Source organism: Homo sapiens, chromosome 14 (assembly GCF_000001405.40).
Source record: "Homo sapiens chromosome 14, GRCh38.p14 Primary Assembly".
Taxonomy (NCBI): Eukaryota; Metazoa; Chordata; class Mammalia; order Primates; family Hominidae; genus Homo; species Homo sapiens.
This window is the reverse complement of record NC_000014.9, coordinates 82,600,790-82,744,968: the sequence shown is the minus strand read 5'-3', so window position 1 is coordinate 82,744,968 and position 144,179 is coordinate 82,600,790. Positions and strand designations below refer to the sequence as shown.

Below are 144,179 nucleotides of genomic sequence, written 5' to 3'. Positions count from 1 at the left end.
AAGCCAATGCAACAATAATAAGTAGCAGTTTCCTGACTCTAAGTTTATATCTCTTATTGTATAGAATGACTAATTGCAAAGCTTATGAATAGCATGTGTAGATTTAAATCATGGAGACCTATAGTTTCAGTGATAATCTGACATGAAAAATGTTCCCAAAAGTTTGACATAATTACAAATAAGGTATCCTTTAAATCATTGATATTAAAACTATTTTTATGAACTTTGTTTTCCTAGTTGTTTCAATTTTTCATAAATAAGCAAAATTACTGTGATGATTTTTGCATTTATATGTTACTGATTTATTCTTTACTTCATTACTGAGATCAACCCTTTTCAAACAATGTCATTGATCAAATCAATTATTTCATCTTAATCCACTTTTAGTCCTCTTGACTGTTTTACCTATCTGTCCTATGTTGTTCTATCTGACTGATCTGTGGGATAGTTAAAGTCTGGTTTTGAAGCCAGCTGTTTTTCTCCTGTCACCTGTCATGGGGAATTCATTTACTGTCAGTGCTAGTTTCCTCATTCATAACTTTCCTTATTCATAACTACCTTGCAAGATGGTTTTAGTGTTTAGGAATCAACTAGCAGATACTATCACCAACAATGTTAGCCTCACCACAATCATCATCATTTTCATCACTATTATTGGTTGAAACTAATTTGTTTATTATACTACAAATACAAAAGGTTCTGATTTCATGAAAAATAATGATGTAAAAGAGAGCTATTTATTCATTATATTTCTAAATGTGGATTTCAAATCATTTCAAAAGATTAAGAGCAGTTGTGTATGCCTTATTCTAACCTCCTTATTGCAAGAATCAGGCAAGTCCTGATAAAATTATATAAGTTGGTCAAAACATATTGATACTGTGCTGAAAACATCAAACACCCAATTGGGAAACATATAGCTATCCAACTAAATCTTTTAATTATTTCTGCTTTCAAATTCATATAATGTAAACAAAATATCAGCTGCATGAAAGGTTTTATGTGACTTAAGAACAATTCTTGAGACTGCAGCTGAAGGTGAGATTTGATTATATCATTTTAATTGCAGAGAGAACATGAAAATATTGTGCAGGTTAATTTTATACAGATGCAATTGACTTGAATATTAGAGTTATAAAATACAACCAAGCTAGAATGTTTAACTTAGTATTTTGAAGCTCTTCTGGGGCATATAAGTTTTTCATGTTCATGTACATTCAGTTAATGATTATCTAAGGCCTCAGACTATATTTCCCACTTGGCACCTGCCCTTTAAGTACCTTTTTATGTAAATTACCACTATTGAGAAAATGCTGTTTATATTTTAAAATATTTTCAATAGAGATACATAAGTTTGGCTCTAGGGATAAATACCGATATTTTAAAATTTAAAATAAAAACATTATTTTTATTTTATTTGTGTGTTTGTGTGTTATTTTATTGTGTGATTTGGTATTCCTAAAGTCTAAAATGAGTATCAAGGTGGTACTCTATAACTTGCAAAAATGCTTAAACGATATTGAATCAAAACAAATAAACAGCAAGAAAAATCTTTCTTCACTCCAGAACACACAGATCATTTCTTCCTATTGGCTTTGTTCTGCTGGTCACAGTCCCAGATGACTATAAAATGGTTATTCTTATCTTTTCAAAATCTCTTTATAACCATTTAACTCATATTTCTTCTTCTGCAAATTAGTAGATATTTACTGATTGAAAAAGAAACAACCTTGCCTAATGATTGAATTAAAAGGTCATGTGTTTCTAATATAATAAATTGTATGCAAACCCTTACATCTAGAAGAAAGCATAGCCATGATGCAGACAACTGAAAGAGGGATTGCTGGGAATTCATGATTCACTTTTGGAAAAAGTGGGGAAATATTTTCATTGGAAAATATCTTATTTAAAAGGAAAGTTAGACTTCTAATTACATATATATCTCTATTTACTTAAAACATATCTCCAACTCGGCCGGGCATGATGGCTCAAACCTGTAATCCCAGCAGTTAGGGAGGCTGAGGCAGGTGGATCACCTGAGGTCAGGAGTTTGAGACCAGCTTGACCAACATGGAGAAACTCCGTCTCTACTACTACTACTACTACTACTACTACTACTACTACTACTACTACTAATAATAATAATAATAACAACAACAAGAATAATACAAAAATTAGCTGGGCATGGTAGCACATGCCTTTAATCCCAGCTACTCAGGAGGCTGAGGCAGGAGAATCGCTTGAACCCGGGAGGCAGAGATTGTGGTGAGCCAAGACTGCACTCCAGCCTGGGCAACAAGAGTGAAACTCCATCTCAAAAAAAAAAAAAAAAAAATCTACAACTCTATTCTTAAAATGATGTTTCTGGTTTAAATCTGTTAATTCTATAATGTAATGTAAGTATTGAACCTAATTTAAAATACAACAAAATAAAATTTAGGTGATAGTTGTTATCCCCTTTCTCAGAAAAAAATAGATCATTATCATCTATTTTCAACAATTCCTTTTAAAAATTAAGTATTTTAGGATAATCTCTATTTAAAGGAAATTCTGTGCAATCTCCAATGGGGCTGTAGTAATGCTATTATTAGGAACAGCCATAATAATTCCTGTTATTTGACAATATTATAGCATTTTACTCTCTTAAGTCTATATTTCTAAGGTCTGTGTGATTGTAATTACATTTCTATGAAACATGAGTTTATCATACGGGATAATGGCACTGTGTCTTATGAATACAAAGTGCCACATAGACATGCATAGATTGCAAAGCCAATGAAGATAAACGACCAGAAATGAGGGAAGAAGTTTCTTTTCTCATTCTTAATACTACCGTAAAGGAATAAATCTATGAACAGATTTTAAAAATTCATTCTTCCTTCCAAACTTAGAAATTTGGATAAAAACTTAGAGCTAAAATTTAACATAATTACGTGATTGAGAGATATTTCTTGGCCTTTCTTAGTCAGAAATAGTTGGACAATTAACAAATTTTTATAAATCACTGTATGTTTTCAGCACATATATATTTTTTCCCCTTTGAGAGACCTTCTTCTAAACCATGAAGGCATTACTTGTGGCCTATTATTATTATTATTATTTTGGTGTTTTTTGGGGGACTCTAAAAATCCATTTAATTTTAATTTCATGTTCTATTGTTAAGCCTTCATTTTTATTTTTATCAAACTACTTTTTTAATAACACAAGGAAGGCTCCAAGGAGAAAGAGACACACTGGCTCATTACTGCTGATTGAAAGCATTATGATGCATTGATTTCTCAGGGAAGGGCAGATTATTTTCACAAAAGCTTGAACTTTTCATGTCTGACACTCAACTTCCAGAATAGTGGATAGCGAAAAATGTCCACAATCCCCACACAAACAGCAGAGACAAGTTTTTGAGGAAGTACTCATTATTTCCTCTGCCCCTGCTACTTATTGCAATGAAAAGCATGAAAAGCAGTTCCATTCATTGTAGAAGAGCTTAGACTTGTATATAGAACACAGAACTTGCCGAGAGAAGAACTGATGATTTTTCTTGATTGTTAAAAGTCAGTGCTAGGGCAGGATGCATTACCTCAGAAGTTGAAGACCTACCATTTTGAGGTTAGAAGTTTGGCCTCTGGATTAGTCGATCAGCTGTTCTTTGTTGTTCTGGAACTATAGAATAAACTTCTAATTTTTGCCAAGAAATATTAACAGTGACATCATTTGGGAGCTTAAAAAGCCTTGAAAATATAGTTCAGCTTTTTTATACTTGCATAAAGTACAGGCAGGTTAAGTTACATGCCACATTTCTGAAGTTAATTCATGGCAGGATGAAGTTTAGAATTATTTTCTGTTATTAATCCATAGAAACTCACTTGTTTGCCCAGAGACCCAGGAAGGGTTAAGTATATGTGCTTTAGGGGTGGGAGGAAAGGGGGAGAGAGAGAGAGGAAAAGAGAGAGAGATCATTTCAATTCTTTCTTAATATAAAAATCCAGAAAGAGTGCCTGCCAAGTTAGCAGGATAATGATAACTATCTGTTGTTTTATTTATTCATTCCTTGAGATACGTCTGTGAAGCTCCTATAACCGGTTAACCACTATGATAGGTGTTGAAGACAGAGAAATAAATCACATTTACTAACCTTGAGTTGCTATTATTAGATGGAAGGGGTTTTTGCAATAGGTTTACTTTGGGGAAGAGGAATGTTGAGTTTCCTTTGTATAACCGGTTACTGCTGGCACCCAAGTTGAAAACTCTTACTGGCTTGTCCACATGGGACCTGTTGGGGAAAGCATCAACCCACATATGGACTTATAAATCTCTTTACTTTGGGGGAGAAGACAAAAAGAAAGCACCTTATTTTCTATATTTTTCAGACTCCTCAAAAAATCGAATATTTTTACTCCCATTTTACAGATAAATAGTATAAATAGTTTGCCTAAGGCCACAAATGTATAAGTGGTAAATTTCTGAGTGGAACTCAGATAATCTGTCTACTGACTCTGCTATTCCTGAAACTTACTAGTCAGCTGGTTTGATTAAGTGGTAGAGTTGAGATTTAAACTTGATTAGTTCAAAATCAAAGTTTATGCTCAAAACAATAACAAAAACAAAAACAACTATGCAATTATTACAGTCCTTTCACATATAAACCACTAGTGTTGTCTATAAATGTCATATCAGTATAAAACATTGCAAAACACTACTCTCCACATTATTTTCCACACAAAAGACTAACCAAGTATAGCAAGTAAGTTATTAAATGAAGCAGACAAAGAACAGAATAGAAGATGAAAAATGAAGTCACAACTTCAGTAGTCAAGAGAACTGTGTCCAAGAAGACAGACAACAGGCAGAGAAGACAGGAAAGATATGTCAGATGGCTGGGGATGCTTTTACATATGTCATGGTGAGAGAGTTTAACTACAAACAGTGTTCACTCCAGAGTTTAATATGTCTAGGGAGACATTTAATTTATTTTCACATATTTGACTTATTTCAGTATCTTAGTAGTCAATAATAAAAAATTATTTCCACTAAAACTTGAAAACAAAGAGTGATCCAATGGAATAATGAGATTGTCTTGAGGGCTTCATTCTTCTATGCAGTGATTCAGGGTAACTCAAGTTCAGTTTTGCTGACATGTTCTGGGGATTAGTTGGGTTTGACAAAAAAGTTTATTTTGATTGTCATATGCTATCATGAGAAAAGAGCTTATAGAGCAGAAAATCTCCCAAATCATTTTACTTCTTCAAGTCTCTAGTCTAGTGTCATTCAGAAAACATAGCCTCTGAGTTACCATTGTTGAAATTTGTAACTTAAATATTCTGTATTCTATCTGAAAAGTAATACTAGGTCTCGGAGAAACGTAAGTTTTCTGTTTGCAGTCTTGCTTTTTTTCCAGTAATGGTCCATCTACACTTTATTAGTTGATGGTGCAATAGCACAAGACCTGGTGTAGAAAGAATGGAAGTATTTACAGCATTCACCACCTGCGTAAAGCCAAAGAGAGGCAAGATGCAAGCCATTAGACTCAACGTTTAAATGTCTACAACATATCAACAGGTATTAATGTTTCTCATTAATGCCCCTCAATTTATCTCATTTTCTAGGGTATCTGGCAATGTGGAAACATGATGACAAGGCTATTTCAATGCAGGTATCTGCTCATTGTGAGAATAAGCAACGGAGAAGGTCATGCTTAGTCCCTGCCTCAGCATTAACTTTTATATGTTGCACAGGTAGAGGCCACTTTTGTACCATTGTATTCCCCAATCCAACCCAACCACTATACATACACACACATACACACACACGCGCACACACACACACACACACACACACACATCAATTGTTAACAAGGACAATTTTAGAGTATAACCAATTAGTAAAGATATAATTTTACTAAGTAGAACAGGGACCTAAAATACAATAATAACAGAAATAGAAAGCAAAAAACAAAAGTAAACCTCAACAATTATTACTTATGGACCCAAGCACTCTGCTTACCATTTTACAAACATATCTCACATGTTCTTTACAACATTCTCACAAGGGCAATATTTATATCCTTAATTTACAGAAGAGGAAAGTGAGACTTAGAGAAGAAAAGCAATTTTCCAATGTCAAATTTCTGCTTGTGGCAAAGCCAAATTAAAACTTAAATATTATTAGGCCAGGCGCGGTGGCTCATGCCTGTAATCCCAGAACTTTGGGGGGCCGAGGTGGGTGGATCATGAGGTCAGGAGATCGAGACCATCCTGGCTAACACGGTGAAATGCCGTCTCTACTAAAAATACAAAAAATTAGCTGGGCATGGTGGCGGGTGCCTATAGTCCCAGCTACCTGGGAGGCTGAGGCAGGAGAATGGCGTGAACCCGGGAGGCAGAGCTTGCAGTGAGCTGAGATCACGCCACTGCACTCCAGCCTGGGGGACAGAGCAAGACTCTCTCAAAAAAAAAAAAAAAAAAAAAAAAAAACCTGAAATTCTATTATTTTCAATGCACAAATTTTTTTACCCCACACCATGTGACTGAGTCTACCAATTTGGGTTCTAATGTCACCATCTTAAAAAATGAAGAAAGTCATCAATGGGTCATAGTCACAAAGGGAGCTCACAGGTTCATTACAGACTAAAGAGATGGTGATTTTAAAGATTTGCAGAAAGACCTCAGCTTCAAGCAACTTTGATATATGAAAGAAGCTAGTGGGTCATAGAAGAGGAAGGGGAGAAGTTCTCCTTAATGTTTCTTTCATTTTCTTTGAAAAGATTTCTTGATATCAGGAACAATGCTAAAATAGATCATCAAGAGCAGGGCACGGTGGCTCATGCCTGTAATCCCAGCACTTTGGGTGGCCGAGGCGGGGGGATCATGAGACCAGGAGTTCAAGACCAGCCTGGCCAACATAGTGAAACCCTGTCTGTACTAAAAATACCAAAAAAAAAAAAAAATAGACAGGCATCGTGGTGTGTACCTGTAGTCCCAACTACTCAGGAGGCTAAGGCAGGAGAATTGCTGGAACCCAGGAAGTGGAGGTTGAAGTGAGCCGGGATCACACTACTGCACTCCAGCCTGGGTAACAGAGCAAGACTCTACCTCAAAAACAAAAACAAAAAAAGAGTTACCAAAAAGACACATGCATTCTCATGTTTATAGCAGCACTACTGACAATAGCAAATACATGGAATCAACCTATGTGCCCATCAATGGTGGATTGATAAAGAAAATGTGGTACAGATACACCATGGAATACTATACCAGCCATAAAAAAGAACAAAATAATATTCTTTGCAGCAACATAGATATAGCTGGAGGACATTATCCTAAACTAATTAATGTAGGCTCAGGAAACCAAATACTGCATGTTCTCACTTACAAGTGGGAGCTAAATATGGATACTCATGGACATAAAGATGGCAAAAATAGAAACTGGGGACTAAGAAAGGGAAGAGTGAGAGTAGGGCAAAGGTTGAAAAACTACTGTTGGGTACTGTGCTCAGTACTTTGGTGACAGGATCATCAGTACCCCTAACCTCAGCACCATGCAGTATACTCAGGTGACAAGCTTGCACATGTACCTCCTGAATCTAAAATAAATTTGAAAAAATAAAAGAGTTGAATAACACAGCCCAGTTAATGAGATGGAATGCAGAACATTCAATGAAACAACAAACTCACCACATTAAGTGAAAAAAAAAAATGTTAAAGGATGTGAGGATGTGTGGCTGTCTTCTTACACAAACACATGTCTTACACATAGCATGATGGGGGTCTAAAACACAGAATAGATGTCTCAATGGGGCATATAGATTGGGGATTTGATTGCATTATCGTTACTATTTGACACAATGTGAGAGGATTAGAACTCCAGAGGAGAAGGAAAGTACCAGGCTGATAACAGAACAGTGTGCAATATCTGTCTAAATAAGAAAAGGAAGAGATGCTCAGAAATAAGCAGGAGTCAGAGAAGCATCGTGAGATCTAAGAGGAGTTATAGCAGAGGGGTAATGGTGAGCACTGGTGAATAAAGGCCTAGGAAAAATGATACCTTGAGCCCAAGGGCCTTGAGAATTCAGAGGTTGTGCCGATTTATCTCAATAAGAGTCTCAGTGCAAAGACAAGGGCCAGCTTGCAACATATGGACTGTCGAAATGTAAGGAAAGAGAAATTCTGTGTGCAGGCAACTATTCAGAGAAGTTCAATAAAAATGAATGAGATACATGACAGTAGCTATAGATTATGTGGTATCTGGAGAGAGGAAGGAGGGAGAGAGAGAGAGAAAGAGAGAGAGAGAGAGAGAAAGAGAGAGAAGAAAGAGAAAGAAGAGAGAAGGAGAATAATTAATAGAGGAAGTTTCCACTGCTAAATTGTGGATCATAAAAGCATATCTGAACACTTGATATGAGGAACTGAAATGACAGTTACGTCAGCAAGAATCTGAATTCTTCTCAACTTAGTAGATCTTTTTCTTGTTACCTTTCAAGGTAACTCACATGATATTCAAACTGTGAAATTTTCCTGCTAGTATTTGGCATGCCTTTCAGAGTTATCAGACCTTGTGTCTCTGAGCAAGATAAAGGAAGTCTATAGAAATGTACCAGAAATCCAAGTCTCAGGGTTGCATGAAGGAGTAGAAGGAAATTCAAATTTCATAAAAATGCTAATGACTCCCAAATAAGTATCAGCTGAGCTTCAGACGTTTCTGGTTGAGTAGCTCAAAGATTTAACATCTACAAAGCTTAACTGGTCATATTTATCCTCATACTATTTTCTCTTCCTGTACTCTTACCACTACTGTCATCAATTTAATTCCTCCATTTTGACTTCTTTCTCCATCAGGCCCTTTTGCCAATGAATCATAAAAGCCTATTGATTCCATTCTAAATATTGCAGAAATCCATTTCCACTGACTTGCTCTAGACCATCATCACGTCTTTCCTGGATGCCTGCACAACTTGCTCTTCTTTTACTCTTCTTTACCCTTGGTCCATTTCCTACACTAAGATCACAAAAATTAGCTGGAAAATATACACCTTATCAGGCCATTCTTTTACTTGGAAATTTTCAGAGCTTCTTTATTAAACTCCCCATCAATTCAAAGCTGGTTAATGTGGCATGCAATGTTCTTCATGATCCAGTTCTTTTTTCTTTCTTTCTTTTTTTTTTTGAGATGGAGTCTCACTCTGTTGCCTAGGGTGTAGTGCAGTGGCACAACTTTGGGTCACCACAATCTCCCCTCCTGGGTTTAAGTGATTCTCCTGCAACAGCCTCCTGAGTAACTGGGACTACAAGCGCACGCCACCAAGCCAGGCTAATTTTTTTTTTTTTTTTTTTTTTTTTTTTAGTAGAGACAGGGTTTCACAATGTTGGCCAGGCTGGTCTCAAACTCCTGACCTCGTGATCTGCCTGCCTTGGCCTCCCAAAGTGCTGGGATTACAGGCATGAGCCACCATACCTGGCCTGATGCAATTCTTGCTCACCTCACCAACTTTAGTTTTTTCTACTTGAAACTACTCTCTGTCCCCAACTTGAAAACACTCTAAATTCCATTCCTACCTAAGGACTTGCAGTTCTGTAAACATGTTATGCACTTGGTCACGTCTAAGTTGGGATATCCATTAAGCCGTCAAGGTCACTGTTTCACCATTTTTGTCCTGGGTTAGTAAATGCTATTTACCCTTTGGTAAATGCCATTTCTCCCCCACCTTGAACCCTTCCCCGAGTAGGATTCCTCTACGAAAGTCTTCCATAGCATGTAAGTCTATCATAGGCAGCACTTATACCCTAGAAGCACTCTAATTGTCTTTTTATTTTTCTCTCTTTGAGCTCCTTTGATTTAGGTGGCTTGCCTAAGAAAACAAAGTCAGTAAGCAGCAAAATCAAAATTCAAATCTATTTCTGCCCTCTCTCCATTGGGCCACACTGTCTGAATTTAATCTCATGGTGTTCAGCAATCCAACATGCTTACTTCCTCATTACTTTTATTACAAAATAAGAATGGAGAAATTTTCATGCGCGTTCCTTCCACTTACATCAAACATGTTTTCATTACCATGATTACCAAAATGAGTTCAGTAGTTACTCCATGGTATTCTGTTGGTTTCTCCCCATCTGAACTAATACATATATACTTAAAATGTTTAGATTTTAAAGGGATGTTAGAACACTGGTTTTCAAACTTGACTGCACACTGAAGTTACCTGGGGAGTTTCAAGAAATATTGATGATTGGATTCCACGCCCCAGAAATTCTGATTTACTTGTTACAGGGCATTACCTAAGCACTAGGTTTTTTTTGTTTTTTTTTTTTTTAATTTAATTTAATTTAATTTTTTTTTAAACCTGTAAGATCATGCTACCATGCAGCAATGTTTGAGAACCACTACATCAAAGAAGATCTAGCTCACAGTTTCTTTTCAAAGATGAGGCAAGTGAAGTGCAGAAAGATTAAGTGATTTGCCTGAGGTTAAATGATACAGTTCATGTGAGTAATTAGTCACATGTAATTAATTCCTGAATTGAAGATTGGCTGTCTGTGGAGGTGAAAAAAGGTAGGGCTTCAGGATTCTATCCTCACTGCAATGCTGCTACAGCAAAATAAAAGAGAAAACCCATTCATTTCCTTCGATACTACAGCTCTCTCCTGCTGCTCAACAAAATAGCAATATTCTCCATTTATATCATGCTTATGGTAAATACTTTCAGATCTACTTTAATAAGTATGTTTATTAAGTGCTTTTGTTACATACTTTCAGATCTATTGTATAATTTTTCTACAATTTTGAAATAGCATATTTATTAATGTAACTTTTTAAAAAGTATAACCTGTAGCAAGTAGCGAGTTAGAATTTTAGGCTGATAAATGCTGTTAAGAAAAATATATAGAAAAATTTAGTGTAAACATGTATATAGTGCATGCTATTAAGAGAATGGGCTTTAGGCTGGGCGCGGTGGCTCACGCCTGTAATCCCAGCATTTTGGGAGGCCGCGGCAGGTGGATCACCTGAGGAGTTTGAGACCAGCCTGGCCAACATGGTAAAACCCCGTCTCTACCAAAAATACAAAAATTAGCCAGGTGTGGTGGCAGGTGCCTGTAATTCTAGCTACTCTGGAGGCTGAGGCAGAAGAATCCCTTGAACGTGGGAGGCGGAGGTTGCAGTGAGTCAAGGTCGTGCCATTGCACTCCAGCCTGGGCAACAAGAGCAAAACTCTGTCTCAAAAAAACAAACAAAAACAAAAGCCAAAAAAAAAAAGGAGAGAAGGGGCTTTGAATCAGCCAATGTTAAATTTAAGTATTTACCCATTCGAACATGAGCTGTGTGACATTGAGTGTCACTTCAGTTTTCTGAATGTCGGTTTCCATAGAGAGAATAATAGTCATGCTATCTATCCTGATAAATATTAGCCCTTACAAATGTATGATCCATATGCAAATACTGGTGATACAAAGGTAGGAGTGGCCATTACTATGTACTTAGAAAATATTTTTTGGAGGAGGAAAAAAATGTGGGTTGAGTTTTAAGACAGGAACTGATATGCATGGGGTTTATATTTCCACACTTTCTAAGTGAAGATGAGGTACAGAAAAACTAAGTCTTATGAATAAAATCAACGTATTCACAGTTTCACAGTAGAGCTCTAATTAGACTTAGTCTTCTGTCTGCAATGCCCTTGCTTATTTAGACTTAACACTCAGAATGTGGTGAAGATTTCACATCCAATCTCCCACTAACTTTAAAATCATTAGCTAGGCTGGGCACCATGCCTCATGCCTGAAATCTCAACACTTTGGGAGGCTGAGGCAAGAAGATTGTTTATGACCAGAAGTTCAAGACCAGCCTGAGCATTGTAGGTAGACTCCCATCACTACAAAAAAAAAATTATCTGGGCACAGTGGTGCATACCCATAGTCCCAGCTACTCAGGTGGTTGAGGTTAGAAGATTGCTTGTGCCCAGAATCTTGTGAGTCCTGTGAGCTAGGACACAACGCTGCACTCCAGCCTGGGTGACAGAGTGAGACCCTGTCTCTAATATATAATATATATAACATATATATATTATATATTATATATACACACACATATGTATGTGTATATATACATGCATATACATGTATACATACATATATATACATGCATATACATGTATACATACATATATATACACACATATATATGTACATATATATATATTAGCTACAAAATAGTCTTTTTGCATCTGGGTGGAAAATTTTCATGAACCAAACCAACCACCTCTACCTCCAAATGGTGTCAAGTCTCCTGGTCAAAACTTCCAGCCCAGAAATGGGGCTCCTAGGAATTGGCATCATCTTCTGGAAACAGAGCAGAGATAAGATTGCAATACCAATTAATAAAAGATACACTTCATAATTCCTTCTAGGAAAGGAACCAAGTGCAGTTTACCCTAGGCACTTGCTTTTAAACTCTAAGAAGAAGTCGACCATTGTCCTCTCCAAAGTCTAAGAGAGAGTGTCCACTGTCTGCATGGTAAAGGGAATGTTGCTAGGTATGTGTGCTCTCCAGTAGATAACCATGGACAATTCTCATAAATCTTCCAGCGATCATTTTTTTAATTGGCAAAATGGATGAATATCATTAATTTTGTAGGGCCTACATGAGGAATGAATACAACAAAGCATGGAAAAGTATTTTGCAAACTACATAGTTCTGGGTTAATAGCCTTAATCCTGATCTCAGCCAAAGCACAATGACTGATCGTTCCAGGAAAGACTAAGGGCCATAATGTTTCTTCAGGGTGAACATTTCTGCTGCTGTGAAACCCAATGGTGTTGCATTCTTTTCCATTTTTCACGCTACTGTGGTATTGGAAGTAATGATAAATCCTTAGTTGCATGAGGTGATGGATAATTACCTAATTAGAAATTCATTCTCTTTTTTTTCTTCTAAGCTATCTGAAAAAAAATTATCTGCCTGGTTTTATGAGTAAATTAATTGTTTCAGGTTAAATGGGAAGCTAGAAAAAAAAAAAAAGAAAAACACAGCAGATGGAAAGCAGTGAGGGGGCCAACCAAAAGCATTTTGGAAATCTTTAAAAAGATCTAGGAAGTAGAAGAGATTTCTAATGGGATCTCAAGCTCCAATTTTCTGTTCTCAATTAGTTAATGCATTTCATTCTTTCATCAATTACAATCCATAAAATGTCTGCTTTTGTTTCCCATCAGGCCTGCTTTTCCTCTCATGATATAAGATCCCAGAGGGGAGAATAAAACAAAGAAAAAAAAATACTTCTCGGAATCGTAGGATAGATGTGCTGTGAGAGAAACTACTGGCAGCAAACCTTCCTTTTCTTGAGAGGAAAAAGGATTTTTCCTACATCTTTGGAAGTTGAGAACAACTTGTAAATCACAAGACAGCCGAAGGCCTCATGGCAGGCCAAATATCTTCATCATTCGTTGCCATCTTTTTGGTAGTGTCCATCTCACCACACAGCTCATGATTCCTATTCTTATTTTGATTTTTGGAAACAGTTAAGTTTACAAATAAGAAATCAAAATATGTAACTCCATGTGAAATAAGAGTAAAGCACCAGGGAATGCTTTTTTGAGAAATGGCCTTTCCTGTCTTTTTTTTTTTTAAGTCAATACTTCTTAGTTTATTTACCTATCTATTTTTTAAAAAAGTCCATACTTTATTTGAATTTCCTTAGGATTTTCTTTTAAGCTTTTATTTTTAGTTCAGGGTTACAAATGCAGGTTTTTTACATGGTAAACTTGTGTTATGGGGGTTTGTGGTACAGATTATTTCCTCACCCAGGTATTAAGCCTAGTACCCATTAGTTATTTTTCCCGATCCTCTCCCTCCTCCATAAAGAAGACACCAAAAGCAATTGTAGCAAAAGCAAAAATTGACAAATGGGACCTAATTAAACTAAGGAGCTTCTGCACAGCAAAAGTAACTATTAACAGAGTAAACAGACAACCTACAGAATGGGAGAAAATATTTGCAAGCTATGCATCCAACAAAGGTCTAATATCCGGCATCTGTAAGAAACATAAACAAATTTACAAGATAAAAACAAACAGCTCCATAAAAAAGTGGCAAAAGGACAGGAATAGACACGTTTCAAAAGAAGCCATACATATGGCAAACAATCGTATAAAAAAAAGCCCAACATCAATGACCAATAGAGGATTTCAAATCAAAACCAGAATGAGATACCATCTAACACCAGTCAGAATGGCTATTATTAAAAAGTCAGAAAATAAGAGATGCTGGTGAAACTGTACAAAAAAAAAGGCTTTTTCTATCTTACTATCCAGGTCTTAGGCCAAATACCAGTAGGCAACTAAATATGGACCACTTGAGTCCTTTTATGTTAAGGGCTCACCAGGGAGCTGGGTGTTTTGAGGAATCTAAATGTGTAAATTGTCATAATTTTCCTTGCCTTCATCAATGAAATACACCTCAGAAATTCCTTGCACCTAAATGGAACCAATTCCCTGTGCTGAACAGAAATTCCCTGTGCCTAATAGAACCTAAGAATGCAAAGGATGTTATATCTTTTTTATTAATAGATGAGAAACCTCAGTTCAAATTAAGTGATCTATCTTGTCTTAAATGACCAGTTAGAGATACTCATTTTGTATTATATTGACTTTCTTCTGACTTTTCGTCATTTGCATGTCAAATAACTAAAAGATGCTACACTACTTTTTTTTTAATGCTTTAAACCTGATCCGCAAAAATCGTTTGGAACAAAAGAAAAAGAAAATGGTTCCCATTATTGACACAATTCAGTATTTCTTAATTAAGATCCAGATTCTAAAAATGCACGGAAGGGAACAACTGGGATATAAAGGAAATAAAGGACTCCAAAATGTAATTATAGATGGATTGTTGGAAGGTTTTTGCTTTTCCATTTCCACCATTTTTGATTCTAGACTAAACATATTTATGATCAGGTCACACATGCCCATTGGTAACAATACTTTCTAAACCCAGATGACAGGTATTCTTTTCTATTTCCAGCCCACCTGGAGCCTAACTACTGGCCTAAAAATATTAAAGTTCATTCTCTTGATACATATTTCAAGATAATTAACCTTCGGTCTACCATTTTAAATGGTAAGTGGCTTAATTATATTAAATGAATGGGATGAGAGGGAGAGGAACAACTGGGCATTTTTTTCGAGTCAGGCAATGACTCAAGATGAGGGATTCCTTCAAGATATGCTACTTACAACCTTACAACAGATTGTTGTAGATTAGTCAAAAGATCTATTAACAGATTAGTCAAAAGTTCTACTGAAACATCTCACCTGACTGTGATTAGTTATTTGTCTTTTACATCCAAGGATGGGGACCCAGATCTGTGTACAGAATGTACATAGAAATTTCTAAAAACATTCTTTACAGTACACGTCATCTGCATAGTTTTCAAATCTACAATGCCTGAGCATTATTTCTCCCCCACTGTCTTCTCTGCCCACCCTCCATACCCCAGTAGGTTCTTCTCACCTTTTAAGCTCTCAATCTCATCACATGGTGCCTTTTTCAGGAGCCACATAGGGCCTCAAGTTCCAATCCTTTAAGTCTCCACCTGGCCTATTTTCTCCCAGCAGAGACAGGAAGGATGAAAGATTTATGGTTTTTTAGAATTTCACTTTATACCATTGCAAATGTTAAATTTCCCAATTTGTTAATATTTTATGTTTCTAACCACATTTCTTCCTCTCTTCTTCTGGGCACTTGTAGTAGGTTCCATTTCTTCTCACCTCAGATTATAATTCGTGGGGTCCATATTTCTATATAATCTCTTTATGTATTGCTCTGTCTTCTAATAATATAACATTATATTTTTCAAATTTAATCTTCTAGGCTCTATCAATATAAGTACTTGGTTTTCTATGTTGTCTGGTTCTGCTATAATTTTGCTAGGAAATTTTAGATAAGTCATTTAACATGTATGTTTTCATATTGTTTCTTTCATATACAGGTGTTAATGCATATAACAGTGCTTTATACATATCAGTTTAGCTTTATAAATGCTAACTCTGAATCTTCTTACACTCTTCTCTTCTCTTTCTAAGGCAATCTTTCTAACCTCTGGCCCTTTTTGCAGGATGGATGTAAACTGCCATACTTTTATAAATGGCACATCCTCTCTGGCCAGAGGTAAGTGGACTGAAGATAGGACATCTAGGGCTTGGCCAATGACCTATGAGATGGTCTGGAGAATAAAGCTCTATCAAAACAATGAAGATCCGATTCAAAGAGATTCTTCAACTTAGAAAGCAGAATTGGGAAATTGTAAAAAATCAGGCAGTTGTTTACAGGAAATGAAGCAAAATAATCAATCACAAAGTGAACATAACTCATGAATCATGAGTGAGCCAAATAATTAGTAAACCAAAAGTATGAATACATAGACATTATAAAGAAGTACATGGTAAGAAAGTCAATTAAAATTGAGAACATTTAAAAGACAAATAAAAATGGACCAAGACAGTAGCTCATTTAAATTCACGGTATTGTGCTGGTAGTTTCTATTTGTCCTTTCAAATACATTTTTCAAACTTAGCTGGTGTGCTTTATCCCAAGGTAAACATCCATGGCTTGCATCATACAGGCTGCCTTGACTTTTGGCTACTAATTGAGTTTATGATGGCAGGTGCTGGTAGGAAATGAGAAGAAATGAGGAGAGATATTGCAGCAATTGCTGCAAGGGCCATAACACTAGAAGGGTAGCACACTACTCTAGCCCCAGAGCTTGTAGGACTTCAGCAGTCACACCCTCCCCTTACCCCTTTAGGCCTAAGCCTGGCCATGGCTTCCTCTCTTCTAACCCTGGGATGTGTTCACTATCCTATGCCAGTTTTCTTAACGTTGTGTAAATGGCACCTTCAAAAAAATTTCTTAACTTTTCCTTTTAAGGATATCATCATTTCCTCCCTGAAGCTTGATTGAACCAAAAATGACAGAATAGATTTTCATACTCTTGCTACTAAGGCACTTTGGATCTAGAATGACTATTCAGTTTCAGACTTTGAATATAAATCAAGTCTGATTTACCTCCTTTTACAACCACTCATAATTACAGGACAGTGTGGCTTCTGCCTGCACCTCTCCAATGACTATTGTCTTGTCTAGGTCTCCATGAAAATCTGTTGCCAAGTTCAATGAACAGTTTGCTGTCCTCATATTATTTAACATCTCAGCAGGCTCACATACCACCACTTTTTTTTAATTATCTTTCCCACTCACAGATAGTTCTGTGTTATTATTGTCATCACAACAATAGTGACACACACCAAATGATTTTATAAGGTCTACATATATAGTAGTCTCCTAAAACTATCTTTCCTCACCCTTACTTCTCATTTTTCTAAAAACAACAGCTTGCACCTCTTTCAAATTGCTCTCCCTGCTGCCATACCCTGGTATTTGCCTCTTAATTTCTAAATAATATGTCTTACACTTTTGCATGACTATTCCAGTTTTAGGGAAATCTACTGATTTCCTATTAAAGGAGCTGAGACTACCATGTCTCTTACATTGTCCCCACATAACTTCACACATAGATTATCTTTTTCCTTCCTGTTGTTAAAATTGTATCATCATTTTTAGTAGAACGCTATGATGTGTTTCTATTATTGTGATTAGGTAAACACTCATAAGTAATTCATGCACTGTATAGGTTTTTTGTTATTTTTCTAAACTTTCTTTTTATTTACTTATTTTTCTGTCTGGAACCATCCCTAGTGCACTATCATAAGTAAAATTTTCTCTCACTAATTTTAAGCATTTTTTCCTGGTAATATCCTTTTTGAAGATCCGTTGTTTCCTTCAATATGGCTGTTGAAATGACATTATCTTGGGATATTTCTGTTCCCTTCACCATGGAAATTCTTTTTCTTTCTTTCACATGTGAGATTTTCATTTTCCTAGACCCCATAATTTTTACTTTCGTGGCTTACTTCTCTATGTTAGTGGAGTATATTCTCCTGGAAAAGGGCATAAGGAAAATTTTCCTAGAACTTTCATATCTGAAAACATATTTAGTTATAAAATTCTGGGTTAGAAAGTATTTATTCTCAGAGTTTTGATAGCCTTGCCCCATTGTCTTCCAGCTTCCAGTGCTGCTATTGAGCAGTTTGATACCTTTTCTGATTCCTTTGTATACAAGCCTTTTCAGTCATCTCTGAAATTATATAAGCTCTCATCTTGTCCCGTAGGTCCCATGATGGTATATCATTGGGATGAGTCTTTTATCCGCCATACTGGCATTTGGTTAGTAGGGTAACCAACTCTTCCCAGCATTCCTGGGCCCCTTGTAATTTTAAAACTGAAAGTCCTTCATCCCAAGAATACCTAACCCCAGTCCCAGGCAAACCAGGGCAGATAGTCACTCTACTGAAGAGTCGTCTAAGTTTGAAAAATCATGAACTTTAGTTGTGGGAAGTTTCCTTGAATTTTTTTTTCTTTTTATTTATTTTAATTCCTTCTGATACAGTTATTTTTCAGATACTGAGTTGCTGAACAGAGAAGATTAATCATATTTTTAAATTACCATAATTTTATTTTTCTTTTATAGCTTTTATAAATTGTATTGCCACTACCATTTTTCTATTAAATTTTCATATCTGCTATCTGATTTTTATTTTGCAAGGACTTTTTAAAATCTCCGAATGTTTGCATTTTGTAGAGCAATCCATTGCTGTTTAATGAATATGTCATTTTTCTCTCGTGTCCATATGATTTTCTAATGCCTTTTGCATGATTTCTCCGGTATTTTAAATACTTACTGTTTGAGATCTTCTGCAAATATTTGGTAACCACTTGATGTTTGTCACATTTAAAAGTGATGCACTGAAAATCCATCAGGAAAGTGCAGGTTCTGGATCAAAGAAAATGATTTGGCTGGACTCTCTTGGAGTTCTCTAATTATTCGTGGCTAAAGGTCTTTTCTTATCAAGTAATTGGTAGTCCCAGAAGAATTTTCCAATATATTTCCCAGGCAGTGTAAGCCTGGCATTCATGTTCTTGAAGATGAGTAGAAAAATCTTAAGATTCTCACTATTTTGTGTGTAGACATTTACCTTAATCCCCTTCTTATGAGTGTAATTTCATCCCCTTTATTTGTGCCCTTGAGTTAGAATCTCTCAGGTTAACAAACTTTGGTAGAGAATAAATCTTTAATGTTCTGTGATAGTGAAGGGAGTCCAATTATTTATCTGAGATTAGTGAGAAAGGAGACTTAGTAGTCTAAGTATTCTTATACAAACTTTCAAACATGCTCCTGTCTACACGACTCGCTGTACTTTCATTTAAAGTACAAGTATCTTCAAATTTTGAGGATTCATGGCATCTTTCAATCTAGTTACCTCAACAGCCTTCCACATAGTCTCCTTGGTCCAGCTCAATTCAGCATCATTTCTCAAAAATATGGCCAAAGTTATTTTTTGAATCAAATCACATCATATCTCATCTCAGAATCCTTCAGTGGCTTCCCAGAATAGTTGGAAGAAAATCCAAATTTATTGCATGACATAATAAATCCTGCATGACCTAGCCCTGGCTTATGGCAAAACCTTACATAACCTCATTGTGTACAACTATTTTTATTACTCAGCCTGACCACATTATCATTTTGCCAAGCCTTTTCCTTTGCATGTGGTATTCATATTCCTTGAAAAACTCTTCCCCCCACCACACACACCACACACATATACACACACCACACATACACACACCACACACACACCCTCCACACATACAAACATCACACATACACACCACACACACACATATACACACCACACATACACACACACCACATATACACACATGCTACACACACACCCCACACATACACATACACACACCACACATACACACACACGCCACAGATACACACACCCCCACACATACACACACACATCACACATACACACCACACTTATACACACACAATACACACACACCACACATACACCACACACTACACACACACACCCCACACATACACATACACACCACACATATACACACACACCACACATACACATACATACACCACACATACACACGCCACACACACACCCCACACATACACACACACCACACACACACACCCCCCACACACATACACACCACACATACACATACCCCACACATACACACACACACACACTTGCACTTTGCAGGCTGGGTCCTGCTCATCTTTCATGTTTTAGCTTTAGTGTCATCTCTTCAGCAAGACCTTCCCTGACCACTTGCTCTGTGTATTCCCCCATCCCTAATTCCTGCTTTATCCTTTTGTTTATTTCCTCTTTAGCACTAACCACCATTTGTAATTATTTTCTTTATTTCTCTCAGGAACACAGTAGAGGGACATTTGCATGACTAATTTAAATGTGCAATGTAATTTTGCATATCTATGCAAACCACATTTATCTTCCTGACCAATATGTACACTAGATTATTTTCAGGAAATTGTGTTGACTCATATTACTCAGATGCCGTTGTTTTCACAGGATATATTGCAGTGCATTTACTGGTTACTGGGAGGCATTTTTATAAATAAAAACTAAACCATACTTGTCAAAATAAAAGAACAAAGTGTGATGAGAGTTGACTGTTTAGATTAGATATTCTCTTCACTCGAGCAGTCAGAATCAGAATACTAACCTCAGGGGGTTAAAACTGGCACAGGAAGATAACTGATAGACATGAAACAATGAGAAGCAGGGTGAACAAAGTGCATTTACTGAATTCAAGTAATTTCAGATATATTTTCCATATACAAAATGAGAGAATGAAATTGATCTAAAATAAAAGGCAACATCAATGAACTAGAATAAAATAACATCACGGTTTTTCTTGCAAAAGAAAGTCTGTGCACTACAATTTAGTAATTGTAGTAATACACTGTGTTAGATGCTGTGATATCAACATGCCCAGGATGCTAGAGAACTATCCAGGAGGAATACTCAAGCTAGACTGCAGGTAGAGATGGCTGAGTCAGCAGGACATGATATCATAGTGTTTTGTAAACTAGATTTACAAAGAATCTTAGAAATGATCATATCTTTTTTCTTTCTTTTTAAATGAAGCACATGAAGTGCAAAAAGGTGAAATGAGTTGCTCAATTTTTCGGAAGTTAACCGAATTATAGGTGGAAGGAGGACTTGATAGCCTCAGGTATCTAATTTAGGACTCTATGCACCATGGATTAACCCTTCTATTGCAATCTGTTGCAGGTTGAATTGTGTGACCCCAAAACACATATTCAGGAGCTAATCCCTGGTGTCTGTGAATGCAACCTTATTTGGAATGGGGTCTTTGCAGATATAGTCAAGTTAAAAAGAGGTCATACCAGATAAGGGTGGACCCTAAATCCAGTGACTGGTAGCTTCATAAGAGAAAAGCGAGGAAAATTTGCATACAGACACAGAGAAGAAGGCTATATGAAGAGGAAGGCAGAGATTGGAGTGAAGTTTCTATAAAACAAGGACCACCTAGGATTGCTGGCAAATACCATTAGCTAGGAAGTGGTAAAGAATAACTGTCTTCCCCTGGAGCCTTCAGAGAGAATATGACCTTGTGACATTGTGATTTTAGACTTCTAGGCTTTAGAACTGTGTGAGAATAAATTTCTGGGTTTTTTTAAGCCACTGAGTTTGTTTAAATGTGTTACAGCAGCCCTAGGGGATGAATACACTGTCCATCAATAACAGACATATCTTCCCACCCTATCATGATGGCCTCTCTTACCACTTCCCAACAAGAAAGAGTCAGGTGACCCACTGATGCACACACCCCCAGCAATCACTGAACTGTGATTTTCTGTTTATTTTTCTGACTATCTAGCCAGTTCATCGGCTCTACAAGAGCAAGAAGTCTGGGAAGTTTTAGTTTGTTTGTTTGTACTGTATTTTTCCTAGATTCTGTTATGTTCATTATAGGCAATCAATAAACATTTATTCAGTCAAAATAAAAATAAATGAGGCCAAAATATATGGATAGATTATTCAACAAGGAAGATATATATGTGGTCAATAAGCCCAAAAAGAAGTGCTAAATATTGCTAGTTATTAGGAAAATTCCAATTAAAACCATACCACTAATTATCTACCAGAACATGAACATTTAAAGAACCTGACAACACCAAATATTGGCCAGAATATAGAGCATTTAGAACGTCCTCTTCTTGGGGGGAGTGTAGAATGGTAAAACCACTTTGTGTGAAAAAGGTCTGGCAGTTTCTTATGAAACTAAATATTGACAATTGTGCTATACAATAATTTTATTTCAAAATATTTACTCCCTCCTCCACACAAAAGAAAACTATGTCTACTAAATACTTGTACAAGAATCTTCACTGAAACTTCACTAAGAAAAAAAGCCAAAGTCTAGAAATAGACTAGGTGTTCATCAGTAAGAAAATGACAAGCAAACCACAATATACTCATTTATAAAATAATATTCAGCAATGAAAATGAATGAATTTTTAATATACACAATAACATATATAAATCTCAAAAATATTATATCCAATAAAAGCAATTTAAAACTAAAGTGATACCATTTACATAAAGTTACAGCATAGACCAAACTATTCTGTGTTGACATAAACCAAAAATATAGTTACTTCTGGGGACGTCGGGCAAGAATTGCTAGAAATGTATATGAGAGAAATTTCTGGGTTTCAAGAGAGAATTGGTTTGTACAAGTGTATATATTTGTTTAAATTCAATAGTGCATTTATGACTTGTGCTTTTCATTGTATATAAATTTTATACGAAGAATAAAGAAACTGTAAGTTTTAAATATTGTTGAAGTATTTAGGTGTATAAAGTACTGAGGTCTTTCTATTTATTTAATTATTTCTGAGATGAAGTCTCACTCACTCTGTTGCCCAGGATGGAGTCCAGTGGCACAATCTCAGCTCACTGCCACCTCCGTTTCCTGGGTTCAAGTGATTCTCCTGCTTCAGCCTCCTGAGTAGCTGGGACTACAGGCATGCATCACCATGCCTGGTTTATTTTTCCTTTTCCTTTTTCTTTTTTTTTTTTTTTTTTTTTTTATAGTAGAGACAAGGTTTCACTATGTAGGCCAGGCTGGTCTTGAACCCCTGACCTCAAGTAATCTTTCTGCCTCGGCCTTCCAAAGTGCTGGGACTACAGGTGTGAGCCACCGCACTCAGCCGAAATGTCTGAAACTTAATTTAAAAGATCCCTCCCACCAAAAAAAGAGATTAATTGATTAATGAATAAGAATATAGGCAGATAGATAAATATAAATAATTTAAAATACAAATGTAGCAAATATAAATTGTTGAATTTAGAGAATATATATATGGGTGTTCTTAGTTCTTCCAACTTTTCTGTAAATTTAAATATTTTTCATAAAATGTTAGAGAGGAATCCACATAACATGAAGGAGTTAAAAATGAGTCAATCAATGAATTAAATCTCATTTTGGAAATTGGCAAAATAAAACTAAATATAAGATTTATGAAGTTCACTATGTAAGAGTCTTAGAATCAGCCTTCGTAACTGGAAAGCCCCAGGCTGAACAAAAACCCAAGACAAACAACAGTTAGCCTGGAGCTGCAGTGGTGGGGCTTGGGAGGAAAGATCCACGTAGGCTGACTTAAAAATCTTTGCTGGAACTTGAGCTATCTATCCATATTCCTCAGACAACATTCAAAACCAGGAGACAATAATAGATGGCTTTGCCTTAGCTGTGTTAGGTGAGAACAAATCCAGCCAGCAAACAAGATACATCTCTGCCCTGTTAGGCTTCCCTCAAACTCCTGCCGGGAAGAATTTGGCAGTGGTACAGGGAGAACAGTCCTGTGGTTTAAAAGTGCCTGACTGAATGGAAAGATCCCTCTGCCCTTGAAATGAATGCTTACTGCTGCCACCTGCAACGTTAGAGTGAAAGAGGGGTAAAGGACTACTTTGTAAGGAGACAGAGTCTGTGTGAAAATCTGATCACCGGAGGAAAATTCGTGTTTTCTGAAACGCTGCTCATGTTGTTTTATGTTGGGCCTGCAGAGACAGGTTATAGGATTCATGAGGGAGGCCTTATCGAGTCTAAGGTTTTAGCTGTTGAAGTTGGGAACAACAACCTGTTAGGTCACCAAATCATATTTCCTCTCCTACAAAGGGAAGTAAGAAAAACAGCCTAATCCCCTATCCTCCAGAAGACACACACACACACACACCACTGCAGACCCACACCCGCTCACTCACACACCACTGCAGACTCACACCCGCTCATACTCACACACACCACTGCAGACTCACACCCACTCACACACACACCACTGCAGACTCACACCCACTCACGTACACACCACTGCAGACTCACACTCACTCAAGCACACACACACTACTGCAGACTCACACCCACTCACATATACACCACTGCAGACTCACACTCAAGCACACACACACTACTGCAGACTCACACCCACTCACACACACACAACTGCAGATTCACACCCACTTAAAAAAACAAGCAACAACAACTACAACAAAAGAACAAATAAAGATAAAACAGCCTTATCTAGTTGCTGTATTCAGCTCTTCCTGGTGGTCAGAAAAGTAGATAATTGTTTGCAAAATTGCTTAGCTACACAATAGAGAAATAACTAATGAGCATTTGCAGGAAAAGTATTTTTAAAACAAACAAAAACTTCTCTCTGACAGTGATAATAAATTTTCACTTTATTTTTTTTTTAAACTGCAAGTATGCTGAGACAAGCAATCAGCTATGAGAGAGGGGTAATACAGCTTTCGGTTTAGACTCCAAAGTCATAAATAGAATTACTGACTGTAATGTTTACTATTTTTGTTATCTTAGGCAGGTTGTTTCTACTGATGTCAGATTTTTTTAATTTGAAAAAGCCTCATTTTAAAAATTTTATGTCTGTGTCATTTTGGATATTAAATTTGCAAATAATAAAACAACCAATACAAACTGACTTAAAAACAAAAGCAATTACTTTGCTATTAGTATTAAAAAGTCCACAGGGAGGGCTTCACCCGGCAACTCACGTCATAGAAGACATTATTTTACTCTCTCTTTCTCTCTTATGTCCTCTTTTCCCCTTGGGTTTGGCTTCTTTCTCAGTAAAGTTTTACTATCTTCGTCTTTACTCTCTTGGTTTCTTGACAACATGGTTGTCAAGAAAATAATAGAATAAACGAAAGAAAAAATGGCAATAATAACAACCATGTTACTATGGTAATGACACAATCAGAAAATCTAGAAGAAAACATGCAGAAAGTGCAATACCAAACATACCTTTCTCCTGGAACTCCCTCTCTCTCTCTCTCTTTTTTTGTCTGAGACAGGGTCTTGCTCTGTCATCGAGGTTGGAGTGCAGTGGCATGATCATGGCTCACTGTAGCCTCAACCTCCTGGGCTCAAACCATCCTCCCACCTCAGCCTCCCGAGTAGGTAGGACTACAGACATAGGCCATGATGCCCTGCTAATTTTTATTTTCTGTAGAGACCACGTTTCACTATGTTGCCCAGGCTAAACTTTAATTTTTCTTTAAACACCTCCAACATGGAAAAGCATCTCTTCAGGTAGTTCGGGAGAAAAGGAATGAAACTACTTTCCTATAACTCTCAGAAAACTTCTACACAGGTGTCATTGTCCCCCAGTGAGCCACATGCAGTGGAGCCCACCAGAATGGGACATTTTAACCACTCTGGGGCATACGGTAGGATTAGCTTCCCCAAAATCAGAGCAACTGAATGTGAGGAGAAGCAATTCAGTACAAGAATTGAAGTGTCACTATTAACAGCAAAGGATACCAGTGGCCCCAAAGATTCAACATTGAGGACAAAGCCAAATAGTGGTGAAGGTCATGAGGTAGTGGGTTTGAACATATTTCATGAAATGAGAGCCATATATAAAGTAATGTGTCCCCAATCTTAAACAATACAAGTACTAGATACCAGAGATTAAAGAATCTGTGAACAGAGCCCTTCTCCAGTAGTACAAAACTTTGGAATGCTTAAAAACATCACAACAGTGAAGTAAAAAGAAACAACTTAAATTAATGAATCTACGAACAAGTCTTGCTATAATACAAAAGCAGTGTTCTTGGGTCCCCATTCTTTTTCTAATTAATGATGAAAATATTTAAGGCAATTAGAGCACTTGAGAGTGGATTAATTATATTTGATCTACTTCAAGAGTGTTTTGCAGTTATGTAACGTTTAAAAAGTGTTCTGAGGTTTAGGTCGTAAATGATTTTCTAATATACATAAATTATAACACTTGCATAGAAAAAGTATTATTCAGACATATATTATTAAGAAGTATACCTTCAAAAATATTACACAGGATGGTAAAATTACCGTAACACAGGAATACAGGAAAAATGTCTGTGGATAACAGTGCTTTAATTGTGTAAGATTGTGTGAAATTTTCAAAGTTGTTTCTCTAGTTGGAAAAAATGAGTATTAATCTGAAAAACATGTTTAATGTTTATGGCTAGGTGTAGGGCCTTTAGTCGGTTTTTACTTATGTTTTTCTGTATTTTATAAATTTTCTACAATGAGCTTATTTTAGTGTTACAATGAGACAACATACTATCTTATTTAAGAGAATTCAAATAATAAAATGAGCTCATGTAGGGTTAGCGCTAATCATCATCTTCAAAGCACACCTCTTACCTTTTTGGAGCATTAAAACAGCTCCATATCCACAGCATACTTTGACAGTAAGGAAGGAGGCAGTATTGTAACTCAGAAATACAACTGTCAGCAAGGATGGCCCTTTTCCATGTCCCCACCATTTGATAGCTCTCACTTTGCCAAGCCCAAAGGTCTTAGATCACATGTGCCTTTCAAAGTCTGGAACAAATGTAATTTCCAAATGCTATCCCTCTTTTGTCACCTACATCTATAATGAACTTGAGATTTTTTTTCATGTAAAATTAAAAGGAAGTAAAACTAGTGAGTAGACAAAAGCTTTAGATTCTTCTGTATGTTAAATAAATCTAATTATGGTCTATGAGGGATTCTACATTGTCCTAAATTCCACATTTAAAAATTTTCCAAACCCAGATTTCAAATGAGTAATATGCTTCTTAAAGTGTGGAATCACATCGTTTTTATTCCTGTCTAAGCAATGTTAGGGCACACATTCCAAGAGTGAAAGCAGTCAATGGATGCTTTTTGAATTGATGAACAAATGTGTGAACTAATGAATAACATATCTCAATGAAAGTAGCTAAGTCCTGTTTAGAGAAAATAAGTGTATTTACTTATTTACTTACTTTGGCTATGTAGTATGCATCATAAAATATTTTCTTATTTATGAAAGTTTAAACATAATTAAGTTAAAATTATCTATTCAAATTTCTAACATAAAAATATATTTTAGGAAGCTGTGCTTTGTATACACTGAGACACTGGGGGGCAGTTCTCCCTCTCCACTCAAAGATATTTCCATACCAAAAACGAATAAATAAGTGAATAAACAAATCTTCAAAGGATTACAAAGAAACGTAAGACATTAAGACATAAATATTAAGCATGTCTAGTAAAATGCCCAAAATAAAGTTAAAGACAATCCCATATCTATTCTTACCTTTCTTAAAATGTTTAGAAACACTTCCTTTGATCCAGTAAATAATACATCATCACCCAATTGAACTTAACAGACGAACTGGATGTTCGATGAATTGTCTCTTGTATATATTAAATAGTAGGAACTCAATAAATATTTGCTACATTAAGTTAAAGCAGCACTTTTATGAGTTATGCTAATTGCAATAATTACTCCAGTTTCTGTGACTAAGCTTAAATTACATTTGTAAAAGATCAGTCTATAGTACCTTAAGCTTTACTTTTTAACTTCTTTCAAAGATAGAATTGTATATGTAACAGAAGTATGAGGTTTTTAAAATGTCATTGAAGGAGAGATACACAAGGAAAATAGTCTTCCCTGAAACAGCGTAGGCAGGGCTTGTCAGAATCATTATGGGAATAATGTAATCATTTGTTTTCGATTGGCTGGCTGTCCACAAGACAGACAGTGGGAATGCACTCTATGCTAAAGCCTGGAAGAGAAGCCTGCCCTGACTTCAGAGCTGTCCATGCACTTACGACCCTGAGTGACATAGTTCTGATAAATTCTCCCAAAGCACAACGTCACATCTTCCATAGGAACCCTTGGCAAATCTGTAAAGCAGGCATTGTCTTCTTCAGTCCCTTGCCACCCAACTTAAATATTCTGTTCACTGTATAAAATCCAGGGTCCTTCCTTCTTTTCCCTTTTTCTTTACCTAAGAACAGCAAACTTTCTTTTTTTGAAAAGGCAAACAGTGTTCTTCTAATCCAATACAGAATTTTAAAAAGACAAGAAAAAGCTGGTTTATCTCTCTGGACCATATAATTTTGCATGGGCTATTACAAAGAATTTTGCTATGAACATTCTTGCACATGTATCATGCACAAGATCCTCAAATGGATATACCAAGAAGTGAACTTGTTGGATCCTAGACTATGATATTGTCCATGAACTAGATAATGGTAAGCAGTTTTCTGAAGCAGTTTCAACACTTCACACATTATTCACACTCTATGAGAATTCCCATTCTCCATATTCCACCAACACTTGGTTCAGGCCTTTTGCTCGACATCCTATATAACCTCGTAGTGTTAGGCTTTATAGTTTTGCCAGGCTGGTAGGTGTGAAACTGTAACACTCTGTAATTTTATGATTAGGTATTCCCTTGGTTGCAATGAGATCGAGCACCCTTTACATGTTTATTGCGCATCTTTATTTCCTCTATTGTAAAATGCTTGGGTAAGCTGTTTGCCCTTTTTACCACTGAGTTCCTCGAGTAAAAAAATATTTAATATATGTTTATTATGTATATATTTTATAGGGTTTATAAATACCATGTGTGAATATATATATGCACACATACATACATACATACTGGAGGTAAACTCTTATATACGCACACACATTTACTGATAGTGGTGCAAAAATATTCACATTTGGGTCCACATGATGAATATCAATTTTCTCTTACCTCCATAATTCCTTTGCGTTATAATGAAAGTTGACATTTTAAACCAGGTGGATAAGCTTCTGTTCAATTCTCCCAACATGAGTATTTTATAAATCTTTTCTCAAGTCAGTCCCCAAGATGTTGTGATTAACTTGTCTCATACTCTGCCCATTTTCTCAAGTCAATCCAAGATGCTGTGATTGAGTTTTCTAGTATCCTTCCCATTCCTGTCTTTCTTCACTCAATAATCTTCTTGACAACACTCACTACTTACAAACCACACTGGACGAAGAACAACTTTATTAGAGGTCATATAAATTACAGAATGTCAGAATTATTATAGAAGGAAACCTTGACTTGCCTCCTTCTTTGATAGAAAAAAACCCAGAAGCCCTGTGCCTCTCTCTCTCTCTCTCTCCCTCTCTCTCTCTCTCTCTCTCTCTCTCTCTCTCTGTGTGTGTGTGTGTGTGTGTGTGTGTGTGTGTGTGTGTGTGTGTGTGTGGTAGTGGAGTGCTCACAGAACCGCCTAGGGTGGCAAAGTGAGTTATTTATGGTCACAGACAGGATAGGTCAGTCTTTTTTGTTTTTTAACCTCATGCTTCTCAGTCACTTGAAAATATTATGCTCCAAAAGGTTTATGGCAGTGGAAAATGAAAGACAGACAGAGAGACAGAGAGACAGAGAGAGAGAGAGAGAAAGGATGAACTGGATAGTTCAGAAACATGGGAGAACATACATTCATATCTACCATGTGCCAGCCTCCCAAAGGGCACCAAATCCCATCACTATTTTCCAGAAAAGAGGAAAGGACTCAACTAAATGTTCATTAATTTTTTTTTCTGGTTTTCCCATTTGCTAGGCAAATCTAAATAATCCCTCTCTGGCTTTTTCTAGTTATAGGCTGAAATCACCTTGGTTTTCTTGTATCTTGGCCCTTGCCATTCAGGTCTCCACCAGAGACGGGAGAGCACTGGGGACAGGAAAGGGAGGGGATGGCAGGGCGTTCCACTTCCACTTCCCAATTCACAGTGCAGCCTTGCTGTATCATTGTTTTGTTTTTTTTTAATTTTACTGTATGTTCTGGGATACATGTGCAGAAGGCGCAGGTTTCTTACATAGGTATACATGTGCCATGGTAGCTTGCTGCACCTATCAACCCATCATCTAGGTTTTAAGCCCAAAATGCATTAGGTATTTCTCCAAATGCTATCTTTCCCCTTGCCCCCGACCCCCTGACACGCCCCAGTGTGTGATGTTCCCCTCCCTGTGTCCATGTGTTCTCATTGTTCAACTCCCACTTATGAGTGAGAACATGTGGTGTTTGGTTTTCTGTTCCTGTGTTAGTTTGCTGAGAATGAAGGTTTTCAGCTTCATCCATGTCCCTGCAAAGGACATGAACTCATTCTTTTTTATGAATGCACAATATTCTACGATGTATATATGTCTCATGCTGTATCATTGTTAATGTCACTCAGAACTACTGCTTTATTAAAGAAAATGTGTTGGCGTATTTGTAGAGTAGAACACTCTTTGAACACAAGTGTAATTTTAGAATGTCCAAAAATATTCACCCCCTCCACAAAGATCCACTCTTCTGTACCCTGTGGAGTCACATGTTTCAGTCCCTGGAACAATCTTCTTGACTTTCATTGCCTAATGTAAAATTAAAGTAAGTCCTGAGTAGCTGAGGAAATTCTCTAGCCTCTTACCATAGAGCAAACTTCTCTGCTCCAGAATAGTTCACATGTTTTTGCAAAAATAGATAATGTAACTCAAAAAAATGGAAATAAATGAGCTGTTTGGTCATTAACTGTGATGACTTACAGCAGAGTCTGAAAGCTTTTCTGAAGAAGTAATCTAAATCAGCTCTTGTTCATCTTAAATTTTGTTAAATTAACTTATTTTAAAATCTATAATTATTTGTTAATATTAATAATAGTTATGTGCCAGGCACTGTTTTAAATTGTGCATATATATTATATTTAATTTATTATATAAATGTATATATGTAATTTAATCTTTTATGTATATACATAATTTAATTTAAATGTATATACGTAATTTAATCTTTACACTAACCGTATGGTTAGTGTAAAATATGTACCTCATAAAAATATGAGGTACATATTTTTATGATCACAACTTTACAGCTCAAGAAGTAAGGCACAGAGAGGTTAATGTATTGCCTAAGGTCACAGAGCAGGTAAATAGAAGCTGACCACAGGTTATTTACTACGAGTTTCTTCTTTATAATGCCTATCTAATTAGAAATGAAAGGGAAGTATAAAGTCTTTCCCTATGAGGAAATAAGCCCGCACTAGACACTGAATCTGCCAGCACCTTGACCTTGGACAGTCCAGCCTCTAGTACTCTGAGAAATAATTTCTGTTCTTTATAAGCCACATAGTTTATGGCATTTTGTTATAGCCATCCAAATAGGTGGACTAAAATGGGATAATCTGAGAAAATGGTGTTGGACTTGCATTTTATTCCAAACAAATGGTCAAACTTTTCTTTTGGAACCAAAGGCCTTTAAGAAGATGAGTACCCTAGGTCTTTTTTAAAACATTCATTACAAAGTTTTCATGCTATTCATTCCTAGTAATGCAGTACATATGGCATCTAGGAACTAACAGACTTCATTTGAATTTAGGAGACTAAGATTTAAACCCTGACACAAACTGTGTAATCTGGATCATGTTAGTGGTTTGAAGTATTCAATATTGTAGTCCATAAAAATAAAAGTACTTCCCAGTCCTTGAATTTGGGAATGCCTTCTGTGCATAAGGTACTTGCTGTGTGTCAAGCAGAGTGTTAGACACCAGCAGAAAATTTGCAGAAAGTAGAATAAGAAACTCCTTGGTTAATATATTGTAACCTCTTTAAAGTTGAATATTTCCTCTCAGAGCTAATTTCACCTTGCTTGTACTGTCCTTGAAGCCACTCAAGACTACTAGATTATTTGGGAAATGTGTTGATGCTCATACATTCATAATGGGAGAAGTGCATACTTGGATGGAACCCTGATTCTGCTTTTCAAAGTCCAGCACTAATTAAAACCCCTGCAGTGGTCTGTGATTCCTCTCCTACTTACTTGCTGGCTCTATCACTTCACCATCCTCATGTATGCCTTCATTTTGTGCATAAAAGTCAATGAGGCTTGAAAGGGTGACCGGTGGATGTTTCTCTTAACGAACTCTGCTTGTTTCCAGCATGGCAGCTTGGATATTTGGAATAAGCCTGCAGGGCATTTTGTTTGCAAATATTGTCACTTTAGTCTCTTTTTACTTCCCAAAAGTGCTTGAAAATTTCAGCGGAAACTGTGTGCACAGCTGTCATCTCTGGGGCCCCTGCCATGCCCCCATCAAATGTTCCATTTGGCTTTGCAGTCTTTGTCATAGCAGCCACTTGGCTGTCTGCCACAGCATCTGGATATCTGCCCTGGTGTAGTACCTGGGCATCATAGGACTTACTACCACTAAGTATCATGGGGCAAGTTGAACAAGAATCACTAAAGTGGATTCACGGATTAATAATGGATAGTCCATGTCCCCAAAAGGCTCTAACCATCCATTAGGAAAGATGGGCATAAGCATAAATAACAACAGGAAATTAGTAAGATAGAATGCCTAATGATAGGGCAAGCAAACCAACTTCAGTATTTCAAATCGGCTCACTGGAGCTATATAGTGCGACATCCATTGTAAAATCTTAGCATCTTTGGGTTTAGTTTCCTCATCTGTAAAATAAAGATTGGACTTTATGTATCTAAATTCCCGTTCACTCCTCAAGTCTCATGTCATTGCAAATCAATACACCTTCCAGAGGTTGGATTTCTCCATTTTTAAAATAAAGACTTTAAAAATCACTAGCACAAGATTGGCACATAATAGGTAACCAGTAAATGATGTCTATCTTTGTAGTATTTGCTATTGTTATTTGAGTATAGATGGTCTGGGTGGTAAGATTTGTGGAGCTAACTGTTGGGTTTTTTGAACCCAATAAGTTCCATTGTTCTTAATGTGTTTTGTTTGTTTGTTTGTTTGTTTCAGAACACCAAGGCTTTTGTTTTTAAGAACTTTTCACTGAAATGCTGGCAAAATGAAGGTGTATATTATTGTTTGATGGGAATAGGGATACCTTAAACCTGTAAGCTAGTACCTCTAGTATCAGATATCATTAGGTAGAAAAAAACAAAGTAAAGAGGGAGGGGGAAGTCTTTGAGCAGCAATACAACTCCATCAAGAAACTGAAGAAAATAGGAGCAAAATTTCTTGCAAATGATAGAAGCCAAAACCAGACTTTCTTATCGGTGTCCATCCAAGGATCACTTATAATGCATACAGTGGACAGGAATGGCCACTTAAGAGTGAGAAGTCTACAGCAAGAAGATTCCAGGTGAAACAAGGAGAATGACCCCAAATGGAACAGCATCCCTCAGCTTCGGCAATTGTTTGCTATGTGAGAATGAGTTCCCAGGGCTGTCTGGCATCTGTTCATTTGATTGCTTTTTTATCAAAAGCCAGAAATCAAGATTCTTATGATAAGCTTCTTAAGCTTTAAATACTAGCAAATTATTAAATGATAAAAAAAATCAATGAATATAATCTTAATGAAATGTATATTTGAGGTAATGTTCCCAGAGTGCGGTCAGATAGACATGTCTGAATTTGGCTTTCAGGCAAGTTATGTGGAAGCAACACTTAAGAGAGAGAAAAAAAACAAAGTGGTGGGTAGACAGAGTAGACTTCTCTTCAATCTAATCTAACCTCATCTCTTTATCATTGAAAAATTAATAGCACTTCACTGTCCCTTAGATGCACTTCCTATGTCACCTATTCAAAGGATATTAAACATGCAATTCTATGCGTTTTCAGAGTGTAATGCGAGGGAGGCTGATGGTGACTCCCCAAATCGGAGATAAACGATCATAGGATATTAGAGCTGGAGTTGCCTTCATAATTGTCTCATGCAGTTCACATTTTAACATTGAAACTGAGTTTCAGAGAAGTTAAGAGATTCATCTAAAATCACACAACTTGTTAATAGCAAAGCTGGTACAATAATCCGTGTATTTTCATCTTGCTTGTAGAGAGTCCATATCTTCTGAATTTAGATCTTCTTTTACAAATTGTCCACTTATCCCAACCAGATATCAAAAAGTCAACCCTCTTTTTGTTATTAAAAATATAAAATCACTTGGGCCTGTCTTCAAAAGTTTCTCCACATGGGCAGAGGTTAGGAGTGTGAGGAAAATGGCCTCTGGAGCAACAATGATTTAAAGCTTGAGCCGTAGCCTTTGATCACTAGCACACTTTGCCCTGCTGTGAATTCCACAGATGGAGTTTTCTCGGGGAGCTATATAACTTTCTTGCTTATGTAGTTGAAATAAATCTAAACCCACTTACTTTGCTCTCCTGCCCAGTTTTTATTAACTACAGGTTGCAAGGCAAGTTTGGAGGCATTCGCTCCAGCCAAGTTTTGTGCATGGTACGCCACTGCCCTCTACTGGTGGTACTATTCAAACCCCTCCTTCTGTCTCCCAGGGATGTGATGTGTTTAGTCCCAGGTTAAGAGGGAAATTTTGTGATGCAGACAGTTCTTTTGGATCCAAGACATGCAAATAAAGGGCAGTAACAAATGATGTATTACATTAAGGAATTTATTTCAGGTAAATGAGTTTCACCATTTTCTGTGTTAATGTTTCTGTATCCCTGGTGAAATCAAGGATAAATTGTGTGTGTGTGTGTGTGTGTGTGTGTGTGTGTGTGTGTGTCTACATATTGGAGACATCAGGCCTGTGGGTTCATAACTGTGGAAGGAGAAATTAAACCAAAGCAAAACACCTGTTAACTTATGCCAGTTGGTCTTCTGCGGTGAAGGTGGAGGGAAGTTCTTTGAAATATTTACTGGTTTATATCAAGCATAGTTTCAAGTATAGTTGAGTTTTAGTCCTAGACCTTACTTAATATGTAGGTAATGAGGTTCATCTGGCTCAAAATATTAAACAGAAACTGCATTTTGCAACTAGTATAATCTATCTTCTTTCTCTCTTTTGAAACAGTGGCTCATAGATAGTCAAATGTATTCTCTTCTGTTTTTCATTAATGCTAAATTGAAGAAGAGTTGAATTTCTTTTTTCTATATTAATAGCACATGGATTCACACACTGAAGAGCCAATGAACAGGAATTTTGCAGGAAAAAAAGAGGATTTCTCTGTCAACATACCCAGGGTCTCAACAGTTTCTAGGTTATTAATGTGCCTCAAAAAACTGTAAGAGCTGCATATGTATTAAGGCAGCTAATCATTTTTCCATCAGCTTTGTGTAATCTTCCAATTCTGGATGCAACCAGTTTTCAACACATTGTGAAAGAAAGGCAAATGCTCTTGCAACTGGCCTCATGCCATGTAGCAAAACACAGACTCGGAACAACTAATTTGAAGCTGAAATTAATGCCTTTTTTAATTCTGGGGAAACTGTTCTCTTGAGAAAGGTGTTTTTCCTTTTTTTAACCTATATGTTACATGGGTGTCAGAATTACATATTTTCTCACAAGATTTTACATCAGCCCTGATATTTCTATGCTGATAAAAGTGAATCCATGTGACAATGGAAATATTTCCTACAGAGCATTTAAAATAAACATATTAAATAAAATTAGAATTCAGAGGGATCTCAAAAATAATACTTTAGGATTGATTACATAGGCACTCCTTTTATTTTGGTTGATCTATGTACCTATTTATCTATCTATCTATCTATCTATCTATCCGTCTATCAGTTAAATTGTAAATGCATCCATTTTGAATCCTATGGTATTTAACAGACTTGAACAGTTGGAATGGTCAAGTTATACTTTTTATTTGCACCTGCCTGAAATATACACAGTTATATGACAGTGGCAATGAAAATCAAATTTCTGTTCCACAGATAAGAAAGTAATTACTTATTATTCAACTTTTTAAGTGGTCAAATGTTTATTTCTTAATTGGACAACTACACTAAAAGTACTTGTTTGCTTGAAATAAATCTTGTGCCTAATTTTTTCTGTGTATTGGTGGCTAACTTAGTCAATTCCATCTTACTCTTCTTCAAAAAACGGCTTTATTGAGCTATCATTCACATACTATACATTTCAGCCATTGAAAGTTGCAGAATTCAGAGGTTTTTAGTATATTCACAGAGATGTGCAGCCATCACCAAAATCTAACTTCAGAAAATTTTTGTCACCCCAAAAAGAAACCCCACTCGCATTGGCAACCACTCCCCCATCTTCTCTCCCATCCCCTTCCCACCACCCTTTCCTATCCCTAGGGAACCATCAATCTACTTTTCTTGTCTATAGATGTGCTTTTCTACATATTTAATTTAATAGAATCATACCATATATAGTCTCTTGTGACAGGCTTCTTTTACTTAGCATAAAGACTTTGAGATTCACCCATGTAGTGGCACGTATCAGGTACTTCACTGCTTTAATGTCTGAAAAAAGTATTTCTTTGTATGTATACACCACATTGTATTTATCCATTCATCACATAACAGAATAGACATGAGGCTTTTTTAAATTTTTATTTTATTATTATTATTTTTTAGACAAGGTCTTACTCTGTCATCCAGGCTGGAGTGCAGAGGCACGATCATGGCTCACTGCAGCTTCAACCTCCCCAGGCTCAGGTGATCTTCCCACCTCAGCCCCCTGAGCAGCTGAGACCACAGGTGCAAGCCACCATGCTTGGATAATTTTTGGATTTTTTGTAGAGATGAGGTTTTGCCATGTTGCCTAGGCTGGTCTTAAACTCTGGCCTCAAGCGATCATCCCACCTCAGCTTCCCAAAGTGCTGAGATTATAGGCATGAGCCACCGTGCCTGGCCTGACATTTGGCTATTTCACTTTTTGGCAACTATGAATAATGCTGCTGTGAGCATTCATAGATACGTTTTTCATTTCTCTTGAGTGTATACCTCAGAGTGAAACAGTTTAGTCATATTATAACTCTTTGTTTAAATTTACGAGAAAATGCCAGCTGTTTTCCAAATAAGCTCCAGTATTTTACATTCCTACAGGTATTATGTGAGAGTTCTACTTTTTCCATATAATCTCCAGCATTGTCATTGTCAATCTTTTTCATTATAACCTTCCTACTGGGTAAAATTGGATTATATATCTCTTAGTTATTGAGTTGTAAGAATACTTTATGTATTCTAGATGCTAATCCGTTACCAGACATGTAATTTGCAAATATTTTCTCCCATTCTGTGGGTTTATCTTTTCATTTCTTGATTATACAATTTGCAGCACAAAATGTTTTAGTTTTGATCAAGTTCTATATATATATAACATGTGCTTTTAAATATATATATATATTTAACGTGCATATATATATATATATATATGTATATACACACACATATATATTTTTAACATGTGTTTTTGGTATAGAGAAAACACTGCCTGAACCAAGGTCACAAAGATTTATTCCTCCATTTTCTTCTAAGTGTTTTTTGTTTTAGCACTTACGTTTAGGTCTATAACCCATTTGAGTTAATTTTTGTATTTAGCATAAGGAAGAAGTCCAACTCCATTTTTTGTATGTTGTTATCCAGTTGTCCAGTACCATTTGTTTAAAAGACTATATTACCCCCAAATTAATTCTCATGATGTCTTTGTTAAAACTTCATTCACCAAGAAGACAATGGTTTATTTCTGGACTCTCAAGTCTGCTCCATTGACCAATATGTCTACTTTATGTTAGTGCCATACTGTCTTGATTACTGCAGTTTTGTAGTAAGTGTTGAAATTGGGAACTGTGGGCCTTCCAACTATGTTCTTCTTTTTCAAGTATCAATTATATTTTTCTTAATTGGACAACTTAACTGGAAATATCTCTTTGCTCTAAACTGAATGTTGTAGATGTTTCTTCCTATACATTGGTATCTGCTTTAGTAATTACCATCTTGTTCTTTTTGGTTAAAGCAAATTACTTGGTTTTAATATTATGTCTGGCAAAATTTACTATGCAATTTGAAACAAACATGAGGAATTTTAAAAAGATTGTTGCTTTTTAACTCACGTAATTTTGCTTCTAAACGTTCTTCCAAGAAAGGTACACACTGTGTGGTCTTCTTTGATGCAACTGGGCAAAGAGCCAGGATTGGAACTATTAGCTTTCACTGGGCCCAGGTCAGTTGCAAGTCAGGGGTTCCATAATTGAGAGAAAAGAATGAAAGAAACTGTCTAGGAAGAAAAGAAGAGTACCAGTGTAACAGGAAACAGAAACCAGCAAAATGAAGTAAGTTAACTATATTTTTGCTCATTTTTCTTTCCAAAGAAGCATTAAGTTTGATTGTTAGAACTATATGATGAGAAGAAAAAAAGTTTTGGTGAATGACCTTGTTCTCTTTATGGCAAGGAGGACACTAGAATTCTAATAAAATCTAGAATAATTTCAACATTTTCAAAAAACACTGTTGACTACTCTAAGATTCTAATTTTGAAGATAAGCAAGAACCCTAGATGAGATAAACAAAATTGTCCAGATGGCAGACACCCAAGCCACTACTGAAACTAAGATCTTTTAGCTCCCAGGTCAGATTTAATAAAGGTTTACCTTCAGCAGAAGTTACAACAAATAAGAGTTTTGTTTTAGAGGAAGAGTTGAGAGGAAAATAGAAAGAAACAACAGGAGACAATACAACCTTGTATAAATTTGGCATTCCTAAATTTTATATATATGGCACAGGAAGTCAGGGGTATCAATGAAAACTTGTGTTTATGTCTCCCAGTGAATCATATTGTCTGCCTAATACCCTATTTTAAGACTGTGCTAGAACCCCCATCCCAGACTGATTGCAATGAGCAATGACTGACCTGCATCTCTCTGGGCTGGAGCCCCCAGGAAATAAACAAAAGACCGTTGGCTACAACCACTACTAAGGTCCTTTCTTCTGCTGCCTCAAAATTGAGAAAAAAGCAAACGACTTGGAAAACATATTTTAGGATCTTATCCAGGAACACAGGCTCAGTGTTTTGTGCTTTTCTCTTTTGCACATGCTCCACTCTTATTCCATAGGATGATAAACATAAACCCTAACGTCACCCCAGAGCTGTGGATGGCAGCTCAGGAGTGCCAAGCCGTAATCTACAGCCAGCAGTCAAGTGGGAGAAGAGCCCACACTTGCAGAGCATTGAGAGGGAACATGACTGCAACTGTGAAGAAATATATGAGAGCCACACGACTGAGCAAGAGCCAACTACCTGGCCACTATGCCTAAGTGCTACTTACTGGATCATACCTCTGAGCTTTAAGTCCAAAAATACCTCACTAATATAACCTGTGAAACCAAAGACAAGAAGTCAGCTATAAATAAAAACACTGCACAAAGGCTCAGCTACGTGAAAACATCCAGAAAAGAAGTCTGTTAACTGTACTTAATCTACATCACAGTTAAAGGAACACCTACATGTAGATATGAAAAAGAACTAACTCAAGAACTCTGGCAACTCCAAGGACCAGAGTGGCTTATGTCCTCCAAATCATTGTACCAGTACTCCAACAAGAGTTCTTAGGTTAAGCTGGCTGAAATGACAAGAATAGAATTCAGAATATGGAATGAAAATCATTAGGATTCAAGAGAACATCAAAACCCAATCTAAGGAACCTAAGAATCACAATAAAATAATACAGGAGCTGACAGATGAAGTAGCCAGGATGAAAAAAGAACCTAACTGATCTGATAAAGCTGAAAAACACACTACAGGATTTTCATAATGCAATTGCAAGTTTTAACAGCAGAATAGGCCAAGCTAAGGTAAGACTCTGATCTTAAAGACTGATTCTCTGAAATAAAACAGTCAGGAAAAAAAAAAAAAAAGAAAAGGAAAGGAAAAAGAGAAGGAAAAAACATATCCTCTGAGAAATATGGGATCATGTAAAGAGGGAAAAGGTACAAATCACTGGCATCCCCAAAAGGGATAGGCAAAAATCAAACGACATGGAAAACATATTTTAGGATATCATTTATAAAAACTTCCTGAACCTCACTATAGAGGCCGATAGTCAAATTCAGGAAATGCAAGGAACTCCTGCAAGATTCTACGTAAGATTACCCCAAGACACATGATCATCAGATTTTCCAAGGTTGAAATGAAAAAGAGAATGTTAAAGGCAGCTAGAGAGAAAGGGCAGGTTACCTGAAGAGGAACCCCATCAGGCTAACAAAAAACCTCTCAGCAGAAACCCTCCAAGTCAAGAGAGATTGGGGGCCTATACTCAACATTCTTAGAGAAAAATTTTCAACTAAGAATTTCATATACAACTAAATGAAGCTTTCTACATGAAAAAAAAATAAGACTGTTTTCAGATAAGCAAATTCTTAGGGAACTCATTACAACCAGACCCATTTTACAAAAGATCTTGAAATGAGCACTAAATATGGAAAGAAACGACTAACTAGCCAATAGAAAAAACAGTTAAATACACAGACCAGTGATACTATGAAGCAACTACGCAAACAAGCTTGCATAATAACCAGCTAAAAATGCAATCACAGGATTAAATCCACACATATCAACACTAACCTTGAATGTAAATGAGCTAAATGCTCTATTTAAACAGCAAAGAGCGGCAATCTGAACAAAACGAAAGACCCAATGATATGCAGTCATCAAAAGACCCATCTTACATGCAGTGACACCAATACACTCAAAATAAAGGGATGGAGGAAAATCTACCAAGCAAATGAAGAAAACAGAAAAAAAAAACAGGGGTTGCAACCCTAATTTCAGACAAAACAGACTTTAAACCAACTAAGATCAAAAAAGACACAGAAGGCCATTACATAATGGTAAAAGGTTCAATTCAATGAGAAGACCTAACTACCCTACATATACAGCACTCAACACAGGAGAACCTAGATTTATAAAGCAAGATCTAAAAGGAGACTTAGACTCCCACACAGTGATAGTGGGAGACTTCAATGCTCCACTGACAGTATCAGACAGATCACTGCAGCAGAAAATTAACAAAGATATTCAGGACCTTAACTAAACATTGGACCAAATGGCTCTAACAGACCTCTGCAGAACACTCCACTCCCAAAACAACAAAATAGACATTCTTCTCATTGCCACATAGCACATACTGTAAAATCAAGAACACGGTCAGAAATGAAACAATCCTCAGCAAGTGCAAAAGAACCAAAATTATATCAAACACACTCTCAGACCACAGCACAATAAAAACAGAAGTCAAGACTAGGAAAATCACTCAAAACCATACGACCACATGGATATTAAACAATGTGCTCCTGAATGACTTCTTGGAAAATAATGAAATAAATGCAGAAATCAAGAGGCTATTTGAAACTAACGAGAACAAAGATACAACATACCAATGTATCTGAAACACGGCTAAGGCAGTGCACAGAGGGAAATTTATGGCAATAAATGCCCACATCAAAAAATTAGAAAGATCACAAATTGGCAGCCTAACATCACAACTGAAAGAATTAGAGAAGCAAGAGCAAATCAACCCCAAATCTAGCAGAAGACAACAAATAATAAATATCAGAACTGAACTGAAGGAAATTGAGACACAAAAAAACCATTCAAATGATCAATATTTCACTGGTTTTTTGAAAGAAATTAATGAAATAGTCCACTAGCTAGACTAATAAAAATAGAGAGAGAAGATCCAAACAAACACAGTTTGAAACAGCAAAGAAGATGTTACCACCCACCCCACAGAAACACAAATAACTCTCAGAAACTACTACGTACAACTTTATGCACACAAACTAGAAAGCCTAGAAGAGATGGATAAATTCCTGGACACATATACCCTCCCAAGACTAAACCAGAAAGAAATTGATTCCATGAGCAGATCAATAATAAGCTCCAAAATTGAATCAGTAATAAGTACCCTACCAACCAAAGAAATCCCAGGACCACATGGATTTACAGCTGAATTCTATCAGATGTACAAAGAAAAGCTAGTACCATTGCTATTGAAACTATTACAGAAAATTGAGGAGGAGGGACTCCTCCAAAGCTCATTCTTTGAGGCCAGCATCATCTTCATAGTAAAACCTTGCAGAGACACAAGAAAAGAAAAAAAGAAAACTTCAGGCCAATATCTTTGATGTATTTTGATGCAAAAATCCTCAATAAAATATTTGCAAGCCAAATCTGGCAGCATATCAAAAAGTTAATCCACCATGAAGAAGTAGGCTTTATTTCTGGGATGCAAGGTTGGTTCAACATATGCAAATCAATAAATGTGATTAATCACATAAACAGAACTAAAACCAAAAACCACAGGATTATCTCAATAGATGCAGAAAGGCTTTCAATAAAATTCAATATCACTTCATGTTAAAACTCTCAATGAATTACATATTGAAGGAACTACCTCAAAATAATAAGAGCCATACATGACAAACCCACAGCCAACATCATACTGAACATGTAAAAGATAGAAGTGTTCCCCTTGAAAACTGGCAAAAGGCAAGGATACCCTCTCTCACTACTTTCATTCAATGTAGTATTGGCAGTCCTGGCCAGAATGACCAGGCAAAAAAAAGACATAAAGGGCACCCAAATTGAAAGAGAGAAAGTCAAACTTTCTCTGTTTGCAGAAGACATGATTCTATATCTAGAAAAACCCATGGCTGGGCGTGGTGGCTCACACTGTAATCCTAGCACTTTGGGAGGCTGAGGCAGGAGGATCACCTGAGGTCAGGGGTTCGAGACCAGCCTGGCCAACATGTTGAAACCCCGTCTCTACTAAAAATACAAAAATTAGGCAGGAGAATCGCCTGAATCCAGGAGGCGGAGGGTGCAGTGAGCTGAGATTGTGCCACTGCACTCCAGCCTGGGCGACAGAGTGAGACTCTGTCAAAAAAAAAAAAAAAAAAACCCATAGTCTCAGCCCAAAAGCTCCTTCAGCTGATAAACAACTTCAGCAAAGATTCTGGATACAAAATCAACATTAAAAACTCAATAGCATTCCTATACACCAATAACAGCCAAGCCAAGAACCAAATCAGGAGTGCAATCCCATTCACATTTGCCACAAAAAGAATAAAATACCTAGGAATACAGCTAACTAGGGAGGTGGAAGATCTCTAGAAGGAGAACCACAAAACAGTGCTCAAGGATATCAGAGAAGACACAAACAAGTGGAAAAACATTCTATATTCATGGATAGGAGGAATCAATATCATTAAAATTCCCATACTGTCCAAAGCAATTTACATATTCAATGCTATTCTTATCAAACTAACAATGACATTCTTCATATAATTAGAAAGAAAACTATACATATACATATACATAACATACATATGAAGCCAAAAAAGACCCCAAATACACAAGGCAATCCTAAGCAAAAGGATCAAAGTTGGAGGCATCATGCAACCCAACTTCAAACTATACTACAGGGCTACAGTGACCAAAACAGCATGGTACAGGTACAAAAATAGACTTATAGATAGACAATAGAGCAGAACTGAGATCCCAGAAATAAGGCTGCACACTTACAAGCACCTGATCTTCAACAAAGCTGAGAAAAACCAACAATGGGGAAATACTCCCCTATTCAATAAATAGTGCTGGGATAACTGGCTAGCCATATGCAGAAGATTGAAACTGGACCCCTTCCTTACACCATATAAAAAATCAACTTAAGATAAATTAAAAAGTTAAATGTAAAACCCCAAACTATACAAAAGCTGGAAAACAACCTAGGCAATACCACTCTGGGCTAGAAATGGGCAAAGATTTCAGGATGAAGATGCCAAAAGCAATTGCACCAAAAGCAAAAATTGACAAATGGGATCTAATTAAACTAAGGAGCTTCTGCACAGCAAAAGAAACTATCAACAGAATGAACAGACAACCTACAGAATGGGAGAAAATATTTGCACACTATGCATCTGACAAAAGCCTATTATCTACAAGGAAATTAAACAAATTTACAAGAGAAACCCAAAGACCCCTGTAAAAAAGTGGGCAAAGGACCTGAGCAGACACTTTGTAAAAGAAAACATACATGCAACTAACAGTCATATAAGAAAACCCTCAATATTACTGATCACTAAAGAAATGCAAATCAAAACCACAGTGAGATATCATCTTACACCAGTCAGAATGGCTATTATTAAAAAGTCAAAAATAACAGATGCTGGCAAGCCTGCAGAAAAAAAAGGAATACTTATTTACTGTTGATGGGAGATAAATTAGTTCAACCATTGTGGAAGATAGTGTGGTGATTCCTCAAAGACCTACAGGCAAAAATATCATTGACTCAGCAATCCCATTAGTGGGTATATACCCAAAGGAATATAAATTATTCTACCGCAAAGGCACATGCATGCGTATGTTCATTCTAGCAACATTCACAATAGCAAGAACATGAAATCAACATAAATGTCCAACAGTGGTAGACTGGATAAAGAAAATGTGGTGTACATATGCTGTGGAATACTACACAGACATGAAGAATAATAAGATCATGTCCTTTTCAGGGACATGGATGGAGCTGGAAGCCATCATCCTTAGCAAACTAACGCAGAAACAGAAAACCATAATTTTCTGTTATTTTGTGTGGGTATAAATATTTCTTGCCTCCTGGAGATTAGTAGAAAAGAAAAAAATAAGAACATAAAGAGCTTAATTAAATCTCTTTGACAAACTAGCTCAATAAAAAAGTTTACATTGATTTTCCTATCATTCAGTCTTCATGCACATTGTTGCATTTTTGAAGGAAAAAGAGAGTATGCATCTTTCATTTTTTTTTAATATCTGAATTTACTGGCTTCCACTTTCCAAGCCTGAAATCTCTGAGATGTTTTGAGAAGGAGAAAGTAACAAAGGCCACCATGTTCTTCCTCTCTCAAAATTATCCTCCAAGGAGAGTTTTGCCACTTCACATTTTCTCAAGTATGGCTCATGAAGCAGCCTCTTAGGAAGAGGGAAAAGAAAAGAAATGAAGTTCATTAATAGTATTAAGTTACAACTAGGAAATATGTTTCAGAAAGTCCAATAGCATCAGCCTTAACAGCACTTTTCTCTCAGTGTCTGCCTTTGTACCAAGCTGTCAGATTGCCAAAATGGCACTACAAAGAAAGCATAATTACTTGGTGGCATCTGACAAATTTCTTGTTCTTTTTTGAGATTTTAAGTATTTCTCCACATTATATGTTAGCAATTGATCCTGGCCTGAGGATGTTCCTATGTCTGTCCACTGGGTCTTCTCAATTCTCACCCCTACTGCCAGGCGTTTCCCTCCTCGTATTACTTGAGATGGTCTGTTTTCTTTCTTTGAACCTAGGTCCTTCTACATCCTTCTCCTGTAATGCACATCTTCCATCTTTCCTAGTGCTTACATACAATTTCTTTTTAATGAGTAAATATTGCTTCTTTTAGCCAAGACCTCTTCTATGTGTAACCATTACAGAAGAGGGAAAGTCAATGTTAGGGAGGAAGTACAATGCGTGCTATGCTTGTACAATTAAGAGAGAAACATGAAAATTATAGAAAAAGACCAATGGCTATAAAAGCAAACAGAAACATGATTGGATGTTTATGTAAAGTTGCAGGCACTGGTGGTAGCTTTTCCTATTTCAAGGATCCTTTTCTTCTGATGTAACAAAATATTAATTTTGTTTGGGTTGCCAATGGGCTTTTTACAAGGATTCAACCCCCAAGACTTGCTTGTAACTATATGTAATCATGTGACACAGATCTGCCTGATGGGATTTGAAAAAAAAGTAAATCTGTTTGACATTTTGCCTTTTGTCTTTCTTCTTCTTTCTTTCTTGGAATAAAGATATGATTCCCAAAATGAGAGAAATTGTCTTGCGACCTTAAGGAAGAAACCACAGAATATTGTTGGCTGATAAAAGATACCAAGACTATCAACCACACACCTCTTGACACATTAGAAAAATTAACTACCTTGCTTGTGTGTGTTATTGAGTATTAGGAAGCATCTAAGTAAAATCCCAATATGTTTGTGCATGAGTATATGTGTCTCTGTATGTGTATTATAAATTATAATACCAACTATACTCCTAAGTCTAGAAATAACCTTTTAAAACACATTATAAGTGTTTCATAAATGAACATACCAACATTTATTTAACTAATGCCCCATTACACATGTTTAGACTACAGCTTCTCAAACAAGGCTAATATTATTCTCCTAAGGGGATAGAAATATGCGTCGGTGGAGTGTTCCTGGTTGTTACAAAGGTTGATGTAGGCACATTTCTGGAATTTCATGGATGAATGAAAGGAATGTAAAATCTCCTGATACACAGGCCAGGCACACAAATGAAGAACTGCTCACCTAAAGTGCCAATACAGCCCGATTGATAGCCATCAATTTAGGGGTTTTATATTTTTTTAACATTATAAGCAATATAAAAATGTTTTGATTAAAATTTGTGTACAAGCAGCTAATTATTTTCTTAGTGGAAATGACCTAGAGATAAAAATACTGGGTCCAAATTCAGTTACTTTAAGATTTTAGGATTCTGTACACATGCATGTATGTACATACAATGTTTTCCAAGTTGTTTTTCAGAAAATCTGTGCTAATATAAGTTTTGAAATTATTTACATCTTGCCAATTTAAGGAAATTAGTCTTTTAACAGTAGTAGTTGCTTAAAGCAAGGGTTAACTTAATAGTGGTAGAGATGATGGTAAATAATGATGGTTAACTGATAGTATAGAGTTCATTTCATCCCTACCATCAGGTTCCATGCCATCGCTGCTGTGTAAACCATTGTGGGGCTTTCAAACTAGGTGTGCAGGCTACATCTGAGGTCTCCTGAACCAGGTGCCCATAGGTAGCGTTCCCATGCTGTCCTGGGCAAGCCTCACAGGAGTGTGCACCGTGCTGCGTGCAAGTGACTCCAGGACATGTAAATGAACTGGTCTTGTGTCCTCAGGGGTGGAGCAGGTATCAAGAAAGGCTTCATTTTTCCTTTTTTAAAAATAGCATATTAGTAGTATCCCATAAGTTCAAATAAAAGAATATCATTTCTCCTTTGGGGTTAAAGAGCCAGGGAATGCTTCTTTGAGATGCTCTGAACCATTGCTTGCTGAAAGCTGACTCTCCCTTAGCAAAGGCTGTGATGTGCAACTTTTCATCCGGTGTCCAGTGCCCTGGGTGAGACCACCCCAACTTCCATTCAATCTTTATTTTCCACTATTGGCTTCCGTAACACCCATGCCCTCCTGATCGAGGTAAAATTCAAATGCCATTTTCTCCATGAAGACTTCACATAAAGAAAAATACATATACATTTTCCTAATCTTCTCTTAGAAACAATGAAGTCACTCTCTCAATAATAGTAACAATGAAAACAGAAGAACAAACATTTGCATAGAACTTTGTGGACTACAAGCAGCCCTAGGAGGTACTTTTATTTTTTTAATTTTAAAGATGAGGAAATAAAATATTGACTTGTTTGTGATAGGAAGGAAAAAATGAGGCTTCTTAGAAATTCCTGTTGTAAAAATGAGTTCAAATATGCTGTGAATTTCTTTGTGACATAAAATTATCCTAGTAAATTATTAATAAATTATAATTATTTTGTTTAGTGTGATTCTAAAACTTAAAACGAGGCATGCATATTATATAAAATTTAGGAAATAAAGCCTGAACAAAGAAGTTTAACATCATCATAATGACTGTTAATATTTTGGGGTGTTATGCATGAGTGCAAATATTTGTATTTGTGTATTTGCATATATACATTCTTTTGTACATATCAGATAATAAAGTGTATATTGCAATGTGTGACATATTCATCCTTTTATTTCTAGTGTTCAGCATGTATCATGGCAGTCAGGGGACCCTCAATATCTGTTGAATGCTGTGCCTGGAGGAAAAATGTCAGAATTGTTTTAGACTGTGATTTTTTCCATGTGTACAACGTTAGAGTTTGTTTTCTCAAGTACTAAACATCTGCTCGCATGACAATACAAAATATGAGTTCTCTTTTATGGATGAAAGTACTGAAGTTCAGAAAAAAATGATTCGTCTCACATTGTGCAGTTAATAAACTAGAATGCAACTGGAGTCTAGGTCTTCATATTTTAAGTTCTGTGTCTTCACAGTTTGAGTTCAGGATTTCTAGCACAGTTTCCTCAAGTTCCTTTGATTTCCTGGTTAAGATTACATTAAAAAGTGAAATACAACTTACTTTCATGAATTTAAGAATGCTGCAATAAAAATGAATGTGTGTGTTTTAGTTTTAGAATCACACTAAACATACATACATAAATATATAAATTTATAGAAGGATTAAACTGTTATTTATCACATCAAATTTAACAACCTCTTTATAAATGTACACACTGAAATTGCCTGGTTACCTGAAACTCTGTGGGTTTCTGCCTATAGCCATCCATATCCCTGAGTGGCTAGCTATATCATGTGCAGACAGGAGGAAGTCTGACTTTAAGATGGCATCTTGTACGTGAGAAAATGTTAATGGCAACGCTTATACACAAACTGTCAATGCTATTCATATTTGGGGAAAAAAAGACTAATTGTGCCCTTTGAAGTAATACTATGATATTGTGGTTTACTGGGATACAAATCAGGAGCTCTGATTATATCATGTTCCTGTAATTTGTATGTCTCAATGCCAGAATTATTTTTCTGTTTGCAGTTTTTTTTAATACTTGCTGTTAATGGCACAATTGCTGACGTGAAAGACAGTAATAGAGTATAAATCTTTTTTCCCATACCACTCCTCATTGACCTAAATACTTCTACTCTTACTCCTCACCACCATTATTTCAGCCTTTTAATTTGGATTCCCTGATGCTACAACTGATTTGTATGTCAGTATCTCAATTTTTTAAACATAAATTTAAAGTATGTGCATTTGACTGCTCTTTCTTACCCAAGAATAATAAGATAATATTAAAGAGGGCTAATGAAAAAGAAATGACCCTTATTTACTTTGGGAAAATAAGAAGGAATCAAAATCCAAGACTTCTCAAAGGAAACAATTCAACTTCAAAGGTTGTAGAAAGTAAATGAAGCACCAACTCTGCATTTAACTGGATGATAGAAGAAATGTCCGCCATCCACATTTTACTCACAGGAGCTTTTGAGTTTCATCCAGAAACAACAAATACAATAAAAGATACAAAATAGACTACATGGAAAATATAATTATATTATATAAAATATATAATATATACATCTTTATCTATAAAGATAGAATTGTAAGTGCTTAAATAAGTGATACAGGGGCCAGGTGCAGGGGCTCATGCCTGTAATCCCAGCACTTTGGGAGGCCGAGGCAGGCCGATTGCCTGAACTCAGGAGTTCCAGACCAGCCTGGCCAACATGATGAAACCCTGTCTCTACTAAAATACAAAAAATTACCCAGAAGTGGTGGCGTGGACTGTAATCCCAGCTACTCGGGAGGCCGAGACAGGAGAATCGCCTGAACCCAGGAGGTGGACATTGCAGTAAGCCGAGATCGCACAATGGCACTTTAGCCAGGGTGACAGAGCAAGACTCCATCTCAAAAAAAAAGAAAAACAAAAAAAAAGTGATACAGGTATGATGTATAAGAGTTTGAGGGAGCAATCAATTTAATTTGGAAAGATATACAATTCTGATTAAATCTTAAAGGTGTTTTGTATACCACACATGTGTCTCATACGGACACTCTCCAAGGTCGAAACAATCCCACATCAGAAATTCTACATTCTTTTCTTTTTTTTTTCCTGTGAACAAGAAAAAAAATCAGGCCGTGCTTTATTCTCATGTAATCACCTCTGGTGAACACACTGAGAATTTTCTTCTCTGAATCACGTTGGGTGGCATCACACATGAATAATACATGAGGAATTCGAGCCAGAGCTTCCTTTTACCCATGACGGTAGGTGAGCATCACCTTTAGGGGTGGGGAAGGTCTCCTGCCATTGGCTGGTCACTGGTTTGCTTGTAAAAAACACAAGTCCACTTTCCCAACTGTGTAAACATGAACAGATTTGCTGCCTTCAGCTTTGAGTAATATAATTTTCAGTACCTTAGGCCTTGCCTTTCAGAACTTGTTGATAACCATTGGACTCTTTCTCATCTAGGGTAGCATCTAGGCCATGTGACCCCTGTAAGAAATGTTGAGTGAAAGAAAATTCAATGAATACCCAATAAAATATGAACTCTATTTTCTCGTTCTATGTAGTTCTGGAAATGCATATTTTTATTGGGTTATAAGTTAGGAGGTGTATTTAGAATGGTCCTTGAACTGAAGTAGACTCACATTCAGGTAATTGTAGTATTACTACAGTTACAATCTTGTTATCCTCATGCTTGTGTTGGAGATCCTACACAAGAACAATTTGGTTTGTGTAAACGTGGTATATTTCTTGGCCAATAAAATAAAATTAAAACTTCCTTTAGCCAAATGGAAACAGTTTAGATTGACTACTAGGAACCCAAACCTCCATAGTAAATGTAGCAAAAAAATTAAGGAAATACAAATTACATAGCTTGATGGGGACATGGAAAATATAATTATATAAAATATATAATATGTACATGATTTTTTAATATATATCATATATAAATCATATATATATCAAATATATATATCATATATAAAATATATTATATGTACATATAATATATTTTATATATCATATATTATATATTAAAATATATAGGATGTATATAATACATAAAAATATAAGAATCACTTGGAATTAAAAATTCCTTAGTTGACTTTTTTTTTATTTTCCAACATGTGGCTATACTATTCATGATCTTTAATAAGAGACTTCTCTCTCTCATGGGAAGCAACACACTGTAAGATTCCTCCCATCAGCTGACTGTGGAAAATGAATCTGTATCAGTCCTCCAATGCCAGATCAAAGGACTGGCAAAAAATGTCAGTACTTGACAATGATAACCAACCGTTATTATGTACTTCCTATTTTCTAAGTGTGGTCAGCTGTTATTCTACATATATTCTATAGATGTAGATGTTAATCTACATCTATACTCATTTAATGTGAATAACACCTATTACCATGAAGTCAGAAAATATCTGAGGATAGAAACCAGACTACACGAGAGTTCACTCTACTCGAGAAAGAATACAACATTTTTACTGAAGAAATGAGAGAAATGAGGTTGAAATATTTGTTACAGGAAAATATTTTGTAACAATGATCTATTTTAATATTAAGAAAAAAACAGCCAATTTAACACTGAACTAGGGGATTAGGGTGATTGCTATAATCAAGAAGATTAATGTGACTTTCAAGGTCCTCATGAATGCCCAACCTACAAAGCTATGGCGCCCATAATCACTGTTTATATAAGGAAAAGTGGACAGTTTAGGAATTCACAGTGTTGGAATACTGAATAAGTGCTAGGTTGGATATAGAATAAGTGCTAGGTTGGTAAATTAGAAGACACTCTAGTTTGTAGAAAATATTAATCTGGTTGAAATCCAAATGAGATATATTTTTCTATATTACATAAGAAGTTAGTACAAAATGGAGAGTCCATAAAGTTAAAAATTAAATTCATTAAATGAATTCCAAAGCAACTATATTGACCAAATTAATAAATTTAAAAATATGCTCTGAATCCGCTAGGGGTTAAACCAACCATGCCAACTGCTCTTGGACTGTTATTGCTGTTGTGTCATTGCCATTATTTTACTAAACCTATACTGTTGAAAAGCCAGAACAGGGGCAAAGGCCGCCATTTTAACTGAGCAACCCTAGTGATAGGAGCCGAAGCAGCAGCGCAGGTTGTCCCCGTTTCCTCTCCCCCTTCCCTTCTCCGGTTGCCTTCCCGGGCCCCTTACACTCCACAGTCCCGGTCCCGCCATGTCCCAGAAGCAAGAAGAAGAGAACCCTGCAGAGGAGGCCGGCGAGGAGAAGCAGGACACGCAGGAGAAAGAAGGTATTCTCCCTGAGAGAGCTGAAGAGGCAAAGCTAAAGGCCAAATACCCAAGCCTAGGACAAAAGCCTGGAGGCTCCGACTTCCTCATGAAGAGACTCCAGAAAGGGCAAAAGTACTTTGACTCAGGAGACTACAACATGGCCAAAGCCAAGATGAAGAATAAGCAGCTGCCAAGTGCAGGACCAGACAAGAACCTGGTGACTGGTGATCACATCCCACCCCACAGGATCTGCCCCAGAGAAAGTCCTCGCTCGTCACCAGCAAGCTTGCGGGGTAACCTGAGACCCCCTCTCCTCCCCTTCCTCAACCATTGGACTTTTATATATTATAGGCAGGGATGAAATGGGCACCTAGTCAGATCTTCTCAGCTTGCTAGCCAAAAATGACTGTGATTCTGCTGGGGGCTGCTGAGAAGGTAATGTAGGTTGAAAAGGGGCTCTAAGTTTATTTCTTTCGTTAGATTGACACTTCCACACACTCCCTGTAGTCCAGGTAGGGCCCAGAAATAGGAAAGGCTAGGATTGGACAATGCTGCAAATGCTTTTTTTGTGTGAGAAACTGGAGAGATGTGATTTCTCCTTTTGGGAGAGAATGTCCCAAAATTGATTAGGCTGAGCCTTGGGAATAATTTGGCAGGTTTAACATCCCAAGGCTAACCTAACATAGTTGGGAAAGGTAGATTGAATGAGACATGTTTTCTGTGCTTCTAAGTGTTCTGTCCCTTCGGCTGCTATTGCTTCATGTTTCCATTATGGCGAGTTTAGAGAATCCTTAAAAAGAAAAATTGACTTGCTTGCCTAAAACTACAGTGCCCCCTTAGCCTCCATTACTTAGTATCTCTTACAGTTTGCTCTGCCTTTCAAGTAATGTAAAGATTGATGAACATTATTCACAGAAAATGGGCACCTTCTCTCTCTTTTCCAGCATGTTGCTTTTGAAAGTATCATGGTATAGTGGGAAGAGCACTGGTTTAGGAGTCAAGATGTCTGGGTTCTCACTCTACTCAGTCCCAGCAGAGCTGTTGTATAACCTTGGTTAAGTCATTTAGCCTCTCTGGATTTCTATTTCCTCATCTGTAAAATAGAGTTAAATGTATGTAAGATTGATTCTGATTCTGAAGTCATAACTGCCAGCAGAAAAACTCCGTACTGTTCATTGTAAAACTAAAAGTGAGGAAGGCTCGTGGGTGGTTAACCTCTGCTCTGCAATATTGGGAAAGTACTACAGAGGGGAACCATTTGAGGGATGCATGAGGAGAGAGTAAATTGAGGTTTGGGGATTATAAATTCAGGCAAGAGAATCTTATCGATATCACAGTCTTGAGGGTCAAAAAAAAAAAAAATACTTAGGAAGCTAGCCATGGAAGCTTCTTGCCTCTGACCCAGCCCACTTTCCCAGCCTACCTCTGGGCCTTAGCTGCTAAAAAGCTTCTCTGGCAGCAGAGCTGCAGGCCTAAGGAAACATGCTCAGTCATGCACATATGTTGACCCATGTTTCAGATGCAGTCTGATGCCAGGTATATTGTTAGGGAAAGAGGAAGAAGGGTAAACTGAGCTAGCCCCTGGGGCTGAGTACTCCTGCAGGGCTGGAGGAGCAGGTTCTTAGAAGATGATTCACCTTGGAGGAAGCTGGGGAAAGTGGTTAGGGAGGGAGAGGAAGACTGAGAAATCTCTGCATTCCCAGAACTCAGCAACCCAGTTCTTTTATGATGAGGAGAGGTAGCTATGCTGACTCATGAACAGGTGGAGGAAAGGGGTTGCAGGTGACCAGCATCTTCAATCTAGTTATCACCAGCTTGGCTAGAATCTTATTGAACGCAACTTGCTAGTTATGATAGAGAGGGCCAGGGTGAGAACTAATGTTCAAGAGAGTGAGATTTTGTAATCCTCTTGCCCTCTCACATCACAAATTCTGATATGCCAAACATTTGGCCCACTGAGAATGACTGATAGACTTAATGATGTGCATGTGCGGGGATGAGGTGTGTATATACTTTCCTCCTGACTGGCCATTCAGTGTTCAGGCTGTCATTCAATTTGGATAGGAAAAAGTTGGTGAGGAAGGAATGGAGAGAGCAGGATCCCTGGACTCCTTGGTCCCCAAACTCCTTGACTGTCACTTGTAATTCTATATAATTTTTGTGTTTCTTGCTCCATTTCCTCATGCTGTCATCCTTAAAGTCCATGTGGGAAGGGGAAAATGCTGAACACCATTGTATAGTTTCTTCAACTGTCCCAGCCATGTTGTACATAGATATGTCATGTTATTATATATATAAATATATATATATAATTTTGTACGTTTTCTTCATCTCCGATCTTCTCGACTTCTGTACTTTTTTTCTTTTCTGTCTGAGCTGACTTCTCTGTCATTCAGCTTGAGTCCTCAAGACTACTGGTCACAATGAGTCTGATTTTTAGGAAGGAATAGGAGGAGCAGGGAAATCAGAAAAACTGTTGGTCTCACTCTGTCTCTCTACCTGGTCATCTTCAAGGCTAAGAAAACAAAGAAACAAGCTACATTCTGTATTTGCCGGTTTCCACAGCATGAAGTACATAGCTTCCTTAGCAAGGAGGGATCACTCCAAAATCCAAATGCAAATTGCTTTGATTAAAACTAGATTATTAAATCCAAAAAAAAAAGAAAGAAAAGCCAGAACAAAAAAGACCTCTTTCTTCTCATTTTGCCTTGGATAATGCCCAAATGCAAAAATTTACAATAACAGTAACTAACTTATTTAGTTCTATGAGTCAGCCTCTACTCTACATGCCACGCAAAAATAAACTCATTTCATATTTAAGTCATTAGTTTTCCTTTAGATGATGGGATATGCTAGGGACTTTCAGTAGTATTGCATCAGCCAGTGGGGTTGCCCATTAGCCATTTTCTTTTTGGTGATGCTTTCTTCATTTATGAGAAAACAGAATTGATATACCATTACTAGGCAAACATAGTTCTGTAAGGCTTAATTTATTCCATTGTGAGATAATGTTTATCATTTTCAACCAGAAAAGAAAAGCATGATGCTACTTCAGATAAATATATCTGCTACTTTATAATATTAATTAAAATAATTTGCCCCATTTAGTAAGGGAAAGTTATAATCATATATCCTCACTTTCAATCATCTTGGGAATAAAAGAAAAAGATGGGTTTACTTCCAGGGAGATCATGTCCATAGGTTAGACAATGAATGATCCTCTCTTCCACTCTTTCCAAATGGTAAAGTCATTAAGGGACTTCAGTTTTGCTTTGAAATAGAGCAAAGCTACTTCATTTAATTAATTGTGAAAAATAATTATGGGCAATAACTATTAATTATTATTTCAGTAATGAAATGAAAGTATTTTTGTTGTATATTTATTTGAATAATGCCTTTTGTAGATTTCTGAACAATTCTTCCACTGCCTTATAAAAAGCGTCTATGTAATATAGTAACCGATAAGGAATTGGGAGTTCCTCCAAATCTTTATTATATTCTGCTAGGATATAGCTTTAGGCAGCTGGACTAAATGATAATTCCCAGGATGAAACACAGTGGTTTGTTCCCCCAAAGAGCAAACTAATTTCAAACTAACCACGCTTGTTCTAATGAACAAAAATTCCATACTACTCCCCTAGCACCTCAGGAGATGTAGACTTTCCAGAATATTAATATTAAAAAATAAAAGATGATCATATCAGTTGTTCATAATCATGATAGAAAGTCTTAATATATATTTTATCAATGGAAGACCTTTTACTGATCACAGAATATTTCTTCCACTGCATCCTACAAGTATTCACACAGAGTCATCCCTTTCATCTTTGCTTAGATGGAATATAGTGATGCAATATTCACTAATAAAAGCAAATCCTACATTTTGATAATGTTAACATACTAGCTTAAAGTGAAAAAAGTTGCAAAGATAACCTGATGAGCCTTATCTCAACAGACTTCTGGTGCCTATAGAAAAATGAAGAAATGGGGAAAATATCTAGCAGGAATAATTTTTTTTTTGCAATAGAAGAGGAAGATAATTTCCAAACACAAATATATTGGCAGATTCTTATTTAAAATTCAACTCTCATTAAGGTGAAGGTCCTAGTTAGCAATTGGGTGTTTCAACTAGGAAGCCATCAGGATATTTTAAAAGTGTTTGCTAGAAGATGCTCATGTTTAATGAAGAAAGAGAATTGATTGTGTATTTATGGAGGAAAGAGAACTGATTGCTCAGGCGTCTCTTCTACTGCTCACAGACAAAACATATAATGAAAAAGGGTAAAGGCAGCTTTGTGAGACAGAGAATCAAATGGAAGCAAATATCATTTGTTTATCTGAAATATCCAAATACTTATGAATACGGGAAAGCAGAGCCTAAATCATGGAGATTTTGACTCAGCTTGTCACTCGTTTTCCTTGTATCAGCAAACACTTCAGCTACGTATTTAGTACAAAAATTCCCAAAAAGTCACTGTCATGGTTTGAATTCCTCCAGAAGCTAATCCCAAGGCAAGCATTTGAGTTCAAGTAATTTATTTAAAAAGTGATATTATAAGACATAATTAGGAGAATAAAGAAGTGAGAGAGAGACACAAGGATAAAGGTTGAATTGCCAAGACAGCATTCATTCTGAGCAATTGGATCTCATTCTCATTACAGAGCTTCGAGAAGACATAAGAAATAAGAGCGCTCTCAACTGAGAGCTGAGGAAGCTGGTGCACTAATCCACTCATGCCCTATGTCACTAGTGGGCATGAGTGAGAAAAATAATGCTGTGGGTGGAGACCTATAACTTCAGTATTTTTCCACCTTCTTCATTCTGTCTCACCAGTTCACCTGAATATATATCCCTGTTTAATAACCTTGTCTGTTAGTTCTAAATCTGTTATAGCTTCAGTTTGGTTTTGGGTGATATCTGCCTGCTTCTCTGAATGTCTAGTATTTTTCTTTAGATGCTAGTCATTTTGAATTTTACCTTATTGGGAGCTAGATTTTTTTTCTTTTTAAATTCCTATTAGTATTTTTTAGCTTTCTTCTAGGGCATAATTCAAGGCTCAAAGCTTTCTTCTGGAGTACAAACTTGGAAAGAGTTTGATTTTGGAGGTAGAAAGAGATCTTACTTTTAAGATTTGTTAGGAGGAAACAGGACTGTGCTTCCTTTAGGGCTATTTTTCCCCACTTCTGAGACAAAAGCCTCTGTGTGTTCTACTCAACAAATGCCCCCTAAATAATGAGGTTTTCTAGTCTGGTTGGTTGAATCAGTACAGTTCTAAACTCTATGTCAGTACCACAAACTGTTCCCTCCAATCTTTTTTGAGTGTTTTCCCCCTCACTTTGGCATGGTTCCTCACATGCAAGTGTTGAGTAGTATTGGTTGAATAATCAAGTGAAACACTATAAAATTTTAAATTTCTCTCGTTTAGCTTTGTGTGCTATGGTTGGATACAGGTTTATCAACAGTCAGAGGGTTTTTTTTTGTGTTTTTGTTTTTTAAGTACAGGATGATTCCTATGTAGCAACTTGTTTAGGCATTATTGAATAGTTAGAAAATAACAACAGTATTTTAAATATGCTACAGCATTTATAGCATTGAAATTACCTCAAAACTTTACAGCAATGGTACGTACCTGGTTCTTCCACGAACTGCGTAGCTCACCTGTCCACCATCATCTTCATGTTTCACCTTAAAAAAGAGACACCAATTTTCCCCCTTTAATCATCTTGCTCAAATTTTCATGAAAAACTCAAGTAAAGCCAAGCACTAATTTTAGAAATATCTTTAGTACTGTTATCTTTGCACTGTTATCTGTAACAACAATAGCAAAGTTCCTGGTAGTCCTGTGATCGAACCTCCCTTCTGCAACCAGATCGTTTCTATGTCTAATGAGTACATTTTGATCTGACTACCCAAAATGTGGAGATAGAAACATACAGGTGGTACTCCAGTTCTTATCTACTCTGTAAATGTGGTACCTTTGCACTGTTTACAATAGCCAAGATTTGGAAGCAAACTAAGTTGCCATCAACTGATGAATGGATAAAGAAAATGTTTTATATATATATACACATACATATATACATATACACATATATATGTACATATATGTGTGTGTATATATATACACACATACATATATATATATTTATATATATAAAATGAAGTACTATTTGGTCATAAAAGATAATGAGATCCAGTCATTTGTAACAACACAGATGGAACTGGAGATCATTATGTTAAGTGAAATAAGCCAGCCACCGAAAGACAAACATTGCATGTTCTCACTTGTTTGTGGGATCTAAAAATCAAAACAGTTGAACTCATGGACATAGAGCATAAAGGGATGGTTACCAGAGTCTGGGAGGGGTAGTGGGGAGGAGGTGCGGATGAGGTGGGGATGGTTAAGGTGCAGCAAAATAGAAAGAATGAATGAGAGCTACTATTTGATGATAGTACAAGAGGGTGACTACCGTCAATAATAACTTAAGTGTACATTTAAAAATAATTCAAAGAGTGTAATTAGATTGTTTGTAACTAGGTGGATAAATGCTTGAGGGGGTAGAAACAATGTGGTAGCTTTGGTAAGAAATCTTGCCTTAATTGAGATAAAGAAAATTTTCTCGCAAATGAGCCATTAAAATTCTAGCCATAGATATTTTTAAAAGTTGAACTTAATTTAGAAAGCTGTGTTTGCAAATTATAAATATTGCAGAAGGTCTTAAATGGTTTCCATTGTGAGATGTGAAAGAGTTCCCTGGTAATAATTCCTGGGTTAAATGAGAATGAGTGATTCATCAGTGCTTTTTAAGTTTAGAGAAAAAGGTGAATAAAATGAAATGGGAAAAATGTTAGGGAAAAATAAATACTCACAAATTAAATCTCTTCAGATCTATAAACACTCTGTAACTCTGCGGAACATAATATTTTCTTCTTTTTGGTTCTCTATTCAAGGATAACTGCTATCTCTTTTTACAAATAAAAAGCCACAATGTTCACTGCCTGACTTGAGAATGAAAATTAAGCCCAATGATCTTTTTGCAATAATCCGGGTCTTTCTTGGTGATATTTCCATTTTCAAGAATGTTATTTTTAATATAGCAGCCATCACAAAATAATTCATACCAGTATGTCTCAAAAATATAATATGTCCCATAAATTATTTATTAAAATGTTTCCTGAAAAAACAAAAGATTTCATTGTCAAAAATGTTTTGGATAATCTAAATATTAGATAATTTTCTCAGAGACTTAAAATGCACATTGTCATATATTGAAGAGTTCTGTAGTAAGTCAACCTATATGATTGTTTAACTTTGCAATTCTTGAGCATATTTAATCAAAACTTTATATTTTCTATAATGTATAAATACTATTATTGAACATTCAGAGAATGTTGACACAAGTTATCTTCAACAAAGTCTTTTATTTTTATTGTTTTTCTAACTTTTTTTGTTTTAAGAGCAAGCTTAGACAGGAGAGAGGCATAGCCCTGGAGATGGTGGCTGGGCTTGAAAGACAATATTGATCACCTTCCTTATTAGACCCAAGGATACCACTGCTTGACTCACCCACGATCCCGCTCGTAGATCCTTCTGCCCAGAAAGCCCAGGATTTCAGCCCCTGCAATAACATTGCCTGAACTCAGTAAAATTTATTCATCTCAATAGCTTGAAAAGTCACTGGCCCTGATTTATCTCATATCTGCCCCATCCAATTTCTGAGTTATAAAGTCAAATATCTCTCTGACAATAATATTGTGAATTCCTATATGTTTTGTCAGGGAAATTGGAGGAAATTTCATCTTCTCCTTATATATGTGTATAGCCATAAAAGTTAAATTTTTTTTAATATGATTTTCTGTGGCTTCTAAATGAGAAAGTATAACCTCATATTTCAAAACATGTAGAAGAGGAGGTAATCTATATTCTTAGATTTGTGATTTTTAAGAAAAAAAAGCTCTGGAGGGAAAGAGAAATGGGAAAGAAAAAAAGTACTAAAATGTCATACTGAACTTCAACTTTTGGATTTGAATATCTTTACTAGAACTTGTGCAGATTTTACTCAGGTGATTTAGGGCTCGGTGTCTTCACTTAGATTTTCCAAAGCAACTAAACCTCAACTTGTTCAAAATTAAAATCATATTCGTCCTGCAGATCCTTTGTCCCAAGCTGGATATTCTCCCTTGGGGAATAGAATCACTATTTAACTAATTGTAAGATAGAATCATAAAGCAGATTCTTGCAACTTCTTCTTAATGCCTTAAATCTAATCTATTGCAAATGTTTTTCAGTTTAACCTACTAAATATCTCATGAATACTTTCATGTTTCAGTTTATCAACACATGTCTATAGAGGCCCTACTAAGTGTCTGTCATTGTAATAATAGACACAGAACACACAGCTCTGAAGATAACAGAGTTCTTGCACTCATGAGTGTTTATTCTAGTGGGGCAAGGGTGCAGGGTGTAAACAAATAAGTAAATATCTGATATATCAGATGAAAATAAGTGGTATTACAAACAATAAAGCAGAATAAATCCAATAAATAATTACCATTGGACACATATCATTTTATGTGGCAGCTTTTTTTAAACTGAAAATTAGAGTCACATAATCCATTCAGTGAGTGAAGGCCAGCATTTGTAATAAATTGTATAAAAAAGTAGAATCCAGAAAGAAAATTTCAAGTGAGTATTTCACATAGTAAAAATGACTCTACACCTTGTTTTGTAGTTTTTTGTTGTAATGTATTAGGGTTTATATATGTGTATTTATGTAACTAATTTATAAGTGTCTCCTAAAATACCTTTTAAATATGTCTTACCATGAAGCATCACTAAAAGAAAACTAAAAATTCAAGAAAAAGAAAGAAAAAATATATCATATTGAACCATTGTAAGAGAAAAACACAGCTATGTGGTGGAAGAATGTTCAGAAAATAAAACAACTTGTATATGGACTCCAAGGTAAGAGATGTGTTCAAGGAGCATCAAAGATCCCGGCATAGCTGCAGTTCAGTGAGAGAGGGGAAGTGTGATAGGATATGTGGCTAGACCATTTAGGGCCTGGTAGACTAGGGTTAGATCTTTCTAATTTACTCAAAGTAAGACAGAAAATCACTTGAGGGTTTGAACAAAAATGTCATTTTCTCATTCACTTTTTCAGAGATGTTCCTGTCTGTATGTGGAGAAATGTAGGGAGTCAAAGATAGAAGCTAAGAGAACAGTTCGAGGGTAGAGCATGTAGAGTCTAGAAAGATATGAGAATTGACTTGAGACCAGGAGGTAATTGTGGAGAAACAGAAAAGTCATTTGATTCTGGTCCCATTTTGAAAGTATGGCCTAAATTATTTCCTAGTGAATTGGATGTGGATGGGAGAGACATAGAGGAATGAAGAGCACCAAGAGGTTTTGGTCTGAAATAGAGGAAATAGAGTTTGCATGTACTGAGAAATTCTATGAGAAGGGCACTTTTATAATATGTAGGGAAGATAAGTGATCAATTGAGATTGAATTTTGAACAAGCAGTAGGGCATATCGGTTTAGTATTTGGGGATGTGATTTAAATTGGAAGTTAACAGAAAATAAATGATATGTGAAGTCTTGAGAGTTAATGAAAATAGCAAGGAAGTTTATTTAGACAGAGAAGGAATGCAAAAAAAAAAAAAAACAGAAAGGAAGGAAAGGGAAAGGAAATGAAGGAAAGTTAAAAAAAAAAAAAAGATGTAAGGACTCAGCCTTGGGGCATTCTAATTTTTAAAGGTTTGGATATTGAAGCAGAAAGATCAGCCAATAATATAGAGGAGAAAAGAAGAGGAAGTAGAATCCTAAGTAGAAACTAAGAGAGAAAAGTGTTTCATGAAGGTGGTAGTGATCAAATATTTCAAATACTGATAGGTCCAATAAGATTGAATTTTTTAATGCAGATATTGGTGACTTTCGTAAAAGCGGTTAGATTGGTAGAAATTAAAGCATCACTGGAGTTTTCTACAGAAAACTGGAGCAGTAAAAGTGGTTAGTAAGTAAAGTTAACTTCTAAAACTTTGATAATAAAGGGAGCAGATAAATGGAAAAGCTGATGATTGGTGGGGTATGTGGGAATGAGATCTAATTAACAGATAGTGGAATTAGTCTTAAATAGAAGGATAAAACTTTTCTCCATAGTTTCAAAGAGAGAGGAACAGAACATAGATAGAGACACAGGCAATTTAATAGAGGTGTGTGAACGTTTTCAGCTGATTTCTTTCATCTTCTCAGTAAAATATAAAACAAGACCATCAAGCAATGTTAAGAGGAACAAAAAGGTGATGGGGGCTTAAGGATTATTCATTAGGCCTTTGAATCTTCAATAGCCATCTACTTTTGCTCCTAATTAAACTCTATTTGTCCAAGTATCTAGAGTATTTCTTCAATTCGATCTGAGAATGGTACTATCTAGAACCATTTAAAAACTTAAAACTTCAATAGCTCCCCATTGCTCTTTAAATAACACCTGGAATATTTAAGTGGCTTATAAGCACCTCCAAGAACTGGCTCCTTCTGCATCTTCACCATCATCTCTCACCTCTTATCTCTGCCCAACTTTTAAGCAAAACTGACCATGAAATATGATTTTTTTGTTGTTGTTATCAGAGCCTTTTTGCATGCTATTTTCAATACTCAGAAAGCCATCTAGCCTTATTCTTGCCTATTTAGCCTATTCATCCTTTGCAGCTTAACTCAAATGTTTCTTCCTCATAGAGTCTGTTTCTGACAACTCTCACTACCTTCCCACTCACAAGACTAGACAACATCCATTTGTTATATTCCCTGTTGGCTATTTTGATTTCTACCATTAGGTTCTTATCAGTTTATAATTCTTTAATTTTCTCAATAAATACCTGTGCCCCTCTGTGGTTTCTTTGGGAACACTGGCCGTGATTGTTTTGATCAATTCTGAGGTCTCTAAAGCAGCCCACTATAGAGTATCCTTCTTTCTTGGCAGAGTTCCAAAGTGATTAAGAAACAAGACAAAGGGTAAACCCTATGGGCACCAAAATATCACCCTTATGATTGATAAAGTTTAAATAGTAAGATATACCTTGTATCTGAAGGCATATGAGCTCTCTAAAACTTATCCCCCAAACCAGGCAGACTCACATAATTGTGGCAGATCCTCCCTCCCTCTCCAGAAGCAAAGAGTATTAGTTTTCTGGAGCAACTCACTTCCAAACATAATGCAAGAGAAAGGTGTTAAACTATACATGCCCATTATTTTATTTCAAAATCACTAATCATATTAAACCACTGCTCTACTCTTGGGAAGAATGAATGAGAGGAAAGAGCTCTTTCATTACAGGAGAAAACATCATGAGTAGGAAATAAACATTCCATGCTAACATGGATATAATGCAGCACTGGAGTTTATTCAAATCAGTGTTTTGTTTATAGCATACAAGCAACGCAATTTGTAAGAATGAGTGAATTAATGAGAATTAGTCATTGGCTTCTTGGCTTTCAATTCTTGTGGCACTATTCACAATAGCGAAGACTTGGAACCAACCCAAATGTCCATCAGTGATGGACTGGATTAAGAAAATGTGTCACATATACACCATGGAACACTATGCAGCCATAAAAAACGATGAGTTCATGTCCTTTATAGAAATGTGGATGAAGCTGGAAACCATCATTCTCAGCAAACTATCACAAGGACAAAAAAAACCAAACACCACATGTTCTCACTCATAGGTGGGAATTGAAAAATGAGAACCCTTGGACACAGGAAGGGGAGCATCACACACTGGGGCCTGTCATGGGGTGAGGGGAGGGGGGAGGGATAGCATTAGGAGATATACCTAATGTAAATGACGAGTTAATGGGTGCAGCACACCAACATGGCACATGTATACATATGTAACAAACCTGCACGTTGTGCACATGTACCCTAGAACTTAAAGTATAATAAAAATAAATAAATAAATAAAATTGCATTAATACCCTCAAACCCTAAGTCCATTTGGGTAGTCATATCACTCATTTAGATTCTCTTTTTTACCTTATAACGGGGGTTGGCAAACTATGACCCATGGGCCTAGTCCAAACAACTGCCTGGTTTTGTCAATAAGTCTTTGCTGGAAGAGCATTCATGTGTATATTGTCTATGGCTGCTTTTGTATAGTAGTGGCAGAGCTGGAGTAGTTGCAACAGAGACTGTGTGGCCCACAGAGCCTGAAATATTTAACCTCCTACGCTTTACAAAAATAGTTTGCTGACTCTTGCTTTAGAAAGTCAAGAAAAGGACATGGTATGGGATGAGCAAGAGCATAAGCGACCACATATTCTAGATGTAAACCTGGAGAGGAAAGAGGACATTTAAGAAAATTCAGCAGGATGAGGAAAAGAGAGGTCTTGGTGGACAGTTACACTTTGGCACTGTCTTTTTATTTGATTGATAAATACATGGAAACAGCTGCAAAGAGAACACATTTTAGCAGGAGGCAGTGGTTTGGCTCTGGCTTGGAGAGTGCTTTATGGTTACCCTTATTGACCTCTCCCACCTGGAAGTAAGCTTGAATATCAACTCAGCTTCTCCACTTCCACCTGCTTTATTCACTCTCAGGAAAGGATTTCAAGCAGGCAGTTGCTTTTACCTGAGGCTGAAGCAAAATGCTGTCATACTAATGGCGTCCTGCCTGCCGATTCCATAAAGCTATAGCTATACGTATTTTTAGTCTTCCTTAAGCATCACTGACCATGTAGCTGAGAGATTCAGACAAATAGAGAAGCTGTCTTTTTATAGCTTTGTTCATAATATATTTCTATCCAGCTGTGTTCTTAGCAGCACATCTGCCAGTTTCTGTAAAACTACCTGTTCAAAATAAAATGGAAAATGACAAAACAAGAAAAATGTAGTCTAATGCATCCATTCATCTAATTATCTCATCCTATAACAGGTAGGGGGGGGTACCTATAGTTTCTATTAGAATATACTTATATTTTTAATAGATTGAGTTTTTTTGTTTTTTTGGGTTTTTTTTGTTTGTTTGTTTTGACTGAGTCTCACTCTGTCACCCAGGCTGGAGTGCAGTGGCATGACTTCTGCTCACTGCAAGCTCCACCTCCCAGGTTCATGCCATTCTCCTGCCTCAGCCACCCAAGTAGCTGGGACTACAGGCGCCCGCCACCACGCCCAGCTAATTTTTTGTATTTTTAGTAGAGATGGGGTTTCACCATGTTAGACAGGATGGTCTCGATCTCCTGACCTCGTGATCCACCCTCCTTGGCCTCCCAAAGTGCTGGGAGTACAGGCGTGAGCCACCACACCCCACCGATTGAGGGATTTTTTTAAGCCACAAAACATTAGCTGTGATACTGGGTTTCTGAAGTACCTTGGTGCCTTGAAAATATGTGAGGTGGAGTTGAAAACAAAAAATAATAATAGCTAACATTTATTGAGAGCTTGCTATATACCAGACAATGATCTAAGAATTATTTTACTTAATCCTTATAGAAAACCTTGGGGGTAGATAATACGAGAAGCCCTATTTGACAAAAAAATGGCCATGCCCTTGCAATCATTAAGCAATAAAGGAGAGATTTAAAGATCTTATACAAGAGACTCCCTGATTTTCTTGGTTTATGGCATCCTTACTATTCAACTAATTTTTTACAATGCCCCAGTCCAGAAGAAATACCACACCACACAGTTTCACTCACTAAGTAGTTATGTCCAAGAATGTTAGTTAGCATTTATGTCCTCTGAACTTAGTAGCCATTTAAAAAAAAATAAATTCAATGAAAAAATATTTTTATTTCATGTTTACACAACCACAATCACATACCACAATGAGATGTGTATACCTGTTGGGCACTACACAGCTTCTCAAAGCTTGGAATCAGATTGGATCCTATCAGCATAATTTTTGTTCCACATTGATTTTCACATGGTCCTTAATTTGTATCTTAGCAACCTCCAAAATTTTTGCATAGTTATGGCATCATCAAAAGGAAAGCAGTGTGATCTCATTTTGAAACCATAAGCTACTTAGACCTAATAGTTTCTGAGGTGTCCGACAGTTGTTGTTGTACTTCCCTGGGGTATTTAAACTTTCCCATAGTGACCTTATAAATTTATCAGGGCATAGTGGAATGAATTTGGTACACAGTTCGGGAACTCCAGCCTTTCACTTTTCATAGCCTTCCATGTTGACTGTCTGCAAGGAATAGTAATCTGCGGTATGGGGAATTCAAAGGACCTAACAAGTAGTTCTTACCTTCTGGTAAGTGAGGAAGATAAGAGAGAGAGACATAAACAGGAACAATGGAGAAATGATGGAACTGGTGTGAGGTGAGGGAGTATGACAGTCCTAAATTACCATTGAGACCCTATACTACTGCTAGTCTAAGCACAAATGTGTGCTAATTCCTGCCACATCTTACAGGCACACAAAGAGATTCTTATTTAGGATAAACTTAAATGATAAAAATCCAATAAATATTAGAGGCAGAATTAGGTACCCTCCATTTCTACCTCAGTAATAATTCCTAAATTCATTCTGTATTCTGCCTTTCTGCTATGGTTTCTTAACCCAAACATGTGTTACTGTTGTTTATTTTTCAATGAAATTCTGGAGTCCTAGGATCCTAAACATAGTTTTTGCTACAGTGCTACTCAAATGCAGTCTACAAACTACTGTCAGTTTGTGGAAAGTTTGTTATTGTTCTGCAACAATATAAGGGCAGGAATTGATGTAAGGATGTAGAAACTTTGATAGCAATTTGGCAAAATAATTTAATTTTTGTTGGATCTAACAATAAAAAATTAGATGTTGCATTTTACGAATGCAACCTTTAAGGTTTCATTTCTCTAGTAATTAATTTTTATTATATTTTACAAAAGTTTTGTAAACAGCAGATTGGAAATTAAAGGACAAAATAAAACTGGTTCTTCACCATAGACAATTTGAGAAGCCCTGGTCTAGAAGGGGCAACTGGGTGGGCATGTTTCTTGGCCCTGTAGACTACTGACCCCATGGGGAGGGGCATGGCTTGGAGAAAGACAGGAGCTCTTTCTCCAAGGCATAGGACTCAGGATAAAGCCCAAGGTGCCCTGATCTAAGTGCTGCACCGATTCTGCTCAACACCCCAGCATAATTCTCTAGGATAGAAAGATAACTCATTTCTGTCTTCACAGCATCTAGCCTTATAGTTGGTGTATTAAAGGCACTAAATAAATAATATTTGAATGAGCAGGGGATTCAATACAATAACAATAATGATGATCATAGCGATGATGATTTCTATCATTTATTTTAATTGTGCTGTGGCAGGTGCTATGCAGAAAAGTTTATACAAATCATCTCTAATCTTCACCAGAACCGCCATAACACCAAAATAGGTGTTACGCTCTTTACTGAGAGAGGATGTTGTAATTTTACAATTTCAAAGAGAGAATGTTCTCTTGAGGTTATGCTTGGGGGGACGGAGTGGTGGTTTTATTGAAAAAAATGAGATTTTACTGAGTTTTAAAGGTGGAGCAGAGCTGTTGAAGTAGAGATAAAGAAACACCAGGGTGTATTTGCGCAGAATTATACAAACCAAAACATTCTAGACAAAAGGCACCTTCAGAACCAGAAGAATAAAAAAATATATGAAGTGTCTAGACGTAAGATACTAGGGCCTGTGAAAGATTATCATCTACATTAAGAGGGCATGTTTTAGTTAAAAGTATTCACATTTATTAAAAGCAAAACAACAGAAACAAAATTAAAACATTATGCCACTGAATGAAAAGGCTTTTATGGGCCTGACTTGGTGCTGGGTTCCTGATTTATTACATCAAAACGTGTTTTCCTTGCCTTCTTTCTATCTCTTTTACATATCCTGTTTAAATTTCCTGTGCAAAAATGTATCACTACTTGAAACGCTTATTTATGGTGTTTTAGTCCATTTTTTATTTATATATATCCTTATTCTCTACTTTCTAGGCTTTAAGCTCTATGAAATGAGGGTCCTTGTCTACCTCTTATTAATGAATACCTAGCACTTTGAAATGCTTCTAGCACATGCCTGATGCATCAACTACTTTTCCTGGTAAGAAACTACCAGTACTTACCAACAAATACTTCATGGCTTAAAACAACTTCATATTGTTATTGTCATCACAATTTTGGGGGCAGGAGGGGCAGTTTTGCTTCTGGTTTCACCTGGGTTTACTCCTGTGGCTGTGCTTAGGTGGAGGGTCAGCTCATCTGGCAATTGGTACTGGCCATCCGCAAGCATGCTTCATCTGTCCTCCACATGGCCTCTCCTCCTGCAGTAGGTTAGACTGCCTTCCTTATGGGGCATTCTCAGGGTCATATCTTAAGAGGATAAACACAGAATCTTCAAAGGCCCTAAAGCCCAGCCTTAGAAGTTGTGCAATATCACTTCTACTGTATGTATTGATGAAAGCAGGTTATGTCAGCAGTCCAGATTCAAGGAGTGGGGAAACGATGCTACTTCTTAATAGAAGAAGATGTAAAACATTGTGGCCATGATTTTTAATCAACCCCAATTGAGGTTCAATAAGAAAGTATGATAAGAATGAATAGATAGTGTGATTAAAGGTATGACCAGGAAAGATTTACAATTACTTATAAATCTTTTAATTTATAAGTAATGATTCATGTATTAGAGTTCTCTAGAGGGACCGAACTAATGGAATATATATATATGAATATATATATATGAATATATATATATACATATATATGAATATATATATGTATATATATATAGGAATATATATATAGGAATGTATATGTATAGGAATATATATAGGAATATATATAGGAATATATGTATAGGAATATATATAGGAATATATGTATAGGAATATATATAGGAATATATGTATAGGAATATCTATATATAGGAATATATATAGGAATATATATATAGGAATATATATATGGGAATATATATATATAGGAATATATATAGGAATATATATAGGAAAATATATATAGGAATATATATATAGGAATATATATATATAGGAATATATATATAGGAATATATATATATAGGAATATATATATAGGAATATATATATATAGGAATATATATATAGGAATATATATATAGGAATATATATATATAGGAATATATATATAGGAATATATATATAGGAATATATATATAGGAATATATATATAGGAATATATATATAGGAATATATATATATAGGAATATATATATATAGGAATATATATAGGAATATATATATATAGGAATATATATAGGAATATATATATAGGAATATATATATATAGGAATATATATAGGAATATATATATAGGAATATATATAGGAATATATATATAGGAATATATATAGGAATATATATATAGGAATATATATAGGAATATATATATAGGAATATATATAGGAATATATATATAGGAATATATATATAGGAATATATATATAGGAATATATATATAGGAATATATATATAGGAATATATAGGAATATATATACACATAGGAATATATATATACATAGGAATATATATATATGAATATATACATGAATATATATATACACATAGGAATATATATACACATAGGAATATATATAGGAATATATATATACATAGGAATATATACATAGGAATATATACATAGAAATATATATAGGAATATATACATAGGAATATATACATAGGAATATATACATAGGAATATATATATAGGAATATATACATAGGAATATATACATAGGACTATATACATAGGACTATATACATAGGACTATACATACAGGACTATATATATAGGACTATATATACAGGACTATATATAGGACTATATATAAGAATATATATATAGGACTATATATAGGAATATATAGGAATATATATATAGGAATATATATAGGAATATATATAGGAATATATATAGGAATATATATAGGAATATATAGGAATATATATATGGGAATATATATATGGGAATATATATATGGGAATATATATATGGGAATACATATAGGTATATAGGAATATATATATAGGAATATATATAGGAATATATACAGGAATATATATAGGAATATATATATAAATATATATAGGAATATATATAGGAATATACACATGGAAATATATACAGGAATATACATATGGAAATATATATATAGGAATATACATATGGAAATATATATAGGAATATATATATGGATATATATATATAAGAATATATATATGGGAGTTTATTAAGTATTAACTCACATGATCACAAGGTCCCACAATAGGCCATCTGTAGGCTGAGGAGCAAGGAGAGCCTGCCCAAGTTCCAAGACTGAAGAACTTGGAGTCCAATGTTCGAGGGCAGGAAGCATCCAGCACAGGAGAAGGATGGAGGCTGGGAGGCTAGGCCAGTCTCTCTTTTCACATTTTTCTGCCTGCTTATATTCTAGTTGTCATAGCCACTGATTAGATGGTGCCCACCCAGATTGAGGGTGGGTCTGCCTCTCCCAGTCCACTGACTCAAATGTTAATCTCCTTTGGCAACACCCTCACAGACACACCCAGGATCAGTACTTTGCATCCTTCAATCCAATCAAGTTGACACTCAGTATTAACCATCACAATTAGTCATATGGATTCTTGAATATAAGGTGACATGATCAAAGTGGAGTTTTAGGAAGATTAATTTGCCTGTAGCTACAAGAGGAAATAAAATAGAAAAGAACTAGATGCAGGAAAGTCATTTGAAATCTGACTTGATAAACCAAAAGTAGTAAAATGAGTTACTGAGAAAGCCATCATAAATTATATTCCTATTTCCCATTTACTTATTTGGGATTTTACAGCAATGTATGATGGTGGTATATTGCTAAATGATTGTTTGCCTTGGGAAAGATGTATGGAACCTGCCCGTGTATTGCAGAATAAATAAAAAACATCTGGAAAGGGATTTGGATAATACTCATATCTGAGTGGCTCCAGCCAGTTATCCACATATTTATCAATTCGTTTCAATTTATTGGCAACTCAAGGTAGTTCAAGTAATGCAAGGGTAAACGTGAGATCTGTTCTTTTGAAAAAATAACAGATTTTTTAACTGCCAAAGACATTACATTTAGAGGTAGTACTTTGTGTACTTTAAAGCACTTAAAGTCTCATAGCCATTTACTAAGAACTGGCTGATAGAAAGAACTAGAAATATTAACACATATAGCATTTCAATTTTCCCTAGAGATATCCTAATTTCGTGTCTTCCCATGTTGCTAAAAACAGAGTCTAATAAATCTCTATGTGTTTTCACTCTGGGTACTTATGCTTGTCAGTTCTTCTCTGGTTCAGAGATAGATTTGAAAAACACCCAGTTTTTAGGAATGTTTTCCTCTAGAAAAAACTATTATTTTATTTCTTAGAAAAGCAATAGGAAGACAATTCAAGCTTAACAGGAATCAAGTCATAAATTTATCTGGGGAGTTCTGACATTTGTGCTTCACCATAAGAAAAAGAAATTGATGGATATAGTCCTTATTCTTATGTATAAAGCCAATCTTTCAGAGTTTGGAACATTAAATCATTTTTAAAAAAATTATCTCATTGTGAAATTAGTGAAAATTAAAATTTTAACTCTAATGCATGGGGCCTAGATATTAAAATCCTTTATATAATCATAAATTTTTGATGGCTAAAAACAATAACAATGGAAAATGTCAATATATTTTGGCTAATTGAACTTTTTCAAATTAAAGCCCTTGAATTTGTAGGTATAAGAATGTAAAATTGGTATATCTTTTATGTATTACTCACAATGCAATTCTACTTTAGCTCTTTTTAAAAGCATTTTTGTTGTAAGTACATTTTGACCTTTTATAATAAAAATAATAATTCAGGTTTCAAATCTTCTTTTCATCTTTAGACTTCCAACTGCCAATTATACTACTTTACTTGGCTAGATGGAGATTTTTTTTGCTTTTTAGTTTCTCTGAGAATTGTAAGCCAGTGAGTCTGTAAGTTTAGTCCATCAAAAATCTACATCAAAATAATCAGAGGCCCCATTTCAAAATACAAAATCAGAATCTCTAGAAATGTATTTCATTGAAATTTTTTAAAAATTAATTACTTATGTAATTATTTTGAACAATTACACCTGCTCTGTATTTGACTCCCAAGTAATTTGTCCAACACAATCTAAAGTAGTAAGAAGTAATCTTTCCTTTAAAAACAAAATTGGCGTCACCTATATATTTTACAAATATGTATTAGGTGCTTTCTTTGTACCAGGAAATGCCCAAGGTAGCGGAGATTTAGGCACTAGTCAGATCAATTGGCTGCCCTCAGGAAGCTCTAGATCCAGTGAGATAATTCAATCACAATACAATCAGAAAAATGCCATGAAACATGTCAGTATCCCAACCCTAAGAACTTCAGAAAAGACTGAACATAGAGATGTTCGGAAAGGTTTTCTGGAAGAATAAAAATCACAGCAAGTTTTGAAGGCAGATTGTAAGGAATGAAGAGTTTTGCATAAAGTTTAAAGATATCATGATCTTTTCAATTACTACTATCTGTTCTGTATTACTGGAACAGAAAACATAAGTAGAAAACTAATAAGAGATAAAGAAGTCTCCTGGAGTCATTTGTGAATTTCTTTTCTTATTCTGTTTTCTAAAACATTTTTGAAATTTATTTGGCCAATAGACCCAGTATATGAGGGTATCTGATATCATTCAACTAGTTTGCACAGACTATTACTAGAGAATATGATTAGTATTATTGTCAAATATTTTGCTGAAGTAAAAATCTCATTCTATAGGAACATAGAATATCTTGTTTCTAAGATGAATCTTTTGGTACATAAAAGCAGCTTCCTGCCAAAAAATCTAGTCCTCAACTTGTTCCCATTTTAGAAAACAATCATTCACAACTCTGATCTTCATCTTATAACTCACACCCATTCTATCAACAAATTCGTTGGCTCTGCCATCAGAAAGTATACAGAATTTGACTACATTTCACCATTTGTATTACAACCACCTCGGCCTAAGCACCCATGTTATTCTCTGTATTTGAATAGTAAACCATTCCAGCTTTCATCCTTGTCTGCCTGTAATTTGTTCTCTACACATAATCTAGGATGAAACTAAAGTGAGTTTTCTATGATATAATGGGGTCAAAGAGAAAATTGGCTTTCAGCGGATCCATTTGAGGGCCTTGTGTCATTCCCTTCCCCAGTTTTGTTGGTAAATGTGCAAATGTAGCAGGCATGGCCTGAGGAGAACATCGTGACAAGGGCTCAGATCATTGTCAGTGAAGCTCTGCATCACCCCCCACTAGGTAAGTCCCCCAGATCAATAGAGGGACAGCACAAGCTAAATCTAGAAATGGCACTAAAGGAGGAAATACTGAATATCAGTTGTGGCCTTATGACCAGCTCCATCTTTGGAGTTACAGTTTTTTGCACAAACCTTCCTCTCATATTGTTTTCCCTCAAAAATCATTCAAGAGGCCTGGAGAAACTATTGCTAGAAATTATACAAATAGATCTAGGCAACATGAAGGGTGAGCTGTAGCGGGCAATGTGCTGTGTCATCTAGATCTGCTTGCAGACTGAAAAATTATTCTCCTTGGAAATTGTTGTTGGCTAAAGCCCTCAGCCATCAACATTCTGGGGTTTTATCTTGTCTGAAGACTACCATCTTTCCCAAGGTCATGCTTCCTTTCCATTAATTGTGTGTAACCAATGAATGAAGGATGCAATGATGACAAAACCTGGCTCTCCTGTCCCAATTTCAATGACTCTGGAGTAACACTCTGGCTTCAGAGTGCCCCATAAAACCAGCTGAAGCTATAACTTTTTTGCAGCCCACTTTGTTCTCTTCTCAACTGGTTTCTTTCTCCTTATCACATGTGTTCATTCTAAAAGCACTCACAATAAATACTTTGTATGTGAATCTATCTCATATTCTTATCTCCAATGAATCCCATCTGTAACAATACACTACATAACTGCACAATAAAGATCTATTTAGGCATAAATTGAAATGGCCCCCTCAGCCTGAAATTACATTTCTTGTTTCATCCTCATAGACAACTTCAATAATAGTAATATTTATTATTATCATTACTATAATGGTAATGTTTACTAATGACTGCTGACTTTGTTAAATACTTTATGTACACTTATTATCCCCCTGCCCCCCACCTACCAGTTGAAAATAAGTTTTTTGGTGGCAGGGACATATTCTAAATGGTCACCACTGAATCTTCAGCACCTATTAGAGTAAATAGCACAACATAGTTTCTCAATAAACTTACCCTGAGTGAATTATTTTAAAATAAATTAACTTTTGTAACTAATATGTGAGAATTTTTTTATCAGCAGAATTTCATTATATCAAACATATTTAGCATAAGCTACCCTCAAATGTATGCATTTATACAAGGCAGATTGTTTCTTCTCCTCTTTTAATACATAATTTTCTCAATACATATTTAAAAGCCTTAGTGAGTTTCATAAAACAATATCTGGTCTATTTTTTCTCATAGTTTTAGATTATTTCTAGAATGTTCACCATAAAGTATACTGAATAAGGCAACTGGTTTACATTTTGAATCTCAACTGAATCTCACCAAATACTAATGATCTCAACATTTTTAATTTGCTTACTGCCAATCAGAAGGGAATATGGAATTAAAAGAGTTTTTAATACAAGCTTAGGTTGTTTTCCTTTGAGAACCCTTAGAAAATGCTTTTGGAGTAGCTTGACAGGTGCTTAGGTCTTAGACATATTAAATTTCTTCCTCTCAGATGAGAGAATCTAGTCTCTGAAAAGAGTAAACAGAATTATCCAGCAGGAAGGAGGAGACACTCACACATTTTTCTACTACTGCTCTTGTCCTTGAAAATATAAATGTATCAGGCAAGCCACTGTTCCCTTCTCTCTATTAATGTGATAATCTTTCCTAAGTCACATGCTTTAAATAAAACATATTTTGTCATGACCTGTACTTCCAAGATGTACTTTTGTTTCTGGCCTGACAAAAAATGGCAATATGCCTCATTTCATTTTCTTGTTTTTTAAGACCACTTCCTTCTGGTTTCAAAAATACAGATAGTTAAAACTCAAAACTGAAGAAAGAATGTTTAAGGCAATAGTCAATCTCATTAACCTCATCAAACCTCATCAAAATACTTCCTATGCAAGAAGATTAATGCCCACCTTTTCTAAAAGCTCCAACTTTCCCATGACATTTTGACTCCACACATATGGACAAACATATGGTTTTTTATTTGATTTTTCCTGAATGTTGTAACACTCTCCTAAGCCGAGGTGAATTTGAAATTATGAGCATAAACATTAAAGATTTTTTGATTCAGAAACAATGAAGAACTTCATTCTTCACTGCTTTATTTATTTATTGTTTTGATAATTCTTTGGCCACTATTTAATAGTCATTGGACAAATATTAATAGTAAAAATAATATACTTTGAGACTTAGGGGCACCAAATACAGCTATATTTTGATTTACTGGTTTATATGCTTGCATGTTACCTATCTTTTTATATTCTAAATTTGGAATATAAACTCAGAACATTTAGAAAAATTCAAGACATTCAGGTTTACACAGTAAAAATAAGTCACAATATAAAAGTATAAAAGTCCTCAGCTTGCACATTCAGAAGATCAACAAGCGTTTATGTGATTTTGATTAACTCACTCTTTGGATCTCATTTCTGTCGTGTATGAAAATATGTCACCTAAAAGAAATTCCAATTTAGGGATTTGGATCTTATGATTATTAAAGTTTTTTATACTAACTCAGTAAACATATCTGAAGCATCCCCAGGCAAAATCTGTTCAAAATCTGTTCAAGGGACTTGAAAAGCAAATAAGTTTAGATTAAAGTGAACATTATGGTACATTCTATTATTTCTTTAGAATTTATAAGTCACATATCACAGTAAAAATATATTTACCTATTTATTCTCTGATGGAATATTAATAACTATGTCAGATTGTTGTTTGTGCTGGTCATGCTTGTTGATTTTGTTGGATTGTTAGAGAGAAAAATATGGATTGCTGTCACAGGCTTCCAAAAAAGATGTATTATGGGATAGACAGATAATTATTTATTCTGCAATGTGCCCTTCTTCTATAATAATAGAATTTAAGACACCTAGAATAATGAACAAATTTGTCAGCCTTCTTTGCAGCAAGACTAAGAGCTTGTCAATAGCACATAAATGGGAATTTTTTATGTCATCCTCTCAAATCATCTTTAAGGTCCTCTTGTTGCTTGTTCTTTGCTGCTGCTTCTTTTTATTCTTCTTTTCCTCTATCTTTGTTTAGCAGAGTAAGGCCCAGATTACACAATCTAGGATAAGATCAATACCTAAGGTATTGTGAAGTGGTCAGCTGGAAACTATGTCTCTGAGAACTTCACCGTCAGCTCTTACATGCAATAGGGAATTGCTTACTTTCACTTATGTAGGCAATAAATATACTCCTTTTCTGTTTTGGCCATAACAACTCTGGGTGTCTCTTACACCCCACTGAATGGAATCTTAACTAATACATCTATTTTAGAAGTTTAGCAAAGGAGCAAAGTTAATTTGCACTTAATGTTTTCGATATAATATTTTTATGCAACATTAATGAAAAACAGAATGAAAACAATAAAACCCAAAAGAAATAAATAAATATCCTGTCCTCTCACCCACATCCAATTTCCTTGTGACTAAACTTTACTTTTTTAAAAATATGGAATTCATTGATAGATTGTGCCCTATTTAAAAATTAATTAACTGAGTTCAAATAAGCCCTTTGGCCCAACTCCTATTAAGAATATTTATGATGATTTATACTCTCCATTGAACAGATAAATTCATGTGAGTGTTAAGACAGTATTGGCTGAATTAAATCTAAAATCACTAAGTGAATGACTTTATGTGGGGACTGCAGAAAGACTTAATGTTTTTTTTTCTTTTTTTTTCTTGGTACAATGTTATTTTCTACAACTCAGAAAAAGTCTCAAACAGCAATCTTAATCTTTAATTTCTTCCCCAAATATGTGCAAATATAACTTGGATATTTTGAAAAGAAAAATGGGGAAAGGGTGGTATATATATTTTTCTTAGTCTTGGTAACATTAGTAACTGACTTTCTAAATCAAAAGTAATGTTCCAAATAAGAACAAATAAGAAAGATCTTGCATGAAGCCAAACCTCTGTCTTAACTCTCAGGAGTTCTTGACGAATGTCCAAAGACTGGCTACACCCAAGGTATTTCCTGCTTCTTTGGTCGGGACTTTCAATAAACAAGTATCTTTCTTCTCACATTAATATTATTTATTAGGGAGCTTGTCAGTGAAAGGAGGCAGCCAAATGCCTTCAGGAAATAAAAGACCAGTATCATCGTGTCTAAACATTCAATGTCTTTGAGTCCGGCCTTTCCCACACCTGCAACCCCAATTGTATGTTTTATCAAGGTGAATTTTAACAAAAGTTCATTTACATTCCAAGTTTTCTCAATTCTTAAATTTTTAGTGTGGCTCATCATGCATATGAATGGAGTTTAGGTGAGGTGGGAAATTAATTCTACCTTACTTCCTATTCTTCTCCCCTACAATATTTTTCCTTTGACCGAGTTCCCGTATTTATGACTCAGCTATTTGAGCAATGATGTGGGTTATCTTTCATAAGTATCACCATCCAGAGTTTCACATCTTCCATCTTTCTTGGGCTAATGCTCTGCCCTATTACTCTGTTCAAAGCCCTTTGTGTCTACATGTGTTCACACAAGGGTTTGCGCACTCAAGTCGAATGATCTGTTTATTCTGGAACCAGTCAGAGTACCATATTTGCCAATGTGAGATCATTGGAATAACTTTTGCTGATGTCTTCCACATGTTGGCTAACTATTTGAATTCTAGTTTAACCAATGTGTGCAGTGTCTCATTTCCCACATATGCTGAGCAAGGCTCTTATTCAGAAGGTGGAGGAATTGCCAAGTGTCTGATAAAAGAATTCTGTGAAAATGTTGCCTTATCTAAAAGAAAATGTGTCCTTAAACAATCTGAGATCTCCTATTGTTAAGCTAGTCATACGTGAAAGCAACTTGGAACAGTAATATCTTTTCCAGATTTCTTGGATTAATAATAATGAAAATGGAATAGGCAAAAAATTGAATAAATCCTATGATGTAAATGATTGTATCATCCTTCCTTAGAGAGAAAACTTAATGAGACTCATAAGGCATTGATGGGAATAATTTATACGCAGTATCTTGTTTCAAATTCGATTCTATCTTGTCTCTATTTCTTGAGGAACATGGTTGTTTTGTGCTGGTAAATGACAAAGAGGTGATAATTCTGATTTTTCATGCATTCTTGCTGTTGAATTTACCTAGGTCTTGTATGAAATGTAATTGGTCATGCCATTAAAATGGTCTCTTTTTTGCCCATTGTCATGTTATTTGCTAATCTACTTCAGGTCTTTGTCATAGCTATAAGGTGACGTATTTCAGAGTAAAATGGTAACAGTATGTACATATTTTTAATAATGTTCAGTTGGAATGTTTTGCACTTTTTTGGTTAAGAATAACACTATAGGAATGTAGACATATCGTGACTATTTAACTTTCTCTTCAGATTTTCACTGAACTTTACTGATTTTTTTACTCATATTCAATTTATTTCTGCCTTATAATATCTCCTCATAACTCAGCTCATTAAACTTTTTAACCTTTGATCATATCACTGATAAATATATTCTCGTCATATATTCTTGACCTTTATCTGTTAAGGTTACGCCAAGTTCCATTTGAATAAATTAATTGGTAGAAAGTCACTATTTGAAGCAATATAATCTTAATATTTGAGAACTGGTATCATTTGTTTGTTGTGACACAACAAACAATAACAATTCCACTAAAAAGACACACAAATTTTGGACCTTCTGGGAAATATCAAGAATAAAAAGGTTGATATAGTTAGGGCTACTGTGATCTTGGGCTGTGAATTTGCCAATTTACTGCCTGTCACTTGAAATAACAATATAGAAATTTTCCGTATATGAGGAAGTAAAGTGAAATTTATACTTTATGTTGAATACAGAAGTTGACTTTGCAGGAACCTTCTGAGAACAGAAATGTCTAAACCTGGAAATCATTGAAAATAAATCCATGATGTACAGTTATTTGTGAGCTTAAAAGAGTCACACATTTTCCCTAAGTCACTAAAATTAGACTAAAGTATCTTCAGGCCCACAACAGAGAGTCAATATTTATGTCTATTAATATGCCCCTAATTATAAAGATGTCTTTTTACCTTTCTTGTGGTTTCAATAATACTGGTGATAGAATGATGTGATTAAAGGGTATGCAACTTTGGCTGCATAGGTAACAAATAAATCCTGTGCTTTTCCGAGTAATCTTGTGGATAGGTAGCTATTTGATCTGGTATGCACCTCTTGTTTATCTATTAACCCTATTAACATCAAAAAAGGAATCACTATAATACAAAGATAGCAGAATCCATGTCAATGGGCATCCAGTATTGGAAATGGAAGAGTATTATGGTATGTAACTAGGAATACTATTGAATTCTTAGTCTAACTCCATAGCATTGTTGATAAAGAAAACAACCAGTTTCTACTAGCTCTGGCTGCAGTGCGTACCGAAGCAATATATGCCACTACGGCAGCCCATTTGGGAGCATGAGGGAACAGATATATCTATGTCAGCATATCTGAGTTGACATCAATTTCTGCCAGTAAGAGGTCAATCTACTACAAAGACAATATACTGAAGATCATCATATGAAAGGTACAATAAAACCAGGGATCTGGATGCCTAGATGCTTAAGTCTTACTATTGTTATTTGAAGATGAAAGTAACCTGACCCATAAGTCTATTTTCAGCTTCATGTTTTATATAGTAATAGCAGATTTAAATGCAAATAGTCTAGATGTCCACTGTAAAATTTTGATTCCCCAGCACACTCCTACTAATCCAAGTAAATATTAAGTATATAGTACAGAACATATAGGAGCCTTAAGGGAAATATGATAATGTAAAGCTTTCATGGGCTTTTACAAATTATGATACAGACTTGGTGTGATAGTTAATTTCATGTGTCAAATTGACTAGGTCATGGAAATCAGATAGCTGATTAAACATCATTTCTGGGTGCACTTGAAGGTGTTTCTGGAAGATACTAGCATTTGAATTGGTGGACTCAATAGATTGCCTTCCCCAATTTGGGTGGTCATCATCCAGTCCATTTAGATCCTGATTAGAATAAAAATGTACAGGAAAAGATGATTGGCTGGTTATCTGACTGACTGCTGGATCTGGAATATCAATCTTCTTTTGCCCTTGGAGCTCCTATTCTCAGGTCTTCATACTTACACTGAAACCTACATCATCAGCTCTCTGGCTCTCAGGCCTTAGAACTCTATCACTGACTTTCCTTCTTCTCCAGCTTGCTGACAACAGATCATGAGACTTAGACTGCATTATCTATTTATTTTTATTTTTATTTTTTATTTTTTATTTTTTGAGATGGGGGTCTCGTTCTGTCACCAGGCTGGGTGCAGTGGTGATCTTGGCTCACTGCAACCTCCGACTCCCAGGTTCAAGCGATTCTTCTGCCTCAGCCTCCCAAGTAGCTGGGATTACAGGCATGTGCCACCACCCCCGGCTAATTTCTGTATTTTTTTAGTACAGACGGGGTTTCACCGTGTTGGCCAGGATGGTCTTGATCTCCTGACCTCGTGATCTGCCCACCTGGGCCTCCCAAAGTGCTGAGATTACAGGCGTGAGCCACTGCGCCCGGCCTAGACCGCATTATCATGTGAGTCAATACATTAAAATAACTCTTTTTGCATATATATATATGTGTATGTGTGTGTGTATGTGTGTGTATAATGTGTCTATATATAAAACATGTATGTGTCTATAAATAAAAAATACATATGGCCGGGTGTGGTGGATAACGCCTGTAATCCCAGCACTTTGGGAAGCTGAGGTGGGCAGATCATGAGTTCAGGAGTTTGAGACCAGCTTGGCCAATATAGTGAAACCCCATCTCTACTAAAAAATACAAAAATTAGCCAGGTGTGCTGGTGCACGCCTGTATTCCCAGCTACTCAGGAGGCTGAGGCAGGAGAAATCGCTGGAACCTGGGAGGCAGAGATTGCAGTGAGCCGAGATCACACCACTGCACTCCAGCTTGGGCAACAGAGTGAGACTCCATCTCAAAAAAGAAAAGAAAAGAAAAGAAAAAAAAATATGTATATATATAACGTATATATTATATATGTATCTATTTATCTGTGTGTGTGTGTATATATATATCCTATTGGTTCTGTTTCTCCGGAGAACCCTAGTACACTTGAGAATGTGGAAAGAGGTATGGTATAGGATGAAAAAGCTGAGATGCTGTGGTAAATCTTATTTCTTCCAGGTAATACCCTCTCTCTGTCACTATGGTGAAACAGGGTTAGTGAAATTTGTTTTCCCCTTAATGTCTGTATGCTTACCCTGTACTTTATACAAGAAAACACATAAAATCCAGGTCATGCAACCTCCAGTAAAACGTAATGAATTTTGGTGGTTTAGGGAAGTAGTGTGTGGTGGGCTTGGCCTCTGTTTTTTGTTATTTGCTTATTTTAATACCAACTGCTTTAATTACAGATTTTACAGATAGGGAGGGATAATAAAGAGTTTCAGAACAGACACTCAAGTTTACTGCCAGTCCCTGATAAACTAAATTATAAATGGAGAAAAAGGTTTCAATATTATCAATTAACTCATTTTTATCACACTTTTCGGTTGTCTAATACTGTCATATTTACTGTTATCTATTTACAAGGAGAATGGAAAAGATGGTGCTGTCTTAGGTTTGTTCCATTATATGGGATTTATCCATAAATATGATTTAAAATTTACATGGCTTAGGTTGAGGTTTCTTTATTTTCCGATAATTAGCTGTTGAAAAGAATGTTATCTCTGTATGATTCTAAAAATGTTATCATTAAAAAGCTAGTAAGTGATTCTTGCTCATGAGTTCCCAACAGAACAAAATGATTTAACTTATAACTTTATTTCTCAGGGTATGCTTAAGTTTGTCTGGCATCCTGTCTGAATTTTAGCAACAAGACAATCCAGGGAAGGACAAGTCATCAAGCTACATGAATGACTGGTTAGAGTGTTTATTGAACCTGTAAGAGAGAGGGTTAGAGCCTTTGCTTAGATTCCATCTGTATTCTAAGTAGACACTGGGAAAGTCAAATAAAATTTCTGAAGAGTGAGCTATAGGCAAGAAAGAAAATGCATTCCATGTTAGCATTGACAAGCAGGGGTAGAGGCAGTGCTAATGGGGGCTGGTTCAATGAGTGGGCTTGTTTCTTCATATGCAGAATAATCAATGACTGTGGATACCAATGACCTTCCTTTGAATGCAGTTATTATCCTGGCAATAACATTTATAATTTTTTCTTTTAACAAATTTTTTTCAGACTGGGGTAAATGTTAGTAATGTATACAGACACATACATACAAACACTGGCGTGCACATATACACTCATACCCATGCCTTTCTAGCACATATATGTTAATCACCTTTCCCTCTAATTCTTTTAAACAGAAAAGGAAAGAAAGTTGGAAAAAGAATGAGTAATGGTGCTAAAGTTCTTCCTCACAGGCTTGACATTAGGTTCCCTGGAATTTCTCCACTCTCCTCGCACCTGTACACACTTCTGGTATAGCACTTATGACACTGCATTCTATTTACTTATTTATGTATCTATCTCTCTTTTGAAATTATGAGATTTTTGAAAGTCAGGACTGTATGCTGTATAATGGGTTGGTAAATTCCATAAAATGAATATATTGAAGGTACATGAATGGCTCCACCTACAATAATCCTTCATTCAGAAATGAGGATCGTTTCACTACTGAATGACTTACTCCCATACAGTATGGAAAAACACGGTTGGCTTCATTTTTTTTTTCATTTGCCTTATTCATTAAAAAAAAAGCTTTTGCTGAGTTTTCCAAATTATCAGATAAGCAAAAAGAAGACTGATAAAAATTGATTTCACTACTCTAAGTGACTTTGAATATAAGGAATTCTAAGACTATTTTGTTTGATTTTTTAGAGGACAGGGCAAATGAAAAAAGCAGATATTTAAAATGAAACCGGAGGTTTGACATGACATCTGGTGGTATAGGTGAAGCTGCTTATCTAATTCAAGTCTTGGGAACTGAGACAAATATTTGACTTTATGCTTTATGGAAACTTCACTGGAAAAGCACTACATACCATTCATTATGGAGGACAATCAATCTCTTTCAGCATGATTTAGTTACTAACATACCAAAAACTGTCATTATTAAAGATGGAATCCCTTCAAGTGATTGTAGCTGTCTACCAAACCTGAGGATAATTTTCTGATAAGTGCTAGTATGTTTGGGAAAAAAATACTTAATTTACAGTTACAGAATAATGATTAATGAACACAGGGTGAGCAAGGAGATGTGACAGCGTATATATCTATGTCAGCATATCTGAGTTGACATCAATTTCTGCCAGTAAGAGCGTAATCTTAGACAAGATGTTTAACCATTCACTTCCTCTGTTTCTTTATACCTAAACAAAGAGGTTGGGTTAGATTAGATTTTGTAAATTGTTTTCTGAAAAACATGAGTATGATAGGAGGCTAAAGATTTAATACAACATAGTTTCTCTGGCTAAGAAAGTTAAACACTTGCATTTTCTGCAGGATCATCCACAGCCTTTATATGTTAATGTGCACTGTGGCTCTTTAAGACAGAGAATACAGTAGGTAGCTGCAAAGTTATATGATTCTACCTGGTAGTAAGCCAGGCTTGGTTACTTCTCAACCCTAAAGAGATGAATTGTTTTGAATTGTAGAAGTCTTCTGCATAAAGAAGTACTAGGCTTTTAAAGTACCAGGCCTTGGAGGCCTCAAAATATTGCATGAATGAAAATCACATTTTACATTCACTTTTAAAACTACTAATGATAAGGCTATATCTCCATCCATTAATGGTAATCTAAAAGACAAAATACTTTCTCATTAGCTAATGCCCAGCCCATTATTAATTGATATTAATATGTTAGTGGTAACATTAGGGTGAGGTTATTTCTTGAAAGTACCAAAAATTAGAGTATTGTTTTTATGTGATACAATTGGATGAGTTTTTTTTCTTTTTGATAGTTCTGCAAGACACTCTAATAGATATCAATCATTTTATTATAATATGCAACCAAATGCCCTTGCTCTCTAATCACATTATGAACTATAGGAAATGAAAAAGGCCACAGTCAGTAATTCAAGCTATGAGAAACATCTAAGAAGAGGCAAACACATTGAGAGGTTAGTTTGTGATTTAAGAAGATACAATTTTGCCTAGTCTAATACTCAAAAAGTGTCCTTCTTCATGCACATATAGCAATAAATAATTGTTGAAAAATGAGATTTAAATTCTGGGTGCACAGATAAAAGATTCAGAAAAAGCCTCCTAAATTTTATTAATAAAAATATAAATAATACTAAATAATACTTTACCTTTTATGCCATGACTTTAGCGCAGGGGAATATTTTGTAGCCAATAGATTCCAATGATGTTTTACTGGCATTGATTTCATGGAAGATGGAGTGACGATGGACTAAAAATAGAGACTATTAGTAAATATTTAAAACCCAGAGAAAACAGTGGCCGTGATATGACTTTGTACATGAGAAGCAACAGTCTAAGGAGGCCATTCGTCATTCTCAGTTTTTAATGTTCCATTTACAACAAATATAGAATAGGTTAAAATTTGTTGTGAAAAAAAATTTTAGACTGAAAACTGAAAGGATTATAGGGCAGGACAATATTTCACTGAAGATACAGAACCATTAATACTAATAAATATTTATTGAATGTTCACAAAATCCATGGCCATCTGACCAAAGTCATAGGGAGAAAAAACTAACTCTGGTCCACTTTACATTTAAGAGAAATATTTAGTTCACAATCCGTGAATGAATAACAATCCTCTGGAGCTTGAAGAACGATCTAGATGAATTACACTTCTTCCCAGTTATGACTCTACAATCCTTTTTCTGTTCAATGATTGGTGGTGTTAGCCTCTGCTGTACTGCTTTTTTTCCAAGTGGATAAGTCCTTTCTAATAAAAACTCCCCCAGCTCATAGAGCATTTCTTCTGTCCGCATTCTCTGATTCTGCTGAGGGGTGTTAAGGATGTTGTTCAGCAGAAGACATTTCTCCCCTAGTGCTGACTAATATGACCTCCAGTGTTATGTAGTTTTAGGATTGCATTAGAAACATTAGTTACAGTAAACCGCAAGGACAGTTTTGTAGGATGATCCTTTAATAAGAGCATCTCCTCTTGCTCCTGCTTTCCTGTCAGCAAGGATGGTCTTAGTCCTTGCCACTCACTTTTCCATCTTTGGTACCATTAAATCCATCCCATCTATCTGTCTCTCATTGCATTGCAAAACATTGCAGACTTAAAGATTTGCCTGAAGTGCGGAATTAACTAGATTCTTAAAATATAATAGTTCCAAATTGTAACAAGAAAATTTAATATTAAATTAAATAATTCCTCATATCCTCAAATTATACGTAGTAACCCAGTGTCCTGAAAACAAAATAGAAATCCAGAGTTTCGGTGAAGAAAATTTCCTAAACTTCCAGCATATTGACAAGTCATTACACTTAGTAATGTTATGGTTTTTTAATGATATATTTTTATGTTTTAATTTTTAAAACATTTAAAAAATAACCATAGCACTATATAGATCCGTTGTAAAATATATATCATCAAAAGAAAATGGCAATAACCCAAAACAAAACCACCATCAAATATGGACATTTTAGATCATTTCCTTTTCTCTATTTATGGTGCACGTTTTTTATAATTGAGATCAATAATGTATATAAACTGCATAGCCTCCTTCCTCACTTATAATTATATCATAATATTTTTGTCTATTTGTTTAAAAAATTATAAGCATTAGTTTAAAAGCTTCATAGTATTTTATAGTATGCATAGGCCCACTTTATTTAAATATTTCCTGTAAAAATGAACATTTATATTGTGTGTAGTTTTGGTTTATCTAAGTATAAATCTTTGAAAAGAATAATCAGACCTCTAAGATTTTATTCTTAGAAATTGAATTATTGAAATAAAGAATATAAACATTGTGTTCTTTATTCAGTTCTCTTTATTCACAGAGAATGTTTATTACTGAAAGAGTGTTAATGGTTTATCTAATTCGTGGAAGTTTACCAACTGAATTATTAAGATGTCCTGCTCTTTCACCAGTTAGTTATTTTGTAAATAACTATTTCTCAAGAATTGCATATGCAAGATGTTTTCTAAGTTATTTTATTACTGTTGATGTCTTTAAACTTTTATGAGTAAAATATTTTTAATATGGTTAGATAATAGCAAATGAGTTCATACTTTTTTCCGTTGTTGTGGTTTAATGTCATGCAACAAATGTTATCATGAACCCGAAACATTTAACGTATCTTAAAAGAATGATCTCTTTATTTACTTATTAAACTCAGTTATATAGGTAGATAGTAACACTTTTTTCCTTGGCATACGGAGAGACTAACATCCAAATAGCTAACTTTATTGAATAGATTACACTACTTTAAAAATCTAGTAGATTTTTGGAGACATGCTGTAGGCAAAATATTACCTGAAGCTCATATCAATCAATACCTATCTTTCTCTTTAGTAATATATTTGAAGAAGGCTTTAATGTCAGTGAATATACAAGTACTCTTCCTATTTGCTTTTCATGCTATAACTGTTTTTTTAATTATCAAAAATTTCCAAATTGTAGGAAAGTAAATTCCTCAATTTTGAGATGTTTTCATTTTGAGATAATTTCATATTTTGGTGTTTCATTTTAGTCTAGATGTACAGAACTGTAAAGGAATTTAATGGAGTCTTCTATTATTTACAGAAGAATCAATACTTAAAACTTTTCAATTTAATGGGATGGATATTTGAGTAACAGACATCCTTCATACTTTTAAGGATAAATTATCTGTAAATCTCTTAAATTGCCAAGTTCCATTGTGAGGTTTATATTTAAATATTAACAAACTAAACATTAAAACCCAGTCTAATTACAGCTCATATATTCTAAGACTTTTAATTAATTTCTACCACTTTAATGCTTTCTACATCTCTATGTAACTTTCAACTGCTTTCTAAACTTTTCAAGTACTGGGTATTCTTTGATCTGAATGATAGATAAAAACACATTACACCAAAACTTTAGTTTCCACTACTGTTAAAATACACTGCAGGGACCTATGAAAGTGCTGTCTACTATATAAATATATGTTGATGTTTCATGTATAATTGCTTCCACAGGGACACTAAATATATTCCATAGATTGTAAGGCAATCATAAGTCAGAAGAGACATTGAGTGTGTAAATAATGTAAATGCTTGTCTTGAGTCATGGGGGAAAACCCCTGAACCATTTTTCTTACCATATTTCAACAGCTGCTGGCTTTGTCTGAGAGGCAAATAATTGGAGGTACTTATGTATGTCATGGTTATTTCAGAATCCCTGTGTTCCTCTCCAGGCAGAATCCCTATGAATTTTGGCTCTTACTTATGTGTTCTCATGATACCGAAATTCCAGAGAGCGAGGGTGCAATGATAGCCCCAGAGAAACATTTCCGTCCTTAGAAGTTAGTGCACTTTGGATTATCAGCTTGATCGTATCCTTACTTCAAATTCAATGGTATGGATCTTATAAATCCTGGATCTCCATATATAAATGGCTCCATCTGACTCAGTATCTTCCTTCTCAGGCTAGTTTCAGTTTCTGGGCATATTTAAAACAAATGTATTTTATAATATAGCCAAATAATCCTGAATAAACTCTTATCCACAATTCTTGAAGTAACATTTAGAAAGAGAAATATATTTAAGCAGAGAAAAGCAGAGAAAGTATTTAGAAGCTTAAAATTAGAAAATTCTTTATAGAAATAAAGTACCTATTTGTGTTGATAAAAAGCAATAAAATAAAATCAACATTTTTCAGTACACGATTTTTGTAGACATTTGCATAAGGGTCAGTAATTATGTATGATATAGTACAAGGAAAATGATGGAGCAAACTAGTTTATTTTGTAACAACTTGCCCAATAAACTGAAATATAAAATAATAGCACATCACCAAAAAACTTCTCTTCCGAAGTATCTCATCGAAATATTTACAAGTCATATATTTTCTTTGTAGTTTGGTTATATCATCTGTAAAGTGTGGGAGAAAAACTAGATAATATTCTAATTTTGTTTTTCACTTTAACTTTGATTTTAAGATCTCATATTGATAATTTGTTAATATTTTATATCATCCTTGAAAGATTTGACGTGCTTCATGAAAGTAAACATAGCAAAATCACGTTTTCTAAGTGAGAGTTGAAAAAGGTAAGGGTAAGTTGAAAATAAGACAAAATAAGAGAGTTAATGCACATACCTACATTTTCTCCTAATACTGTATCTGTTTACCTGCAAGAGTAATTTGCAACCTCAAAATAATTACAATTGACACTAACTACATGATAGGGTAACTAATCATTTTAACTACAGAGTGATTGAAAGACTTAACCTAAATTATAGAAAGTATTATGGGAAACCATTTTCCTGCTATTTTTGTTCAATATGGCTGCTGATAGGTTTGATTTTTTCCTATGGTAGGTTACATAAAAGGCCACAACCCTTCACCACTTCCTATAAAGCTGACCTTTGCAATGTAACTTTGTATTACCTGCCACTAAAGAGGTATAGTGGTATTGCTTTATCACTTGAGTCTAGACTTAACCATATAATTTGTTCTATGTAATACAATGTTAGCAGGCATAATATTACTAGGAAAAAAATACTCTTATGGAAAGTACTTGTACAGTCAAACTCACTCTTGTGCTTCTGCCATGGCCAAGAGATAGGCATGCCTAGGCTAGCCTACTGGGCCCAGGAGAAGAATAAGGGACATATGACTTAGAGCTGCCTAGTTGTACACAGGCTAGATAAGACAGCCTTGTGGTGAGATGTGTGACAAATCAATTTTGCTATATATCACTGGGATTTGTGGACTATGCAGCATTAGTATTCCAATAATTCCGAGTCTGGCATTATTATCTCCAAGGGGTCATGGTACTCTATGGCTTAGACACACAGATGAGAAGTATGTCTTCCTAAAACAACAGCACATGGGAACACTACAGGGTCAAGAATGGCCTGGGTCTCCTACCCAGGACTCATGTTCTGTATTGGAACTGAGTATCTTAGAGATTGAAGGCATGAAGGACGTGCCGTTCTAAAATATGCCTAATTAGTATATTGATTCTTTCAAGTTGAAAACAGTACAGAAATTGCAGTTTTAGAAAGGGCTATCTAGCTTGTTTCTTGCTGTGTGCACAAGCCGTAAAGATTTCTCTGGGAGGGATACTTTTCCTGTGCCAGAAGAAGAAAGTAGCCTTTATCATCAGAGACTGGGAATTGGAGGCTTCAGAGGACCTGAATAATTATGCTTACCAAAGTAACGCTTATCTTCAACTAGTTTTACAGCCCCCTCCCTTGCATATATCTGCTAGTGACTTTCCTAGAAATTTACTTCTAGGCAGATCACCTTTGTTATGTCATTTCTTCTTGAATTTATCATTCTTTGTCTAAAAAGTATAAAAACATCCGACTTCATGCTCTTGTAAACATCCCCGTGTACATGTAAAACTAATACAACCTGTATGCTTTTCTCTTGTTAGCTTGCCTGCTGTCAATTTGGTTTCTAGATCCAGCTGAAGAGCCCACATGAGAGTTAAAGGGAGGTTGGAGGTGATCTCTGGCTTCCCTATGGGATCTAGACAGCCAAGCTAACACACAAGCCATTCTGTGAATAAGCTGACTTGTGATAGAACTTAGGCTTGAGAGAACACCACTGTCTAACATCTGCTTGTTTTTATTTCCATGATTCTTGCTAGGATTTCTTACATTCTATTAATAACATTTTTGCTTTTGTAATTCAGTATATTGCTCTTTTCCTCTCTTTTTAAATAACGTGTTTCTTCTTGTAGTATTAATTCATTTTCATCGTCTTCCTTTTCTGCAAAGTTTATTTTTTATTAGATTCTTCATAAGCTTGATTTTTAGCCAGGAAGAAAACATGTTCATTGGCATATTTCATCATTCTCCAACACCTTGAGTTAGTATTAATGAAAATGTCTGTTTTTTAAAAAATATTTAGTTTGGTAAGCAATTCATTTTGGTTCCATAGCATCCATATTTGGAATGTGTACCTCACACTAATCAGAAAGAATGATGCCATTATCTGTTATAGTGGCAACAAGATAATTAATATCTAGTGATAGACACACTCAAAATTTCATTAATTATATTATTTAAGCTTTTAATTACACTCCAATATACTTCCCCATTTACAAAACAAACTGAAAGGATTCCCCAGCTCACTGTCTCTTGCTGCTATTTATTTCCCAGGAAGATTTATCAAACGCTATGAAAGCTATGAATTGAAATTACCTTGAGCTTTGTTTTCTTAACTGCTTTTCCTTTCTCTGTTCCACCAATAAAATCTAAATAACAAAATAATTGGATGCATTATTTCCAGCTACCTTTTTTCATTTTCTGGTCTTGTACTGAGACCAGGATGCAACCCAAGGAATTAAAAGCACACAGCTAGCTATCACCTTCTTCCTGATCTCTTAAAAAAATAAAGGCAACCTCATTCACAAGAGTTTTCATTTGATATTATAATAATGAGGATCAAATTATTGAGGCACTCCTTCTGTCACTTGGGAAAGAAAACAGAAACACTCTTTGCTAGTTAGATTTACGTGACTTCCTTTGGAAGCAAGATAATAATTTATATTTAAATGAAATGATGATTAGCATAAGGGTTTATCATGGCAGCCAGCCCACAGCAAGCTTTATTTGTACTTACCTGATGCAACAGAGATAAGAAATGTAAGTGCAGTCCTAGCTCCTTCCCCACAATTAAAGCATTTTGAGGCTTTACTCCCCAAATGACAGGTTAACCAAAATGATTTTAAAAGAAATGTTAATCTACAATTTTTGTAATGTTCTTATAGAAAATAATGATGTCATTAAAAACAACACTAGCTCAGAGACTTATGGCAGCTGTTAACCCAAGTTTGTATCAATTCTGGAAAGACAATGTATGTTTCCGGCTTCCAAGTCCTCTTTTTATAAAATGGAAATTTCAGAATGTTTTCCTAGGTTTCTTCCAGATCTAAAATTCTGGATTTCTGTAACCACAAAGAGGTGAGTTTTTATCATACCTATTTAACTCACTGTGAAGAATTTGTATTCTTTCAAGAGATGGTACAATTTCATTTTACAGAAAAGTCTCACTTTTTATTATCTTTCTCAGCTTTTCCTATTGACTTGTAATAGGACAAGTTGTGTAAGATAGGTGATAGGCTGGGGTGATTAAAAAGCCAGATTCTATGGCCATATAGCCTGATTTTAAATCTCGGATTTGTCACACATTGCTGTGGACTTCGGATAATATATTTAGGTTGTCTATTTCTTAGCTTTTGTTAAAAAAAAAAAAAGAAGATAATCATGGGGCCTGTCTAACAGGGTCTCTTGGTATTTTTGCCTGTATTAATACATCTATGAGAAGGGTGAATCTTAGCACTGAGCACTTAGCCTCAGTAGAAATACTGTAGCAATATGGAGTTCTTTTTTGAGAAAGAGCCTTTCTTAACTACCCAAATATAACTTTGGGAAACTATCCTTGGGTATCCTTCTCAAATTACTAAAACTGAGTCATCCATCACAATAAAAACAGAATAAAATTTATCTTTTTTTCCATCTATGAGAACTTTACCCAAGTAAAGTTTGAAATATGCAAAATTCCGGTTGCATTCTTTTATATATAACTTACTTTCCTACCTTCACAGATGCTACAGGGTAATTCTAAATCCTAAAGTTTATTACTATTAGTTATTATACATTAATCATTGCTTTGGTATCACTCTATTTTTACAAATGTTTTCTTTAAAATATCTATTAAAACTCTGCTTTTCTAGGCATATCATAAAATGTTCAATATGATTTATCCTCAGAAAATTGCAAATTAAAGCAAAAATGAGCTATTGATATATAAGTATTAGAATGGCTTTAAAAAAACTGAATAGGCGATGGGACAGTAGAAACCTTCTTTCATCGCTAATGAGAATTCAAAATGGTACCATCGTTCTGGAAGATATTTTGGCAGTTTTTTTACAAACTTAAATATAGTTTTAATATACAATCCAGCAGTTGTGTCCCTGGCTATTTATCCATTTCAGTTACAATTTTATGCCCACACAAAATCCTGCATATGAATATTTATAGCACTTTCATTCATAATCACAAAAAACTGGAAGCAACCAGGATATCTTCCAATATGAATGGATACACAAACTGGGATTCAGTCATGCTATGGAATATTATATAGTGGTAAAAATGAAATGAGCTATCAAGCCACAAAAAAGACATAGAGGAATCTTAAATACATATTGCTAAGTTTAAGAAAAGGCTATATACTATATATTCCCAATTATACAATGTCTCAAAAAAGGCAAAACTATTGAGACATTAAAATGATTATTGATTCCCAGGTATTAAGGAAAGGGAAGGCATGAATAGGTGAAGCACAGTATTGTTTTAGGGCATTGAAACTATTTTGCCTGATACTATAAAGGTGGATACATGACATTATGCATTTGTCAAAACCCATGTAACTTTTTTTTAATTTTTTTAAATTTTTTTTTATACTTTAAGTTTTAGGGTACATGTGCACATTGTGCGGGTTAGTTACATATGTATACATGTGCCATGCTGGTGCACTGCACCCACTAACTCGTCATCTAGCATTAGGTATATCTCCCAATGCTATCCCTCCCCCCTCCCCCCACCCCACCACAGTCCCCAGAGTGTGATATTCCCCTTTCTGTGTCCATGTGATCTCATTGTTAAGAAAAAAACAAACAACCCCATCAAAAAGTGGGCGAAGGACATGAACAGACACTTCTCAAAAGAAGACATTTATGCAGCCAAAAAACACATGAAAAAATGCTCATCATCACTGGCCATCAGAGAAATGCAAATCAAAACCACAATGAGATACCGTCTCACGCCAGTTAGAATGGCAATCATTAAAAAGTCAGGAAACAACAGGTGCTGGAGAGGATGTGGAGACATAGGAACACTTTTACACTGTTGGTGGGACTGTAAACTAGTTCAACCATTGTGGAAGTCAGTGTGGAGATTCCTCAGGGATCTAGAACTAGAAATACCATTTGACCCAAAACCCATGTAACTTTAAAGCATAAGGGGGTAAACTTTAAAATTAAAAGGTAAGAAAAAAGAAACATTTAGAAGGTCCAGGGATTCCAAAATAACACATGCGCAACAGGAACATTTCATTGTATGGCAAATAATGGTGAAATTACACCTGTGTCTCTAGTAGATTATTGAAACAATCTCACCGAAGATGGTGAGGAGAGGAAGATGCTGAGCTGAGTAACTTTGTAAATGAGTAAAGTCTGTAAGAGTAAGGGCAAAAGAAACTGCCTGTAAGCACTGTACTCTATTTGGTAAAGTAGCCTCCTGGCAAGCACTAGTTACCAACTTTGAAACTACTGCATATATGCCCTGGAATTGAACAATTAAATAAAGGAACAGTGGATGGTGAGAGCCAAACTTCTCACTGTTGGAATAGGAATTTACAGATAAAGCAAGGGAAGGAGATAAGCATTATCCAAGCAATCATAGATTGGCTTTGGAGAAATCAGTATAAACTCAAATTTAGCTTAATCTAGAGGCAAGTGGTTATATACAGAAGTTCTCTGTGAATCTAAAACTGCTCTAAAAATAAAGCCTAATATTGAAAACAAAATTTATTTCTATATTACCTTCATATTCCTTCTCAAATTATTTTACTTCTTCTCCTCCTTATTTTGTTTCTCCTACTTCTTCTTCTTATACCTGTAGGGAAATATTTTAATTCAGCTTTTCTAAGCATATTAAAAGTTGCTCAGTAAAAATAAAATCAATATTATACACACTATATATTTCACCTATTGGGTTAATTTCTATAATTTCCAATAGAAAAGAACATTATTTGTTTGTTTTGTTCACTGCTAATTCCCCAGGACCTTGAATATTGTCAGACAAACAATGTTTCATTTTTTAGCATAAATATTTATCAAATATTGCATGGAAAATATTTCATGGGACATACTTATACTAAAAACAATATTTTTGTCTATCTGAAATTCAAATTTAACTTAATGTTCTGAATTTTTGTTTATTATGTGTTTGTTGGTTTTAACTAAATCTGTCAACCCTACCTGAAACTTACACAATTTCGGACACCTACTTTATTAAAAATGGAAAATTACAAATTAAAATTATATTGCCCAGAATGAGGTCCATGTAAATGAAGATTCCCAAAATTTAAGCTTCATTAGCTTCATGGAAAAATCCATCTATAGGAAAACAGCTGTAATTTTTTACCCAGATGGGGTTTGCAGAATCATGTCAATAGAGTAGCAGTTTTGCCACACCCACGTGCTGCTGCCATTAGCATTGACAAAAATTCTAAAGATCCTCAGAAAGTCAATGTTTGAGTTACTCTTTAGAAGACTCTTTTGCCATGTTATAAATTGAGTTCAGCAGCCCTTACCATGGAGTCTATTATCTCGTTGATGATCACTTAACTCCATGAACATTAATGTCAAATAATATGCCACGTCCTCCAAGGGACAAACCTTTTTAGAGGTCTGTGAAACATGAAATGAGTGCTTTTTACAGAGCAGAGCCAAATTGTGATCTCATTGGTACCTAACAAGATTTCAAACACTGAGAAACAGCAATACAAACTTTGTGATGGGGAACTTCAAAAGAAACACTCTAAGTAAAGGGATAAAGAGGCAAACCATTAACTTTGCAAAAGGATTAACATCAAGGATGAAACCTCAGTCTTCCTGGGAACAAACAGCAACCCACACATCCTTCAGGAAGAGACAATGGCAGCTCAGAATGGAAAGCAAGACTCAGGAACAGACTAACATGGAGGTGAACCCTCGGGGATAAAGATAATGCTTCCCTGGCCCAGTGTCTAAAGAACCTGCCGTCTTCAGAGTAGGAGAACTACGTCTTCCTTTTAGTGTTAAGCCCTCTTCTTGGAGCAACTTTTATTATAATATTAAATCTTGCTTCCATGGCTAACACACATTTTACAGTCCAGAGATTTGCCTAGTAACCCATATAATTCTAACTCCAGTGTGAGTAAAGATTACCTGAAGAAAATAGAAGACTGCCTCACTGTGTGTGTGTGTGTGTTCATGTATGTATTTTTGAATTGCTTAATATGGGAGACTATTTAAACTCTAAGTACGGACAGAAGTAAGTTTAAAGACATCCTTAGGTGTAGAGACATCCTCATGGTCCCCTACAATGGGCTCACTACAAATGACTACTTGTCTGAAATTCAGAGTTTATGTTCTAGTATAAATATTCCTGCTTTTTACTAAAGCACTTTTCTCCTTTTTCTCTTCTCCCTCTGTTTACCTCTTCCACCTCTTTCTTTCTTAAATTAACTTTGAGGAGTTGACCTGAAGTCTTAGCATTAAAACTATAAATCAATCAGTTAAAAATGCTTTATCTTTATATGGAATGCTGGATTGGTTAATAAAAACAAAAGAATGAGTAGTGGTTTAGAAGTCCACTCTATTTAGTTCTTCAAGATGCTTAAATCATCATATAGTAAATCATGAAGTTTCACATTTCTTTCACTTGTTCACTCTGCTTTTTGTACTGTCTCTTCCTTCCTCATCCTCCTCCAGCCTCTTTTTTCCACTATTGCTTTGGACTGTTCCTCACCTCCAAGGAGCTATTTACAGTTCCCTTTCTTTATTTCTATTTTAACCAATTAGACTGATAGTGGAAAAGTTAAAAGTTTATGGTCATGAAAAATGTTTCCATTTGCTGAAGCCTCCTGATTTGGGGCTTATTGGCTGGTTCATCCTCCAGAACTGGTACCCAAAATTTGTGTTTCGGTGACATTTAGAGACATCCATTTCTCAAATTTTAAGAAAATTAAGAAACAGGACTATAAAGTTCAAATCAGATAAGGAAAAGAATGAGGACAAAGCAAAATACCCAAAAGGAAATGGGTTTTTTTAAAGTTTGCATCCCTAATATTTGTGAATATATGATTATTTTGTCTCTAACTTGGTGTGGTCCTGTGAGGTCCTATCCATTCAAAGGCAGAGGCTGCACCCAAGGCTCCGTATGGTTGAACTGACTTTTATTGATCAGTGAGGCTGGTGAGTTTTGCAAACTCTCCAGCATGCAAAATTATACTTTGCTTTTCCATGTTTTAGTCTCATCTTTGTCAACTGCACAAGTTTGATTACCTGTGCACATCACAGCAATCTTAGTCCAGGCATCCTCACCTAGATTATCCTCAAGACAACCACGCTAATGACTGAGTACTTTAAGCAGCTGCGATGAAATTAACTGCAGCCAAATATTTACCAACATCACATAAACAGATTCTTATTCATTTCTCCCTCTCTCTCTCTTTTTTTTTTCTTTTTTGAGACAGAGTCTTGCTCTGTCACCCAGGCTGCAGTTCAGTGGTGCAATCTCAGCTCATTGCAACCTCCACCTCCTGGGTTCAAGCGATTCTCCTGCCTCAGCCTCCGGAGCAGCTGGGACTACGGATGTGGGCCCCCACACTGGGCTAATTTTTTGTATTTTTAGTTTTTAGTAGAGATGGGGTTTCACCGTGTTAGCCAGGATGGTCTCGATCTCCTAACCTCATGATCTGCCCAGCTCGGCCTCCCAAAGTGCTGGGATTACAGGCGTGAGCCACCACGCCCGGCCTGTCTCTTTTACGTGTATTTTTTCCTTCCTCCCACAAATAAAAAATATCACAGTGTATTTAAACAAAACAAAAACCTATGCATGTACTTTGAAGCAGGTAGCTCTGTGAGCAGTAGCAAATTCATATGGGTCTGTAGCAACCTCAATTCTTGCCTCCTCAGAAGAAAGAATTCCACCGAGGGGCATAAGGCAGAGTGAGACAGCAAGGCAAGTTTTAGAGCAGGAGTGAAAGTTTATTAAAAACCTTTAGAGCAGGAATAGAAAGAAGTAAAGTACACTTGGAAGAGGGTCAAGTGGGTGACTTGAGAGATGAAGTGCCCTGTTTGACCTTTAACTAGGGTTATTACATGTTGGCATACTTCCGAGGGGAGAGGGTTGCATCCCTTCTCCCCTGATTCTTCCCTAGGGGTGGGCTGTTTGCATACACAGGGGCTTGCCAGCACTTGGCAGAGGAGCATGTGCAGTGTCTGTACTGAAATTGTACACATGCTCACTCGAGGTGCTCAAGAATGATCTTATACCTGTTAAACGCCACCATTCCGCCTCTTAGTGAGCATGCTTGAGCCCACTCGTCCAACTCCTGAAATCTTATCAAGAAGCAGTTGATCACTAGTTTCAGGTGTTTCTATCCTTTGGGAGACTGCCTTTTCCTGGTGCTGGCTGCAACCAATTGTTATTTTAGAGAGATACTGTAACAATCACCTGAGATATCTTGGTAAGTGAGTAGGGAGTGTTCAGCCCTCCCCTACCCTGCTCATGTCTGACTAGCTACCTACTGTAACAGCTCTGGATTTAACTACTGTTTTTTACAATTAGGTAAGTGGATTTCTGGTAAATCATTTATATTGATAAGCCCCTACTTAGCACTTGCTAAGTGTTTTAAAGTTAAAAGTGCCTAGAACTGAGTTGATGCTTAAAAATAACAGCTATGATTAATTCTCTTCTAATAACTGCTCCTATGTTATTCTTCTTCCAACCTGCTTTATATTTTATTCCTAGCATTCTTATTCCTCAATGGGAGGGGATTAACTTTCTCAAACATTGGATAAATCAGTAAAAATAAAACAGCCATGCTGCAAAACTGTCTGCAATATTGTGACATAATATGAAATATGTATTTTATCTTTTTCCCCAGTTCCTAGCACAAGCACAAGAGCTTTCTAAAGCCTTAGGAATTTCCCGAGTGATAGGGGTAAGAGAAGCATCTTTAGTCATTCGTAATAAGCCTCTTTCAACCATACCTGAGTTTATGCCAAGGAAATCACTCTGGTGGCAGCCTGGATAGCTTAAATATACACCTGGTTGCCAGAGAAACAAACCAGATGATTAGAGGCTTGGAACGATCCCTTATTCCCTACTTCAGGGGAGACAGGGGACAGGGGATAGAGATTGAGTTAAATGCCAATGTCCAGTGATTTAATCAATCATACCTAAGTAATGGAATCTCCTTAAAACCCTGAACGACAGGGCTCAGAGAGCTCCTGGGTTGGTGCACACATAGTAGTGTTGGGTGAGCAGCATACCTGGAGAGGATGTAGAAGCTCTGCCCTCCTGCCCTATACCTTGCCTTATGCATTGCTTTCATTTGGCTGTTCCTGAGTTGTATTCTTTATAATAAAGTGATAAATGTAAGGAAAGTGTTTTCTTGACTTCTGTGATCTTTTATAGCAAACTGTTAAACCTGAGGAGTGGGTTGTGGGACACTTCCAACTTTACAGGCAGTAGGTCAAAAGTAGGAGGGGCCCAGAATTGCCAAGTGAGGGCAGTTTTGTGGGACTGAGCCCTTACTTGACATGTAGAGTCTGACACTGACTCTGGGTAGATAGGGTCAGAATTGAATTAAATTGTAGACACTTGGTTACAGTCTGGAGAATTGGTTGGTGTAAGAAAAACCATACATTTGGTGTCAGAAGTGTAGTAAGTGAAAACATAAAATAGACTTTTGAAGAAGGGCATTAGCACAGTGATCAGACTCCCAGGCTCTGTCGCTAATCAGCTGTTTTGTTAGCTTTATAACTGTTTATTCACTACACCATTTTCTAAAGCTTCTCACACATAGTCACCCCTCTGGGGAGCTTGATCTGACAGGGTTGAAACTGAGATGATAAAAGTTTAATTATTATCAGTGATGATGGTATTTAATAATTGTGCTCTCACTGGGAACAATTTCCAGGAGAAATCATCTTGCTTCATTACAATATGTGAATGATAAGTCTAATAAAATCTCACATGAGAAATTTTAAACTCTAAGATAAAACTTTTCCTAATAAATGTTTATTACATTTACATAAGTCCCAAGAGCCTTTTGTTCAGGTCAAAAGAAGATGGCAGAATTTTTGATTTTCTTTGTTTCTAAAGGTCACAAAATATAATACTGATTTCCAATGAGGGGTGTGTGTGTGTGTGTGTGTGTGTGTGTGTGTGTGTGTGTGTGTGTAGGGAAGGAAGATAAGGAAGACGAGGGATAGGGAAAATGGAATTCACTTCACCAGGACATGAAGCTTAGACAGGATGGGCTTGGAGACAAACTAGTCTCGACTTTGGAAAACAAATTGTCTTCAGTCTTTGAATTTTTTACAAATTAAATAGTATTGATCTTTTTTTCTGTCCTCATTTGAATGAACTTTAGCAATACATGGTAAGAAGTTGGCTGCTCCAATTTAACATGAAGGTGAAAAGGGTGCCAACCAAGGAGAATGTCAGTGAACCAGGATTTTGAAGTTTACCTTATTTCTCAGTAACAGCATTAATGCTCAAGTCTCCTTTAGGAAGATCCAATTCTATTATCCCAGCTCATTCTAGGTTCCTTGTAACCCAGAAAACTCTAGTATGGACTAAGGATGATTCTAAGTGAATGTTACTATGGAATGTGTGTGTGTGTGTGTGTGTGTGTGTGTGTGTGTGTGAATGTGGTATTAAAGACCATTTGTAAAAAGCAGCATTTCAAATTTTGGTTGAGCTCTTTTTATTGTGTTATGTATCATCCTTGGTACATTTGGAAACTGTATTATGTTGTGGGACTGAGAAGCAGGAGAGCCTGATGCCAGAGTTTTAGTTAAGATTCACTATGTGATGAAAACATTATCTGAGACCATTACACTTAGGCAGATGATAAAAAAGGATCATACTTTTAGGTATCATCGCATGATTCTTGTTTATTTCTTCTTTTCTCTTCAAACTAAGACAAGTAATAAAACAATGTTGACAGAATGACAAGGAAACAATAAATATTTTCTGATCTTGGGAAATCAAGCTCTGCCCTGCAGTGTCATGCTTGAGAAGTGAAGTGCTTCTTAAATAGAAAAAAAAAAAAAAGAACAAACAACCAAACAACAACCCACACAACAGAAACCTGGAAATCAAAATCAAGTCACATCTCTAGAAAGATGATGACCTTCACTTCCAGGAAGGTCTTTGTGTGGTTGTGAATTCGATGTTCTTTAAATGACACCCTGTAACTGCTTAGTGAGAGCCAAGCCATTTTCACTCTCTTTTTGTGCCCAATTGCTGCAGCTGGTTTGACAGAAGTAGCTGGTGCAGATTTTTCTCATGATTGCTTTAGCAGTGTTTCAACCAAAGGTCTCACTTTTTAAGGCATGCAGTTCTTCACTTTAGATTGGCATGCTTCATTGTTAAACTGTTTTATTTGAGGAGAAAGTTTGAAAGGAATAGTACTACAATTAGAAATGAATATTTAATAAATGACAAAAAAATGAAGTAATTGCATGGCCAGTATTCTCTGTTTACAATGGAGCAAAATTAGAAATTATTAACAGAGCTGGAAACAAAAATCAAAAAGAAAATATCTAAGATGTTATCAACTGGTATTTTAATACTTTCATTACAAAAAATCAATCACCAGAATCACTGGATTCAAATAAAAATAAAAACCAATAGTGCCCAATATGGATAAAATGACAATAATAAAAGACATTATAAATCAGAATATATGGAAAGAATAAACATGGCCAAAAAGAAAATTTAGTCTTAAATTCACGTACCAATAAGCTTAAAAGAATGTAAATAAGTTAAGCAGCATACTCCAAGCATTACCAAAAATAACCAACTAAAGAATAAAAAATAGAGAAATGAATACAAATAAAAGCAGAATAAAATGCAAAAAAAAAAAAATTTAGAACTAAAATATCCAAAATTTGGTCCATTGAGGGAAAAGTAACAGATGACTCAATAGTTTAATAATAAAGGGACAAAAGGGAAGGAAGCATAAATATGTAAAATAAGAAATTGCAATGCGGAATTTACCAAAGACAGGAGAGAAAATAAAAGACCATAAGAAACAATTCTCTCAGTTTTATGTGATTTAATTTTAGAACCTAGATGAAATATATGATTTTTTAGAATATGAATTACCAAAATTTACCCCATGAAAGTTGGAAATTTTAAACAGACAAATCATTACCAAAGAAGAAAGAGAAAAAAAACAAATAAGATGCTCATTGGCTTAATCATTCTCCAACCTTTTGAGGAACAAATGACTTAAAATGTTAGATTATTTCAAAGAGTAAAAAAAGTAGGAAAATATCCAGCATAACATTGATACTCAAAACCAGCAAAGATAACACAAACCACCCCCCTCCAAATATTAGAAACCAATTTTACCTGTGAATCTGACATAGAAATCCTTTATAAACACTAAAACAAGGTCTAGAGGCACATTAAAAGAATGATACACTCTATCTAAGTATGGCATGTTTCAGTAATTAAAGATATCTACTGACAAAATATTCATATTCACAGATTTGAAATCTTTGATTATCTTTATAGATACAGAAAAGTTACTGATAAAATTCAGTATCTTTTCATTTAAACAATATTTTAAATTTTTAAATATATGTATATTTTCTTAATATGTACATATATTACATATTTACTCATGTAGTTTTTATGGCTATATGATTATATGCACACTAAAGATAAGTAAATATATGTATTTATTTATAAAACTATGCATTATTTAAAAGATTAGCATTATCTGTATATATATACACAAATATATGTATATATAACTAAAATATGTTCCTATATCAACCATATTAAGTATAACGTGCAATGGGAGAAAATAGTAGAGGCACTCCAGTGAGAGTTAAAACCAGAAGTGAATTTTTATTCTTCTATTATCCTGGAGATACCTGTTGACACATTTAGAAACAGCAATGGAAGGTAAAAACTTGAAGGAAGATAAACTGTATATTCTTACAAATTATATTGTAGGAAAATCCTGGTTCTTGTCATATGGCCAGAAAAGATTAGACTCGCGGACACGTAGAAGGGTAGGAAAAACGGAACTTCTTGGGTGAAAAGGGAGAAAGAGAAAAACTTACAGCAGAGCGAGAAGGAAGCCTGTTTACTGGCTCCGGCCCCATCACACAGGAACGCAAGAGGCTGGGCTCCTCCCCTCTGCAAATGGCGCGAACTTCCGTGGCTCCACCCCATTCTCCCAGTGCGCAGGCCCGTCCGAGGTTCACCGGGAAGCCCTTTTCACCTGGCGGTCTCAATATGGTTGGAAAAGCAAAGAAAAACAACTGAAAATCTGTAAATATAATACATAATTTTGAGAAATGGCTGGGTAAACAATAGTATACAGAAAGAAATTGCTTTCATATAGTCAAATGTTAGGCAGCCAGAAGAAATAATTGAAATTAAAAATCACATTTTCAATAGCAACTTTAAAAGAAATAGCAGGAGAAATTTGAAGAACTATACAAAATCCCTAGAAAGAAAACTAACATGACACTGAAGGACAAAAGAAAATTTGGACAAATAAAAAGCAGATCATGTTTTGATATCAAAATTAAACAGTCTAACTATGCCAATTATCCTGTATAAATGCATCAATTTAGCAAGGTCCTTCCCAAAATTACCAAAGGAGGATTTCAAACTCTCTAAATGATCTTAAAGGTGATGTCACAAAATAAACATCCGAGAAGGGTCAAGAAAACATTTAAAAGAAGGTTAATGGGAATGAGATGGAGACAAGATAAAATAAATACTAATCCAAATTCTAAATTTTCAACAACTAAAATAATTAAATAATGTCTAAATGGAAAAAAAGGTAAAATTTAGAGATATACCCAAATGAATACAAAAATGAAGTATAAAAGTTAATTTTAAAATAGAGAGTTTTTTTTAATTGTGGAGACAAATGAGTAGATATCGGGAAAAATATAAATTAAATTACTACTTCTCATCTTGAAGTAATATCTTTGTGTTACAATCTAGGTAGTATTCACATTGATATTCACATAAAATCATTTCAGCTTTTCTTCATATTTGAAAATGTTAAAATACATGGAACCATTTTTTCAGCTTTCATTTGGCAAAACGATAAAATAATCTGACAACAGTAAGAGAGGGTATTAGGGAATAGGCATATTCATATATCTTTATGGAGAACAACTTGACAATATCAATATTTAAGTCACGTTCTCTACTGTGTTTAATTTTTAGTATTTATCCTATAGTCCAGCTATTTATCCTATTAGTTGATAAACTATGCATGTGTAATAATACCCACTGGGTCACTGCATAAAATAACCAAAGCTTCTAGACATTTACGTTATGGTCAGTTGATGAATGCTTAAAAACAAAATCTATGGTAAAACCATACATGAGATATTGTGTAATTATTAAGTAGTATGCTGCATATGTGTTTTTATGGGCCAAAATCCAAATTGCACAACACTATTCAGGGTATGGCAATGTTTACTTAAAAAATAAGAATAAGAAAGAACACATGCATATAAACCTATAAGACAGAAAAACACATGTATATAAAGTTGTATAAGACAAAATATTTCTACAGTAGCTTTGGAAAATAAAAATTTTTTAAATGGACAAAAGTAGTTTTTCTCTAAGGAACACTTGTGAAGAAATCCCAGGAATTTTACCACAAAATATGGCATCCTGGTATGCTCATTATTTCAAATTTTAGGTACTTGAATGTCAGCAGATTCTGGAAGAGGCTCTCTTTCCCTTATCTATCTTAAGACTAGACCCACCGTAGAAGACAATTCCTTTTCATCCCTCTCTGCAATCTCATTATTTACCACAGAAAAGAAGACCAAGAAATGCAACCACACCTGGATAGAGTTTTTCATGAGATACTGTCTGCCTCTCTGGCTCATTCAAATTCTAAAATGAAACACTTACAACTTAATTTCTGTCTCCTGGGTTCATTCATTCTCCCTAATAATCATTTACTATCCCTCAAAACAACTGCCTACTTTTCCCCATCTCCCCTCTCCCCTATGAAGAAGGATATATAAGTATCTCTATCTTCTGGGTTATTTGGTAATCGCTCTCTTGTGACTCCCCCTTGCTTATGCGTATTAATAAAAATGTATGCCTTTTTTTCCTGTTAATCTGTCTGTCATTAATTCAATTCAGGGAAAGGTTGAAATTCCTTCATTTAGATGAGAGAGCTGCTGTGCGCAACTGCATTAGATAAGTTTATTGTGTGGATTTTAAAGAGACGTTACAGAAAGAGAAAAAAATTAGAAATTGAGAGTTTGAGAGTTTATTCCTGTAAATTTTATATCATATATAAAATGTTTGCTTCCCCAAATTATAGTATTAGCCCATATTATTACTTATCAAGATGTTAAATCAAAACAAGTTATTTTAGTGTAAATTTCAAACCACTATAATTTAGCTTAACAAGTTAATCCTCATAAATCCTCACATGTAATTTATTATGAGTTTTTTTGAAGGCTTGAAAAGACCGTTTGGGAATGTTTCATCATAATTTGACTGGGTAAGAAGACAAAAGATGCATAACACTCATGTGTAGTTCTAGGTTTTGTACAGACAAGACCACACAGTACACAAGATTATATAATCTGATGTCTGTCACTACTTCCTTTCCACTCATGATGACTTTTATTTCTTTCTCTTGCCTACTTGTCTTGGTAGGATCTTTAGTACAATGTTAAATAGAAGAGGTGAGAGTGGAAATCCTTGTCTCCTTCCTTATCTTAAGGGGAAAGAATTGAGTCTTTCACTATTGAGTATGATGTTAGCTGGATTTTTCACAGATGACTTTTATTGGTTTGTAGGTGTTCTTTTCTATCATTTGCTGGGCATTTTTATTATAAAAGAGTATTTAACCATATTATGTCATATTATGTTTTACTACATGTTTCCTCATATTTTGTCCCTTACTTGGCTTAAAATATTGTTATTAGTATTTGATACTTAATGTAATTTTATTTCACAAAGTTGTTATTGTCTTTGCCACTAGAATGTAAGTACTTTGAGAATAGGGACTCTATTTTGTTCTCTATTGCAGGCTTTTAGAATAGTGGCTGGCACACAATAGGTACTCATATATTTCTGAATAATTAAGTAAGAGTAGGTAAATATGATTTTTATCCTTTTATGAGTGACACTGAGAAATGTTAAGTTTGGAGAAGTTAAATAACTTTTACGAGGGAGACCTATGATTAAATCTGAGGAGTTTGATTCTAAACCCAAATTTGTAAACACTATATTTAATGATTATAATTATAGACACAGATATGCCTTCTTTATATGCTACTCCTTCATTTTACATATAAACTTCTCAGGGGTAAAAAGAAATTTTTAAATTAAAGAAAGAAAAAGTTATTTCTTTTATTTATAAAAGAAATGATTAAAATAAAGGATTGACCAAAGTGTCATTTTTTTTTTACTTTCTCTGTGTATGTATAGGTCCCTTTAAAAACAAATATAGCAATTCTTACTTCCAAACAACAGAAATATGTTTTGGGGTCTGGAGAGTATCCCAAGATTTCTTAAATCCAAGAATGAAGAAGCATTATGGAGACTATAGTGTAAATAAAAATGCCATCTCATATTTGGACACAGTTGACATTTTGGTACCTACCTCAACTTTAGTCTTACTGACATTCTAATAACCCTCTGAAGTCTCCAATGGTTTGGGATACTCACTAATTGAAAAAAATGTTGGATTTGATTTTCATGTCTTTTCTAATGAAAAAATAGATCATTTAGAAACCTCCTTCTAGTGCTCATAAACCTTTTAGTTGAAGGTATACAAAAAGTTATCGTAGAATTTGCTGTGAGATACTGATAGAATTAGCAAGTACAGAGTCACCTGCTTTGCAGACAGCTACCATAACTTTTCCAAATATTCTGTTCATGAACATGAAATTTACAAAGATGGCATATTGACATTTTCTTTCAAATTCATTGTAAATACTGTGTAGACCTTTGATTTAACCTGACAAAAAGCACTTTTCTATAGAGTGGAACTTTCTCGTTTTCCTGATCATAGGGCTCATTTGCTTGTTTTTGAATATAATATTTAGAAGCACTGACGAGCTAGTTTGCTCTAAGGAAATCAGTAAATAATCACACGTTATGTTAAGGAACAGAAATTTTACTACATCTAATTTAAATAAGATGATGACATTAAACTCACAAAAATGCTTTGGAATGCAGTTGCTGAATAAATGGAGAATTCCTCCTTTTTTATTTGTGAAAATTTAGAATTGATATTGAATAATGGCAAATGCTATCATAGAGTCAACAGGCGATAGTAATTTAAAATAATGCATTTTCAGTTGAAAATTTCTTGCAGAACCTTGCACCAAATTTACCACCATTTGACACTTTACTAAACTTTTTGGCAGCTCGACTTAATAGCTCCTATTCCTTATCTGTATTGTTGCTTTTCATTTTTTTTTCTTTTTTGAGATGGAATCTCACTCCATCACCCAAGCTGTAGTGCAGTGGCACGATCTCGGCTCACTGCAACCTCCACCTCCTGGGTTCAAGCCATTTTCCTGCCTCAGCCTCCCAAGTAGCTGGAATTACAGGTGTATGCCTGTATTTTTGTATTTTTAGTGGAGACGAGATTTCACCATGTCAGCCAGGCTGGTCTCGAACTCCAGACCTCAGATGATCCACCCACCTCAGCCTCCTAAAGTGCTGGGATTATAGGCAGGAGCCACAGCACCCAACCTATTGTTGCTTTTCAATGCAGGTCACGCAAATCATTGATTTCCTCAACACATGTTCTTCAGTTGTTCTTCGGCCTGCTGTCTTTTTATCTTAAGTGAAATTCTTTAACTGTGTGTTCATCATTGTGGTACCTATGGGCATTTCAAAAAATAGCAAGGGAAGAACACATTTATTTGTGAGAACACATAACAATAAACATTTATGCTACTTTTAGAATTAAAGACTATAAAGGGAAGAAAATGAAAGATGAATCAGAGTAGATGAGGGGTATCTTACTGTATTCAGATTGATTTAACAAAATACTATACTAGGTAGGTTATAAACCACAGAAATTTATTCTCAGAATTCTGGAGGGTGAGAAATCCCAGATCAAGGCAAATTGTGTGTCTAATGAGGGGCCCACTTTCTGACCCATAGGTGGTGGATTCTCATTGCATACTCACATGGTGGAAGCAATGAGAAGTCTTCTTGGGCCTTTTCCACAAGGGCTCTGCTCTCATGATCTAATTACCACTTAAAAGCCCTACCTCTTACTACAGTTACCTTGGGAGTTAGAATTTCAACATGAATTTTGTGGGGACACAAATATGCAGGCCATAGCAAGTGGTATATTAAATTTAGAATCTGATTTCAGAACAAATTGATCAATAAAGAGTTTATCTTTACCTACCTTTAATCTGGCACATTTCTTCATTAATGTGAACCATAGAAAGAAGCAGTGCTCCTGATTTATGAGGAAAAGATCAACATTTTTGTTTAGAACAAAATAATTTTCCCCATTTTCAGTACATAATACAGTTATAAAGAACAAGTTTAAGCATGAATTACTGGTGGTCAAGTAAACAGCAAGGAAAAATGTCCCTTTGGTTGTCATGCATACCTTTTGCTTTCAGCCTCAAAATATGATTCTACATATATCTCTATATTTGTATCTATCTCTATATATACATCTACCTACATATCATTCCTCTTTACTTTTCCATCCTTCTTACTCCTAAATTTCCCAACTTCATGTCAAGAAGGTTACAGCTCCAGAGTCATGGTGCCTGGCTGAGAACCCTAGCTACACAATATGTAGTACTATGGAAGTCAGGTCTGCAAAAGTAGCCCCCACACACCTTGCCTCCCCAAATTCATTCTCTTGCATATTCCCCTCACAAACTGAATTGAGTCTGGCCCCATAATGCATTTTAGCTGATAAAATGCAGTAGGCATGAAGCTTTTTCAGTTCTATGCCTAAGCCTTAAGAAAGTCTGACAGCTTCTGCTTCTATGCTTTCAAGAGCCCTAAGTTGCCATGAAAAAGATCTAGTTACCCTGCTCAAGAGGCCAGAAGGAAATATCCACCATATGGAGAGTCCACCTAAAGATGAATAAGCCCTGAGGCTACATGGAGAGTAAGGCTCAGTCTTTCTGCCATCTCCACAAAGGCACCAGGTGTGTCAGTGAGCCATTTTGAATATCCCAACCCATTCATGCCCAAAGAGCTTCCCAGGTGAACCAAGTAATCCCACAGAATTATGAAAAACAATGCTTTTTTGTCACTGAGTTTTAGTTTGGTTTGTTTTATAGCAATAGATTAATAAAACACATACTAACTCTGAAATCTTGGCAGCGACTTGACCTTATCACGAGTTTGTTTTCTCATATGTAAAATCAGAATTTCAATAATAATACTTAATTCATTATGTTGGTATAAGTATTAAATGAACAAGACATGGAAAGCTTTTAAATCCATATCTAGCCTATATTAAGCCTCAATAAAATTGTTTTGTTATGGTTATTTCACTGGCTTCTTATAATTCTCTAAATTTCCCAGGCCATTTTATATGAATACTGAGCTTGGCCTTGTTTTCACTCTTTTCTCTTATTCTGTATGGTGGTTAGAAGACAAAGAAAATGTATAAAAGCCTGAGTTTACATTCTGACTCAGACATCTATTAATTGTTTAACTTTGCAGAAGTCTCTTTCATCACTAGCTACAGAATGGCCTTAGCAACATCTGTCTCTCATTGCTGGTTGGAGGCTTGAAAATTTTAACAAATGTAAAGAATTTACATATATCCATAAGCTAAGAACAATAGCAATTATTAAATAGGCACATTCTTTGAACAAATAGCAATCTTCCCAGATTACAATATGCAGAATGCTTTGCACCTGTATCTGTCCTCCCAAAGTAATCTATTTATCTGTGAAACATCTTATGATATATATTAAAACACTATGTTTTAATTTGTTGATGTTCTGTCCAAATTAACTGTCCAAAAGAATTTCTCAAGGACAGAAACAATGGCAACAATCCAGTCATTTCTGTATAATGTGCCTATGTTGTAGACTATTTCCAATACAGTTGGCCCTTCTTATCTATGGGTTCATCATCCATGGATTAAACCAACTGCAGATCAAAAATATGTGAAAAGAAAAATATGTGAAAAGAAAAAATATACATGATTGTGTCTGTACTGAATATGTACAGACTTTCTTGTCATTATTCTTTAAACAATAAAGTATAAAAATATTTACATAACATCCATGTTGTGGGAGGTATTATGAGTGATCTAGATATGATTTAAAGTATACAGAAGAATGTGTGTAGGGTATATACAAATACTATACCATTTTATGTAAGGGACTTGAGCATCCAAAGATTTTGGGGTCTGTGGGAGTCAGGATACCGATCCCTCATGGTTACAGAGGGATGACTGTTGTAATTTGGATGTCCTTTTTTTTCAGGGAGGTCAGGGATGCTCAGGAGGATATTATACTTTTATGAATCTGGAGAGTCAGCCATGGTAACGATCTTGGTGGAAGGCAGAACCTCACTTGCAGCTTTAAAAACTACAAATGCCCACTATTTAATCTCCTTGGCCCTTGGCAACTAGATAATGGGCATAGTTTGGCCAGTTAAATACTTACAGTCATGATTTTGACTGTAGAGTAAGTGACCCAAGGAGAAATGGAGAAATCATGTCACTACTGGCAACAGTGGTAACCACAGCTGACCAGACACAGAGTTGGTGATGGCAGTGGCATCTAGTGAATTTTGTGTCCAAGCAGAAGTGACAACAATGTCCCAACTTGACTCTTCATGTAGGATTTTTGTCACTTCCACATCCTGATTCTCCACACTTCCCTTAGTGTATGTGAGATTTTTGTTATTCTTTCCTAAATTCTTTTTCTTCTTAAGAGCCCTGGCTTTTGCTGTTTACAGTGAAGAACCTGGACCAGTATAACATCTTTGACAAGAAAATCTGTGGGACACAGGCTGTAATGAGATCCCTAAAGGAGACAGCTAGTGACATTTTGGCTGATAAGAAAAATTGAGAAAGAAAAAGAATAAAAAAGATAGTTATAATAGGAAAAAGAGCCAAGGGCTGTTGCCTGTTACAAATCTTAAAAAAAAATAAAGGTTTTTATACTAATACATGAGTTTTCTGGAAAACAAGTAATTCAGCTATTTTTTAATGTAGTCTTCAAATTCTTTGCATGTGAGTAATGGAACAAATAACAGTATAGATACTAGAAAGGTAATCCTAGCAAAGAAGGAAAAGTCTCATGAGTAAAGAACTTTTCTCATATTCAAATATCATAAAGAAGACCAGGATGATGTCATTAGAAGAACTAGAGAAACAATCTGGCCAGATTCTCATAGATAGATAGATAGATAGATAGATAGATAGATAGATAGATAGATAGAGATATAGAGTGTGAATGCACACTTTTGGGGGAACCAGCCCCCAATATTTCAATGTAGGTTCTTTTCTATTTTCCCTAAGTGTTGGCCAGTCTGAGAAATAAAGGGAAAGAGTACAAAAGAGAGAAATGTTAAAGCTGGGTGTCCGGGGGAGACATCACATGTCGGCAGATTCCGTGATGCCCCCTCAGCCATAAAACCAGCAAATTTTTATTAGCAGTTTTCAAAGGTGAGGGAGTGTACTAACAGGGTGTGGGTCACAGAGATCACATGCTTCAAGGGCAACAAAAGATCACAAGGCAGAAGGTCAGGGCAAGATCACAAGGTCAGGGTGAAACTAGAGTTACTAATGAAGTTCCATGTCCCACTGTGCACGCACTGTCATTGATAAACATCTTAACAGGGTTCAAGAGCAGAGAACCAGAATTTCCTAATCCTAGCAACCCTGGGGGCGCTGCAGAGGGCCAGGGCATGTTTCATCCCTTATCTGCAACTGCATAAGGCAGACACCACCAGAGCGGCCATTTTAGAGGCTCCCCTGGGAATGCATTCTTTTCCCAGGGCTGTTAATTATTAATATTCCTTACTGGGGAAAGAATTCAGCGATATTTCTCTTACCTGTTTTTGGCAATAAGAGAAGTATGGCTCTGTTCTGCCTGGCTCCCAGGCAGTCAGACCTAATGGTTATCTCCCTTGTACCTGGAACATCACTGTTATCCTGTTCTTTTTTCAAGGTGCCCAGATTTCATATTGTTCAAACACACATGCTTTATGAACAATTTGTGCAGTTAATGCAAACATCACAGGGTCCTGAGGCGACATACATCCTCAGTTTACGAAGATGACAGGATTAAGAGATTAAAGTAAAGACAAGCATAGGAAATTATAAGAGTATTGATTGGGGAAGTGATAAATGTCCATGAAATCTTCACAATTTATTTTCTTCTGTCACGGCTTCAGCAGGTACCTCCATTGGGGTCACTGACTTCCCGCAACACACACTCTATCAGTAAGTGCTTTCATTGCTTCTCTACTAATGGTCTGGAATAAACAATAGAGAAATGAAGATAATTAGTTGTTGGGGAGATCTTGGTTTGTCTAGCTTTGAAGCACAGCTTATAGGAACTGTCACATTTTTAGCTGTATTTTAAGAGAATCATGTGAATAAGATTTAATAAAAGTCATGGGAGTGAATAATAACAACTCATGATTTTTCAAAGTGGAGTGTTCAGATCCACTGAGAGGGAAAAAATGATGTATAAGAACTGTGCTCACAAATATTCCACTTTTTTTTCCTCCAAGACTCGGTGTTCCCAGGGGAGTGGGTGAGAGGGCAATGAGGACCAATGATACTGAGCAACATACATCTGGTTCTCGTAACATCAGGGAGGACCTTCTCTACTCTGATAAGATTATCTGGCATAATATCCTTCTCTTCTAACTTCCTAGAGCCCGTGTTACTCTTATTAATACAGAAGACAACATTTGCTATTATGGCTGTTTGTTTGTGTTTTATATCTCCAATTAATTTTAAGGGGAAGGACTTGAGTTAAAATGATTTTATCACTCAATAACAGAGGTAAGGACAAAAATTACATGATAAAGGTGCTATTTTATTAATTGATCAATTTCCCAAATCAGAAACATTGTTTTTAAACTCAAGTTATATACTCACATCTCAGAGTTTGAAAGTTCTTGAAAAATAATAGGCAATTTGGAGAGAAATAATAAAATCAAAGGAAAATTGTTGCTTTTACTTGAAATATTTAGAAATGCCTCTACCATGTTTAAATTTTATTTCAAGAACTCCAATTAACAGCAGGAATTATCTGTCCACACGGTCTTTCTTTAGTTTAATAAAATATCATTTGGCCACATTTGTTTCTCCTGGCCTTTAAAGCAGTTGTCTGTATTACTTGTGATGTACTGCTTAACACTGACATTACAGAGTACAAAAAAATTGAAACAATCTTGAGCTGAGATCTTTTAGCTTTGGTATTCCAGGGCCAAGTACATCAATTTGAACACAGTAGGGACTCAATAAATACTTGTTAGTTTGATTTATAGCAATTATTACTTTAGACACAGGCTATATACACTGTTTCTAAAAATAAAGAGAAAGTATAAACATAAAGACAGAAAAAGCAATGAATTACCTCACTCTTTTTAAGTGACGCCCTTTTTTTCCCAAATAACATTATAGTCCAATATTATTAATGAGCAATTTTTGCATTTAATTGAATTTTAGTAAATGAGAACGTTCTCCTGGCAACAGGATGTCTCCAACTTATTCTTAATTTGATCCCTGTCTGTTTCATCCTGATGTAAAAGACAAATGGAGATTGTGCAGAACCCTGGGTTCTCTACTGCTTTTTTCTGTAAAAATGCTTCTCATGCCCAAAGTTTGAAAAGCGATGGTGCATAACCACTCTTTCATTCTTTTTAGAGGTCAAACTTAGTCCTTTTTAGTATGGCTCAGATTAAACAGAGTAACTTCTTTTTCCATTATTTCTTCAAGTTAAATGATCCAGGCACCATCTCACTTCAAGGACTTATTATTTCTCAGAAACATAAATGAGAATTGTGTTACCTTAACTCTGCTAAGAAACAGTTTGGTGTTAGCGACCAGTAATTCCCTTAAGTGTCATCTCACTGTCCATGCTAAACCCTTTGTGTACCAGGCTGAAATAAGTGGAGACTTTGCTGATCTTCTTACCAAGGACAGAGGGCTATGGAGGCTGATACAGCAGGCACCTCATGGAAACAGGTATAAATTCTTTTTCAACTGTACTTTGAGAGATAGCCTTTTTACTGCTGTGAGAGATTAGAGCGTGTACAGAAAAAAGTCATCATGGCCATTTTGGACAAGGAGTTTCCAAGACTAGCAGAAATAGAAAACATAGGCCTGTCCTGGTCTGCAGTGACAGTATCTGTCACAAGACTGGATGAAGGTTTGTGCTTTCCCACGTTTTCCTTCTACCAAAGGGCAATCTTAGCACTTTTACTGCAGTCATGAAGAACATTTGCTCTTCCCTTTATGATATGTTATGCATTGAATTGTGTTCACAAAAAAAAATGTTAAAGTCCTAACTCTCAGTACCCCAGAATGTGACTTTTCTTGAAAATAGGGTCTTTATGGAAGCAATCAAGTTAATCTGAGGTCATTAAGGTGGGCCCTAATCCAGTATGACTGATGTTATTATGAAAAGGGGAAATTTGGACACAGAGACAGACATGCACACTGAGAAGAGAACATGAAGATGGAAGCACAAACTGAACTGGCTCAGATGAAGGCCAAGGAATGGTCAAGGATTGCTGGCTACCACAAGAAGCTAGGAAAAGGCAAGGAAGGATCTTACCAAGAGTGTTACAGAAAGTATGGTCCTGCAGACACCTTGATTTTTGACTTCTAGCCTCCAGAACTCTAAGATAATAAAATGCTGTTATTTTAAGCCAACCAGTTTACAGTAATTAGTTATGGAAGCCCTAGAAAATGAATATTGTCTTAGATAATCTAGGCTGCTATTACAAAATATCATAAGCAGGGTAGTTTACAAATAACAAAAATATATCCCTCATAGTTCTGGAGACTGGGAAGTCCAAGATCAAGGTACTGGCAGAATCAGTGTCTGGTGAGAACCTGTTTTCTTGTGGATGGCACCTTCCCACTGTGTTCTCACACAGAAGAAAAGTAGGTGAGCTCCCTCGACCGATTTTATAGAGGAACTAATTCCATTCATGAGAGTTGCACTCTCAACAAGTAATTGCCTCTTAAAATGCTCCATCTTCTAACGCCATTGCCTTGGGGGTTAGGTTTTCAACAGGAGTTTTGGGAAGACACAAACATTTAGACCATAGCAAATATAGAATGCTCAGCTCTAACTTAGTGTTCTCTTTATGCCAGGACAGGAGATCAGAGAAAAGAGGTTATTATGTGGATACTTGAGAGTGAAGTAATAATTCTAGTAAATAACTGCATATGTCATATTTTATCAGCATGACGCTTTCCAGTTTGTTTTTAAGTCATTACTATTACTCGATTCATGGAGCAAAGACTTTTCCCCCTTTGTTGTGGTTTATCAATTCTTTGTGGAAACACGTCATGTAGTTGTATTTAGTTTCTGATATGAGGATACTATTCTTGACTTAAAGTGTCTGTTTGAATATATAATGTTGAGTTCATGTTACTGTGGATATTAAGCTATTCACATATAATGTTATGCTGTTCTGGGCATTGTTATTAAAAATGTCCTATTCTGCCATCTTTGAAGAAAGTAAAAAACAAAATGTCAAGTAAGTTCTAAATATGTGTTAATAGGGAAGAGTGAGTATAGAATACTAAATTTCATATTCCAAGAACAATTATAGCATGGAATAAACCCATAATAGAGAGAGACTTTTAAAGTTGGTGAGGTAATGGTGGGGACCCTTTAGTTGTTTTTGTGAAACCATGGAGAAATGAGTTGAATGTAAATTTATGTTGCCATGTTTTAGATTAAAAAATAAAAGATTTCTCTATTGACATTTTACCAGCTTCTCATAATTACTTTTTTATTTGCTCCATTCCTTTATCATTCTGAAGCATCAAATTAGTTTAAAGCTTGCGTTTATTGTTCTTCCCAGACATAAAATGGTGTGCTTAAGATATCTCAATATTCAACCTTTAAGAATAAAAAACTGAGATTTATATTCATCAGGTGCAGATAAAGCCATGCAGCAGTTACCAGACTGGGCTTTGAGGAAGAGAAAGCAGGACTAGATGATCTTACTTTCTAGCTGTGTCCACTTTGGTAACTCAATTATCTTTCTGATGCCTCAATTTCTTCATCTGTCACTAAGAAATTAAAATTTAAGTTACAGAAATTTTAATACAGATTTTAATAAAAAGTAAATCATTCAATAGTCATGTAACAATCATCATTATTTAATGGCTAAAAGCTCTTGTTCCCACTTTTAAAACTTCTTCTCCAACACCCCTGGCAGGCATTTGTAGTTCTGCAAAAGAAAACAACATATTTAACGAGTTTTGGTGTGAAGCTCATCCATAGAATACTACAAATTCCTAAAGTCACCAATTTGAGTTAAAGAAAAACTTTTTTAAAACTATACTTTTGGGTGCACCTAATAGAACTTGATTTATCTTCTACAGCTGTTGTCTGGGTGGTGTTTATGGATAAGAGCTAATAAGGATGGGATAACAATACATGTTTAATGATATATAACAGTGTGGACCCCTGAAAACTTTCCCATTATATAATCCATATTTTCTTTTCTCATAAAAGCTTCTATTACATCATGCTGTTTCATTCTTTGGAAAGTTCTAGGTCAAACATGCTGAGTTTACAAGTCAAATGATTTCCCCACCTGCCACAGGCATAAACACTGACCTTCATTTTAAAAAGGAATCAGGTTATCATTATTTTGTCTTTGAAACTCAATGATTTTTGTAGTAGGAATTAATTTTTTCTTTCTATCAGTACTAAAGATTCTTGTTGTCAGAGCTCCTCTGACATGGTTTTGATGTTGCACAAAGTGGAAGGGAACCAGTTCACACCCCTGTGGCTATTTGACTCTGCTTTGATATCTGGGGGTAAATATGGCTCTGTCAGTGCAACAATCAGAGAGCTCTCGCAGGGAACACCAGCAAAAACAGTCTGAAGCTCTTTTGTCATCGTTACTAGGGCAAATAATAGTCTCTTCTTGCACCTCAGCACCTCAAATCTTTCAGAAAAAGATTTGTCAGCGATTCCATATTTTGCAACAGAAATTTGTAGCATCCCTCAGTGTAGTGGGGAGGATTGCATACTGGCCATCGGAGAAACTCTGGGGACTTCAGGCAGCTATCCCGCAGGCTGTAATATTGCAGGAAGAAAGAAGAGGCAAATGTCAGCCTGTCAACTTCTTGGAGAAGATGGATGGAACTATCAATAAACCAATAAAGCAAAGACAGACTGATGCAATGCAGTGATGCCTGTGACAAGGAGCTAGCTGCAGGAGTGACAAGGCAGAAGTCAATAAGGCAGCTTATTACACCCGAAGCTGATAAGTGATATCATCATCAATAAGTAGAGACTCAGCCACCTGGGAGAATACATGTCCCTTCAATCAAGAAAGTCAGAGTGGGTGGGAGAGGCAGTTCTGTACCTCCATTCTAGGGAGAGCATAAACTCAGTCTCCACTCACTGCAGACCACCTTGGTCCAAGGACAGGAGGGTGAAATACACACACCTGGACCAATGACTCACTGCCCCAATGCTGCAAGGCAGGTCTTAAAGGGAGAACTGTTGAGTACAATTTTAACTTCATCTCATGTTACTCATATTAGCTTATTACAAAGAAATGATGTTTTATTTTTGAAGATTAATTATTTTTCCAGAAATTTTTACCTGTGTCCAAACTAGGTTAAGACACAGTTATTCTGCATATCTTGTATCACCTACGTGTACTTGTCAAAAAATCATTAGCCTATCAGTGAATATTGGATGATTCTTCATCACCAGGATGTACAAAATTATTTCACACAAGACTGTATGTGCGTGTTTTCCGTGCCCTAAAGAATGAAAATAATATCAGCAGTGAGTGGAGAAAAGCTTGTAGGGACTATGAAAATTTAAGACTACTATGATCTAGATATGATATTTATCTAGAGATTCTCATTGGTTCTAATCCAGGGGGAACCTCAGAAGATTTCGATCATTTTAAACTACCTAATTTCTCCAACAGTGTATATTTTTTGTAGATACAGTCTTTCTACTGTATCATACCAGTGAGGACCGAGATGAGATAGACTATGTCAATCTCATGTCAATATGGTATTTCATCATTATTAAGAATATTTTAATAAAGCAGAAGTGGTTAAGTCAGGCTCACTGATATGTATGATAAAAACTTATTCTATAATCAGAGGACTCTGATAAATTTGCGAGTTTCCTAAGAGAAGTTCATGTTCTGCAATTGCACTGAATCTTCTAGTCTACTTGCTGTAGCTAGCATCAACAGACTCTCTTTCATCAGAACTGAAAAAGTCTCAAGAGATTCAGCGTGACCCAGACCACCCCAGATTATTAACCTAAAAAGCATGGATTAATAGGGAAGTAGGAGTTGGTTTGGATTATATTTACCACACATAATATAAGATTCATAGTTAATTTTGAATTTCAGATCAATAACAAATACTTCCTTAATGTAAGTGTGTGTCATGCAATATTTGGGACATATTTAGACTGAAACATTATTCATTGTTTATCTGAAATTCACATACAGGGTGTCCTGTATTTTTATTTGCTAAATCTGACAATCCCAAAGACAGCTCACTGAAATTTTCATGCTAAGGTGAGGCAGAAACTTTATTTTCCTGATTTGGGCTTCCTGTACTTGTCTTTCACAGACCACTTTAGAATTCTTTAATTCCCAGCCCTCCTGACCCACTGCAGATAGACATCTGTGCAGCTCCAATTGCCTCCGTCAATCTTGACTCTGTTCAGGTTTAATTTAAGCCTGAGGCTACATTGCGGCATTTGTTCAATTGTTCTTCCATATATATGTCATTCTTTGGCACATTGCTTGGTGGAATTCCAGGTAAAGTTATACATGAATATAACCCAGGATTAGGCCAGTTATTCTCAGAGCTAGTTATTTCCTTATTTTCTTCTTGCTCAGAATCTACTGCAATGTGAATACAATACTAAAATCCCCAGCATCATGTGAGACCGGACCAGCAATAAAAAGGAAACCATCCATCTAATAAACTGTCCCATTACAATAATGGGATGAGATCATCCAAACTGTAACTTTTAATGGGATGTTTCAACACTCAGCAGCTAACACCCTCATTGCACTATGTCTGCAAGAATCTAATGTTATTTTCCACCTGTGGTTCAACTGATTTCACCCTCCTCCCTTTTGTCTTATTTCCCTGACCTGCCAAAGCTTAGTCCAGCACCCAAAGCTTCTGCCCGTGGCAATAACTGAAAATCTAAATTGCTCCAGGAAACAAAAGGCAATACTGAAGCTCATCCCATGAATACTAAAGCTGCTTTATCCCCTCTAAGTTTAAAAGAGATTCATTGTTTATTGTCTAACACTCTGCAAATATAGTTTGGAGAGGTTCAATCCTGTGCTTGCGACTCAGGCCAGTCAGAAGGCAGGTGAAAGAATGTTTTAGTACAATTGGTTAATATTTAGGGAGAAGGTGAGTTCAATCACTTTCATAGAGCTAAGTTAGAAAATTGTCTGTGGTCATGATTTAATTGTTTGCATTTTTTTCTCCCATGAAATGCTCATGCAATTTGTTGCTGGACTATTTCATTGATGGCTTAAGATTTGTAAAAGGAGAGTTGGAGATGAGGTTTGAAAAACATATTTTCTAATGAATGTGATTTTAATATATTACAATATCCTGGTCTTTAGTCAACTGGATTGATTCCTCTTCCCAAGAAAAATAACGCCCCCCACCCCCGCACTATTAATTTCCCTTCTTAGGAAATCACATTGTATCACTTTCAGAAATAAAGAGTACTATTTTAGTTCTGTCTTTCCCAAATTTATGAACCACCGAAGTAAGCAAGATGCTGCAAAGTACTAATAAGAATTTGAGTGATGTTTTTAACACCGCAAAAAGATTTATCAAAAAATCATACATTCAGCCCAACACATGACTGTCTAGAGTAGACCAAATTCTTAACTTTTGACTAGAATATTATCAACTCAAAACAGCTGTAAGTTAATTACAAGCTTCAGAAGCTTCCTAACAAATATTTATATGTATCTTTTGACTACTAAATGGCTATACTTTTAAATGGCTATAGCTAATCAGAAAAAAACTTTTCAAATTTTTGTTTTTTATTATACTTTAAGTTCTAGAGTACATGTGCACAACGTGCAGGTTTATTACATATGCATACATGTGCCGTGTTGGTGTGCTGCACCCATTAACTCAATCATTCTCAAAATGCTTGAATTAAAAAGAAATAAAAATTAAATCTTTACCTCACATATTACATCAAATAAAATTTGGGTGCCAAAAGAACTAGAAAAATCTATATGTAAATTCTATGTAAATAAGAGGCAGTAAAGAGCTTTCTAAGTGCAACATCAAGGTAGAAATCTAATATAAGAAATTTTCAATAGAGTGACTATATTAAAAGTAAAAAATTTTACTAGACCACAAAAAGGCATTTGAATAAAATAAAAAGGCAAACAATAGCAGTTGAATTAAAAGTGGCAAACTGTTAAGATCTATAATATAATGTTAAACATAGTTGTAAATCAGGCCAGGTGGAGTGTAAACCCAGCATTCTGGGAGGTGAGACAGAGGAGTTTTTGAGCCCAGAAGTTTGAGACCAGCCTGGGAAACATAGTGATATCTTGTCCACACACACACACACACACACACACACACACACATACACACACACACATTAGCTAGGTATGGTGGTGTACACCTGTAGGCAGGAGGACTGTTCGAGCCCAGGAGTTTGAGGCTGCAGTGAGCTATGATTATGCCTGTGAATAGCCATTGCACTCCAGCCTGGGAAACAGAGCGAGACTCCCTCTCAAAAAAAAAAAAAAAAATTAAAAATTAACTGGGCAAGATGGGGCATGCCTCTGGTCCCAGCTACTTGGGAAGCTGAGGAGGGAGAATCTCTTGAGCCTGGGAGTTTGGGGCTGTAGTAAACTATCACTGTGCTGCCTCACTCCATTCTGGGCAACAATGTAAGACTCTCTATTTTTTTTCTTTTTTTTTTTTAGATGGTGTTTCACTCTTGTTGCCGAGGTTGGAGTGCAATGGCGTGATCTCAGTTCATTGCAACCTCCGCCTCCTGGGTTCAAGTGATTCTGCTGCCTCAGCCTCCCAAGTAGCTGGGATTACAGGCGACTGCCACCACATCCAGCTAATTTTTTTTTTTATTTTTAGTAGAGACGTAGTTTCACCATGTTGATCAGGCTGCTCTCGAACTCCTGACTTTGTAATCCGCTTGTCTCGACCTCCCAAAGTGCTGGGATTACAGGCATGAGCCACCAAGAAGAAAATTAAAATGAATTTTTAAGAATTAGTGTAAATTAAATAGAATTTAATCCTGTAGGTCATGGTATAAATTAAATAGAATCCATAAGGCAGAAAAGTCAAAAGTTATTAGCTATAGTTTAAAAATATAACCCACTAGTACCAGAAACTACAAATTAAAAAAAATAACAAAACTTTTTTTCTACTTATCAGTATAGATATTATTTTAAAAAGTGATTGTGCCCAGTGCTGTTCAGAGTAGGAAATGGAGGCACTTTCTGTATCAGTGGTTGGGTTTTGTTTTAGAGAGAAATATGCCAAGATTTACCATATTTCTAAAATCTCATTATAACCTGGCCCTAGTAGCTTCACTTTGAAATTTCTCTTAATAATTAGAAAGGTGAACAAATATGGAGGCTGGCTATTAGAGATGTGTATATAAAATGCCCATCACTGTAATAGAAAAATTTATATAAATCTGAATGTCTAACAACAAAGCAATATACAAGTGATACAAAACTCATTTGCAAATTTTCTAGTGCCAGCCAAGATGGAGTAGATCCTGTTGGGGCTCAGAAAACAATGCCCCAAAATGAAGGCCTCGGAAACAAAAGTGCTTCTCTCTGACCTTCTCCTGCCCTCCTTCTCTCAGTCCCATTCTCTCTTGAGGCTAGCCATAAAAACTACCATCCCTCTTACCCAAGGCAGGTCATAGAAACCAGAATGAATTTTCCACCAAAGCCAGCCATAATACCCAAAAATCTTACTCTAACTTTCCCTCCTCTTTTATATGTAAAGAAGAATGTCCACAAAGAAATTATCTCACTTACCTTGTTTGGCTGTAGATCATAAGACTGATCCCAGAGAGGGTCCTGCCTCACACCTAGAAGGAAGAAATCCTGCACAGAGGGGCCATAAAGAATCTAGGCAGACAGGCCTTGCTGGGTTTCCCCACTCTGTCTATTAGCATTGGATCAGACCCTTATGTCCAATGATATTTTACCTTGTTGTCTATACTTTGTTGAATGTAAGCATAAAAAAGGACAATTTCTCATATATACAAGTTAAATAAATTTGTATGTCTTTTCTGCTATTAAACTGGCCTTTGCAAGTTGATTTTTCAGCAAACTTTCCAAGGCCCAAACAGTACATTACAACCTCAATCTGTCATGTATTAATCTCAAATCTCTGAATGAAATACAAAAAGCAACTTCTTTAAGATTCTGAAAAGTTAATAGTAGGTAGAATGGAGATAGGAGCCAAGCTTGAAGAATGTCCTTTAAGCGTGAGTTTTTCTTCTTCTTCTGTTCTTCAAGCATGGGTCCTCCTCCTCCATTCTCCTCCTCCTCCTCTTTCTTATGTGAGGGGGACAGGAAAGTGCTGGGAAGGGAAGGGCATAGTCCCTGACTCTGGCTTCACTACCGGGCCTGTGTCCACGGACCTAGGTGAGGACAGGCATTTCTGTTTTTATGGCAAAATGTTGCATTTTCCAAGACCACCCTGGCCCACCATGCCCCCATCCTGTGCCTATAAAGACCCTTACTGGGCAGAGACACAGCAGCTGGACAACCAGAGGAACACAGCGGCAGAAGAACACACAAGTGGCTGGACATCGAGAGGACGTCGAAAGGAGCACACGGCAGAAGAACACATAGGCAGACACCAGCAGACTGCAGCAGGCCGACCAGGGGAACAATGCAGTTTGGTCAGGGAAGCCGAAGAGCCCGGTGAAAAGCCGCGAGGCCCGACTCCAGGGGAAAAACCACCTTCCCACTCCATCCCCCTTTCAGCCTCCCCATCCACCTCGCTGAGAGTTACCACTCAATAAAAAACCTTGCACTCCTTCTCCAAGCCCACGTGTGATCCGATTTTTCCGGTTCACTAGGGTAAGAGCCCCAGGATGCAGAAAGCCTTCTCTCCTTGTGATAAGGCAGAGGGTCTAATTGAGCTGATAAACACAAGCAGACCATGGATGGCTAAACTGTAAGAGCACACTGTAACACACCCCCGCTGGAGCTTCAGCTGTAAACATTCAGCCCTAGACACTGCCCTGAGGTCGGAGCCCCACAAGCTGCCTGTCTGCATGCTCCCCCTAGAGGTTTGAGCAGATGGGCGCCTAAGAAGCGAACCACACCCCCATCATATGCCCCGCAGCGAGGGGGTAAGGGGGGCAAGGGAACGTTTCATTATTATTTCATTATTCCCATTTCATTATTATTGTTATTATTATTATTTCATTATTATTTCCCATTTCATTATTATTATTATTATTATTATTATTATTATTATTATTATTTTGTCATCCAGATTTGTCATAAATGCAGCCCTCTGCAGTGCTATACAGTGAATTGAGGTACGACAGTATCAATCTATTTCTGGTTAGGACACCAGGAAAAGGAACCTCTGGAATAAAGGTGTTTCCTTTTCTTTCTTTTTTTTTTTTTGAGACGGAGTCTGGCTCTGTCGCCCAGGCTGGAGTGCAGTAGCACGATCTCGGCTCACTGCAAGCTCCACCTCCCGGGTTCACCCGTTCTCCTGCCTCAGCCTCCTGAGCAGCCGGGACTACAGGCACCCGCCACAACGCCAGGCTAATTTTTTGTATTCTTAGTAGAGACGGGGTTTCACTGTGCTAGCCAGGATGGTCTCGATCTCCTGACCTCGTGATCCGCCTGCCTCGGCCTCCCAAAGTGCTGAGATTACAGGCATAAGCCACAGCGCCCGGCCTTTTTTCTTTCTTTTACTGCTGAAGGTGACCTCAGTTGCAGAACTTCATTTGCAGGAACAAGAGCCGTGGTGCACGCATGTAAATCCTTGAGGCAGACAGCAATATTTCTGTACAGAGAAAGCGAAAAAAAAATCTGTCATGGGTCAAAGAGCATAAGCGAATCTCTGTTATTTCTTTTCTGCCTCTCTTTCCTTGAACCGTAATGTCCAGATGCCCGTCCCAGTCACAAGGACTATGAGATAGTGCTGAGGGATAAAATTCTGAGAAAAACCCTGGCATTATAGGCCGAGTACCAGAAAAAGATAACTCTGGAAGCCAGATATTGTGGAAAGGGGGTCCCTTGGTATTGTATGAAGCAACCTACCTAAGCCTTAGGCTGTTATGTCTGACCTACAGATGTATGGGTAAGGCCATGTGCACCTAGAAATGCCCTAAAAATTAAACTGACATTGGAATGACCACGCACAAAATGCAAGGTACGAATTACAGCCTAAACCCAACCAGGTTGATGCCTTTCTAAAAGAAAAATAAAATCAACACTCTACAAAGGATTATAAAGAGACCTAGATTCTTTACATTGTAAAGAAAATAATACATATCTAGGATGGAATCCAAAATTGCTCAAAATACAAAGAAAAAGGAATCCATGGCAAATTCTCAAGGAAAAAGATAATTACCAGAGACTAAGCCAACTCTGAAATGACCCATATATTGACATTATTAGTCAAAGACTTTATCATAGTTATAACAACTGTGCTCCATGAAGTAATAATGAACATTCTTGAAATAAATCAAAAGGTCACATTTCTTGGCAGATCAATACAAACTATTAAAAAAGAACAGATGGAAATATTAGAAAGAAGAATTATAATATCTGAAATAAAACAACATCAACAAAACAAAACAGAATGATCTCAATTACAGAATACAGAAGACAGAGAGAAGAGAACAAAATTATTTAAAAAAAGAATAGAGATTTATACACAAAATCTGTATATATATGAACACAAATTTCAAAAGCTTATATGGCTATGTTAATATCTGACAAAATAGACTTTAGAACCAAAAAAATCACCCAGAAAAAAAGAGGGCTGTTAAAAAATGATAAAAATGTTGATTCACCAAGAAGAATAACAATATAAAATGTGCATCAATATTTTAACTTCACAGCTTCAAAATAATTAAAGCAAAAACTTACTAAATTTGAAGGAGAAAAAGGCAAATTCATAATTACTTATGGATCCTTGAACATTTATTTCTGGGTAATTTTTAGAGTAGGGAAACATCAAGATTACAGAAACTCTAAGCTACACTATCCAGCAACATTATTTAATTAATATTTATTGAACACTCCATACAACTGCAGAATTATTTTCAGGTGAACATAAATTATTACCAAGACATACTATAATCTGGACCATAAAAGAAACCTTAACAAATTTAACAGAATATAAATTGTACAAAGTATTTTTGTTTACTATAACATAATTACATAAGAAGCTAATAACAGACATATAACAGAAAATATTTTAATCACTTAGAATTAAATAATGCACTTGTAAACAACACAACAATACAAAAAGAACTCTCTGAAAAATTAGAAAATATTTTAAACTGAATAAACATAAAATAGTAACATATCGAAAGTAGCTTCAGTAACATTCACAGCATTAGAAATTTAACTTGGAATGGAAGAAAGGTTGTAAGTCAATTTTAAGCTTTTACCAGAAGAAAGGTGAAAATCATGAACAAGTTAAATGAAAGCAACTAAAAATGAAGATAAGTTCGTTTAATAACATAAAACAGAAATAAAAATAGAATCAGAAATGCTCTAGAAAAAATACCTGAAACTAAAAGCTGTTTTTCTTTGGAAAGCTCACTACATTGATTAACCTTTAGTCAAATGCAACTTACCACTCTCAGAATTGAAAAAGGGTAATCATTAAAGAGTCTACAATTATTAAGAAGATAAGAAGAAAGACTGATAGCCACCCTTTGCCCATTATAAAATTTAGATGAAATGGCCCAGGTTATTGAAAGATATACCCTATCAAAATTTACTGAAGAAGAAAAATAAGTTGTCCTCTGGTTGTTAAATATATTGAATTCATAGTTCAAAGAAAACCTCAGGCTCATATTGTTTCACTGGTCAATTCTATAGATCACTTAAAAATGAAATAATACCAAGTATACAAAATCTCTTCCAGAAAATAGAACAGCATGTGACTCTTCTCAACTTATTTTATTGGGCCAGTACTGCTGTGATACCAAAACTAAATAAAGACATAATTAATAGAAAAAGCACAGACCATTATACTTCATGAACATAGAAGCAAGTATATTTGATAAATCCACTGTTTTATAAAAAAGATATTACATCATGACCAAATCACGTCCACACTGTGAATACTAGGGTAATTCACCACTCAAAATCAACCAATATATTTCATAAGAAACTAAAGAGAAAATATATGGTCAACTCAACAGAGAACAAATTGTTTGCTTAATTTAATACTTTGTCGAGATAAAAACTCCCAGCAACAAAAGGATACATATTTAATCTTGTAAAGAACATTTGTAACACACTCTAAATAATCTCAGACACAATGATGAAAATTAAATGCTTTTCTTCCCAGATTGGTAATAAGGCAAAGATATCCATAATCACCACCCTTGTTCACCATCATGCTGTTAATTCTAGCCAGGTCAATAAGGAAATATAAAAAAGTAAAAGCACATAGATTTGAAGGGAATAAATAAAGTTGTCTCAACTTGCAGATAGTATGATTGACTATACAGAAAATCCCAAGGAAAATAAGAAAAGAGTGTTGAAACTTCTAAGTGAGTTTAGCAAGGGTACTAGATACAAGATCACTATGTGAAAATCAACTTTCATTCCTACATACTAGCAATGAACAACTGGAATTTGAATTTAAATAAACAACACCATTAATAGTAGCACCAACAAATAAAACTGTTAAATATAAACTTTAAAAATGTATCTCACTTTTCTGCTGAAAACCACTTAAATAAATCAATTAAGACCAAAATAAATTTAGAGATATATCATGTTCGAATAGGAAAGGCTCAATTTTCCCTAAATTAATTTATAGACTCATCACAATCGCAATCAAAATTTCATTAAGAATATGTAAATATTGACAAACTAATTCTAAAATGTCTTTGAGAAAAATAATTGCAACAGCTAAAATAAAAATTGAAAAATGCAGAATGCAGCTGGGAGATGTACTCCCTATTTTTAAGTTTACTGTAAAACTATAGTAATAAAGACAATGTAGTATCCACAAAAAATAGATATGCAGATAGATAAGTAGATATCTATCTGCATAGTAGATATCTATAGATATCTATCTACTTATGCAGATAGATAATACTTATCTAGATAGATAGATAGATAGATAGATAGATAGATAGATAGATAGATAGATAGATAGAAAGAACAGAAAATAGAATGCAAAAGTAGACCTACGGAAATTTTGTCGGTCTAGATAGATAGATAGATAGATAGATAGATAGATAGAACAGAAAATAGAATGCAAAAGTAGACCTACAAAAATTTTGTCAATGTGATACATTTTGACAACGCAATGAAGAAACAACAGCCTTTTGAGGAAACTGTGCTGAAATTTTTGGTTATCAATGTATAAGAAAATAAATCTTGGTGGCTACCTCATACTTTATTAAGAAAAAAAATAGATCATAGAATATAAAATTGAAAATTGTAAACTTTAATAAATAGAAAAATATATATGACTTAGAGTTAGGCATAGAGTTCTTAGATACAATACCAAAAGCATGATCCATAGAAGAAAAAACTTGAAAACTATATCTCACCTAAATTAAAAATATTTTCACATGAAAGTCACTGTTAAGATCATGCAAAAGCAAGTCTTAAAATGGGAGAGTATGTTTGTAAATCATTTATCTGTCAAAGGACTTATATCCAAAATATATAAAGAACTCTCAAAATACAACAAAAATAAATAAAAATATCAATTTACAAGTAGAGGAGTTAAACAGATATTTTACCAAATCAGATATACAGATAGTAAATAAACACGCAAAAAGATGGTCAGCATCTGAAATCAAGAAAATGTAAATTAAAACTACAATGTGATCTCAATATGCACATTACCACTACTATGATTAGAATGACTAAAAACCAACCAACCAATCAACAAACTGATAATAACATGTGCTGATGAGGGTGCAGAGAAACTAGAATTTTCACATATTGCTGATGGGTGTGCACATTTAAAAATCCTTATTGATTTTTGCGTTTGTCTTTTTCTAATAAAGGTAATACAGAATTACCATATGATCCAGTAATCCACTTCTAGGCACTTACCTAAAAAATGAAAATTTGTGTATGTAAATGTTTATCTCAGCTGTATTCATAATTGCCAAAAAATGAAAATAGCTGCAATGTCACTACCTATTGAATGGATAAGCAAACATATCAATGCAATGGAATACTACTCAACAATATAAAAGAATTGACTTCTGATATATTCAATAACATGGATCGATCTTAAATGCATTGTGCTAAGTGCAAGAAACCAAATTCAAAAGGCTCCATATGGTACATAAAATTCTGAAAAGGGCAAAATCAAAAGGAAAAAATCATAGAGTTGAGAAAAATTCAGTGGTTGTTTATGTGTGGGCATGAGGAAAGCGGTTGACTGCTAAAGGGCAGCATGAAAGAATTGTTCTTTACATAACTCGATGGTAGAGGTGTTTATGCTTCCTTATGCTATTTTGAAAATTCACAGGATTGTGCAACAGATAGGATGGTTTTACTATATAAGAAATTTCTAGTGGGCTAAATTTTCTTCTTCCTTACACTTTGGATCACTTTTATATAGTGATTATATATTACTTATCACATGATATTATGGATATTTATAATAAAACATTCAGATAATGAAAACATAGTTCACTTTTGTTAATACAATATTTGAAAACAACCAATTTAGTACATTGAAGCAGTAACTCAGTTCATCAACAAGGTTAGACTTGATCTTAGGATAAAGGAGATACTATTTCTAAATTTGCTTCACACATTTTAATTGTTTTGGTTACACTCTAAGACTTTGGGAATATTAATGGGACAGTAGCACTTCAGACAAATGAAATCGTTGCTGAAGATTTTAACTTGTATTAAAAATGCACTGCTGTGTTCCATGAGCAAATAAGTTGCTAGGGAAAGGAGACACAGGATAAAGACGTTAAAAACTACCATCACAAAAAACAGAGGAGGTACTTCCTCCTTCAGTGAAATTATACTGTATCGACACAATTTTATGTAGGTTAAATATTGCCATTACTTTTTAACATTTTTAATATGAATATTTTTAGATGAGTAATATATTTCTGGTATTGAGTTTTGGATAAGAGGTTAGAATACACTGTGAAAGTGAGTCTTAAAAATTAAATTAATGAGAAGAGTATCTTAGTAATGGGCACTGAACCAAAATATCCATTGCCTCACTGCCTTAGGGCTCCTGTGTATCTCTCATATATCTTCATGCAAAGCTTAAGTCAAAAGGGGAATTTCTTTCTCTGGCATCTCTCTCTTTTTGTCTCTCTCAGTCTCATGCACACACACACACACACACATGCACACCACCCCTCCCCGCCCCCACACACAGTATTCAAGATCTGCTTCAACATAATAGGTTAATTTGAGAAAAAAATCTAGGAACTGATCATTTGTTATATCACTGATAGGGTTTAAAACAAGTAAGAACTGGAGCTTTGGAGAGTAGAAAATACATATTTTCCTGTAATATAAAACATATTATATGAAATCAATTTTATATGCATACTTCCACAATGCTTATCATTTGTATAGAATACAAATTAAATAGGTGAATAAAGTAGAGAATTTAAATTTGGTAATTATAAATTATTAGAAGTCAGACAAAATATTATTATGTCAGGAGGCTGAGGGAAAATAATACATTTATAGGAAATGAAACAACCTTGAAGTAACATCGTTACACTTTTGAGAAACAGAAATTTAGATAAGGTGTCAAATCAAGGAAATACATATTCTTCAGGAAAAGAAAAAAATGAGAAAAATATGAACTAATGATTAAACTAACAATATTTCCTAGTGAAGATTTTTTAAATAGGAGAAAATAGTATGGATACTTAAATTGCAAACTTCTCTTTATATCACATAAGAAGGCAGTTAACAAAGCAATTTGTATCACAGATAAGTAAAGATTTGATATGTTTATATGAGATAATAAAGATTTCATTCAAATAGAATAGTAATACAAAACTACTTAAAACAAAGAATTTTGCTGACTGAATCCTCTACTATCTCATAAATAGGAAAAATGTTCTTACAAATAAATATAAATACATGTATAAAGCACATCTCATGGCACCTTGCAGACAGTATAGGATCAAATGAAAAGTTTGTAGATTTAAGCAAGGTAAAATAAACAATCTGACTAACTCCAGAGCCTAACATTTAAAAATTGTGGGATGAAAAAATTTTAAGGCTTGATTTTATAAGTGAAACTAGATGGATGGGTGACAAACTATATGAATCTATTTTTTCTGAGAAGAGACATTACTGGTGAATTTTAATTTATACCTTATTGTATTCTTTATGTAGAGCAAAGAGGAGAAACAAACCTTAATGAAATGAATTTACATTTGTTGTCTCATAATATTATGAAGATGCTATGGTTTGAATGTGTCCCCTCCAAAATTCAGCTGTTGAAACTTAACGTTCAAAGGGATGGTATGGGCCCTTTAAGAGGTGATTAGGTGATGAGGTCTTCTCTCCCATGAATGAGATTAGGTGCTCTTATAAAAGGGCTTGATGGAGGGAGTTTATCCCTTTTTGCCCTAACCCTCTGCCTTATGAGGACACGCATTTCTCTCCTCCAAAACATGCAGCCCTTACCAGTCAACTGAACCTACTGGCAACTTGATTTTGAACTCCCCAGCCTCTACAACTGTGAGAAAATAAACTTCCATTACGTATACATTACTCAATCTTTTATGCTGCTATTTTTTTGCAGCAGTGCAAAATGGACTAAAAATAAGAATATGAGATCCCTATTATGCCAAAACCTTATTGTGTAGGGAATATTTTAGGAAAAATAATGTGTCAAATTCATGATGATATTAAGTCTACTCAATAAGTTTTACTGATTGTCAAGTCTAATGCATGTAACACCCTGGGGAATTGTATCCTAGGAAATTATGATTTACAGAAGAACAAGGCATAAATTTGTCCCTACGAGTCTGAAATGCTTGTGTGGTAGGTAGAGAGATGCAAACACAAATTTGTCAGTTTGCATACAGATGCTTCTTGATTTATGATGGGGTTACATCCTGAAAAACCTATTGTAAGTTGAAATATTGTAAGTTGAAAAAGCATTTACTACACCTAACTTACCAAAAATCATAGCTTAGCCAAGCCTACCTCAAATGTGCTCAGAACACTTACATTAGCCTACCGTTGTACAAAATCATCTAACACAAAGCCTATTTTACAGTAAAATATTTAATATCTCATGCAATTTAGTGACTACTGTAATGAAAGTGAAAAACAGAATGGTTGTTTGAGTACTCAAAGTACAGTTTCTACTGAGTGCATATTGCATGTATGCCATCAAAGTAAAAAAAATTGTTAAGTCAAACCATTGTAAGTTAGGTATTACCTGTACTTTTTAAAAATTGAAACATCAGCTGCTGATTTATAGGTTTAGATAAATAAATTCTAAGTTGTGGGAAATCCGTTGTCAGTATGCATTGAGCCAGTTGTGCTTACCATCTACATATTTTTTTGTATTTATTAAGACAGATTTATTTATTTATTTTAAATGTCTGTTTTCTTGCATCTATTATGTTTACTTAGTATGTCTTCATTATTATCTGGGGATGGATAAAGTACTTTTAAATTGAAAAGAATTTTTTTCTTTCTTCTTCTTTCTGTTAATACTTAAAATTCCGAATCCAATACAAAAAAAAAAAAAAAACCTCTTATTCTTAATTCTTACAAATCACATTCCATTAAAGTGCTAGAACAGTTAGAACCAATCAAAATCTTGGTATAATAAGGAAAGTTTTCTAAAGCCTCAGCAAATGGCTTTCTTCTTTGATTAAATGCATTCAATACAGTGAAATTTCAGAACAAGAAAGAAACTTACACTTAATGTCTATGAAACATCCATGTAACTCGAAATTCTCTCAGAAAAGCCCAATAGACTTTCATTAAGTTGTAATTTAATTGAATACTATTTGATAGCGATAGCTATGAAATATATTCAGTTTTGTACATTTCTCAAGGCTGCATACAATGATGAGCGTTTAGTACTTGTGTAAATACCGTAATGGCTTTATTTCATAATGTTTCACAATGTAGCCTGAAATAACTGCAGATTCTTGCCATTTGTGCCAAGACTATCTGGATGTGAACATAAACGTCCATAAGGTCTGGTAGTATGTTATTTTGCTAATGTTCCTGGAATGACCTGCTTGACAATGGGAGGCTATTAGCTCCATTGTCAAGGAGCTAAGCAACACCTCTAGGTGACTCTCCTGCTGCAGCTCAGGAACATTTGAAAGGCAATATACTCTTCTTTCAATCTGCAGAGAATGGATTCACTCAAGATCACCCAGGTGAGCAGGCTTTTTCATCAGACTACACAATTAATTAAACATTGGGACCCTCCTAGTGGCCAAGGTTCCTGGAAACTGTGAACATCTCCGTGTTGTTCAGGACACAAGTGTCACTTCACAAACATGTTGATTCTAGTGACATATCAACTGCTCTCAAGCTATGTAAGCAAAAACTAGACTTGCGTTGTAATTACTTTTGATAATGTTCCTCTTAAATGTGTCATTACATTCTGTTTGGTTTTAACAAGAGGTTACGCTATCATTTGTTTTTTTACCACAAACCTAAGAATCAAGTGGTACTATTATCTAATTGCTATTTTAGAAACAAGATAACTGAGACTTGCTTAGAGAGTTTGAAAATAATTCCCATAGCCACCCAGCTAGTAATTAATAAAGCTGAGATTTAAACCCAAATCTGTCAAACACAAAATCCTACGCTCTGTTTCCACTCCCGACTGAACACTATGTAGACAAACTTGTAGTATAAGGATGTACATAGGGGCCATGTTGCTCAATAGATGACTCTCAATAGAGATATGGCTGAGTAGAATGAAGGGCTAGCTAAATATGTTCATCTTTATGAAATTCTATATTTTTAGAAATTGAAGAACACAGAATATTTAAATATCAGAAATCTCCTGGAGCCTCTTTCTTCCCAAATTTCTTTGGAAACACTTTCTTAATCTGTTTTGTTAAAATTCGGATGTCTGCATGCTGGCTACAAAAACTGTTTTACAGTATTTTAAATGTAATTACATGAGGCTTGGCCTTCCTATGAGTGTATACTCATAGCATGTATTAACATGATGTGTAACATGCAGAATTTGTTATATATTAGTTTGAAATAGTGAGCCCTTTCACATGCTCTGACCAACTTGCTCATCTAGCCAAGAGTAAAATCAACATTTTGTGTACACGTCTAGGAGTGTACATCAAATTTTTTGTGTGTACAGACCTAAACTTTCTTCCATTCCAAATATTTTCTCCTTGTGTCTTCCCTTTTAGTAAAGAGCATGATTATCCACCAGGTAATCTAGACCGGGATCAGACATTGCCTTCAGCTATTCTGTCTTCCTCATCCTTTATATATGCTCATCAGTCTAATTGATTCTACCTCTTAAAAACCTTGAAGTCTCCTCTTTCACAAGTGTTAAGATCTAAGTTTAGTACAAAAAGTAGAAATTACATATAAAAAATTATTTATTTAGACAAGTAGAGACTGATACTGACTTAATGAACAAAAGATTTATATCTCCCATTGCACTCTCTCTTTGGAACATACATATTTACTTTACTTATTGTTTGAAATGGCAGTTGAAGTTGCCCAATGTTTAAATTGTTATTTCTGTAGCGTTCATGCTCTCACTTGCTCTCTCTCCCTCTCCTACTTATTCTTTTACTTTTGGCTAAGTATATGTATTTGAATGTGTGTAGGTTAAATATGTCTATACATATGTCTGTTTCTCTTTATCTTCCTGGCCCCTTAATCTATGCCACCATCATTTCTGAACGCATCAAATTGGTTGCCTAAATGGACTCCTTCCCTTCCAGATTTTACTCCTCATATTTATTCTCTATACTGTTACCAGAGTGAATTTTCTAAAGTACAAATAGATTCATGTTGCTTCCTGCGCTCAACACCCTTCAAAGTCTCTGTCTTATTCCTTGGATAAAATATACTTTTGCATGATTAAAAAGTTTGAAAATAATCTGGCAACAGCTTGATTTTCTAACCTCCATTCCAACTATCTCCCAAAGCATCAAACAATCGCATGTACCATCCCATTCTCAAGCATATTCTATGCTTAGGTTTACTGGGTCTCTTTTATGTCCTTCAATTTTCAGCATTCATACATTCTGCTTTTGCTGCCTGAAACGACTCGTCTATGTCCTGTGCTACTTGCTGCCTTCATCGTTCTCACTGCTGAGTGCCAGCAGAGCACGCCCTATGGAGATTACTTGGACACATCTGGCACCCTCTGGCACGCAGCTGGCTTGGTAAATGGGGAGCAATGACAGGCAACTGGAGGAAGAATATTGATGACCCAGCCCTTATTCATCTGGCACTCTTCATAAAATCCTCCCTTTGGTTTTACACACCTTGGAACACCACAGAGCCCTGCTGTTCCCAGTCCCTGGATCCTACACTCTTCTTGAGGTTTCCCTATACCACGCTGACACTTTATAAATATGCTTTTATTAAAGTAGCTCTAAATTATCCTATTTTGTGGATATCATCCATTTCAGTTTTGGCCCTAACCAACGCAATCATTATTCCTCCTCGCCAACAACTAGTTCGTCGGCCAACCCTGCTCATCCTTTGGTTCTTGGTATAAATGCCCCTTCCTCTTAGTAGTTTCCTTTAACTCCTAAGCCTGGGTTAGGAGTCCCTCTTTTTTTTCTCATAATAATATGTACTTTTCTCTGTCATATCACTTACAATTTTCTAACTTTTTCTATTTTCCCCTTTCCTAAATACAGCCTTGTAAGGGTTGTTACCCTAAATGGTTCAAGCTTTGATATCCAAGTGTAACAGTGGGCCTGGCACACAGAGAGGCATAATAGCACCTGAGTACCAACCACTCAGATTCAAATCCCATCTCTGTGACATCCTTACTGTGGGAATGTTGAGTAAACTGTTTAGCATGCCTGAGCCTTCACTTCATCATCTTTAGTATAAAGATTATCTACTTATGATGAAATTGGCAGATACCACAAGCCAATGCTTAGAAAATTGTTAGTACTCTGCCTGACAATTAAATACTTAATATATATTTGGTAATATTATTCTTATTTTTTTCTTTTATGTTTTTGTAGAGACTGGATCTCACTACTTGCCTAGCTCTTGAACTCCTGGCCTCAAGCAATCCTCCTGCCTCAACCTCCCAAAGTGCTGGGATTACAGGAGTGAGCCACTATGCCCCACATGGTATTATTATTATTGTTATTAATACTACATTGTGCTTCATAAATAATTGCTAAATATACAAGAATATGTTTGTTTCATTTCATGTTATCTGAAAAGTAAGATTCCCTCAAAAAATCATGAAGGCAACAAATTATTTGACTTGCTATGATCTCCACTCAATTAGTTGAGATAGCACATATATTTTTGAAGTCAAGTATTGTATTTATTTCACGAGACCAATCTTGTGATACCTTAAATAATACAATTATAAAATATAAATTAATTTATTTTATCCATCATTTCCCATGAATTCAAAAGGATATGAAAAAGACTTCACATTCTTTCTGACAGTAAATGATATTTAAATGAATAAATATGTAATTTAAGCACAATTTGTTTTCCATAAATTTCAGTAAGTTGAGTAAAGGTGTGTGGCTTGAAATACTACACTCTTTAAAAGGGACACCTTTTTCAAAGAGGAAATCAAAGCTTCAAAGACTGAGAAGTTCAATTAGCTGGCAACTGCTATCAGAAAACTTTAACCCAGTACAGTGCACTAGAACATCCAAGAACCCATAATAGGATAAATATCCAACAGAAATAACCTGGGAGTCCAGGAACCAATTTATAAGCAATAGCTCATAGAGAAGAAATATTGGATAGAATTTCTACGGGGAAAACTTAGTGAAGTTCAATGCAATTGTCCTCTTTTAAATTTTCCCAGTATGTTGACCCCAGGGTAAAAATCTCCTACACACTTTCCACCTACTCTCTCAATCCAGGTGACTAGTTTATCTCAGTCCATTTGAGCTGATTTTTCAAGTCCATTTCAAGAGAAAAGAATCACATAACTTCCCTTACAGCTCAGATGGCAACTACAGGAGAAAAGAAGAAAAATATTTGAAATGAAAAATGAAAGAAAAAATAGCAAAAGTAATATCCATATGGCATTACTGATAAAAAAAATCTTAAGCCAAAGAACTTGTCAGGATCCTGAGTTTCATTTATTACAATAGCTGTTTCAAGAGAAATAAAAATGGATGCAGAATTATTTTGCTCTGTCTTCAGTTTGCACAGCAGAAAACAGTACTCAGTGGAAAATGATCTCCAGCATCAATCACTGTAACTGACAGCTGTAACCTAAATCTTACTCCAATTAATTAGTCTTAAAATATTAAATATGACCAAACTTTTCTGGAATTATTTTACGTGGAAATACAAGCCTCCAGATGGATCCTCATTGAGTGGAGACAGAGTCACTGGAATCTTTGTTATTTTGGAAGAAATTGTCAAATGAGAATAATCTCAAACAATGTTGCAGCTATTTCTCATTCTGTAGGGTCACAGTTACAGGCAAACTACGAAAAGTTTAAAATCATCTTTAAGTTTTTCTTTCAACAGCTGAAAGGCAAGTAATGAGATAAGTCTTAGTGACAAAATAAAAACCACAGCCTTCTCCAACACTTGCTTCTGTCCTTTTTAACCTGAGATATTAAATGTAAGATTGCTCCTAACTTAAGAAATGCAACGTAACAGCCCTTCATTAGATCCTGGAAATACAGCTGGAGTTTCTGTCAAGGTGGGTCAGCTGGATCATAATAGACACTGACGGATGTGTCAGTTAAGTGAAATTGCAAAGATGAATTCTAATTCTTTTTTCTACCCAGAGAGAACTCTTTTGGGGTATTAAGGTCACTGGGCAGTTTTATCTTTGGATGAGAACTGCCAGATTCATTATATTTCCTCACATCCAGCTCCCTAAGAAAAGACTTGGCTTTAAAATATTTGATATTGTCTGTCTTTCTGAAGTTTGCATTCCATTGAAATTGGACTTGAAGCCCACTTGATTTACAATAACTCTGATTCTGATGACAAAAAATGAATACATTTAAGATATCAGCAAAAGGCTGGTTTGTTCATTTTAAACTGATTTAAAGAATTGTTAGGGAAAATTCACGCAGACACTGATACACAGAGGCAAACACACATGCACGCGCAAACAGCACTTGTGCTTATCAACAACTCTACAATCAGTCCATCCTTCCATAAAAGGAGAGGCTAATTTTCTCTTCAGTCTTTTCTGTCACAGACTGTTGTTGGCAGAATGAAATATATTGCACCTGGGTATGATTAATTGTTTTCTGAAGCACAGTTGTACTTTGAAAAGTAACTTGAATAGCTTAATTCTCTCTCAACATATTTTATTAGCTTGGTGTTTAAGCTTCTACCTGGACAGTTTAATGACATGAAGCATTTGTGTTGTTCTCTTGGGAGAGATAGTGATTTCATCTCTGGGCCTCAGTTCATGCTTTTTGCAGTGATTTCTGATGGTAGGTGTTTTGTTTTTTGATAAGTTTGTGTTTAATTTTGAATAGTCAACTAGAGTCATTTTCTTATTTTTGTAATTCTGACCTTTCTCATATTTTCATTGCATTGAACCCATCTCATTAGTTGCTAACCAAGCACGGAACAGTGAAATTTATGTATACAGAAAAGCATAATTATTATTTTTCATTAATTTGTCTACTACTACACTGCATAGTTAGCAACTTAGATGTACTGGAGAGATAGCTTCTGCTTTGCTGAATGTGTCCATATGAAAATCAACATAGCACAACAGAAATACTTTAAGTTACAAATGGACTGGATCAGGCATGAAGGAAACTAAGACATGAAAGAAATGTTCACCCAATAGTAACACTATTGAACTCTGGGTAATAATATCTCTCATAGGAACCAGTGTAAATACCAGTGTAAATATATATATATATATATATATATATATATATATATATATATATATATACACACACACACACACACACACACACACATATGGATATATATATATGATATATATGGATATATATATGATATATATGGATATATATATATATATCATATATATATACTTTTTTCTCAATGTCCATAGAATATCTCAGAATACCTCAATTTCATGGAATTTAGATAACTTCTAGCCTATGCTATTTTAAATCTTGTATTTAAGAGATACTTATAAGACAAATGACTTGTCATTGAGGAAACAAGCAAGATATATTTCTTGTTTAAGAATTTACATTTGGCCAGGCATGGTGGCTCATGCCTGTAATCCCAGCACTTTGGGAGGCCGAGGTGGGCGGATCATGAGGTCAGGAGATCGAGACCATCCTGGCTAACACGGTGAAACCCCGTCTCCACTAAAAAATACAAAAAAATTAGCCAGGCGTGGTGGCGGGGGCCTGTAGTCCCAGCTACTCGGGAGGCTGAGGCAGGAGAATGGCGTGAACCTCGGAGGCGGAGCTTGCGGTGAGCCGAGATAGCGCCACTGCACTCCAGCCTGGGCGACAGAGCGAGACTCCGTCTCAAAAAAAAAAAAAAAAGAATTTACATTTAACTAGTAGCAGAGCTGTTACTAGAGTAAGTTTCTCATAGTAGAACTCTTTCACCACAAACCAGTATTACTGAATTGTGTTTTTGCGTACAATTATGCACTGCATAATAATGTTTCAGTGAGCAATGACCTGCATTATGACACTGGTATCATAAGATGATTATGGAGCTGAAAAATTTTTATCTCCTGGTGATAGCCATCATAATGTTAGAGTACAACTTATTATATGCTTGTTTGTGGTGATGCTGATATAAACAAATCTAGTGTGCAGCCAGTCGTATAAAAGTATAGCACGTACAATTACATAGAGTACATGATACTTGATTATGATAATAAAGACTATGGTACTGGTTATGTACTTACTATACTATACTTTAAATTGTCATTTTAGAATGTATTTCTTCTACTTGTAAAAAAAAAAAACTTAGCTGTAAAACAGTTTCAGGTAGGTCCTTCAGCAGATATTCCAGAAAAAGTCATTGTTATAATGGTTGACAGCTCCATGCGTATTATTGCCCCTAAAGACTTTCCAATGGGATAAGATGTGGAGGTGTAGACAGTGATATGGAGGATCCTAGCCCTGTGTAGGCTTAATGTGTGTGTTTGTGTGTTAGTTTTTAATAAAAAGTTTAAAAGTAAAAATAAAATAAAATTTAAAATAGAAGAAAGCTTTTAAAATATAGGTATAAAAAGAAAAAAAGGCCAGGTTCAGTGGCTCATGCCTATAATCCCAGCACTTTGGGAGGCCAAAGCTGGTGGATCACCTAAGCCCAGAAGTTCAAGACCAGCCTGAGCAACATGGCAAAACCCCACCTCTACAGAAAATAAAAAAATTAGCTGGGTGTGGTGGCACACAACTCTAGTCTCAGCTACTCAGGAGGCTGAGGTTGGAGGATCGCTTGAGCCTAGGAAGTGAAGGCTGCAGTGAGCTGTGATTGCACCACTGCATTTCAATCACTCCAGCCTGGGCAACAGAGCAAGACCCTGTCTCAAAAAAATAAATAAAAGGGAAAAAATATATTTGTACAGCTGTATTAGTCCATTCTCACACTGCTAATAAAGACATACCCAAGATGGGGTAATTTATAAAGGAAAGAGGTTTAATTGGCTCACAGTTCAGCGTGGCTGGGGAGGCCTCAGGAAGTTGATAACCATGATGGAAGGGAAAGCAAACATGTCCTTCTTCACACGGTGGCAGGAAGGACAAGTGCCAAGCAAAAGAGGGAAAAGCCCCTTATAAAACCATCAGATCTTGTGAGACCTCATTCACTGTCACGAGAGCAGCATGAGGGTAACTGCCCCCATGATTAAATTACCTCCCACTGGGTCCATCTCACAACATGTGGGGATCATGTGAACTACAATTCAAAATGAGATTTGGGTAGGGACACAGCCAAACCATATCCACAGCTATACAATGTATTTGCATTTTAGGCTGTGTTATTATACAAGAGTCAACTTTTTTTAAAAAAAGAAAAAGCCTATAAAGTTAAAAGCTTATGGTAAACTAGGTTATTTTTTTATCAAAATAAACATTTGTTATAAATTTAGTGTAGCCTAAGTGTATAGTGTTTATAAAGTACAGTAATGTACAATAGTAATGCCCTAGGCCATCCCATTAACTCACTACTCACTGACTCACCCACAGCAACTTCCAGTCCTGCAAGCTCCATTCATGGTAAGTGCCCTACACAAGTGTACCATTTTTTATCTCTTATACTATATTTTTTACTGTATGTTTTCTATGTTTAGATATGATTAGATACACAAATACTTATTATTCTGTTATAATTGCTTACAGTATTAAGTACAGCAACATTCTGAATAAATTTATAGCCTAGGAGCAAAAGACTATACCATATAGCCTAGACATGTAGGCTGTACAACCTAGGTTTGTGTAAGTCCACTGTATGAGATTTATATAAGGACAAAATTGCCTAAGGACACATTTCTCTGAATTTATCCCTGTTGTTAAGTAACACATGATTATACTAATTTGTATTATTTTCCCTATGTAAGCAAGGATAAAATGGAAATAATGTCTTCATAGTCTCTAAATCCCCTGTAAATCCAGTTCTGCGTTTTTTGTTTCATATATTAGGTGTTTTTAATCACTTACTAAATATGAATGACTGACTTAGTGGATTAAAGCTGGGCATTCTACCAATGAATTGAAGTAATTCTGTTATTCTGTTTACATATTTTAAACAGCTGCTAAATAAGGATATTTTTCTGTCTACCAAAGTAAATCTAAAAAACACTATGGATACTTACCAGGTTAGTAGTACTATTTGGGTAAGCTCGTAGACAGAACAGTATCGGAAACTAAATGGAAATCTTTTTTCAAATTTTTTCTGTGCTGAAATAATCAAAATTTAAAAACTTAAAATAAAATTAACTGAAATATTACATTTAAGATCATTTGAAAAGCTGCATATTAAGAGTTTATGTGATTAGATATATTTAGGCTGTGTATCAAATTATGATTTTAATTGCATCGAGTGGTCTATAAACTGCTTTTTTGCAAAGTGCTTACAGGTTATAGATGAAAGATGAAGAATTAAGAAAGGTAGCTCACTTGAACTGAAACCTAATCTAATTTATGATGTACCTTACCACTGCTTGCAGTACAAACAGGGATCCAATTAAATTCAGAAATTCTGATCACAATTTGGGAATCATGAAAACTATAGTGAGTGGATGACAGTAAATAACCACACAGCTTTTAGAGAAAGAAAAATTGGCAAAGATACCCTAAATTGCACATATTAGCTATGTTTTCACTAAAGGGAAATGGTCTTAGAGGTGGATAATTGGGGCACATGGCTTCATGAGTGGGCCTTGGTGCAAGCTGCTACCCTCTGACACAAAGTATCTAACATACAGTCAAGATTACGCAGCTTTGTGTGTGTGGAAATTGGCTTGAGATCAACTTCTGTGGATCTTTCAAGTTTCCTTTATGGTATTCCTCTTAGTGGGGGATTAGTTTTGCACTGTATTTTCATTCTCATTTGCATTTCTGGAGTTATGTTCAAGGCAAGTGGTGGAGTTAAAATTGTTAGCGCTCATAGTTGTCACAGAAAGACAAACAGTGTAATGACTTGAAGATATACTTGGATTATTTTATTTTTTATAAAATAAGAAAAATCAGAAGAAAGGTGTTTAACATTGATTAAGTCCTATAATAGAAAACCTTAATCCTAGGAAGTATGAATGGAGTACGAAAGCTTTCCCATATGCATTACAGGGAATTAAAATACACAATACACTTAACCTAGAGAGATCACGATTGCAAATGAGATACTGTTATTCTTATTGGTGTGCTCCATTTTTATTACTTCACCTCGGAAAATGATTTTTATTATCTTCCTACTTTGTTTAGAATAGTGAGGAAGTTTACAAGTTGTGTCTACTAATAGAGCAAATAATCGTTTTGTCCTTAAAAAAAAAAGAAGCCCATTCTTCAAGGTTTCTTCAACTATTGGCCTCTGTGGGGACACAGAAGGGAATATTAATGTCAAAAATGTGATACAGATGCATGGATATTTTGGGATCTGACAAAACCAGTCTATTTGTCAAGCCATAATCACCAAACAGTAACTGACTTTTAAATATGTGTAGCTTTGATGTTAACTACTGAGAGAGGATAAGGGCTTGACATTGATTGACGTCAATGTCAATTTCATTTTCTCAGAAGTCTTTATATGTTGAACATTAACAATTTTAAAAATACCACTGTGACTTCATAGTGTCTCTATCAGCAATCTGCCATTGCTGTAGGTCTTCATTTTATATGAAAGAAAATTCTGCTAGTAAATTAATAATGAAATGCCATACCAAAAAGATGGACAGCTTTCCAGTGACCTTCCAGTGTAAATTATTTCACATACTGGCCTGGCCATGATTGTTTATCATTTCTACTATCATCATCATGAAATGACTTAACACATTACAGTGAGTAAATGATCTTTCCTCAAAAGTATCTGGTGAATTTTGCGTTCTGCATTTTTCAGTCAGGTGGACAGAAAGCATAATCTGTGTTACAGTTAGCACAGGAAAAAAACAATTTAGTGGCTGCAATTTGACATAACCTGAAAGGTGCAAATACATTGCTTGAAAATGAACATCACTGTAGTAAGATTCTTTGACTGAAAAGATTACAGGTTAAGGATGAAATGGAAGGAGAACTAGCCAAAAATTTTAGATGACTAAAGAGAAAAGAAAAGCAGAGGCATGACCAATTGAATGGCAAATTGTAAGATCATAGGTTCCGTCACATATTTTCATCCCATAATCTGAATGAGATAATTTTGGTATCATAGTTGAATGTTTCAGTTGGCTATTGCCATAGGAAGCACTCAGTACTTTTGTCATGGTCATATTTTGAAAAGTAAGAGAATATACATGAAAAGTAGAAAAGAAAAAAATAGTTTTTAGCTTAAACAAATTATAGAATCTCAATTTGATAAAAATCAGATATCAAAGAGAGAATCAGAAGCAAATGACTGACCATTGGGTACATTGGTTTAGAAAAGAATTGAAAAGTTTGCTTTTATTAAAAACATACTAACAATTTCTTGCATATCTCTCATAAAATAAAATGTGGAAGCATATTGCCATTGAACTAACAGTACTCAATAACTATTTTTCCTAGTACTTAAAGATACTGGTAACCCTATTATATCAATATCCATTGAGGCCAACAAACCACTGTAAAACTTGTGGCTTAAAACAATTTGCACTTGTCGCCGGGAGCAGTGGCTCAGGCCTGTAATCCCAGCAATTTGGGAGGAGGTCAGGAGATTGAGACCATACTGGCTAACATGGTGAAACCCTGTCTTTACTAAAAAAAAAAAAAAGAAAAAAAAGAAAATACAAAACATATAGGCACGCGCCTATAGTCCCAGGTACTCTAGAGGCTGAGGCAGGAGAATTGCTTGAACCCAAGAGGCAGAGGTTGCAGTGAGTCGAGATTGTGCCACTGCACTCCAGCGTGGGTGACAGAATGAGACTCTGTCTCAAAACAAATAAAGAAATAAACAAACTACAACAACAACAACAAAAAAAAACAATGAACACTCTCATTGCTCTCATATCTCTAAGTAAGCTGGTCAAGTCTGCTGATCTGAGCCAGCCTTGGTTGATCTTGGTTGGACTTGTTCATATATGGGTCAGCTGGGCCAAAGGTTGTTAGACTAGAATGGCCTAACTTATCTGGGAATTGTTGTCTCTCAATGGGAAAGACGAGGTAAATAGGCAATATGTCTTTCATTGTACAATAGACTTGTCCTGATTTATTTAGGCTGGGTTCCAAGAGATAAAAAAAGTCGAGGCATAGGCTTGGAATTGCCAAAACATCATTTCTGCTTCATTCTTTTAGCTAAAGGTGAAGAATTAGGGTTGAATTTTTATATAGGAACAAAAATGTATGACTTGGTGTTTGATGAGTATGAGGAAATGTTTATATTTTTATTAGGAAGTAAGCTTATCTGTTTATTCTCAGGGGGGAGTTCCATAAACATAATTATTTTTTCTGTAGGAATTTGGCCAGAATACTAGAACCAGATGTGGTGTGGGGAGATTAGCAGATAAAGTAATTTTAACCAGAATTACTGAAATTATTGCTTCTCAACAAAAGCTGCACAGAAATTCTGACCAAATATGAAATGGTTCTCTGACATTTTCATAAAACCAGCTAACATTATTTGAAATACTCTCACAATTTCTGATTAGAAATTTTTTGATCTTTTGACAAATGTATCCCAACTGCTACATTTGGATGCTGAGCCTAGACCTTCTTGTGTATATCCTTGCTCAGTTAAAAATTTGTTATACACAATTAGGCTATGG

The 144,179-nt window shown here is 35.5% G+C and overlaps 1 long non-coding RNA gene and 1 pseudogene across 1 annotated transcript; one reads left to right on the top strand and one right to left on the bottom strand.

Annotated features, from left to right (window-relative positions):
• Positions 1–38,143: 38,143 nt before the first annotated feature.
• LINC02301 (long intergenic non-protein coding RNA 2301) lies at positions 38,144–102,337 on the bottom strand. Its single transcript, NR_146650.1, has 6 exons — positions 102,295–102,337; positions 93,973–94,045; positions 59,538–59,589; positions 57,600–57,655; positions 50,101–50,179; positions 38,144–38,268 (listed from the first exon to the last, which is right to left on the bottom strand). It is a non-coding gene; the product is annotated as a long intergenic non-protein coding RNA 2301 (long non-coding RNA).
• Positions 51,771–52,096, top strand: ENSAP2 (endosulfine alpha pseudogene 2; annotated as a pseudogene).
• Positions 102,338–144,179: the final 41,842 nt, after the last annotated feature.